The 128,535-nt window shown below is 55.3% G+C and overlaps 6 protein-coding genes and 2 long non-coding RNA genes across 30 annotated transcripts; 4 read left to right on the top strand and 4 right to left on the bottom strand.

The window, feature by feature from the left end:
• The first annotated feature begins 11,746 nt into the window (after window positions 1-11,746).
• On the top strand, window positions 11,747-37,276 carry C16H1orf159 (chromosome 16 C1orf159 homolog). 6 transcript variants are annotated; one of them, XM_061383158.1, is made up of 9 exons: window positions 11,747-12,846; window positions 28,189-28,295; window positions 28,388-28,476; window positions 29,973-30,048; window positions 32,163-32,249; window positions 32,557-32,622; window positions 33,988-34,181; window positions 34,966-34,996; window positions 36,089-37,276. In XM_061383158.1, exons 3-9 carry the CDS (start codon window positions 28,405-28,407, stop codon window positions 36,184-36,186), a joined length of 624 nt encoding a protein of 207 aa, XP_061239142.1. In that variant the 5' UTR covers window positions 11,747-12,846; window positions 28,189-28,295; window positions 28,388-28,404; the 3' UTR covers window positions 36,187-37,276. The 6 variants fall into 6 exon arrangements, with proteins under 6 accessions (XP_061239142.1, XP_061239144.1, XP_061239141.1 ...); XM_061383160.1 differs by lacking the exon at window positions 11,747-12,846 and adding an exon at window positions 34,827-34,852 and having other exon boundaries at window positions 23,899-28,295; window positions 34,047-34,181; XM_061383157.1 differs by lacking the exon at window positions 11,747-12,846 and adding an exon at window positions 23,899-26,983.
• Window positions 19,546-21,390, bottom strand: LOC133227977 (uncharacterized). Its single transcript, XR_009730014.1, has 2 exons — window positions 21,311-21,390; window positions 19,546-20,365 (listed from the first exon to the last, which is right to left on the bottom strand). It is a non-coding gene; the product is annotated as an uncharacterized LOC133227977 (long non-coding RNA).
• An 89-nt stretch (window positions 37,277-37,365) lies between the features above and the next one.
• On the top strand, window positions 37,366-44,212 carry RNF223 (ring finger protein 223). 2 transcript variants are annotated; one of them, XM_061383153.1, is made up of 2 exons: window positions 37,366-41,573; window positions 42,973-44,212. In XM_061383153.1, exon 2 carries the CDS (start codon window positions 42,982-42,984, stop codon window positions 43,729-43,731), a length of 750 nt encoding a protein of 249 aa, XP_061239137.1. In that variant the 5' UTR covers window positions 37,366-41,573; window positions 42,973-42,981; the 3' UTR covers window positions 43,732-44,212. The 2 variants fall into 2 exon arrangements, with proteins under 2 accessions (XP_061239137.1, XP_061239138.1); XM_061383154.1 differs by lacking the exon at window positions 37,366-41,573 and adding an exon at window positions 41,580-42,016.
• Window positions 44,213-45,024: 812 nt separating this feature from the next.
• On the bottom strand, window positions 45,025-58,949 carry LOC133227967 (tyrosine-protein phosphatase non-receptor type 11-like). 10 transcript variants are annotated; one of them, XM_061383147.1, is made up of 14 exons: window positions 57,349-58,949; window positions 51,408-51,530; window positions 50,199-50,396; window positions 49,328-49,514; window positions 49,134-49,253; window positions 48,849-48,962; window positions 48,611-48,707; window positions 48,319-48,398; window positions 47,831-47,986; window positions 47,490-47,621; window positions 46,634-46,788; window positions 46,460-46,527; window positions 46,011-46,329; window positions 45,025-45,839 (listed from the first exon to the last, which is right to left on the bottom strand). In XM_061383147.1, exons 1-14 carry the CDS (start codon window positions 57,360-57,362, stop codon window positions 45,785-45,787), a joined length of 1,818 nt encoding a protein of 605 aa, XP_061239131.1. In that variant the 5' UTR covers window positions 57,363-58,949; the 3' UTR covers window positions 45,025-45,784. The 10 variants fall into 10 exon arrangements, with proteins under 10 accessions (XP_061239131.1, XP_061239125.1, XP_061239124.1 ...); XM_061383141.1 differs by having other exon boundaries at window positions 47,831-48,013; window positions 48,611-48,962; XM_061383140.1 differs by having other exon boundaries at window positions 46,011-46,108; window positions 46,218-46,527; window positions 47,831-48,013; window positions 48,611-48,962.
• A 79-nt stretch (window positions 58,950-59,028) lies between these two features.
• Window positions 59,029-98,367, bottom strand: AGRN (agrin). 4 transcript variants are annotated; one of them, XM_061383125.1, is made up of 39 exons: window positions 98,017-98,367; window positions 95,609-95,870; window positions 77,316-77,363; window positions 73,599-73,814; window positions 73,049-73,273; window positions 72,736-72,960; window positions 72,344-72,550; window positions 71,065-71,283; window positions 70,796-70,990; window positions 70,504-70,704; window positions 70,273-70,421; window positions 70,081-70,186; window positions 69,257-69,373; window positions 69,006-69,170; window positions 68,707-68,850; window positions 68,476-68,600; window positions 68,295-68,400; window positions 67,870-68,202; window positions 67,653-67,790; window positions 67,069-67,196; window positions 66,818-66,932; window positions 66,619-66,738; window positions 66,083-66,430; window positions 65,773-65,965; window positions 65,449-65,664; window positions 64,742-64,971; window positions 64,519-64,653; window positions 64,325-64,421; window positions 64,058-64,222; window positions 63,831-63,942; window positions 63,617-63,628; window positions 63,269-63,385; window positions 62,911-63,103; window positions 62,744-62,831; window positions 62,556-62,579; window positions 61,869-61,901; window positions 61,359-61,583; window positions 60,791-60,894; window positions 59,029-60,438 (listed from the first exon to the last, which is right to left on the bottom strand). In XM_061383125.1, the coding sequence occupies exons 1-39, from the start codon at window positions 98,221-98,223 to the stop codon at window positions 60,281-60,283; spliced, it is 6,201 nt and encodes a 2,066-aa protein (XP_061239109.1). In that variant the 5' UTR covers window positions 98,224-98,367; the 3' UTR covers window positions 59,029-60,280. The 4 variants fall into 4 exon arrangements, with proteins under 4 accessions (XP_061239109.1, XP_061239111.1, XP_061239110.1 ...); XM_061383127.1 differs by lacking the exons at window positions 95,609-95,870; window positions 98,017-98,367 and adding an exon at window positions 77,940-78,257; XM_061383126.1 differs by lacking the exons at window positions 61,869-61,901; window positions 62,556-62,579; window positions 63,617-63,628 and having other exon boundaries at window positions 98,017-98,365.
• LOC133227976 (uncharacterized) lies at window positions 78,305-89,705 on the top strand. Of its 4 annotated transcripts, none has more exons than XR_009730013.1 (4): window positions 78,305-78,708; window positions 81,377-81,473; window positions 82,151-82,230; window positions 82,594-89,705. It is a non-coding gene; the product is annotated as an uncharacterized LOC133227976 (long non-coding RNA). The 4 variants fall into 4 exon arrangements; XR_009730012.1 differs by having other exon boundaries at window positions 78,307-78,708; window positions 81,380-81,473; XR_009730011.1 differs by lacking the exon at window positions 78,305-78,708 and having other exon boundaries at window positions 79,034-81,473; window positions 82,594-85,291; window positions 87,831-89,705.
• A 2,079-nt stretch (window positions 98,368-100,446) lies between the features above and the next one.
• Window positions 100,447-101,564, bottom strand: ISG15 (ISG15 ubiquitin like modifier). The gene is made up of 2 exons (XM_061383163.1): window positions 101,416-101,564; window positions 100,447-100,978 (listed from the first exon to the last, which is right to left on the bottom strand). Exons 1-2 carry the CDS (start codon window positions 101,416-101,418, stop codon window positions 100,517-100,519), a joined length of 465 nt encoding a protein of 154 aa, XP_061239147.1. The 5' UTR covers window positions 101,419-101,564; the 3' UTR covers window positions 100,447-100,516.
• Window positions 101,565-110,376: 8,812 nt separating this feature from the next.
• On the top strand, window positions 110,377-116,936 carry HES4 (hes family bHLH transcription factor 4). Of its 2 annotated transcripts, XM_061383156.1 has the most exons (6): window positions 110,377-110,726; window positions 110,830-110,925; window positions 111,012-111,099; window positions 111,182-113,397; window positions 113,943-115,246; window positions 115,607-116,936. In XM_061383156.1, the coding sequence occupies exons 1-4, from the start codon at window positions 110,619-110,621 to the stop codon at window positions 111,556-111,558; spliced, it is 669 nt and encodes a 222-aa protein (XP_061239140.1). In that variant the 5' UTR covers window positions 110,377-110,618; the 3' UTR covers window positions 111,559-113,397; window positions 113,943-115,246; window positions 115,607-116,936. The 2 variants fall into 2 exon arrangements, with proteins under 2 accessions (XP_061239140.1, XP_061239139.1); XM_061383155.1 differs by having other exon boundaries at window positions 113,943-116,936.
• Window positions 116,937-128,535: the final 11,599 nt, after the last annotated feature.

The following is a 128,535-nucleotide window of genomic DNA, read 5'->3' on the forward strand; positions in this document are numbered from 1 at the left end:
TGAGACGACAGAGGCCAGAATGGGGACACAACCCCTGCCTAGCTTCTTGCTCCAGGGCCTGGGCAGGAGGCGTCCTGGCTGAAATCCAGGCGGAAGCCAGCTCTGGGTCTGTCCCTGCCCGTCCCAGCCACTTTGCCACTGTGGTCAGCAGAGGCAGGGGTCAGCTGTGGCCCTGGGGCAGCTCTTTCCTGGTGTTTGAGTCTGTCTAGTTGAGGTCCCTGCAGGACACGCTGCAGCCACCACGGCCCCACCACAGCCCCTCCACAGTGAGCAAGACCTGGGGCACTGCCATCAGGAGGGCCTGCAGTTCCCACTGCTGTCCCCGACTCCAGGGCAAGGGCGCCATGCTGCCCCCAGGGCAGGTGAACACCAGCTGAGGCGCTGCCCTTGGGCGTCTCTCCAGGCCTCCTCCTACACAGAGTACAGACGCTCCCAGGCTTGCTATCTCGGCATCAGTACATGGAGGTTAGGCACCAGAACATATCCTGTGCCTCTGCACCAGGACAGATGTCCAAAGCCCCTCAAGCGTGGCCTCCTGCTAAGTGGGCCGTCATCACCATGCAGCCCGAAAGCCCCAAGGTGCAGCCAGCTCCCCTCCCAAGGCCCATATTGACAACCCTTCCTGGACAGTCAGCCACGGCGGTTTGCTCTGCTGCCTCCCTGGCTGTGAGAACCTTCCGTGGCCTTCGTTCTGGTGAGCCCTTAATTGCCAAATAAATATTTGCCCAGGGTGGGGCTTGGTGCTCAGGGTTAAGTATTAAATGGGCTGAAAGCCGGAGGACCCCGCAGCCATCCTCAAAGACCCGGGTGGCATGGGGATGCTGACCCGGCTATATTCCCATTCACCGTCCAAACGGGAGGCAGAGCTGACCCCAGCCCGGAGCAAAGGCCAGCCCAGGGACCAAGGAGGACCAAGGCAGCAGAAATCCTGGGAACACGAGGTGCACAGGGGCGAGGAGGGGCACTGTCTGCCTCAGAGGTCCTCCAGGACATGGCCTGTCCTGAACAACAGGGGACAAGGCAGGAAAAGGCACGTCCAGGCCGACTGAGTCAGTCATGTGCTGCTAGGCATGAGACAACTCCAACACAGTGCCTGAAAACAGCAGGGGACCTCAGAGCAACTGATGTGGCATGAGGCTGCCCACGGGGTGGCCACAGCCAGCTGGTGACCAGCCCTGGACGTGCCACCTCTCCCTTCCTCACACCGTGTCCACGGAGAAGTAAACTGGAAGGTGGAGGGGAGGCACTGGTCGGGATCAGCACTTTTGGTTTGTTTCCTGGAAGCCGCTCATCCCACTGGTGGGCATTTGTTTGCTTTTGCTGATGGACGGGCAGTTGGTTGGTTAAGTAAAGACTGTAAAGTGAGAGGAGTTTTGAAAAGATGCCCATTTGTTGTCAACCTAACTCCTATGAATGCCAGGCCAGGCGCACCTGTTCCCACATGGGGGTTCCTGCCACTGCTGTTCCACAGCTTCTTGCACACAGAATCGTGGGGACGTGTTCATCATCAGGCTTCCCAACCTAGTTTTCACGGGTACACATGTGCACTCATCCTGTGTGTTTGTCCCTGTTTGCAGCCTCTCTGACGAGGCCTCAAGTCCCCACGGTGAGTCAGAGTCTGGGCTGATTTTATGCCAGCTTGGCTGGGCCACGGGGAGCCCAGGGATATGGCCAGATCCTGTCCCAGGCAATTTCCCATGAGATTAGCATTTAAATTGGTGGACAGAGGAAAGGAGATGTCCCTCCCATGAGAGTGGGCCTTGTCCAATCTGTGGAGGGCCTGAATGGAACAAGAAGGCCAGCCCTCCCCACTAAGGGTGGGGTTGGGGTGGGGGGGCTGTTCCTGGCTCTAGACAGGAGTGACCCGTCCTCTCTAGGCCTTCAGTGGGCTGACTGCACTTCCCAAGGGTCTTGGCCTACATGACTGCCAAGTCCTCGTAATGAATCTCTGTCTGTCCATGTGCCTCCTGCTGGTCTGTGTTTCTGGAGACCGTGACTCTTACATCCGGGTGGATGGGTGTCTGTGGCCACACGGGGCTCAGCTGGTAGGGGGAGGCCTGGGCTTGGGTCAGGGAGGATGTGAGCCACTGGAGGCCCCAGCGTCCAGGCCCAGGAACTGGCCAGGACCCTCCCACGGGTGAGAGCGAGGGGCTGTGTGATCCACGGGGAAGCGGGTCTGAGACAAGGGGCAGGAGCGCGGCTGCAGGGAAGGAGCAGCACCTGGATGCCTGGGGAGGACGCAGGGGACCAGCGCGGGGCCCTGTGTGGGCAGCAGGCCCAATGCCTCAAGTTGGCCAGGGCTACCCCTAGCGCGTCTCAGGGTTTTGGGCACCCCAGGCAGCCATGGTGGGGAGTTTTGGGCACCAGGTACAGGGAGGCACTGGGGTCACAGATTGAGGCAGGGTCCCTTTCTCCTCCTCAGGGAAGGGGGCCTCACTGCCAGTCCTGGAGCATCAACACATCAATTTCTGCATCTTGGGGAAGGGTCCAGACCGAGGTCTGCCCCTCTCCACTGTCAGAGGGCCTTGGACAGTGGAGGCGTAGGCTGAGTCCAGGCCATTGCCCGCTGGACAAGGGCGCCACCTACAGGCCTACTCAGGAACGTGCGATCCCTGGGACTCCAGCCCAGGGTGGTCGGGCAGGAGGTTTGATAAGGACAAGCAGGAGACCAGCTTCCCTGCTGGGCTGGTGTCTGGAGCTCTGAGAAGCTTCCAGCAAAGGTCAAATGTGTTCTTGGGCTTTCAGCCATGAGTGGGGAGCACACAGAGCCCAGAGGTCAGCCTGGCTGACCTCAGCACAGGGTCCATGAGGCTGGCACCCTCCAGGTGCTGTCCCCACCCAGCCCTTCACCAGGTGACCGGTGACCACACGGTCTGGTCTGCGCGCAGTGAGGACTCCAGAAGGCAAGCTCAAGGTGGAGCCTGTGCTTCCTGCACCTGGCCCAGCAGGCTTCCTGCTGGTCTTCAGAGGACAGCTCCACCCACCAGTCTGCACAGATACTTGCACACAAAGCCCACAACCCAGGGAAGTGGACCAGGTTGGGGAGGGCTGGGTAGTGGTGGAGGGTTGTAAACAGCAATTAAGGCCTCCTTCTAATTGCAGGCGATTAATTAGCTGATGATTGAGCCTCCCCCTGCGTAGGGGCTGTTTGGAAAGAGCTAAGGACCTTCACCTGCTCCTCCTTGGGCTGCAAAGGTGCAGGAGGGTGGGGTGGGTGGGAAAGGGGGACAGTCTCAAGGGCTTCACAGAGGCCGGGTAGGGGTGGGAAGGGGGAGGACAGGCCCAAGGGGTTCTGGGGGTTGGATCCTGGGGGCCACTAGGCACTGGGCGGGGGGTCCTGAGTCTGCCTATGCCTGCTCAGGTTCCAAGTACCTGCGGAAAACACTCTCTTAATGGGGAGGAGGAGGGGAGAGCAGCCCCCAGGGGAACCCAGAGCAGAGCGGATAATTGCTGTTCCCACATCCAGGAGCGGGAAGCAGGGGGAGGAGGCGAGCCTGGGCAGGCCTGCTCCTTGGGCGCCCAGGGACCTGCCTTCCTGGGCTGATGCAACAGAAAGGCCCCACAGGCACTCCGGGAGCCCGGGGGGCGGGGGGAATCCGGGCTGTTTGTGCCTCGGGTTCCTCTGGGCAACCCTGGCCCAGCCTGAGGGCCCTCCCTCTCTGCAGCAGCAGGATGAGTGGAGGGGCTGGGAGTCCTTTGTCTGAGCAGCCATCTTACAGGAAAAGCAAAGCACGAGAAAGGCCACTGGGTTTCAGGAGACAGAAACAAAAACCCCTGGGATGGTCAAGGCCAGACGGAGGCAGATAATGAGGCCACCCTATTCCCCGCCAGGAACATCTTCCCCAAACTGCAGCATTGCTGGCTGCCTGCTTAGTTGCCATCTTGTCTCACATGTAATCCTGGGAGCACTCTGTCATCAGGCACAGAGCAGTCCCCACAAGGAACCTTCCAGCCGCAAACGCCCCCCCCCCCCCCCCACCCCACCCCCCCCCCCCCCCCCCCGCCCCGCCACTGTTGTCGATTCTCCGACTCCTCCATAATTCTGTCTTTTCGCGTGAGCCTTTGAGACTAGCTTTTCTTCGCCTGCAGCTCCCCCGTGCGGCAGCCCCATAGCTGCCTGGGCTGCTCTCCCACCTGGGACACCTGGGTGGTTGCCAGGTTTGGCTTTTACAGACAAAGCTGCTGTGAACAGTCTGTACAGTTTTTTTTATGTAGACATCAGTCTTCGTTTATCTGGGATAAATGCCCAGGAGTGCCATTGCCGGTTGCCGCGGTAATGTTCGGTTGATGAGAAATTGTCAGTCAGTCTTTCAGGGCCTGCCCCTTTACACGTTCCCAGCACTGCAAGAGTGATCCAGGTCTCTGGAGCCTTGACAGCATCAGTGTTGGCACTATGTTCAATCTTAGCCATTCTGATGGGTAAGTGGTGGTAGCTTCTGTGGTTTTAGCTTGCATTTCTCTGATGGCTAATGGTGCTGACCATCTTCATGAGTGCTTTTCTGCCACCTGTACTCCTTTTCAGTGAAATGTCTCATGTCTCTCACCCACCTCCTAATATTTTGAACTATTTGCAAATGTAATATATTCTATTTCCTTCTCTCTCTCTCCCCTATTCTTTTTTCTGGCTGTGCAGCACGGCTTGTGGGCTCTTAGTTCCTTGACCAGAGCTTGAACTCGGGCCCCAGCAGTGAAAGCACTGAGTCCTAACTACTGGACTGCCAGGCAATTCCCGACATTCTATTTCCTTTTCATCTGAATTAACAAAATCCTCCCAATTAAATAATTGAGAGATACCTATTTTAATTAAACGTATATGTAGGTTATTCCAAAAACTCTCTTAAATTTTCAACACTTAACGTAAGTTTAGTAGGATTGTAGGGTTTCATCTTAAAGAAACAAATGTAAATAATTTCCTCTCTTGAAGGATGCTGCTGCTGCTGCTAAGTCACTTCAGTCATGTCTGACTATGTACAACCCCATAGATGGCAGCCTAGGAGGCTCCCTGTCCCTGGGATTCTCCAGGCAAGAGCACTGGAGTGAGTTGCCATTTCCTTCTCCAATGCATGAAAATGAAAAGTGAAAGTGAAGTCGCTCAGTCGTGTCCGACTCTTAGCAACCCCGTGGACTGCAGCCTGCCAGGCTCCTCAGTCCATGGCATTTTCCAGGCAAGAGTACTGGAGTGGGGTGCCATTGCCTTCTCCACCTGAAGGACGATTCAGTCACAAGGCTGACCATCTCAACAGGAAAACATCTCTGCATGACAAACACAAAATGTTCACTGATTTCCCTTCAACACAAATAAAGAACAGTGCCTGAGTCTTTGCTTCTTGTATCCGTCCCTACACTGAATGAAAACCCCGCAGTGGGGAGGCCTTCACTCACGGGAAGTTTGCTCGTGGCCCAGGCAGTAACCTTGACCCCAGAGATTTCTGGGGGATGCTGGCTAGATCCATCACTCACCCTGGCATCCCACACTGCTCCCTGTGGCCTTCATGGAGCCTCCCCCACATGACTGCTGTAGGGGATTTCATATTTTTGTGGCCCTTAAGACAGTAAACATATTTTTCCATTTTGTCCTGGAAATTATCCTTCAACCTGATGGGCTCCTCAGAGATGTCCTCGTATTTCCCACCAGCCTAACAGGACTAGGACCGTGCAGCTCACGGGGCTCCTCAGAAAGTTCCAGAACATCTTTCTCGGGGTCATCTGGGCCACATGGGACCACCGCCCGCAGACACCCACCTGCCTTGTTCAGGATGTGCCCCCACCCCCAGCACCACTCCCCAGGCCTTGCTGGGCCCCTCCCTGACCTGGGAGGGGGCCAGGTGAGCCCCTGCCTGCCTGCCTTCTTGAGCAGGGAGTGGCACTCCACGCCCCTGATGGTGTGGCGCTGGACACAGCTGCCAGGAGACAGGCCTATGTGGGGGCTGCTGGGGGTGCGTCCAGCACGGAGCTACACAGAGCAAACATCTGACAGCCTTCACTGGAGGCTGACCCCAAAAGTCAGCATAACTTTCACATGTATTGTTGAAGGAAGGGGGTGACAAGGGGGACCGCAACACACGTTCAGGGGGCTGTTTTCCCTAAGGAATGGGAATTGCGAGAGTTTGGAAGGAAAAGGTGTAATCAAGATTAAAAACAAAAATAGAGACAGACTTCCACTCCTGGCCAGAGGGCGTCACAGGGACCAATCACCTCTCCCCCAACCAGCTAACACTCAGACAAGATTCAGATGACTGCCCTCAAGGCACTGGACATCAGGCAGCCAAGGACAGTGACTCCCAGATGCAGGGCGCAGGGCCCTTGGAGTCAGGAGATGGGGCTGACACTTCAGAGGACCCAGTATGGCTGGAGTGCCCAGGACCTCCTCACAAAGCTAGAGAAAGGTCCAAGAGGGTCAAACTGTTTCCAAGAGACTTTTGTGCATCCCAAGATAGAGCTCAGGAGTACTGACGGAATACAAAATTGTCCAACACCAAGGTCAAATTCACATCTAGCAACCAGCCAAAGACTGCCAAAGCATGCTCAAAAGAAAATAGATAACTTTACTCAAGAAGTTGAACTCATAGTTAAAAACCTTCTCATAAAGAGAAATCCAGGCCTAGATGGCTTCACTGGTAAAAATTATACCAAGTGTTTAAGGAAGAGTCAAGAGCAATTCTCTGCTTCCTGCTCTGGAAAACTGAAGAGCAGGGCAAACCTTCTAACCCTCTGTGCGGCCAGTGTGACCCTGATGACAAACAAAGGCCTTACAGGAAAACCACATCCCTTGCAACACAGATGCACAAATCTTAGCCAATTCACTCTCAGAGAATTTTAGCAAACAGCAATATATACAAAGGGTAACATATGACCAGATGGGCTTTTCCTCAGGAATATAAGGTTAGTTTAACATTGAAAGTGAAAGTCATTCAGTTGTGTCCGACTCTTTGTGACCCCATGGACTATACAGTCCATGGAATTCTCCAGGCCAGAATGCTGGAGTGGGTCTCTGTTCCCTTCTCCAGGGGATCTTCCCAACCCAGGGATCAAACCCAGGTTTCCTGCATTTCAGGCGGATTCCTTACCAGCTGAACCATTAGGGAAGCCCTGATGTTTAATGTTAGAGAATGTAATTCACCACACAGACTTTTCTCAATAGTTATTTTTTTAAAAAAGCATTCGACAAAACCCAACATCCATTCCTGGTTTAAAACAAAACAAACAAGCAAACAAAAAAACAACAAGCAGAAGTGAGATGGGGGTTCCCTGTGGGCCATGAGTTTGAAGGACAGATAAGACTTCCAGGCAGAGGTGTCAAGAAGGCAACTTGTCACAGGAGACTTCAAGAAACTCCTAAACATTGAGATCTGTTCTCACTTTATTACTGGTTTTTACAGAATTGTCCTATTTTTCTACATTTTTCCCACAGGTGACTTTTGAATGCTTTTGTCAAATTGTGAAAGTGAAATCCTCTTAGTGTCTTAACAGGGATTCAGTGGATTTACAGATTTATTAATAAATAGATTAAAGAGAAAAAAAGAAACTACCACACAGAAAAAGTTGCAGATAATTTTGTTGTTCATTTCAGAAACTTTATGGGAAAAAATGCAAACCCTAGGCTTTCAATAGATCCCATGAAAAGACTCCTCAGACCCCTTTGCCTTGCTATGTCCACCAGCCTGGAGACCTTTACCCAATCTGGACCAAGCCTCCTTCCCACTGAAGGCCCAGCTTGACCCAGACCCCAGCCTCCCGATGGGGACTCCGCAGAGACTCAGTTGAGAATATACTTTCTTTGGCTCATTGCAGGCTTCTTTGGCAGCATTTTCAGGGAGCCCACATTTGACCTAAGAATCACTAGAGTGAAACGACCACCCTCTGATACTAGATGATTTGTTATTAAGGGACAGCCTGATGTTAGGGGCACGTGGGGCTGAAGCAGGAAGGCTCGGGGATAAGTAACAAGATCCTGGAAGAACACTGTTTCCACTGGAGTTCAGAAAACCATCGAGAAAGTGGAACTGGACGAAATGGAAGGGAGCAGTGATTCTGTCACAGGCAGGGCAGCTGCGGGGCCACAGAGCAGCCACAGGCGGCAGAGACACTGCTGTGCCACCCCACGATGTTCCTCAGACGTCCCAGTAACACGAGGCCAGGTTCCTCCTGACTGCATGGGCCCACGGAGCTGTCACATTCCTAGGCACGATTTCATCCTGAGAGACTTTACCGTCACCATCAAGAGTCGCATCATCCTGAAAACCTGTAGTCAGTGACTCCCCAGTTCTGCTATGTGGCAATGAGGTGCCATGAGGTCATGCTTGGAGTCTACATCAGCTCCTGCCTCGGAGGCCCCCAAGGGCCATCCTGAGAAGGAGTGCCCGGCTCTAACTAAAGAAACTCAGTGACCACTGTCCTCTAGAAGAGAAGACACAAATGTGACTCGGCCTCCAGTCCTCAGTACTCTTCCTAGGAGAGCAGTAGCCTCACATCACAAAATAGACATTCTGTTGACATTCAACTCTGGACATTCAAACTTCGGATGAGTGTCCTGAGGCAGCACCCCATGGGGAAGAGAACCCACAGGATTTGGGCCAGATGGCCAGTTGGGGCAGAAGCCAGCTGAGGGTGGGGATGGTGTCAGCCTTGGAGTCTGGGAGCCCCAGGGTCAGGTGTGGGCTTATGCTAGCTGTCCTGCAGCACCCCATACACCTGTAGATCCTGATCCTAACCTGCACCCCATTCTCACTAGACACTCCCAGGGACGCCCACAGGACCCCCATCCTTTCATCGGCACACCTGTGATCCCGTGTGCTGAGAAGTAAGGACTGCAGGACATATGCACAGGCAGAGCCTGAGATCACACAGGCAGACATTCCTCCAGGTGTCATCCTGTTGGAACAAACCAATTTGGGATGCCAACCATCCTGTCACCTAGACCCCCATGGTCTTAGGGACAGACTGTGGGGAGCATTCCCAGTGCCTGGGAGGTACCACAAGGCCACAGAGTGGAGTTTTCATGGAAAGAGTAACCAGCTGGACCAGCTTCACCAGTTCAGAGAAACCAGAGATCACCGTCTATCCCATCCACCCCTATTCATATTGAATAAGGAAGTTCGAGAGAGACCTGAAAAGCCCATGTTTTATGTGTCCCTGTGGACTGCAGTCTGCAGCGTGGGAGCCCGTCTTGGTCCAGGCCTCTCAATTCAGACCCACTGGCCCAGACACTCCTCTCCAAGTTGCCGCCCTTGAGGAAACTCGGCCCCCATCCAACAGCACAGAAAGCACGAAAAGGCGATGATCGATCGTCCTCTCTTTTCTCCAAGCTCCTCTTCACAGCCTTCCCCAGGGACAGCCTTATGCGGACCAGGCCCAGGGAGCCCCACGAACCCTGACCCCAGAGGCTCTGCCTGAGACCCTGAAAGTGGCAAAGCTGGCGCAGGGGTGGGGTGGGGGGCAGAGCAGGGCAGCCCAGCAACAGCTGCCTTCCTGGGGAGTCACGCACAGAGGACACAAACCCCACACAGGCCTTTTCCAGGCCCCGCCGTCCACCATGCCCGAGCGCAGGGAGCAGCCCCCAGGTAGAGTCGAGAGACGCTGTGGGGACCCTGCTCGCAGTCTGGTGTCATCCTCCGGGACACGTCTGTGTAACCCCCTGCTGTCTCGGGAATCGCTACCCCGGTGGACACCGACAAGCAGCCTTGCTGAGCGTCCACAGAGGGGTTTTGGGCCCCCAACTCCAGGAGCCAGATACCCTGGCACCGACAGCCTGGCTTCCCCGTCTCCTGGCAACGCTGCGTGCGAGAGATCCTGGGCAGCGTGGGCCTCCTCTTGCTTCCGCTACTCTATCGGGGCCCTGAAGATATTAGAAGTCATGGCAAGAATACACATAACTATACAAAAAAGATCTTCATGACCCAGATAACCATGATGGTATGATAACTTACCTAGAGCCAGACACCCTGGAATGCGAAGTCAAGTGAGCCTTAGGAAGCATCACTACCAACAAAGATAGTGGAGAGGTGGAGGAATTCCAGTTGAGCTATTTCAAATCCTAAAAGATGATGCTGTGAAAGTGCTGCACTCAATATGCCAGCAAATTTGGAAAACTCAGCAGTGGCCACAGGACTGGAAAAGGTCAGTTTTCATTCCAATCCCAAAGAAAGGCAAGGCCAAAGAATGTTCAAACTACTGCACAATTGCACTCATCTCACACTCTAGCAAAGTACTGCTCAAAATTCTCCAAGCCAGGCTTCAATAGTACATGAACCGAGAATTCTCAGATGTTCAAGCTGGATTTAGAAAAGGCAGAGTAACCAGGGATCAAATTGCCAACATTCGCTGGATCATCAAAAAAGCAAGAGAATTCCAGAAAAACATCTACTTATGCTTTATTGACTATGCCAAAGCCTTTGACTGTGTGGATCACAACAAACTATGGAAAATACTTAAAGAGATGGGAATAGCAGACCACCTTACCTGCCTCCTGAGAAATATGTATGCAGGTCAAGAAGGAACAGTTAGAACCAAACATGGAACAACAGACTGGTTCCAAATCAGGAAAGGAGTATGTCAAGGCTATATATTGTCACCCTGCTTATTTAACTTATATGCAGAGTACATCATGTGAAATGCAGGTCTAGATAAAGCACAGGCTGGAATCAAGATTGCCAGGGGAAATAGCAATAACCTCAGATATGCAGATGATTCCACCCTTATGGCAGAAAGGAAGAGGAACTAAAGAGCCTCTTGATGAAAGTGAAAGAGGAGAGTGAAAAAGCTGGCTTAAAACTCAACATTCAGAAAACTAAGATCATGGCATCTCGTCCCATCACTTCATGGCAAATAGATGGAGAAACAATGGAAACAGAAACTTTATTTTTTCAGGCTCCAAAATCATTGCAGATGGTGACTGCAGCCATGAAATTAAAATATGCTTGCTCCTTGGAAGAAAAGCTATGACCAACCTAGACAGCATATTAAAAAGCAGAGACATTACTTTGCCAATTAAGGTCCGTCTAGTCAAAGCTATGGTTTTTCCAGTAGTCATGTATGGATGTGAGAGTTGGACTATAAAGAAAGCTGAGCGCCGAAGAAGGTTGATGCTTTTGAACTGTGGTGTTGGAGAAGGCCCTTGAGAGTCCCTTGGACTGCAAGGAGATCCAAACAGTCCATTCTAAAAGGAAATCAGTCCTGAATATTCATTGGAAGAACTGATGCTGAAGCTGAAACTCCAATCCTTTAGGGCCACCTGATGTGAACTGACTCATTGGAAAAGACCCTGATGCTGGGAAAGATTGAAGGCAGGAGAAGGGGACGACAGAGAATGAGATGGTTCGATGGCATCACCGACTTGATGGACATGAGTTTGAGTAAGCTCCAGGAGTTGGTGATGGACAGAGAAGCCTGGCGTGATGCAGTCCATGGGGTCGTAAAGAGTCGGACACGACTGAGCGACCGAACCGAACTGAACAGAACTGATCAGGGCCCTAGACTACACTTCCCAGGTCGCTCTGCGTGCACCTTTAGATCTCGCGAGAACTCTGGGCTGTCACCCACTTGACCGGGCGGTTATACCGTGGACCGCTGGGAGGTGTAGTTTTGGGCTGGGAGCCACGCTCCCTGGCGCTCTGGCTCTGGTGGCGGAGAGACTACAAGTCCCAGGGGGCACAACGAGACCGCCTGGAGGGCAGGGGGTACGAAAGAGGAACTCGAAGGGCGCGGGGGTGAGTGAGCGGCCGGGGGCGGGGGGGGGGGCGGGCGCGGGGGCGGGCCAGGGGCTGGGGCGGCCCTCAGGGTGCGGCCCCCCGGCAAGGCTGCAGTGGCGGGGTGGGGCGGTGGCGCGAGGTCCGTCCGCCTTGCTCCTCCGCGGTCCGCGCCCCCGTCACCGGCTCCGGACGCCTCCGCCGCGCGGGAGGGCCAGCGAGTGGGTTTATCGCCCCTAGTGTGTCCACTGTGGCTCAGCGGGGTCTGTGTGCGTTGTCATCAGGACGATTTAATTGACGCTTAGTTTCCGTTTATTTGATACCGGGTTTCGGACGCGCGTCTCACAGCGTTTCAAGGCGCAGCGTTCGGGTTAACGCGCTCCTCGGAGGTTCCCGAGAGCCCAGAGGGCCCTTTTGTCCTGTTCCGGGGTCCCTGTGGCTCCGGGGGTAGAGCTGGGTCCCGTCCTTCTCCGCTCCTCCCAGTACCCCCACAGCAGTCTGTGTTAGCCGGAATCTGAACCGCCACAGTGATTTCACCAGCTCCTCGGAGGAAATAAAACCCGGGTTTTCCGGAAAGTTTCTCCTGGCACATGCGCGCCCCACCCCGCCGTGGGCGCTCCTCCCAAAGGCGGAGCGGCCGCGCCTCTAGGGGTCACCGGCATCCCGAGGGCGCTGCCGCCTCTCCTGTATTGCCCAGTTCCGCGAGGTAAGCTGTGATTTGTCCGGTAATTCACTTGAAGAACGCCCTCTGGTCACCGCATCACTGAGAATCCTGCGTCCCCAAGATCAAGGACCCCCTCCAGCGAGTCTCCAGGGGTCCTCCGGCAGCACTGTCTCGGCGCTGCTGAGGCCACAGAGCGTGTCAGCAGCCTGGAATGTTTTCTGTACAGCTGTCAGATCGGTAACTGCGCTGATGATCCTCCATGAGCGCGGGGGGATTTTCGGAACGGGCAGCATGTGAACGAGGAGTCTGTGTTCTCATTCTGTCCCGAGAGCCATGTTCCGCCTCGGCGCCCTTTGCTTGCTGAGACGCTGATGAGCGGTGGCCTCAGTGAGGAGCTGGAGATCCAATGGGAGAAGCAAAAGCAAAGATCAGCAACGTGAACTTTGAAGCGGTTGGCCCCCTGCCCCTCTCCGCTCTCCAGCCACAGCCGCGGGGAAGGTTGGCGAAGCGTGCATTCCCACCGTGATTCCCCGGGCAGGGCCTCCTGTTGGAAAGGCGTTCCTGAGGTTTTCTGGCCAGCACCCAACCCCAGTTGATTGTTGTTGTTCAGTAGCTCAGTCATAGCCGACTGTTTGTAATCCCATGAACTGCAGCACACCAGGCTTCTTTGTCCATCACTATCTCCCTGAGTTTGCTCAAACACATTTCCATTAAGTCAGTGATGGCCATCCAACCATCTCATCCTCTGTTGCCCCCTTCTCTTGCCCTCAGCTTTTCCCAGCATCAGGAAATTGATGAGCCAGAATAATTCCCCCTGGATACCTGAAGTGTTACTTGTTCAGAAATCACAGTGACTTCTTCCTTGAAACCAGTTCCTCTAAAGAAAAATGAGTTGTGAAAGAAGACGTGGTACAATTTAAATTCTCACCGAATTTTTAATTACCTTGAACAAGTTTTTGTACCCAATTCCTTAGCTTTTTGGCTAAGATTTTCAAAATTGAAAATGAATTGCAATTATTCAGTTCATGATTAAGTATAATTCACATAAGTGAGGTGCATAGATTCATTTGACCAATTTTGACAAATGTATACAGCTGTGTAGCCAGCACATTGTGGTGATAGAGGGCACTTCTGTCATCCCTAAAGCTTCCCTCGTGTCGGGTCCTCTGGATTGTCAGGTGGAAGCCCTGATCCCCATGTGATGGTGTCTACAGCTGGGCCCTTGGGGGTGCTCAGGGTAAGGTTGGGCCCATGAGGGGATCAATACCCTAACAATAGGAGGAACACAGTTGCTCATACACCAAGGAAGGGCCTGGAGGATCTTTCGAAGGAAGCCTTCTGCAGTCCAGAAAGGGCCTCACCAAACCCAGATCTGCCAGCACCTGGATCTTGGGCCTCCCAGACCCAGTTCTGTGAGGAGCAGCACCTTGTCTACGCTGCCCTGGGCTGACCGAGACTTCCTAAGCCTTTCCAGGCCCGCCTCCCAGAAGCAGGCACAGTTCTGACTTCTGCCTCATTCCTTTGTGGTGCCATGTTAGACCTTGTAGTCTGTGGAGCGGCCTTGGTTGTCCTCAGCATGATACCCGTCCCTGGAGGGCACTTGTGTGGGTTCCTGGCATTGCCTTGGGTGACAGAATTGTGCACATTCTTCCATGTGTGTTCTGTGGGCATGAGACTGCTGTGTGGGCTTGGTGGGCAGAGAGGTGTTTGCTTGTGTCTTCCATTTGCATGTGCTTGAATATTGATGCTGGACCTGTGGCGCCCACTCAAGGCATCTAAGCAGGTCCTTTAGGTCTCTGGATACAAGCTGAGACAGGTGTGTGTGTGTGTGCGTGTGTGTGTGTGTATATATATGCTCAGTCATGTCCAACTGTTTATGATCTCATGGACTGTAGTCTGCCAGGCTCCTCCATCCATGGGATTTCCCAGGCAAGAATACTGGAGCAGCTTGCCATTTCCTACTCCAGGGGATCTTCCCAACCCAGGGATTTAACCCACAGTTCTTATGTTTCCTGCATTGGCAGGCAGATTGTTTACCACTACTGTCACCTGGGAAGCTCTGCTGCTGCTGCTGCTAAGTCGCTTCAGTCGTGTCCGACTCTGTGCGACCCCATAGACGGCAGCCCACTAGGCTCCTCTGTCCCTGAGATTCTCCAGGCAAGAATACTGGAGTGGGTTGCCATTTCCTTCTCGAATGCATGAAAGTGAAAAGTGAAAGTGAAGTCGCTCAGTCATGCCCGACTCTTGGTGACCCCATGGACTGCAGCCTACCAGGCTCCTCCGTCCATGGGATTTTCCAGGCAAGAGTACTGGAGTGGGTTGCCATTGCCTTCTCTGGGGAAGCCCTGGCTCAGTCAATAAAGAATCTGTCTATAATGGAGGAGACTGGGGTTTAATGCAGATAGATAGATAATTACCATCCATTGTTTGAACTTGCCTATTCACATTATTAATGGTGTCTTTAAAATTAACTTAAAATCTTTTGGAGTAGTTTTAGATTTACAGAAAAGTTGCAAACCGAGGCACATTTGTGAAAGCTGAAGCACGACAGTGCTCTGTTACTGTTCCCGGCACTCCAGGCTTCAGGTCACATGCTGCCCCAGGGTCCTCTTTCTGCCCTGGATCCCATGACAGCTATGAGGAGAACATCCCTGATTTGGGGTTTGTCTGCTGTGTTTTCTTCTAGTTGGACAGGGGTTGTGGGTTTTTGGAAAGAAGACCCCAGAAGTGAGGTGGCCCTCTTGTCACATCACATCAGGGCAGCTGACGTTTGAACGACATCTTGGGGGCCGTCGGCCTGGTCACCTGGCTCAGGTGGTGTCTGCCAAGGAGAGTTGCTCCTTGTCCTGTTCTCCAGTCTCTTTGGCAGCCACGCAGGGAGAGGCAGCCCACCCTGCTGGGGGTGGGAGCTAAGCTCAGGGAAGACCCACCGTCTTCTGGAATTCCATGAGGAGGACGGACTTGTGGGTGTGTGTCTGCACTCTGGAGGGGACCCAGCTCTGTGCTGTTTGGCTGGCTGCTCATCTGTTCCAGCCTTAACCACCAGGACATCATCAACCCCCAGCTCCTACTTTTAAGAACTTCTTCCCTTTCTCACGCTGCCGGCCACTCCAGCTTCTCTTCCTCTTGTAGCGTTCCTGCCACAGTTCTCCAAGGATCACTAGTTCATTTCATTGGAGAGTGGGATTTAGAGACCAGGAACCAGGCAGTGGGTGTGGGCACTGCTGCTGGGGTCATTGCTTGTAGTCCTCTTAGCAGATAGGTAAGTATATGCCTGTTCACCTGTGTGTCTGTAACCTGTAATCTGTAACGAAAGTGCTTATGTGTAACCTTCTCACCACCATTGCCGTCATTTTCTTATTTGTCTCACCCCAGTGTATTTAGAAAGCAGTTTCAGAATTGTTCACCTGATATACCTCCCCACCTTTAAAAACAAAATTATCAACTTGAGTACAATGTTTTATATTCTGTTTCTTCTTATCATTGGGCTTAACAATTTCCAAAGAGTATTTTCTAAACACTCTCATCCTGTCCCCTCCTGTGTGTTAGTGTCATCCGTTGTGATACAGTTGGATTCGGTGGTCACAGTCTGCTTTCCATCCTGACATCCCTGGTGGGTGTTGTTGATTTTTTTGCGTATATTAAAGTATACTCTATGATATAACTTTCTGTGGGTTTTGGCAAATGCATAGAGTGTATATCCACCATAACAGTGTATTTTAATGAGCAAAAGTGTTTAATATTGTTGAAGTTCATTTTATCAGTTTTTCTTTTGGCTCACGCTTTCGGTGTTCTATTTAAAAGTCTTTGCCTAACCAAAAATCATGGGCTTCCTAGGTGGTGCTCATGGTAAAGAACCTGCCTGCCGATATAGGTAGACTGAAGAGACATGCGTGCGATCCCTGGGTTGGGAAGATCCCCTGGAGGAGAGCATGGCAACCCACTCCAGTATTCTTGCCTGGAGAATCCCATGGACAAAGGAGCCTGGCAGGCTGTAGTCCATAGGGTCACGCAGAGTCAGACACAACTGAAGCGACTGAGCATGCACGCACACAACCAAAAGTCAAAAAGATAGTCTCCTGTAATTCCTTGTAGAAAGTTAATAGATTCAGTTTTGTGCTTAGGTCTGTGTTGTTCAGTTGCTCAGTTGTGTCCGACTCTTTGCGACTGCAAAAACCAGTTTGGACTGAAGGCCGAAAACCAGGCCTTCCTGTCCTTCACCATCTCCCAGAGCTTGCTCAAACTTACGTTCATTGAGTCGGTGATGCATCCAACCATCTCGTCCTCTGTGGTCCCCTTCTCCTCCTGCCTTCAATCTTTCCCAGCATCAGGGTCTTTTCCAGTGAGTTGGCTCTTCACATCAGGTGGTCTGTGAGCCATCTCTAATTGATTTTTCGTATGCTGTGAGCCTAGTTTCACTTTTTTTGGCTGCAGTAGGTTTTCGTTTGGAGAAGGCAATGGCACCCCACTCCAGTCCTCTTGCCTGGAGAATCCCATGGGTGGAGGAGCCTGGTGGGCTGCAGTCCATGGGGTCATTAAGAGTTGGACACGACTAAGCGACTTCACTTTCACTTTTCACTTTCATGCATTGGAGAAGAAAATGGCAACCCACTCCAGTATTCTTGCCTGGAGAATCCCAGGGGTGGGGGAGCCTGGTGGGCTGCCGTCCATGGGGTCGCACAGAGTCGGACACGACTGAAGCGACTTAGCAGCAGCAGCAGCAGGTTTTCATTTTGGGGCAGGCTTTCCTAGTTGTGGCGAGCGGGATGCTCGAGCTTCTCACTGCAGTGGCGGAGCACAGGCCCTAGGGGCTGCAGGCTTCAGTAGTTGTGGCTTGTGGGCTCTAGAGTGCAGGCTCCGTAGTGTGGTACTGGGACCAGAGGTTGAACCTGTGTCCTCTGCATTGGCAGGCGGATCTTTAGCCACAGGACCACCAAGGAAGTCCTAGGCTCACTTTTTATTCCATGCGAGTAACCAGCTGTCCAGCACCACTTGTTGAAAGAATTTTCCTTTCCCCATTGAATTGCTTTGGCACCTTGTCACAAATCATTTGACTGTTTTTGTGAGGGTCAGTTTCTGTTACACTAATCTCTGTTCATCAGTCCACACTGTCTTGTGACAGTTCTGCTGTAATTTTGCTTGGGATTATATAAAATATTGGATCAATTTAGGGAGAAGTTAATAATATTGAGTCTTCTAGTTCATTCACATGGATTAATGGAGATATCACACATATATATGTGTGTGTGTTTGTGCCAATATATATATATACCATTATAGTATATCTTTCCATTATTTGGATCTTGAACTTCTCTCAGCAGTATTTTGTAGTTTTCTGTGTACAGCAATTACACGTTTTTTTTATTAAATTTATTCCCACCAATAGATTGTTTTTGGATGCTATTGTGAATGACATTAATATTTATTTAAGTTTTATTTTCCAATCACTTGTTGCCAGTGTATAGAAATAACAATTGATTTTGCATTTTCACTTTATATTCTTGGAACATTGCTGAATTCACCTACAAATCATAGTAGGTTTTTAAAATTTCCTAGGATCTCCCGTATGAACAGTCATGCTGTGAGCACAGAGGCAGGATCACTCCTGTTTCTAATCCTTGTGGCTTTTGCTTTGTTTTCTGTCGTTACTGCTCTGGCTTGAGCCACAGGGCGGTGTTGACAAGACCTGCAGAGGCTGAGTGTCCTGGCCTTGTCTCGGTTAGCCTGTCATGAGCTGTGGGTTGTTTGGGGATGTCTTTCTTCATGCTGAGGGTATCTCCTTCTGTTTTCAGTTTATTGAGTGTTATTATGAATGGGGCTGAAATTTTGTCAAAGGCTTGTTTTGCATCTGCTCAAATGGTTATATTTAGTAGAACCCTTTTATTCTGTTAAAGTGGTTGATGACTGGTTTTGATGTAAAGTCAGTCTTAAGTTCCTGGAAGAAACTTGTTCGGTCGTGTTTTGTCACCTTTCAGTATTTGCTGAAAGCAGGCATGCAGTTTGCTAATGTTTTGTTAAGAGTTTGGGGGTCTGTGTTCATGAGGGATGTTAGTCTGCTTTTTTCCCCTTGTGATGTTTTTGTCTGGTTTTGCTGGTCTGGGTCTGAGTCCTGCCTGCTGGGCTTATAACCGAGTTGGAACATATGGCTTCCCCTCTGCTTTCTGAAGGGCTTTGTGTAGTATAGGCATTGATTCCTCCTTAATTTTTTGATAGACTTCACCATTAAAGCCATCTGGGTTCATTGCCTTTTCTTGTGGGAAGTTTTAATGTTATTAATTCAGTTTCTTTTTTAAAAAATATATTTATTTTTGGCTATGCTCGGTCTTTGTTGCTGGTCATGGGCTTTCTCTAGTTGTGGCAAGCGGTGGCTGCTGTGTCGTTGCAGAGCAAGGGCTCCTTGGTGCGGTGGCTTCTCCTGTTGGAGAGCATGGGCTCTAGTTGCAGTGCACGGGCTCAACTGCTCCGCGGCATGTGGGCTCTTCCCAGCCAGGGATCGGACCAGTGTCCCTTGCATTGCAAGGTGAATTCTTAACCACCGGACCACCAGAAAAAGCTCCCAATTTCTTTAATGTATATAAAATTGTTCAGATTTTTCTTCCTCATCTGTGTCATTTTTGTTAATTTGTGTATTTAAATAAATTTGCTCATTTGGAGAAGGCAATGGCACCCCACTCCAGTACTCTTGCCTGGAAAATCCCATGGACGGAGGAGCCTGGTAGGCTGCAGTCCGTGGGGTCGCTGGGAGTCGGATACGACTGAGCGACTTCACTTTCACTTTTCACTTTCATGCATTGGAGAGGGAAATGGTAACCCACTCCAGTATTCTTGCCTGGAGAATCCCAGGGACGGGAGAGCCTGGTGGGCTGCCGTCCATGGGGTCGCACAGAGTCAGACACGACTGAAGCGACTTAGCAGCAGCAGCAGTAGGTTGTTGAATATATTGGCGTAAAGTTGTTTATAATATTGACTAATGGTCCCACCAGGTTTGTAGTATTTGCAGTAATGCCTGTCTGCTTTTTAATTTCTATGTAGATAATTCACATTGATTTTTTTTGATTATTCTTGCTAGAGGTTTATCAATTTTATTAATCTTTTCAAAGAACCGCCTTTTGACTTGGCTTACTTTCTCTAACTTTTGTTCATTTTTTGTTTCATTCATTTCTACTCTTGTTATTTCCCTTCATCTGCCTAACATGGTTTAATTCACTCTTCTTTTTCTGTCTTCTTAGATGGAAGCATAGATCGATGATTTTACACTTGTCTTTTCTTATACAGGCATTAAAAACCACAAATTTCTTTCTAAGCACTGCTTAGTTTCCTACACAAAATCTGATAGGTTGCACTTTATCTTTTTGTTAAAAATACTTGAAATTTTCTTGTGTTTGATCCACGAGTAATTTAGAAGTCTATTGTTTCCTTTACAAATATTTGGAGATTTTCTGAGTATCTTTAGTTATTGATTTATATTCTGAATATATTAGAGAATATATTCTGTATGATTTTTACCCTTTGAATTTGTTGACACTTGTCTTATGGTCTAGCATATGGTCTGTTAGTGAATATTTTGTTTGCACTTAAGAATGTGTCTTATACTTTTTTTGAGTGTCATATTCTATACTTGTGAGTTGAGTCAGTTGATATATCCTTTTTCTCTTTTTCTCTACTCGTCCAGTCAGTTACTGAAAGAGGGATATTAAAGTTTCCAATCACAGTTGTGAATCTGTCTTTTTCCTTTCAGTTCTGTCAACTTCATGTATTTGGAAGGTTTTATTGAGTGCATACAAATCAATATAAGAAGATTGATTATCTTCTTGATGAATTTACTGTGTTATTGTTGTGAAAGGTCCCTCTCTTCTCTAAGGCAGTTATCTTCTTGAAGTCTGCTTTGTCTGGTATCAATATATTGGCATGAGTGTCTTATGCTCAGTAATTGTATAGACTATCTTTTCCATCTTGTGCTTTCAATATTCTGTGTCTTTATGTTTTAAGCTTGTTTCTTTTTTTAAAATATTTGCTTCTTTTAAATTTTTATTTATTTTTAAATGAAACAAAGATGAATATTTTTAATGATAAAAAGTACAGTTCACAAAGAAGATAGACATCATAAAACCATTTAACATGAAACAACAAAGGAACAAAGATACATAAAGCAAAAATCAGAAGAAATATAAGGGAAAAAAATATAATCATAGTGAGACATATTAACATTTCTCTGAGAATATTTTATCAAGTGCAGAAAAAATAAGAATAGGAGCATCTTGAATGATGTCATTAATAATTTAAATATAATAGATTTCTACTTATATTAATTTATATTAATCTTATATCCTACATAAAATGTTTAAAATTTTGTATATCATACGTTATTAGATGTCCATAGGACATTTAGAAAAACTGGCAAAAAGATAAACATTACTAAATTTCAAAATGTAGAATTCTTTTCTTGTGTGTTTCAGTTATACATAAACATATTATTTTTTATATTTTCCGTTGTAGGTTATTACAAGATATTGACAGTAGTTCCCCATGCTGTACAGCAAACCTTTGTTGCTTGTCTCATATCTATTTTTAAAATTAGAAACCTAGCAATCTGTTCATACTAAGTTAAACAAGTAGAATCAAACTGTCATAATTTTTTTTAGTTAGGCAAAAATTCATAAGTTTTCTAAAATATGTATATTATGCATATTATTTATATATATCTATACAAGAGTTAAACTTGTTTCTTATAAAGCACATATCATTTGGTCTTGCTTTTTTATTCAATCTGACAATCTCTATTTAAAAAAAATAACTTTAATAACTATCATTTATGAGGCACTTTATATGTATTATGTACTTTCATTTTTTCTGGATATTTTATTGCAGTAAAATATACATAATATGAAATTTACCATTTTAACCATTTTTAAGTCTATAGCCTGTAACATTAAGAATTTTTATGATATTGTACAATACTTACCACCATCTGCCTCTAGAACTTTCCATCTTTCCAAACTGAAACTCTATCCCCATTAAACACTAACTCCCATTCCTCCTGCCCAGCCCCTGGCACCCACCCTCCTACTTTTTGTCTCTATGGATTTGCTGCCCCTGGTGACCTCATATAAGTGGAATCACACATTATTTGTCCTCTCGTGACTGGCTTATGTCACCTTTTATTACGTCACCCATGTTGTAGCATGTGTCAGAATTTCCTCCTGTATAAGGCTGAATGATCTTCCATTGTATGGATGGGCCACATTTTGTTTATTCATTCACTGATGGATATCTGGGTTGTTTCTACCCTTTGTGTGTTTGTGTGGCTATTGTGAATAATGCTGCTGTGGACACCAGTGTACAAATGTCTCTTAAAGACCCTGTTTTTTATTCTTTTGAGTGTATAATCACAAGTGTAATTGCTGGATCATATGGTAATTCTGTGTTTTATTTGAGAAACTGCCCTGCCCTTTTCTACAGCAGCTGCACCACTTAACATTTCCCCCAGCAACAGAAAAGGTGGTGGAAATTTCTCTACGTTCGTTTTTTCTGGCTTTTTTGGATAGCAGCCATCCTCACGGTTGTGGAGTAGTATATTTGCTGCATTTCCCTAGTGGTTAGTAGTGTTAATCTCTACTTTTTGATGGAGTATTTAGTACGATTATTAGAGTGTTTGGGTTTAAGTCTACCACCTTCATGTGTGATTTCTGTTTTTCCATCTGTTTCTGTATTCCTCCTTTCCTGTCTTTTATTTGGTGAATCCAAGTTTTTAAAAATTTTGTTTGATATTTATCGACATTTTAGTTCTGCCCTTTTGTTACTTTTTTAGGGGTTCCTGTAGAGGTTTAATTTGTCATGGTCTACCTTAAAAATTAATCCTATACTTCACAAACAATGTGAGATCTGTATACAGAGGGTCCCAGTGACCACCTTCTACTTCTTGTACTCTTGGAGGGATGTTTTACTTCTTGTGCTAGAAAATCCTACAACACAATTTTTGTCTTTAGCTAATATTCTTTAAAAATAGAGGTGTACTATATTTAATTTTTAAAGTCTCAGATGTCTTTGTTTACTACATTGAGAATTTCTGAGTCCAGTGGCTAAGACTGTGCTCCCCCTGCCAAGGGCCTGGGATCGATCCCTGGTCAGGGAATTAAAATTCTACAAGTCTCTCTGTGCAGCCAAAATAAAAAAGAGAACTTCTGTAGAACTGCACCATACTTGGCCAGACATGCTAAATGTATTAGTTGAACACTGTAAAACAAGCAGTGCCCACTGGCTTCAGGAGAAACATTTGGACCCCAATTCAGTGTGGTGGGTAGATAGGTGCTCTGGCACCAGGCCTGGCTGGTCCTCACCCTGCCGTGTACTCGCCATGTGGTCTTGTGGAAGCCCGTTTTCCCCTCTTTAAAAGGAGTCTATTGCAGGCATTGTTGAAAGGGTCGAATGGGTTAATATGAGTGAAGAACTCAGAGTGGTGCTTGGCACACAACAGGTGCTGTATGATCTCCAAGTTGTGAAAATACATATCATAGGAGAATAAACCTCAGATGATTAATTTGATCATCCTTCAGGGAATGTTTTAGAGATGAAAGGGGCTACTAAAGTAATGTTCAGTGTAACTTATTATTTTAAATTAATCTTTTTGCGACTGGAGTCACGTTCTTAAACGAGAATAGTGTTTGGGCATCCATCCCCTGTTTGTTGCCCTGGGGCTGATTCTTGCCCAGTGGAGACAAGACCATCATGGCCAAGGAGTTCTCTCCATGTGCCCTGCTACTGACCAGGGGCAGGATGTTGGAAACAGCCTCTGTGCCCACCATTGGGTTTTTGAATAAAAAAACTATGCAGTGCAGTTAGTTGTTCCCAGGGTAGAAGAATTAGCTCCAATAAAGCGACTCTCCCTCAGGTGGCAGTTATCAACCAAGAACAAGCTACAGGAAGCAGCTGCCTGAGGACACCTGAGAAGGGACACGGCAGGCAGGTTCTGAGGGCAGCTTAAACTTAGAGGAAGTGGCAGGCCCAGAGTGTGTTTCCTGTTTGTATTTCGTAACTTTGAGGGCAGTGTAGTTGCAGCGGTGGTGTGGGGTGGTTAGAACTCTGGTGGAAAGACCACGCCCTTCCTTGTTAGACAGGGCGAGGAGCTGGGCATGATGCAGCTGCTTCAGAGTAAGAGAATTCCCAGAAAAATGAATTCTGCAAATAAATTCTACTCCAATTTCTGGCCAAGCCCTGAACCAAGCATACACAGGGCAGGTGGGAAGCCACCTCGACCAAGAGTGAGGCCACCGCTTATCACAACATTGATGGTGACAGTTTCCTTTTTGAATCTAATGAAATTAATTACCTACTAAATCATAACCATAAACTCTCTTCCCTTGCTTCCCTTGTAGCTCTGTAAAGAATCAGCCTGCACTGCAGGAGACCTGGGCTTGATTCCTTGGTCAGGAAGATCCCCTGGAGAAGGAAATGGCAACCCACTCCAGTATTCTTGCCTGGAGAATCCCATGAACAGAGGAGCTTGGCAGGCTACAGTCCATGGGGTCACAAGAGTCAGACACGACTTAGCGACTAAACCACTACCACCAAATCAAAACCATTCCTCTCTTCAGAGGAATATAATTGAATTCAGAGTCTCTGCAACGTAACAGGTTGCAGAGTCTTTGCAATCCAAAGTTACTCCACATACAAAGAGCTGGGGTGCTGTGAACCATCCTCAAAGGAAAATCAATCAACAGACTGTCATCATGTAATGACTCGGGTGTTAGGTGATCAGACAAGCACTTCAAAGCCAATGGAGTAACTGTGTTCAGTGACGTAAAGGAAAATACACTCCTAGTGAACAAAAACATAGGAAATCTCAGCAGAGGGATAGAAAATGTTTTTTAAAACCAGTCAAATGGAAATTTTAGAATTGAAAAATATAACACTTGAAATAAAACATTCACTGAATGGGCATAATAGACTGGAAAGGACAAGAAGTATTCAGATGGGGGAAAGCAAGAGGAGCCTTAGGGACTCAGAGGGCATCGACGAGTGTGAAGTGCACAGTGACTGTGGGGCCCGGAGAGGAGGCGAGAGGCGCGGTGGGGCCGGAGAAGCGCTTGAAGAACGGACTCTCCCAGTGTGGCGAAAAACATAGACTTATAGATTGAAGAAGCTCAAGGAGTCTCAAACCAGGTGAATATGACTAAAACCACACCTGGACACATCATTTTTAAGTTACTGAACACTTTAAGATTCGCTTTAAAAATCTTGAAAGCAGCCAGAGAAAAACAACAGATTACATACACACAGTGCTGCGAACACTAGAAACTTACCATCAGAGGGCCAGTGGAGTGCTAGAAGAAAGACAGTCAACCTCCCAGCAGCATGTGCTAAATACAGATATTTTCAGAAAAAGGAAAGCTGGTAGAATTTGTTGCCATCATCTGTGTACTGTCAGAAATGCTAAAGGAAGTTTTTCCTGGATGAAGGTAAATGATATGAGAGTGAAACTCAGATCTTTATGCGAGTGATGAGCATCAGAAAGAGTAAATACTTGGGGGAATGTCTTTTTTAAAGTATGTATTTAGGGACTTCCCTGGCAGTCCAGTGATTAAGATTCCACACTGCCTATGTAGGGAGCACTAGCTCAATGCCAGATCAGATAACTAAGATCCTGCATGCCACATGACTCACCCCGCTCCCCACCAAAAAACATGAAATATGTATTTAAAGAAAAAAATCAGAACGTGTCTTGAGTTTGTAATGCATGCAGGTGAAATATGCATGATGGCCATCACATGAGCGCAGTGAGGGGTCCACGGACCTGCAGGTTCTGCCTTGGCGTGTCATGCTGCAGTGTTCTAAGCAGGCTGTAAAACGGGGTCAGGGCAACAACCATGAAATAATGCGGAGAACCATAACTAAAGAACTAGAAGGTAAATTGAAAGGGAACTTAAAAAAATTCAAATAATGTTAAAGAAAGCAGGAAAGAGAGAAGTAAAACACTGGAGAGACAAGCAGAAAACAAAACAGTAGCCTTAAACCCAACCACAGTGTCATTATACACTTGCCAAAGCCCAGCATCAAAAGTGATCCTGTTCTAAACATGGACTTGAGGCAAGAGTGATGTGCCCATGTAGGTTCATCAGAGTGCTTCCCTGGGGCAGGATGTTAGTAATGGAAGAGGCTCTGCTTGTGTGGGGGCAGCAGGTGTATGAAACTCTCTCACTTCCTGCGTAGTTTAGCGATGAGCCAAAACTGTTCTAAAAAAATAATCTTTTGTGTATTAAGACAAAGGAACAAGTAGAAAACAAATAATAAAATGGTAGGCCTGAGTCTAACCACAGTGATATTTACATTAAATATTAGTGGACTAAACTCTCCAGTTAAAAGTTAGAAATGATAAGAATGGATAATAAGCAAGACCCTATAACATGCTGTCTACGGGAGATTCACTTTAAACATAAAAATCACAAGCTGAAAATAAGTGGATGCAAAATGTGTATGTTTACAAATTGCACAAGAAGGCTGGAGTGGCTATACTAATATCAGGTAAAGTAGGTTCAAGATAGGGAGCATTACCAAAGAGAACCGGAAAATTCTAGTGATAAAGAGGTCGTTTCGTCAGAAAAACATATCAGTTACAAATACACCCAATAAAGGGAATAATAAGCAATTACACAATCATAGGCAATTTTAACATCTTTCTCTCACCAGTTGTTAGAACAAAAGACCTAAAGAAATCAGTGAAGACATAGAGGGTCTGAACGGTACTCCTGGAGTCTTGACCTGAGTGGTGTTTGTAGAGCCACACCCATCAGAAGCAGAACACAGATTCCTTCAAGTGCATGTTCTCTAACGTAGACCAAATGCTGTGCCCTGAAACAAGCTTCCAGGAAAAGTAAAGAAGTAAAGCTGCACTTATTTGCCTAGGACATGATTATTTACATAGAAGATGCTAAGAAATCTGAAAAAGTGCTTAGGATGGAAAAAAGCAAGAACCATTAGAGAAAAAATGGGTGCAGTTAATTTTATGAAAATGAAACATTTGTTCTTCTAAAGAGACCCATAAGAAAATGAAAAGACAAGTCACAGAATGGGAGAAATGTCTGCAGTACACATACCCGGCAAAGGACATGTGAAGAGCTAGCACGTAATAACAGAAAGACAGCTCAGCCGAACACGGTGGCCCAGAGATGTGAGTAGACTCATCACAAGAGATGTAAGGAGTGTGAGTGGCCCACAAGCAGGACAGAGGTGCTGACCATATCTAGTTGCAGAAACAGATGGGAACAGAGGAGAACCGCCACCCACCTGCCAGTGTGTGATCACGACCTGGTGTGGCCGGAGCAGGTGAGGCGCTCGGAGCTGCAGAGGCTGCATGTGGAGCCATGGCCGGAGAACAGCTGGGCATTAGCTTCTCAGAGTTACCTTGGCCCAGTGCTTCCAGATGTTGACCCAAGAAGGAAGGCAAGTGACCATGCAGGAACAGGCCCAAGAATGTCCCCGGCAGCGTTAGCCAAAATGCGGAAACACCCATGTGGCCATTGGCAGGGAGTGGGCAGGGGAAGCGTCCTTACAGTGGATGCCACTGAGTCACAAGAGGGCAAAGTACAGAGGAATTCAAAGATCCCCGTGGCCATGCTGATGGGCAGGAGCCCAACCCAAGGTGCGTGGATGGTGCGGTCTTTTCCCCTGAAATTCCAGGAGACACAGTCCACGTGTAGTGGTGGGGTCTGAGAAGGGGCAGTGTGGTGTGCACACTATCAGTGGTGTCTGTTAAGAAGCAGATGGAGGTGTCGGCTGAGCTGATTCCTGAATCAAAGGTGGCAGTGTGTGTGTGACACCAGTAGTTGCCACCGAGGGGACTTCACATCCTAGAAAGGGGCCGGTGCCCCAGGGAAGAGCTGGTGTTTTTAATGAGGGTACTTGACTCCAGACTAGGGGAGCACCATCTGCTCCATCAGCCTGGACTGAACCCAGGACAGAGCGAGCAACAGGACACACCCCTGCCTGGGACCCCTGGGCCCCGGGCCAGTGGACGGAGCCGCTCATCATCCCCCAGGCCCAAGTGCGCTCTTTGGGACACACCCTCCCTTGAAACTGAGCTCATCTTCCTCATGCACAGCTTCCTCCTACAGCTGTTTTTAATAAGAGAAAAGTCTTTTTAGAAGTGACTTTTGTGTGTTTGGGACAGATTATAATTGTGGTTCCCACCTGGCAGAAATTGATTAAAAATCCAACTAACGTTTACTTCCAGGATCGTGCAGGCTAGTGTGTTTCCCTGGTTACTCTAGAGATGTGGCAGCATGAGCACTAAATCACCTGGGCTGTCTCGTTTCAAGTGGTTTCCGTGTTAGGAAGTTTACTTGAGGCTGGTGGTCCTATTTTGTCTGTTTGCTCTCTGGACCCACCGGCCACCAGAAGCTCTTGCCTGGGACTCCCTGTGCCGTCGCCCCAGCTAGAGGTTGCTCACACGCCCTTCTGTGATGACAGCAGGTGGGCAGCTTGTGTTCCTCTGACCGGCCTGGCCCTTCAGAGGCACACCCCACCGCCGGACAGTTCTGTCTCTGGGTGAAAATGCTGGAAAATGAATGCAGGTCTTACGAGGACAGGATGAAGTGGCGGGTAGAATGGCCAGCTCCCCTGACCCCTCCGCTCAGGTTCAGCCTCCCTTCTGGGCAGCCCCAGTGCACGGGTGGCGGAAAGCCAGTGGGAGGGAGTGAGTCTGTCGGATCCCGATCCGGGCAGGCTGAGCCCTGGGGGCTCCTGAAGGGAAGTCTGGTCAGACCCTGAGCCCCAAGGCCAAGGCCCAGACGTTTTTGGCTGTGCTTGACCAGCAGCGGGGCCTCACCTGTCCACCTGGATTTGCAGGCTGGGCTCCAGGGTTGTGACACTCTGGAGCCAGCGACCAACCCCCTGACTGCTGATCAAGGGTGGCGAGGGCCTGAATGTCTGCGGCCCTCATCCAAGAGGGCCAGGTAAGTGTCCTCTGCCCCAGCCCACCTCCCTCAACCATGCCCTGCGCTGGCAGGTGGCACCTGCGGCCACACAGCACCCCTCTCTCTCACAGAGCCTGCACTCCAGGACATGGCGCTCCGGCGTGCCGTCTTCCTGGCTGGCCTCCTGGTGGAAGTTGCTAGCAGAGCCTCAGGAACTGCGGTAAGCACCTGTCATGTGGCACGTGGGCCCTTCACCAGGGGGTCTCGCCCTTCTACCTGTGGGCGCCACCCTTGTCCCAGCCCCAGAGACACTGACTGTACACCCTGTAGGATTGGGGCCTGTGACTCTGGGTGGGCAGCTGACGCACGGGCCTACCCCTGGCCCCTGCTCCTCTCTGCCTGCTAGACCCTCCTTTCCCTCTGCCCAGCTGGACCTCTTCTTGGAGCTGAAATGGGGTCTCCACACAGCTGCCCACTGGCACTGGCCAGAGCTAGTGGGATGGACAGATGCCCGCTCCAGGCTCAACTTGGCCAGGTGACGACTACCAAGTCAGTGACACAGGTGTGCTGAGCAGTGGTTCCTGGAGGTGCCTGGCCACGTCTACACACACCCGGCTGCCCGTCTCCAGGATGGTGGGCCTTCCGGCCACTCTGCCTCAGCTGGGTTGGGTGGGACAGGACAGCTGAGCCTCCCTTCTCAGGCTTGGCCTGGCCCCCATGGCGCCCTCCATTTCTTGGCCACCCTTAGGCGCTCCTTGCCAGTCCTGGGCCAGGTCTTGGGAAACCTGGGTGAACACAGAGCAGAGCTGCCTGGAACGCGCTCTCGAGGCACCTCTAACCATCTGGTCTGTGAATGAAGCACCCACACCACCCACTCCTGCATGTGGGCCTGGCCAGCGTGTTTGCCCCTGAAGTGCTGCCTGGGGCAAACTTTTCCTCTGTGGGGGCCGAGCTGGAATCCCCCCAGGGGGTGTCTATTGCAGGAGCATCACTGAGGCGTCCAGGCCTGTGAGCTGTTTGGTCGGGAGGGAGGGGCAGACACATCATGAGAGCCCACCCAGGCCTCTCACCAGGGAGGCCACGGGAGCCTGGGTTTATCTTCCTGAGTCACCACAGTCCAGAAACACATGTGCCTGTTTTCTTAGCAGCCTCATTTTTTGATTTTCAAAGCCACCAGCTGCAAGTGGCGACTAATAACTTCATGTTTGAAATGCCTGCCCTGTGCTTGCCTGTAGCTCACAAGGCGAGAGGTGGCAGCTCTGCCCCTGATCCAAGAGACCCCTGAGAAAGGGTGGCAGGGAGGCCCCGAGGGAGGGCAGCGGGCAGTGGAGGAGAGGTCTATCCCTGCCCACTAGGCTGCTCCAGCACATCCCTGACGGGCTCTCTGGGTCAGCCCGAGGGAGTCTCCTTCCTGCTCTTGGGAGTCTGGGTGCTGGGGAGAGTGCCCCAGCAGGTCCCAACCGGACACCTCAGTTGTGATTCAATCTCCAAACGCTTGCCAGAGAGCAAGTGCTGTCCCAGGGAGGGTCTGTGCGGTGTAGTCGTGTGTCCTGACCTCGCTCTAGGTCAGCAGGTGCAGTCCCCAGATGCTGACTATAAGAGGCTGGGCCCTGGGCGTAGGGGTGAGCTCTCTGGGAGCCCCTCTGTGGATACCACCCTGGGCCTGGCCCACACACACCACCTGGCCACAGAAACTCACTGCTGTCTCCCCTCTAGGGTCAGCAGCCTGAGTGCTGTGTGGATGCGGGGAACATCAACGCCACCTGCCCAGGCACTAGCCTGTGTGGCCCAGGTGAGCTTTGGTGTGAACCAGCCTAGGCGGCCTAGGGAAGGAGGGGCTGGGGTGTGGGCAGAGGCAGCAGGGTTATGGGGCCTCATGATGGGAGTTGAGGGCAGAACCCCAGGAGGACACGGTGGCCTCGTCCTGGGAGGTAGGGGCAGGCAAGACTGCCTGTTCCCCGCAGCGAGTTTCAGCTGGGTTGAGACAAGCTGACGTAAGATAGGAGCAGCAAAGTACACAAAACGTGTGAAGTTTTACGTGACTCAGGAGGAAATGAAGCCCCAAACGAGTGGCAGAACCTCAGTGCTAACACATCAGATTGAATGAGGAGGTGACTGTGGGCAAGTGACTGAGACACTGGGGCAGCTGAAGGGGATCGAGGGGGATGGTGACAAGGCCCCTGAGTCCTGTCTCCTCCTGGTTGGGGGAAAGGGGCAGCTCTCATGGGGTTTGTTTCCTGCTTCTGGGAAGAAAAGGGAGGTCAGAGCACCCTTCTGGCACCTGCTGTTTTCTCATTGCCTCACCTCAAAACAATCTCTGCGCTGAAGTGGTGACATATTCTGGTTTCCTTCAGTCCCCACTTGAGACTTTACCTTCAGATAGTGTCACATATTGAAAACCAAGTTGGTAGCCATGGAGAGATTTGGGTTAGAAGTTGTGGGACAGGAAATCAGCAAAAGGGAAAGAAAGCAGATGGAACCAGGCAATCACCGGCTCCCACGTTGTGCTGACCCTCAGTCCTGGGACAGGCCATCGCATAGACCACGTCAGAAAGAGGGTTGCGGGTGGGCTCCATCCACAGTGAGGCCTCTGCATGTGGGCAGCAGGTGGCGGCAGCATGGAAATCCTTGATATAGCCCGATTTTCTCTGGAACTTTCCAGAAGGCCCGCATGGCAGCAGGTTGCCGTGACCTGTTGAGTTGACTGCCCTGAAGGTCACATCCGTTTGCAGGGCTTTGGGAAAAGGCAGTTTTGGTTCTTGGTGATTCCAAGTCAGCAGGTGGACGAGAGGCAGAAACGTTAGTTTAGAGAGTCAGAGCCAGACTCTGGAGGAGCTGGGGATTCAGGATCCAGTCCAGTTTATGGGGGCTGGACCTCAAGGTTGAAGAGCAGGACTGGAGTCTGCTGTCCACCAGCCAGACCAGTCTGCTACTGAAAGATCACTTCTCTCTACAGCCACCCCTTTCCACCAGAGAAAATCACAGTGACACAAAGTGACTTAAAAATAAGTCTATGCTCTTTAAATTGGGCCTGATTGTTTAAGAAATTTAGCCAAAGCCGTGATTGACCACATAGGCTCTTTTGAAGTCTACTTTGCTGGCCTCTTCACAAGGACTCTCAGATGGGACTTCTGAAGGCCTCTCGAATCCAGGAAGCCTAGCCGAGGACTCACCTCCAGACCTCACCTTAGTAGCTTTAGGTTGGGGTGAATTCCCCCTTCCTGAGTCCCCATGTGCCAAGGTTCCTGGCCTTTCTGGGCGGTGACCTTCCTTACTCACTGGGAAAGGTGGAGAGCCAGTGAGCCAGGCCCTGGGCTCTTTTCCAGGTGCTGTAAGGCTCCATAAAGTCAACCTTTGCTCCTTAAGTCTGGTCGCTAGTCCTGCCCTGCACACACAGCCCAGGGCCTCCTCGTGGTCAGCCACCCTGGCAGTTTTGCCAAGGAGCCCAGTTACCTTAGGGCTGGCTGAGGGAGCCCTCGAGGGTATTGCTGCCTTGGTGACAGGTCTGTGCCCAGGACCCCACATTCCTGGGCCTCCTTGAGATGCCCTGACGTCTGCCCCTCCCAAGAAATGCCAAGTGAAGGAAAAAGAGTCCACCTGCTTCAGAAGAGAAGCCCGGTTCTTACAAGAAATGAAGGCCTATTCCTAATACTTGTAGATTCCATTCTTGTAGAAGCCATTTCCAAGACGTCCAGTAAGGGGCCCATGGGGATCCCCAGGCAAGAAAAGGCAGGCTGTGGTTCCTTTGGAGGGGCTTCTTTTTCTGAAGTCCATCCTAACTTCCAGAATGGGTGAACTAGTGTTCTGGAATAAACATAGTTTTACAAACGCAAAGCATAGTGCTCCCTGAAGGCAGCCAGCTGGCGTGGCTGTGCTTCGAGCTGCCTCCCCTGTCCCCTGGCACAGGCTGCTACGGGCGCCCGGCCGAGGATGGGAGCGTCAGCTGCGTCCAGTGCAGGAACGGAACCCACAACAGCTCCGAGTGCAGAGGCCGTACGTCCTTCCTCCCCCCTCCCCACCCCGTCCTCCGGCCTGCTTCTCCCCAGGGGGCCACACCTCCGAGTGCTGGAGGAAAGGGTGGGGATCCAGGTTGTTGTCCCCCGTCCTGGGACACTGTCCCCCCGTGGCCCCCAGAGTCCCCTCCCTGAGTCCTCATGTCCCTCAGAGCAGCTGTGGGGCAGGGGCTGCTCTGCCTCCATGGCCACCTCCCTTTCTCCTTTCTGGGCCACAGTTGCATTTGGGCTGCATCTCTGGCTCCCCGGGGTCCTCCAGCAGCACTGACTGCTGTGCTCCCCCACAGTTGCTGGCCGAGGTGCACAGTTCCCTGTGAACAAGAGCGCAGGGATGCCTGGGTGGCAGAGTGTTGGTAAGTGTCTCAGCTCACTACGCCAGTTCTGGGGAGATGCAGGGCACCATCAGAGCCGTTTCCAGTGCAGACACAGTCACCCGTGCTGGCCACAGCAGGGCCATGTCCACAGTCAAGGGCAGACTCCACCCCAGCCAAGAGCTCTGCACAGGACCCCGCCCTGCTCACAGAGCAGAGCCTGTGGTCTGGAGGCTTTATCAGCTTTGAAGTCAGGGTCTGGGGTTGATTCAAAAGGGTGGGTGTGGCTGGGGTCACTTGGCATGGGCCCCCACATGCCTCTGAACAGGCCATACGTCTTAACCTTTTGCCTTGCTCATAGCCACCACCCTGCCCAAGCCCCCAGTCCCTGGGAGCCCAAGACGTATGGTTTTCCATGATGGGAAGACATCCTGAGGAACCCCAGCCCTGTCCCTGGGGGCTCCTCTAGGACATAGGTCTCTGAAGAGACTACAGACACTGTAGGCAGAGAAAAGGGCCCACTACGCCACCTGGTCCTCAGGGCAGACACAGGAGCCACCTCCTGGGCACTCTGGGCCCCAGCCTGCTCCTGCTGCCAGGAGTCCCATCGTACCTGAGACACCTGCGGAGCCACAGAGTGGCCAGGCCATGGGGGTATGGTACTCAGGCCACCCGAGGCCACTGCAGTCAGGGGGCAGGACTTGCCCTGGGCCTGGGGTTGATTCAAGAGGATGAGTGAGGCCACCTCCTCTTCTGAGGTGTTGGGGGTTATGATTGTCCAGACCCTGGTCCTTCAGCAGAGGACATGTTGACCTGGACCAATAGTTCAGGCCTTCCCTGCGAGTCTCAGAACTGGAAGCAAGTAGCCTTGTGCTGCTGTGGGCTGAACAGCAGCGTTAGGGCAGTTGGGCACAGACAGCCCCTGCCTCTTGCAATATGGGGCTGGGCCCTGCAGCGGAGGGGGGTAGGTAAGGCCCATGCAGTCCAGTGTTGAGCCCATTTCCTTTGTGGCAAATCTAGGCCAGTTTAGCTGGAAGTCGTCCCTCCTGAGGCTCCAGTGTGGCCATAGCTGGCCTCCTGTCTACATGGCAGGGTCAGAAGGGCGCTTGCCACAGGCTTCTGAACGCAGAGTCCCCCTGCTCGGCATCAGTCTGCCGGCTGTCCTGATCCTGTGGAGGTGGAGATGGCTGGTGTCCTGGTGCTGGGAAGGCCACCCGGGTGACAGTCGACAGGCAAGCCAGGGTCATCCTTGTGCCAGAGCTGTGGGGCCCTGAGTGGGTGCCAAGTAATGAGGAGGGGATGGAGAGCTTGAGCTGGGGACCCTGGACCTCTCGACAGCCCACCCCCTGAGAACTCCCCAGCTGACGCCTGGGGAGTCAGCTGAGTGCAGGGGACCTCTGCATGCAGGACCCTCGGCCCTGCGGGAGCCCAAGTGTGCACACCACCAGCCCTCACCTTGCTTGCAGGGGGCCCTCAGGTGGCCGCCTCCCTCTTCCTGGGGACGTTTCTCATCAGCTCGGGCCTCATCCTCTCCGTGGCTGCATTCTTCTACCTCAAGCGAGCCAGCAAGCTGCCCAAGGTCTTCTATGGAAGAAACAGAGGTACCCCCTCCTTCCAGGGGTCCCAGGGGAACAGCATGGGGCCGGGCTGAGATGCTGGTGTCTGGGGGCAAAGCTTCATCTCAGGCAGCCTAGAGGGGGCTGGGTTGTCACATGGCTCTCGTGTCAGGATGGGGGGGTGGTCACATCCTAGGAATGGTCTGTGTGGATGTCATGGGGTCTCACTGTGAAGGTGACGGTGGCAGACACTCTGCAGACTGGCTTGTCTGCTCCATGGAGATGGCAGGATGCTGGGGAGGGTGGTGGGTGGCTTGATTCAAGGCGATAAGGGGACACCATCCCAAGTGCAGGGGTAGGCTGAGGGCATCCACAGACACAGGAGTAGGGACTGGAGTGAGCCTGGATCCAGGGACCCTCTGCAGGCTTGTGGACCCCCAGGCTAAGGGATACACGGACACCTGCCTAGGCTGAGAGGACCCCTCCGCAGGCTGATGGCCCCTCAATACCTGTTTAGGCTGAGGGGACCCTTCCTAAGCTGAGGCTCCCCCAGGCTATGCCCCCTCAGGCTGAGGGACCCCCACAGGCTGAGGGCTCCCCAAGTGAGGCTCCCTTAGGCTACGTGCCACCCCCCCGCTCAGGCTGAGGGAGCTCTGTGGCCTCCAGGTGACACCTGTGCTCTCCCTGCAGCTCCCGCCCTGCAGCCTGGCGAAGCCGTAAGTACCCAATGGGCAGGCGGAGGCCCTGTGTCTGTACATCTGGGTGTCTGTCCGTCTGGACTGGTGGTCGTCCTGCCCACAGTTCTCACTGTGCCTTTTCTCTTTTCAAGGCCGTGATGATTCCCCCACCTCAGTCCTCAGGTACGTCAGCTCCTCCTACCCCACATCCTATAGGGTGCCTTGTCTCTGGTGAGAATTTCCCTTTTATTCCTCAGATGCTCAGTGTGTCAAGGGTTCCCAACATGGGTCCAGAGTCACCTCTGCCACCCTCTGCCCTTCTCCAGGATCCCGCTCTGCCCGAGCCAGGAGCTGGTGGCTCGCACCGGCTCTCCTACGGCCCCTCCAGGGTGACGGGCACTTTAGTTTGACCGTGTCATCTGTGTCACGGTTGATGCCGTGAGTAGGGAGGTCGCAGCCACAAGCCACAGAGCAGGCGTCACCCGCCTCCTCCCCAGACTGTTCCTGCCACCATGCAGAGATCTGGAGTGGGGACAGGTGGGGACGTCCTCCTTTGGGGGACAGAGAAGTTACTCTGTCAAGGCTAGATCTGCTCTGTCCGGTGAAACACACATCTCATTTCTTCCGAGTGGCGCCGTGTCCAAGCACAGGTGCCTGCATTGTCTCCCGCAATGGCCATAACAAAGTCTGCAAATGGGGGCTCGAGAGGACAGAAGTGTCTTCTCTCACAGTCCTGGAGGCCAGAAGTCAGAAGTCCAGGTGTGGGCAGAGCCGCTCCTTCCAGAGGCTCTGGGGCGGGTCCCTCCTGCCTCTTCTGACCTCTGGGATTGCAGGTGTCCCTGGGCTTGTGGCCACATCCCTCTGGCCATTGCCCCACCTTCCACTGGCTTCTCCCCTCTGGGTCTCCTGCTCTCTGCCTCCCTCTCATGAGGACATTGGACACTGGATTTAGGGCCCATCAGATAATCAGATCTGCCAAGACCATTTCTCCAAGTGAGGTCACATCCCCAGCTTCTGGACCTTAGGACGGGTACACTGCAGGGGGCCACCGTCCACCCTCTAGCACATCACGACCTGTGCCTTTGTGTTTCAGGAGAGCCAGACCCTTGCCCTGGCCAAGGGGCTTCAGGTTTCCAGGAGGTGGAGCTCAGTGGGCTTCCACCCCCATTCCCTTGTGGCTGCCCACCCCCACTCCCGTGAGCCCCAGGGAAGTCTGCTGCCCTCCTGCCATGTCAGGCCCTGCTCTGACCCCGCCTGTCTCTGACTCTATTTCAGTGCGGAAGCCGCGCTACGTCCGGCGTGAGCGGCCCTTGGACAGGGATGTGGGCCCCACCACTGTCTCCTCTGTGGAGGCCCGGGTGAGCAACGTCTGACCCCAAGGTCCACCCACAGCTCCACGCACCGCAGAGGAGGGGCCCCCATGCACAAAGGCTGGGTGCTGCCCAGCGAGGCCTCAGGATGGGCCCAGACATGGCCTTGGCTTGGCTCGTCTGATTACAGCCACATATGCAAAGGGAGAGCCACCCACCTGCAGGGCTTCCTCACCACACGTGGCACTCAGTGTGACCAACCTGGAGCATCACTCCAGCCTCTGCCCCTGAGCCCAGGTGGGGAGCCAGGCACATGGGGTCTGGGCCCCATGAGAGAGACAGCCTGCAGGACCCCGGGTGCTCCTCCGCCCTGGAGCCCATGGTGAGCAGATACGTTGCATCCTTTCTGAGAGCAGTGAGGCCCAGGCCTTTGAGGTTCCAGCTGCGTCCACATGGAGGTGGGACCTGGGGACTACCTGCCCACCCCAGGCTCAGGCACCACAGGCTGTGCTGCGTTGCTGCCCAGTCCCAGGAGCTGCAGGACTGAGCTGCTTGGCTTCCTGCTGACTCCTGTCTGTGTTCAAGCAGAAACGCATTTTGTACAGAAGTCCAAGAGGCACGCTGCCCTCATCTGAGCCGTGCCTGGGCCCCAGGCGCTACAGGTTCTCATCCACCTGGGGATGGAAACTGGCCTGAAACTGCTGGAGGTCAAGGTACCCCAGGGATGTGTCCACCCAGGGCCACATTTACCTGTGACTGCTGCCTGGAAGCCTGGACTGGCTCATCACGCCAGCCTCCCAAGGACCTCGCTGGCTGGCAGTCCTGTCTGGCTGCCCCCACCCTGAGGCACCAGCCAAGGTTCCCGTGGAGACTGGAGTGTTGGGGCACCCGCTGCATGCGGGTGGAGTGTGGCCTGGCCTCCCCAGAATCTCTACTGGGACTGCTGTCTCCTCCTTCAGGATCTGGTCCAAGTCCGTGCCGCCCAAGGCAGGGCCTGTGTGGCCAGCCTCCCAGCTTCTGCACCGTGATTCCCACTGGAGCCTTTGCAGTTTCTGGACATGAGCTCGGTCACCAGGACATGAATGGATGACTAGCTGGTGGTCATGAGGGGCAACCACCTGAAATTAGCGTCAATAAACCACTCAGGCCTTTCTTACTGCTCCAGGGTTCCCTGTTCCTCAGCAAGGAGGAAGCCTCTCACGGGAGATGGGGAGCTCCTGACGAGGACCCAGACCCCCACCCTGCAGGCAGCCCCCAGTCCTGAGGATGTTATGGGAGAAGGGGGCTTGTCCCAAGTGACCTCGTGTAAGTAGGAGATCCCAGTGGCCCCCAGTTGTCAGGACGGAGATAGGGAAGCGTGTGGGTGCCTCTTAGGGAAGTTTTTCTGTGAAGAGACCGTGCCTGTGCAGACACGACAACCATGGGGCACCCATGGTGCCTGGCTCACAGCTCAAGGAGGAAGGTACACATGGGCACAGAGTGCAGGCCAGCATCAGCTGTCACCTTTGGGAGGCGAGAATGGGTGAGTGACCCCTGGAGGGGCTGGCGAGCACGGGGATGTTTGCCGACTGGTGGCTTCATCCCAGGCATCCCAGCCCATCCTCAGGACAGAGCGGGGGCAGGGCAGAGAGCCTGGACTGCCTGGTCTGAGGTTTGCAGCCATTGCACACCCCCCCGGAGGGTGTCTGTGTGGCCCTGGGCCTGGGCACGTGGGAGTACATCAGCATACTAGGGCTTGGGGGAGGCTCCGCCCTCTCTTCTGGGGACAGCGGCCTGGAACCACCTGCCTCCGCAGCCGACAGCCTTGAAGGGCTGTGGGGTTCCCATGGAGGTCCTGTGGATGCAAGATGACCCTTGGCTTCCCCTGGGAACCTCAGAGCCGCCTCTTCTCTAATTTTCCCAGCCCTGCAGCCCCCAGCCTCAGCTTTGCTCCACCCCTGGCTGCTGCTGCTGCTGCTGCTGCTACTAAGTCGCTTAAGTCGTGTCTGACTCTGTGTGACCCCATAGACGGCAGCCCACCAGGCTCCCCTGTCCCTGGGATTCTCCAGGCAAGAACACTGGAGTGGGTTGCCATTGCCTTCTCGCCACCCCTGGCAGCAACACTCAACTCTGAATTTGACCCTGCAGCCCTCTGCCCCCACACTTGAGATGCTGCCCCTGACCTTCCAGGCCTCTTGTAGCCTGGCCTCTTAGGCCCTCAGCCACGCTGGCTTCCCCTCTGCCGCTGGACACCCTGGGCCTTGGGTGTGACTGTCTCAGGCCCCCCAAATAGTTTCAGGGACATTCCTGGACTCTTGGGCACATGACTCTGATGGGTATCCAGGCCAGAAAGCAGGTGGGGGGTGGGGCAGCTGGCAGGGACAGGGTGTCTGTGTGGGGACCCTGCACAGTCCCCTCAGTTTGTCACCTGTTCCTCACCTGGACTCCATGCATTCATGTAAAAAGCCCAGATAAGGCCAATTTGTGGGGTCTTTTCTGGGCAAAGCAGGCAGGTGGGGCACCTGTCCCCTCCTAGTGCTCCACCATGTCAACCACCACAAGGAGCCCCACGTCCTAGGAGGCGAGCTTGGTGTGGGGCTGGGCAGTGGGCATGGCCCTGGGGTCATAGCTGCAGCTCGTCCATTCATTCATCTCATCTGTTCACCTGGTGCCAAAGAAGCACCCAGAGCCATCAGAGGTCAGCAAGAGGCAGGACCAGCTGTAGAGTTGGGAGGTGGGAGCACAGAGCAGAATGAGCAGGGCCTGAGGATGGGACATGAGAACAGAGGCCCTGGTGGGGCCTGGGCACCGGGCCCCAGAAAGAGCTGGCCCCCAAGGCCAGGCCAACTGGGAACTCGGCTCACTGCTGGGTGTGGGAGGGACAGGACCGGAGGAGTCACCTTGTGGCCAGAGGGCAACTCCGAGCTTTTCAGGAGCCAGAGTGCAGAGGGTGGGGTGGAGGCCAAGCCCAAGTGCACCCCCTAGAGCCCCTGCTGCAGCCCAGCCTCTGTCTCCCAGGCTCTGGCCTGTGGGGCACACCAGAGTTTACACCCATGTTGAGACCTTTCCCCAAACTGGCTGTTCTCTGTGCCCCCTGCAAGACCTCAGAGTCTTGAAGCCAGTCCTCGAACAAGTACTGGGGCTGGGGAGCCATGGCCAGGGTGGGCCCTGTGGGGCAGGCCTGTCCCCTGCTCATTTGGCCAAAAGTAGCTTGTGCCTCCAGCCTAGGACTCCCAGGTGTCCTGAGGTCTTGGGGACCCCTACCATCTGAGAGCCATGATTGGACAGGGGTGGTCACTGCAGGCCTTGCTCTCTGCCCAGTCTGGCAAGTAAGCCCCAGCTTCATGGTCACCTGCCGGCAGCCAGGCTCCCCTCACACGTGCATACACGTGCACACACACACACAGGTGCACACACAGCCAGCCGGAGTAAGCTGGTAAGCAGCTCACCTGCTCACATGAGGCCCTCACGCTCACGAGATGTAGATATTCTTCCCTCGTCATGATGAGAGTGAGCAGGTGTGTGGGGCCAGGGGATCCCTGAGCGCCATGGTCCCGTGTGGTGAGACCTGGCCCCACCCCGATGGCACATCCCTCGGGCATTCCTGTCCCCTCGCCTCGGGCACTGACTGTCCACTGAGGAGCTCGGGGTGATCTCAGAGCTCAGATATTCCCAGAAGCCCTTGGGGAGGTGTGCTCAGAGGACCAGGACACTTCCTGGAGGAGCATCAGACCCTGAGTCACGATACCCGTGGGAACCAGAGCCCCGTCCTGCTCAGGCAGGCCCCGCCCTCACAGAGACTCCCCATCCTCTGGGCCCTCACCAACCCCGCTGGCCCTGAACCCTCGCCAAGCCCCTCACCGAAGCTCTTCCTGCTCCTGGAGCACACAAGGAAGCCCTGGTCCTCTCTTCCTCTCCTGTAGTCGCCCCACACCTCAACCTCCTGCGGCTGCAGTCCTGGCTGCCCCTTTCCTCTCACTCCGGTTCCTCCTGGGGTCTGGGCCCAGGCAGCCTGCTCCAAGGCTGTCAGTGCTTCTCCTAGTGCTCTCGGGGCTGAGCAGCCTCTGGGGGTCCTGAACCATCCGCTGAAGGGTCAGGGTCGTTCCCCACCAGGGTGGACCCCTCTCCCAGCCTCACCAAGCCCAACACTCACTCCCAAAAGGCTCATGATTGGGGTTCCATATCAGGTCCTGGCCCCCAAGGTCAGATCAGGTGCACACTGAAGTGTGGTATGTGAAGCTGGGGTGGGGGGGTGGGCAGCGAAGCCACAGGGTGGAGAAGAGAGCCTCCTGTGACCCTGTGGCCAGGAGGATCAGGCAGGCTGACTGTGGGTGGTCACAGCCCATGCCACTGGCTATTAAGGCCCCTCCGGCACAGCCCTCACTCCCTCCATCCTGGCCCCAGACAGGCCTGGGCGCAGGCTGGCCCTGTGGTGTGCTGGGACTCGGTATTAACCTGCTGAAACCGTTCCCTGTTTCCCAGGGAGACTTCCGGATCCCCTGCCTGGGTGGGCACTTCCTTGAGTCCCTTCCCTACCTACGAAACTAAGGTCCCCCCAGAAGATGCTCCCCTGAAACAAGTCCTGTGGCCAGCTTGCTGCCTGACACACCTTCACCCCTGACTCACCCCTCACTCACCCTGCGGGCACTCCCAGCCTGACCTCTCACTCCACTCCCCGGACCCAGAGCAAGGAGTTTTCTCCCAGCCCCCAAAGGCTGCAGGTGGGAAGGGATGAGCACAGCAGAAGCCCATTTGGGGCCCGCTGTGCTTTTGAGTGGCAGCCACATGGATGAGGTGGGTATTGGCGGGGAGGGGCAGGAACAGGGGCTGCTGGGGGAGGGTGTCAGTGAACTGACTGAGTGGGGGGCCTCCTTGCAAGGACCCTCTGGGGGCCCACCCAAGGAGCTCAGGTGCCCCCACCTTGAACAAGGCCAGTGAGCAGGTAGGTCTGTTTCTGGAGTGGCTGCTCCAGCATCTCAGGAGCTGCAGAGTAGGGAGAGGTTTTACCAGGCACCCAGTCACCCGCTGAGACCTGCCCAGACTGCAGAGGCCTACTGACCCCCAGCCCCACCCCAGGTTCTGACCTCTCACTTCTGACTCCCCGCCCTCTACTGCCCAGCCTGCCAGGGAGAGGATGGGAGGCCAGCCAATCCTGGAGGCCCTGGGCCACGCCCTGGCCAGCGTGATCCCAAGCGAGCATATAAATACACCTGCCAGGAGCCCACGCCCATAGAACTCACACCTGTCTCGGACAGCGCTCCACACCTGAAGGAGCGCACACATCCCACACCCCACCTGCCCGGCACAGCTGCGGACGACAGCTCTGGAGAGGAACACTAGTCGGGGAACACAAGCCAGCCTGGACCAGAGGAGACGAAGCCAGCGCTTCCAGGACAAGTGAGCTTGGGGCCTCAGCCTGGCCGAATCAGCCAAGAGGGTCATGCCCGGGCCCCTCTAACCCTGGCTACCAGGTAAGTCCGGCTCAGCTGGCACTCCCGTCTCACCAGTACAGGTTCAGGGTGGAGCACCTCCTCAGAAGGGTGGGGCCCAGTGCCAAGGAACCAGTCATGTGGGGAACAGCTGGGGGAGGACGGCTGCAGTACCCCAGACCCTGCTGAAGCTGTACCTGGCCTGTGGCAGCTGCTGTCACCAAAATACATTGACATCTCACACCTCGATGCCAGAGCACTCGTGACATCACAGTGATACCACCGTGACTCACAGTGGTCACTGTCAGGTGGCAGCAATACCTGAGCCTTTGTGGCACGTCACTGCAAAGTCATTCCACCAGCCCTCCTGTACTGACCAGCCAGTCAGGCTCAGGTCACCTCTGGGGGGCTCATGGGCTCTATGGGGTCATGTGGTCAGGCCTTCCCAAGGCCCCGGCCTCCTCTGTCCATCATAAAGGTGATGGGTGAGTCACCCCCTTACCTGCCCTCCTCCAAGCAGGACCCATGTGGCTGCCTGGGGTAGAGACCTAGGCCCAAGAAGGAGCAGCAGGCAGGTTACCTGAGCCTCATCAGGGAGACAGGTTGGGCCTCCCATGGAGAGGGTAGTAGGTGAGGAGTGGAACATCCCACTGCCTCCTGGATGGCGGCTGTGGCTGGTGTGACCCTCCTGGGTGGCGGGCCAGCCCAAAGAGGATGCCTGGCTCATCCACCCTCCCCGCTCCACTGGCCAAAGGGTGACGAGCATTTCCAGGCCCTGAGGGCCAGCATCAGGCTCTTGTCACCAACCAGACGAGCTGGCCCTACAGGTTGAGGCCACGGTGGGGAGACAAAGCCCCTCCTCAGGCCATGGCCACCACCCTTGCTTAGGCCCCCTGGTCTCCCGCAGCCTGTCCAGCCAGGCCTGGCGCCCACCTCACACAACTGCCTGCCAGTTATTGTGCGCCCACCAAATAAGCCACCCACACTGGAATCTGTGTTTAAACCAACCTCACCTGGCCCAGAGCCACACTCTTCCTGTGACAGCCAGGGGCCCCTCTGAGATGCCTCTTCTGCACCGTGGCTCTTGGTATCAGATGACCAGGGTCCAGCCTGGCAGAGCCCTGATGTAAATAGTAACTGTCGTGGGCCGTTGTCATCATCACTTTTATTTCTGCCCAATGGCACGGTCAGGTAGGCCAGGGCTGGTGGGAGGGGTTCACTGAGCAGTGGCCCACAGGGCCCAGCCAGGCTGGGGCACCCCAGGGTACTGACCCCTGATAAAGCACGTGTGGAGCTGGGGAGCAGGTGGGGGGACTTCAGAGAGGTGCCCACAGGCATCTCTGAGATGATGCAATGAAGAGGGATGGGGAGAGAGTGACTGACTGACCTTGCAGGAAAGGAGCAGTCAAGGTCACTCACAGTGGTCTCCATTGTCCCACAGCCCAGAACCATGTCGTCAGGCCCACAGGTGTGGCACACGACCATGCCGCCTACCAGCAGGAGCAGCCCCACAGCCACAGTGCCCAGGTCCCCCAGCTCAGCCAGCAGCCCCAGGTCTCCGGGCACCCCAGGCTCAGAGAAAGTGGCCTCCCCTCTGGAGTGCTCCATCTGCTTCTCGGGCTATGACAACATCTTCAAGACACCCAAGGAGCTCTCCTGCACCCATGTCTTCTGCCTGGAGTGCCTGGCACGGCTGGCGGCCGCCCAGCCCACAGGCCAGCCAGGTAGCGAGGCTGTGCCCTGCCCATTCTGCCGGCAACCCACAGCTGTACCCGCTGCTGGAGCCCCTGCACTGCGCACCAGCCGCCAGCTACAGGCCCGGATGCCAGCTCACCTGCAGCAGGAGGAGCCTGTGTGGTTAGAGGGTACCAAGCTGTGCTATTACCCATCGCCCTCTGTGCCTGGCCCGGTGGAGCCCGGCTTCATGTGTGTGGACATAGGCCCAAGCAAGCCCCCTGAGCCTGCTGCGCCTGTGCCCACCCCAGACCCCGCCCACCGTCGGGGGCCCCTGGCCCGCTGCTGGGCGCGCTGCAGGGACTGGAGGCGCGTGGCGCTCATCACAGCCCTGCTGCTGGTGCTCTTCTGTGTGGTCCTCTGGCCCGTGCAGTGCGCACTCAAGACTGGGAGCCTGCGCTGCCTCCCCCGGCCACCCTCCACCGCCGCCACCACCTCCTCGCTCGGGTCCCTGGCGTACAATTAGTGTCACCACTTCCACCCACCCCACCCCTCCAGGATCCCAGAGGAGCCCCCACATCTCTGAGGAACCCCACCCCATTCAGCACACACAACCCCCCGCTCTCTGGGGCTGGGTCCTATGGGGTGGACAAAATGGTCCCTGGAGCATCCAAGAATCAGATTGCTATGGGCTCCAGAGACCACCTCCCTAACCCCCATCTTGCAGATGGGGAAACTGAGGCCCAGAAGAGACAGCTTGGCAAGGCCCCTCCCTGTCCACACTGTGAATCACCTGTAGGACCTACCCCTTGCTGAAAAGGGAGGGGGCTTGCCACCCTCATCTTATTTTCACATTTCACCATGGCTCCTCGCTTCCCCAGGCAGGGCTGGCCCCTTCCCTTGGGTGGCCATGGGGACAGAGGGCAGTGGCAGGGAGCCCAGCTCCCCAGTGCCCATCCTGCCCTCCTGAATTGTACATTTTTAAATAAACTATTTTGTACCCACAATTGATAAGGGGTCCTCACCCTCTGTGTTCTTTCCTGTACCATTAAGCCACTTTTTCCAGAAAAGCCCAGTCTGCGCCTTCCACAAAGGCTCTGAATCCAAAGGACACCTCCTGGACTGGACTCCCAGCAGCCCCTAGCATGTGTGGCCCAAGTTCTAGGGGGTCCAACTCCGGTCCTGCCTGGGCTGTGGATGGGCTGGAGCAGTTCTGGGCTTGGCTGCCTCCTGGGGCTGGGAGGCTGCCTGAGGGAGACAGTGAGGGCCGGGAGCACCTGGGGCAGGGGGTGCCGGGATGGGGCCTTGGCCTGGTCCAGAGTCCTCCTTCCCACCCCCACTGTGCTCACAACAGGCTACAACCCCCAGAAGTCATGATCCCACAGCCCTGCCCAGAGCCCTGAGTGGAGGGCTACAGGACCTCACGACCCCTGGGAACCGAGGCTCAAGGGTGCACAGAAGCGGAGGTGGCGACAACCAGCGTATCCTGACGATCTACAGGCCTCGGGTTCCTCCAGCAGAGGAGGGCCAGACCTGGCTGGTGAAGCGAGCATCCTGGGGGATGGGCGGGAGTCCTGCCACCCCACCCCTCCCCCACCCAATACTGCTATCAGTCCAGGAATCCTGCACCGCCAGGCTGGCATGACGAAGAGAAGCCAAGCCGGTTCTGGCTTGCATAGGTCTCAGCCTCCTCATTCCTCACCCCAAAACCCAGGACTTCCTGCTCCAACCAGCTGTGCCTGTGGCTCAGAAAGACCCTGGGGAATTGGGCCCAGTCATGGGGATCCACAGGTACCCTTTCTCCAAGCCCCAGCAAAGATGCAGAACTGAGAAGGCATTTTACTGAGGAGACCAGAAAGTCACAGGGCCATCCATAATGGGAGGGTGCCAGTGTGGACCACAAGCCAGTGATATCGCATCGTCACAAACAAGTCATGCTCTCATGGAGCCTCGCCCTCCTCACTGTGGTCAGATGAGCATGTCACATATTCCCTCATTTAACAAGCATTTATCTACGCATGACTGCAATGTGACAGTCTGGGTTAGGTCTGGACGTGGCAGGACTGAGCCACTGCCAGGCCACAGCCTAGACCACGGCTGTAGGCAGGGCTGAGAAGTAACTCTGAAGGGGCGGGGGCACTCAGAAAGCAGGGAGAGGGTCACAAATGCTGGTGAACAAACTGGCACTCACTAGCTGGTCTCGTGTCCCACATTTAGAGTGACCCTCAGACATGTAGCACACATGTCTTCACCGCAACGTGCAGTTGGTCACTGGCGGCCTCCCAAACTGAGTCAAACAGCAGCCCTGCAGCTCTGCCTCCCCTCCTCCAGGAGTGCCAGGGCCACGGGATCTGCCCGCCCCTTACCATTTCTGGGCGTGCAGACCTGGTCAGGGAGGGTCTGAGGGGCAGACCAGGGACCCCACCCCCATCCCCACCCCGACTCCGCGGCGCTCAGGGCTGGGCGCCTGTCTGCACAATCCTAAACAGTCCTTTGGAGGAACGCGGAGGCCGGGCTTGCTGGGCTCCCGCCTTCTTGCACGGCTCCAGCCCCACTCGGGGCACGTGCACGAGGGGCTCTCACGGCTCTAGGCCCTGCAGGTTCTCATATTCGTGGCGGGGGGCCTCCCGGGTCCTGCAGGCAGAGACAGAGTTCGACTGGGGCCCACCTGCGATCCCGCCCCCTCGCCCCGGTCACGCCCCCGAGCCCGGGCCACGCCCCCGAGGCCTTCCTGTTCCCCTCCCCCGCCCCGCCGCCGCCCCCGGCCGGGACTCTGCCCTCCACAGTCCCTGATGCTCTACTCACGCCGCCGGCGCCCGGGACGGCGCGGGTCCGGGGCTACAGCCGGGGTCGACGGGCGAGACGCCCAGGTTCAGCGAGCCGCGCTCCTCCGGCCGCTCGCGCTGAGGGGAGGGGCCCCTGGTCACCATGGTGACGCCAGCGCAGGCTCCGCCCCGGCCCGGCCCCGCCCCCACAGGCTGGCGGAGGCGCAGCTGTTCGCCCTGGATGTACCGCTGCAGCGCTAGGTACACGAACTTGTACTGCGCCTCGGTCTGCACCATCCCCGAGCGCTGCCGCCGCACCAGTTGGATCGTCTTGGGGACGTCGATGTCGCAGTCTAACCCTGGGGAGGAGCGTGCTCAGGGCGGAGAGGGGCCGGCAGGGAGAAGGTGGGATGGCTAGATGCAACGAGCGGTACCGGCAAGCGCAGGGGGTGGGGCTACGTGGGGCGGGGCCTGCCTGGGGCGGCTCACCCTGCCTGCGAATGACGTCCACCAGGATGTCAATCACAATGATGGTGCCGGTGCGTCCGATGCCAGCGCTGTTGGGACGGACCAAGGAGGCCTGTGGCTAGTTGACAGGACAGAGCCGTGGCCCCTTTCCCTGTCGCACCTGTACCGCTGGCCCCGCCCCATCCCCTGTCGCACCTGCAATGGACTACCATGGGTCCGGCCCCCGGCATGCTGCTGTGGGTCCGGTTCACCTCTTCCAGGAAGCTAAGGACGCCGGTGGGCTCGGCCGGGACGCCGTGGTCCGGCCAACTGAAGTACTGGTAGTGTTTCACTGTGTGTGGCGACTCCTCCTAGGCAGGGTGGGCTGGTGAGTGCCAGCTGGGAGGTCTGGGCTGTCCCAAGCACCTCGGGCTGCTGTGACCCTTGGTTGGGAGGGGCACAGGGACTGAACTGGGGAGAGACAGGGCGAGGCCCAGCGGGGTTTGCCAGAAGGAGTGACCAGCAGGGCCCAGACAGAGCTGGAGGGAGTGGGAGGAAAAGATGGGATTCAGGGTTTGGAGGACCTGCGCTGCCCGGGGAAAGGAAGAAAGACGGTCCTGGGGAGGAGCAGCTTCCAGGAAGTGAATTCTATTTAAGAAGGGCTAAACACAGAGGCTTGCAGTAGCCCCGGTGGTTATCAAAGGAAACTGGCCAGGAGGGAAATGTGCCTGGGAGGGGAACTGGCCAGGAGGGAAATGTGCCTGGGAGAGGAACAGGCACCAATGGCATACAAAGAAGGCCGAAGGTACTGAGATGCCCAGGGAGGAACTGGAAGAAGAGGCCTATATGGGTGTGAGGCCACCCTGGAGCCAGACAGCTGGGTTGAGAACTTGCCTGACTGGGATCACTGCCCAGCATGGCCCAGGCCAGGACTTTGCCCAGTGGGTTGAGCCATGTGGAAGCCACCAAAGCTAGTGGCTTTGGGTGGAGGCTGGGCCAGCCCAGCACAGACCTGGGGACTTCCTGAGCACATCACCCTGGCCCTGAGGCTCCCGAGGCTCTTCAGGCTCACCTGGTCTGGCCTCCACACCTGCAGCTCCCGCACACAATAGCCCTGGGCCCAGTGCTCAGCCATGTTGCACACGTGAAGGTGGCCGTACTCTTGGCTGCCGTGCAGCTCTGGCCAGTATCGGAAACACTTGTTCTGGGGGGTGGGGGCATGGCATTAGCCATGCTGGAAGACCACCAGCACCCATGCCCCTCCTCCCTGCGGGGCACACATAGGGTCTCTCTAGGGCCCTCGCCGTGCCCCAGCATCTCTAAGACTGAAGAAGCAAAGCTGGGCCAGCTCCAACACAGGTCCAGTGGGGCACATGGCAGGAGGAGGGGAGGAACATGAGCTGGAGCTCCTACCCGGCCTCGCTCCACCTCCCTGGTGGTCATGACGATGACATGTGTGTTCTCCTGGTGCACCATGGCCCAGAAAGCAGCCACTGTAGTCGGCAGACAGCCCTGGGTGGCGATGTACACCTTGCCCAGTCCATGGCCTGGCTTCTCCTCTGGGTCACTCTGAAAGAAGGTGGGGTCAGCTGCCTGCTGTTTCCAGGAATTAAAGTGCCAGAGGACCAATTCAAGTTGATGCAAATGATATGCAAAGTAGCCAAAGTGGCTCACACACAGACCATGGAGGGTGGAAGGGGCTTAGGACCAATATTTAATCCAGCAGTTTCTGGATTGGCCCCTCTGAGGACCCAGTGCAGACTACTGCACCCTTCCTGAGTATCTGTTGTCTTTCCAAAGTCCACAGACCATTCCAGGAGCTCCAGGCTCATTATTATGGGGAATGGAGTGACCAGGGTTTGATTCATGTAGGCCACAGGTGCAGCAGGCCAAGTACCCACCCTGATGTAGTTGGCATTGATGTAGTCGGCTCCAGGCACTCTGTCATCCACATCATGAAGGATGACACGAGTGGTATCAACTGAGAAGGGAAGATGTAGCTCAGGTCTCCAGGGAAGAGGGATCCCCGCTGACCTGTGGTGAGCAGAGGCAGAGGACGAAGGGGCAAGAGAGGGCATCGCACCAGTGGTGGGGAATGACCCCTGCCTCCACCCCCAGGACCCCTCTGCCAGATAGGCCCTGCACTTGGTGGGTGAGGACCTGGTCCCCATGTGACCCCAGCCCCAGCCTCACAGGGAAGGATGTTCTTGTATCGATTCTTGGGCTTGTTCTCCGGCCGCTGGCCTTCCTTCCGGGGGTACAGGAGCCGGCATTCCTGCTGCTGCAGCATCTGGAGGAGTGGGGCTTTAGCCTGTGGCCCCAGAGCCCTCAACACCCGCCATACACGCCCTGACCCACACCCCTCTGCTGGCCCTTGCCACAGCCCAGAGGACGGGAGTCTGAAGGGGGGCAGTGGGCAGCAGGCCGACACCTCGAACTCCTCCCAGAAGCCCTGCTTGGCCTTCTCGCTGGCATCCGTGGCCTCGCTGAGCTCCTGCACACGGCTCTCAATGCTTGCAGCGCTGATTCTCGTGGCCTTGAGGGGCTGGCAGGTAGAGGCTCAAGTCCAAGCTTAGCAAGGCCCAGTGGACCCCAGAGCGCCCTGGCCCCCACCCTTGCCTTCAGCCACCCTGCCCCAGGGGCTATGCCAGAGTCCCTTGTCCTCCAGAGGGAGAAGCTCACTCAGACCCCAAGGTTCAGGTGCCTGGGGACATACCTGCCGAAGATGCACCACAACCCCTGACCTCTCCACCATGGGGTTCTTCCTGTAGCGCTCCACCAGATCTCCAAGGGTGTCGAACTGCTCACCACCTCCCACGTCGTACTTCCCATCTGGCTGTGGGGTGGCAGTGAGGGCCTGGTGGCTACCCCCTCCCCAAGCCACACCCCAAACCCCACCCCGCCTCTTACCTGGAAGTGGATCATGATGTGGGTGACACGCGGCTGGCGGTCCACCCTGTCCAGCTGCTGTGTGAGCACTGACAGCACAAAGTCCCCAGGTTTGCTCTGACTCTCCCGAACCAGGAAGCTGCCTGGACGCCCTTTCTCCATCAGCAACTTCTCAGCCTCCTTACCAGACAGATGCCCATGATACCACCTGGCCCAGGGCAGCACACGTGAGAAAGGAGGCCCTGGACTGGCCAGGTGAGGGGCACAGACCCACAAGTAGCTGAAGTCTCTGAGGCACAGACACCAAGAGAGACACACACCCACCTAGACCTCGTGGGCCCCGGGCAGCACCCACACCCAAGCCAACCTGGGTCAGCCCTGCCCACCTCTCGGACCCTTCTGCAAGCCTCCTCCAAACCTCCTCCAACCCAGAAAGCAACACGAGGCGGGACCCTCAGGCCCTGCAGGGCCCCAGGGTGGCCACCAGGTGGCAGCCTAGTCCTCAGCAAGGAGTGGGCCAGGCCAGCCCCACCGGGCTTCCTCAGCCGGCACAGCTGGCTCAGGCCTCCGCAGTGCAGCCAGGGAAACCGAGGCTGGGAGACCTGCTCTCCCCAGGTCACCAGGCAGGCAGGCAGACAGGAGGCCGGCTGCAGCTCTTCCACAGGCACCCCTCTGTAGCTGGTGCCTGAGACCTGGAGAACTGAGGCCAAAACCCCTGAGGAGGGAGTGCTTTATACTCCCTCAACTCTGCCACAGTGGTGCCCAAGCCTGACCTTGAGTCCTGGGGGCAGAAGAAATCCAGAGGCCGTGTCCATCGACCCCTGCCCCTCGGACTCTCGCACACACACAGTGCGGACACAGATGTCGGCCAGATGTAGACACAGCCGCTCACCGTTCCGACGTGGGGTCCTGGCAGCCCAGCGGGTGCCGGAGCTCCACGGGGGCCCCGCCACGCTCTCGGAGCAGCCCCCCATGCTGGCCTGTGTAGTGCTGTACCAGCTCAGCCAGCGTCGCAAACTTCTCCCCTCCATACAGATCGTAGTAGTCACCTGTGTTCTGGATCTTGATGTGAGTCACCTCATTATGGCGCCTGAAAGGGCCAGTGCACCAGCTGCCATCAGGGCCACTGTTCTCACCAACCACCCTCCTTCCCATGAGCACTCAGCTTCCCAAATAGCCCCAGGGGAGTTCTTGCCCTGATTTCTTGGCCTCTGCCATCCCTCTGCCCAGAACAGCCACAGTCAAGGTCAGGTCCCTCCCTTCTGCAGGTTCCTGCCCAGTTAGTGTCCAGGCCTCATCCTGGGTGGTGGGCACCCTGCCCCCATTGCCCCCAGGGAAGCCAGTACTAGGTTTGGCGACTACAGGCTTAACTCTCCCTTGGCCTGGTGGCCGAGGCTGGGGCAGCCTCTCAGGACAGACTCTGCCTCACCCCAGCCCACCTCTCCAGGGGCTCTGAAGGACAGGGGGCTGGACTGCTTCTCCCAGGTGCCCAGTGTGGCTGGGGAAGCCCCAGGTAAGAACAGAATGCCTGTCTCTCAGGGGAGGGAAATCCACCCTGAGGGCTTGTCCCACCTGCTGCCTCAGGTTTAGCAGAAAACCCAGAAAAACTTGGAGTGCTTTTGGAAGACCCCCCCCTCCCCAGACTCTAGACTGACCTGCCTCACACAGGGTGGACATGGGTCTGGCTGTCCACTCTGCTGGTCATGGCCCCTCCTGCCCATCCTCCCTACACATTGGCTCTTGTAGGGCTCTGGGCAGATCTCCAGTGAGTGACATCCCCAGCAGATGGGGGTACAATTACGGCCAGTGAGGACCCTCAGAGGGATGAGGGCATCTCGCTGACCAGGGCCCACCACACTGAGCCATCCCTGAAGGTCTAAGTGGCCCCTCCTGCCCAGGGGCCACCTGGCCAGAACACCAGACCCCCCAGATCTTGCATGTCTAGCCCCCAGCAGAGGTCCCTGCTGCTCAGAATGCTGTCCACCAGCCCTCTGGGAGCACTAGGGAGCCTGACCCCCTGCTATGCCCTCAGCTGAGGTTATTCTCACCCCTTGAGGTCCCCCGGGGCCTCAGGCCTGTCCACCCTGCACCACCCACCCACCTGACAGACAGTGTGAAGCCCCCGGGGCAGCTCTTGCTGGGTCTTGCCAGGAAGCTTCCGTGCTGGCCACTGGACATGAGTAGCTGCTCAGCCTCAACTCCACTGATGTTGGGGTGAAACCACCTGAAATGAAGAGGGAGAGCTGCTGATTAGCTGGGAGATACTGGGCCATCCTGACCACACCCACAATGCCCTCTGGGGTGCCCTGTGCCCACCCCCATCCTTGGGCTGTGACCACAGAGTCTAGGGTCTGTGGGGAAGGAGGTGAGGCTGGGAGCGACCAGGGACATAGATGGGCAGAACCTTTCCCACAGTGGCAGGTGGGCAGGGCAGACATCTCCTCCCAGAACACCAGCAGGAACCTCAGCCCTCTGCCGTCTCTCCCCAACTCACTGCCCACCGGGCGTCCCAGCTTGACCAAAGGCACTCGGGATCCCCCATGGCCACCCAGAGCTCCCTTCCTCCCCTCAAAGCCCGGCAGCGGACCGCGGGGCCCCCGCCCCTCCCACCTTCTCCACTCTCTCCCAAGGCACCCTGGCAGGTCTGGTCAGTCATTTGAGCAACGCCCCTGGGAGAAGAGCACAGCCCACAGGCCCAGGTCCACCCTCCACCTGCTGCTGCCCACCAGCCTCCGCCCCTCACCACACAAGGCCATGCACCGCAGGGCTCCCTGTACCAGCTTTCTCTACTCCTGGCCCACATTGCGTGACTGAGACCCTCTCCCCTCACTCTTGGATGCGTGTTCTGCTTCATTGTTCTTCATAGCACTGAAAACCGTCCTGACATACATATTTATTGGCTTATCTATCTCCTACGGGAGGATTTACGGTCCACAAGGGGTGAAAACATTCTGTGCAGGGTGTACACCAGGGTATAAAACAGAGCCTGGGAATTAACAAACAGACATGAATTCAGAAGTGAATGATTAATGAACCTAAGATAGGTGGGTGGTGGGTGGTGGGTGAGGAGCAGGTGGCTGGCAGGAGCAGGTCAGGAAGGCCAGAGAGTCATCATTTATTCTGCTGGGGGTCCAGGCTGAGAGGGGCTCAACTCTGCCCTCCCCTGCTGCTGCCCTGGGACCACCCTTCACAGTTATCCCCATGAGATGGGGGGACAGATCAGGGGGCCATCATCAGGGCTCCACAGGTGCCCACTGCTGAGATCATAACTGCTGTTTTCTTTACCTGGGTGGCTTCTTTTGTCCAGTTAGGGCAAGAATTTCTGGGCCAGGGATTAAATCTACTCGTGTGGTGGCCCCAAAGCATCTCAGGGCAGGGACCTGGCTTGACCCCCCAGCGGGACCCTGTAACACAGTGTCTGGACTTCCACCGGCAACAGTGAGTCTCCCATAGAGGCACAAAGGTCACTGCAGGAGGGTCTTGCGCCGTCTGGTTCAGAGGTGTGTGTCCCTGGTTCACTGTACAGATGATACACGGTGTCCAGGGTGGTCCTGCCCCTGTCCTGCCTCCAGTGGGACACCAGGGCCCCTGACTCCAATTCTGCCACCTGCCACCTCCAGGCCCCACCCAGCTGTTCGCTGTCATAACCTGGCCACAAGTGAGGCAGGGGCTGACATGCCCTGGACAGACCCTATCCTGTCCTGTCCTTGCAGATGGCCCCGCACCATCCTGCTCCACTGAGATCTTTCTGTAATGGGAGTCAGTTCACGCCTCTTCCAGGCCCTCCTGCCCCTCCCTCTGCCCCATCCTGTGCTCCGTTTGCCCCTGCCTTCAGCTGCTTCCTTACTCCTCCAACAAGCCATCTGTGCTCAGTCTATACCTCACAGTCTGATGCTCAGCCCAGGGCAGGTGTGGGGCGTGCAGGTGAATGGGTCAAAATTGAGCACAATCATAATCCCAGTTCCTGGGTCACAGTGGCCACAATTCACTGCTGAAAGCCATGTATGGCCAGTGGAGGCTGTCGACCGCATGTGGGAAAGAATCATCTCCACCATCACAGAAAGGATGGTCCTGCACTGGTCCACACTGCTGAGTCCCCACAGGACAATTTCCCTGGGCTCTCAGGGTCTCCTCCAGCCTTCTGGGGCTGGTGGTCAGGTCTCCTCCAGAAGCACAACCTCCACTTGGGAGTTCCCCACACTCTGACCTGGTTCCCCACCTCACCTGGCCTGGGTCCCCTCCTTCTGACCCTATGGTGTCGGAACCTCCCCACTCTGCCCTCCATGTGTTGCCACATCCACACACCAGGGATATAGCCCTACCTGGGATCTGAGCTTCAAGCTCACAGACACAACCCTTTCCAGCATCTCTGTCTGAAAAGGTAACAGCATCTCTGTCTTGACATTTCCAAGATTTAAAAGTCCTGACAAGGCCCCTGAGGCCCTGTCCCACACAGTCCTCACTTAGTGAAGAGAGTCACTGCCTGACATTGCCCAGGTCCCTGCCCTCAACTCCCCAGCACTCTCCCAACGCTGCACCCTCCTGTCCTGACTTCCAAACGCCCCAGACTAGACCCAACCACTTCTCCCACTCCCCTGGGACCAGTGCCCACTGGCTCTTGCCTGGACTGCAGTGTTGATTTCAGGCCTCATCCGTGACCCCCAGCTGAGCCACGGCAGACAAACAGGTTCTCAGAAAACACACATCAGAGCCGCGTAAGCCTTCTCAGTGGCCCGGTGTGGCTTTCAGGATGCTTGCACACCTCAAGGACCCTGCCCCCACTGGAAAGCACCCTCCCATCCCGTTGTTCATCTCTCTGTTCTCCAACCTCACCCCTCATCTGGCCACCTCCGGCTGGTCCTGCAGGCCATGGCTCACACTCCCTCTCTGTTCATTTTCTGAGAGACACACCCCAGCCCCCACCCTGCAGCACTGCAGCTGCATCTCTGCCCCTCCTTCCATGCGTGACAGCTGCAACAGCAAGCAGACAGGTGTGTACAGGCTTCTGAGTTTACCTGTCCCCCACCCCCCGCCATGTCTTCACCATCAGATGTGAACTACGGGGAGGGCAGGGTCCATTCTGACCTCCATGGCTCCCCAGGGTCCATGTTCTGAGAGGTTCTGAGAGGCCCAGAAGCCCAGGTGACCTGCCCAGGGCCACCCAGCACTCCCATTCAGCTCTTCCAGGGGGAGGGAGGTATCCTGCCAGCCAGTCACTTCCTGGGCATGTTTTGGGCCTGGGGTCTCAAGCTCCCTCCCATGCTGGCTCTAGAGGGGTAGTTTTTGTTGAGTAGTCCAGCAGGTGAGGCTGCCAGGGAAGGTTTCCTGGGCTAAGAGCTGCTGCAGGATGAGTTCTAGGGCCAGTCACAGAAGAGCAGGCCAGGCCACCAGGAGAAGGGTGAAGGCTTCCTGCTGCCAGAGCCACTGCAGTGAGGAGGTGGTGGGGGACTGGAACCCAAAGGAAGGTTTCTGACCCCCATCCTGGGGCCACCAACTCTGCTGAACTGCATCCTATCCCAGATGCCCACCCCCAGGCCCCAGCAGCCTCCGAATCCAGTCCGAGATGGGCGATGCCCAGAATGTGGGGGTAAGGGTAGAAGGGGCACCCAAGCCACAGAGCAGGGAGAAGGACACACTGCCCTTTTGGGGACTCTTGCTCATACTTTCTGTCCCTCTGTCCTCCCCACAAGCTGCCCGCTGTCTGTCAGGTGGAAATCCCCAGAGGGAGGGCATCCTGAGCCATCACAGCAGCTCATACCACTGCCTGCCTGCAACCCCAGGCTGAGGCAGGTTTCACACCCCCCACTAGGTTGAGAGGTGGAGTCAGGTGTCCAGCAGGTTGGTGCAGCCACAGCCCTGGCTGCGGGGTGGGAGGAGGTGGGAAGCTGCAAGTCCCATTTCCAATCTCCACACTAGGGTCACTTCTGTGCCAAAGAGCTCCCTGCTCTGTGGCAGGTCAGTGACTCAGTTCTGCCCTTGTCACATGGTCAGGCAGGTCCGGGAGAGGGGCAGGTAGGGTGGGCAAGATACACTGGGCTCCCCACCGAGTCAAACAGCTTGGGCCCTTTAAGGTCCAACTGAGTCTGGTCGATGCTCAGGAGCCCAAAAACAGCCCAGCCTGAACCCACTGGCCAGTGTCTGGTCCAGCTTTCTGTGTGGCCTTGGTGTCTCATCAATAGATGGGACACCCTGTGACCCTGGGAGTTCCATGAATGGCTTGTGGACATGCTATATACATGGTACCTGCAGGAAAGACACTGTTGGGATGATGGGAGATACACAGAACAGAGGGGAGGGCCCCAGGCTGGAGCTCCAGGGCTGAGGACCACAGAGCACTGTTAGTGTCTGTCTCCAGCTCCCTACCCCTAGCCCCTTCTGGTCCCTGTTTATGCAGGCCTGTCCTGTCTGTGCAGAACTGAATTAACCAGAGACATGCTTTCCTCTCCAACATGGAACACAGGGAGAACTCTAAGGGGCTTAGCAGACCCCCATAGGACCCAGCCCCCTCCCAAGCACCAATATCAACACATCAAACCTCAATGCTAGGCAAGACCTGAGCTCAGCCCTGCCCACAGCCGGAGTCCCGGGGTGAGTGGTGGCAATGGTGATGCCCGTTGACCCACAAACCGCAGGGCAACGGGAAGGGGCCGCTGGGTGAGAGCAAGCAGGAGGGGGGATGTGTTTCGCTTGGGATTTGGTTGGGCCTGCCCAGGCCTGATAGGGCTGTGGGCAGTGACCCAGGGGTCAGAGGAGTGACAGTCCAGATGGTCATCACAGGGTGGGGCGGGAGGGTTGGCAAGGGCAGGCAGAGCCCCACCCGGGGCTTTCCCAGGCTGGCCCAGGGTCACATGAACATGACACAGACATGACCTTTTCTGAGCACCAGAACTTGCCTGGGGAACCAAGAAATGAGGCTCAGGGGAGCCTGAGAGTCATTCCAAACAGATCCCAAATGCCCTCCTCCCTGATCTCCAGCTGGATGTTACATCTTGGAACCACAGGGCTCTACGCTGACAGGTTCTTGGAGATCAACTCACTGCTACTGTTCCTGAGCCTTACAGGGCCATTGGCCCTGCCAGAGGCCACCTTGCCAGGCCCACCACACCCCCTGTAGGGATTCTGGGGCCCTCACCACTGAGGCACTGCCCTAGACCCACAGAGCAGATCTTGTCCAGCCCCTCACTGATCTAGGGAGTCACTCGGGGTCTTAGGGCAACCCCTCCTGTGACCCCCCAGCCTCACTGAGCCCCAGAGAGAGGTGTTCTGGATGTACCAAGTGCTAGGAAGTGGTGACAGGCGTCTCACACCTGTGTGGCTCCCCACTGACATCCACATCCAGCTAGAGTCTGAGCTCACATGAGTGTGTGCACAACCAGGGAGTGGGGACCTGGTAGAAAGGGCAGGAAGTGCCCCTTCCTGCACATGCCCAACCTTTCTTCTTCATGGGGGCAGAGCTGCGTCCTGTCCTGGGTTGCACACACACCGTTTCCAGGGATCTCGCCCCTAAACCTGGCCCTTAGGAGAGCCTGGGAAGGGAAGAGCCTACCTTGCAGGTCAAGGGGCTTCCAGGATGCTCCCAGTCCTGAAACTGGAAAGGGCAGACCACCAGGTGGAAAACATCTCTGGTGGCCAAAAAGAAGGCAAGAAGTCCAGGAGAGTGAGAGAGAGAGGGTCTGTCAGTGACTTGACACCTGCTGTCCACTCTAGGCTCCAGTGGCTACCATGCAAGAGCACCATCCATTCCCTAGGGTCAGGGAACCTCTGACCTCCACCCAGGCCCAGCCCCAGATTGAAAGAGTCCTTTCCACCGGCCAGAGTAAGGCTAGGCCTCACTGTCCCAGGACCCAGGAATCTGGCCCTGGCTGTGGAGATGTCACAGGTCACATGTGGAGATGACATGTCAGAAGGTCAGGCCTGGGGTCCACCGGTCAGGAGCAGGAGATGTCCCGGGTCGCATCTCTCCCGCACCCCCTGTCCGCACCCGTTGGCCCGAAGCGCATGTGGTGGGGTTCAGCGTCAGGCCACCGGGTAGCCAGGCTCACCTGCGCGAAGTCATGTCTGCGGGGCTCCAGCTCTCTGGTAGCTCTGAGGGGGCCCCGCCTACCCAGAGGATCCTCCCATCAGAGCCCCGCCCACCGGGACCCGCCCCGTCCAAGGAGCCGCGCCCATCGAGAGGTCCCGCCCCTCCAGTATCTCCCTTAAAGGAGCCGAGCCCTCAGGTCTCGCTGCCTTGCTGGCAGGTTGGGTTAATAGCACCAGTTCCTAAGGTCGCTCCGAGCTTCAGGAAAAGGGGTTCACACCATATTATGGGCTCAGAGGGCGCAGGTGCCAGGCGGCCCTGGACGGAGCTGCACGGAAAGTGATTAATTATGGGTCCTGCTCGTTTTGGTGCTTTCCTTCCAAGAACCTTTCTGGCTCCGCCTCTGTCCTGAGGGAGGAGGGGCTGCACTCCCCACACCCTGGAGGGAGGGGCTGGGAGCGAGAGAAGCGGGCGGAACAGGCCCCACCCGACCTGTGTCCCAGAGACGGCCCCAAAGGGGCGGAGGTGGGAGCCCACCTGATAACTGGGCCCTTTCGTCTTACCCAGTCCTATGTTGCGCTGCTAAGTTCCGTTCTAAGTTCCCTTCTCCCACCGCTGCCACTCTTCCTAGGCAATGCTGACACCTCTCTGACCGTGGGCCCTTTACTCCTGCTACAGATGCCCCTGCCAGGTCCAATTGTCCCCGGTGCCCACTGGCCAATCGCGTGGGGGCTCCACCCTTCCTTGCCTGAGCTCCTGAGCTCCTAACTTTGGGATCCCCATTAGGAGCCTCAGCGCCTGCCCAGCACCCCAGCCCCTCCCCTTCTCAGGAGTGGTACACCACACCATGGCTTGGGACCTGCTGCTTGCAACCCTGATCCCAAATCCCCACCCTGAGCTCTTCCTCCTCATGCTCCTGACAACTTTGAAGGCCCGGCACCCTCAACACTGGTTGCCTTGAGAGCCCCTCCTGGAAGCATCAGCTCCCAGAGCACCCATTCCTGGTCCTCCCAGCATGGAGGTCTCCTCTCCCCTCATTCAGCACCAAGCAGAGCCACCTACTCCCCAGTGTGCCTGGCCTCAGCCCAGACTCCCCTCTGCCTGGTAACCCTTGGCCTTGTGGATTCCATTCAGGTGGCCTCAGCTCCTCAAACCTAGCCACTCCAGATGCTGCAGGACGGCCCCCCTAGGTGCTTCAGCACCTCAGTCAGTGTCTTCTCCACCCCATGTCCAGCCCAGCACAGGCCCACCCCATCCCCACCCACCAGGGTTCCCCCCACCCCATCCTGACTCCCCCACAGGCCCCCTTTACCTAGTATAGCCAACCTGCTGTCCTCATAGCTCCTCTTCCCACCCTGTGCTCAGACACACAGATGTAGGCAGATATGTGTGCAAATATGCACACATGGCAGGACTTGCCATCCCTAAGGAGGCTACCTGGGGTGCAGGCCTCATGGATCCACCTGGCCAGCTCCACGCACAACAGTGTGCACACTCACTGTGCAGGGTCTCCTTGCCAAAAGCAGCCCCCAACCCAGCACCCTTCCTCCATCCAGAGCCACCTAAAGGAGGTTGAAGCCTGCACGCCACCATGGAGCTGGGCATCATGGCGCTCTCAGGACAGAAACCAGCCAAGTGGGAGAGCGTTGGGCCAGGAAGGGCTGAGGGGGGTGGCATTGGTGTGGATACACACAAGCACCTGTTGAAAGTGTTCAGACTTTATTTCACGGTGATTGACACAGACATAGGTTGGAGTTAGTAACAGGACATATAAGACTCCTCCAGCCTCTAAGCCTGACAGCCCAGGCCTGGCTGTGAGAGGGTTGGGGTTGCCACCCCCACCACGAGAGGTGTGGGCAGCTGGGGGGACGGGACCAGATGAGACCTAACATTGCAGTTTAAGGCATTTCTGGCTTCACAGCCATCTCTGCCACCCCTGCACCTGCTCCTTGGCCTTGGTAAGACACCCAGGCTACTCCTGGTCACTCTGGGATAAGGACAACCACTCCTCACCCCCAAACTGGACAGAATGTTTTCTATGTGGTGTCCTCAGCTGTCCTCGGGCCAGGACAGGAAAGACAACAGGCCCGCCACCCCAGGTGTCAAATAAAATCCATACATAAAGACTCTGTGGTTGGTGGCCATGCCTGCACATGCATCCTAGAGAGGGGATGCTGGCCAGAATCAAGCAGTCCACATGTCACAAGTGGCCCTGCTCCTTCTCAGGGCTCCTCATGGGGACTTGGGTGGTGGGAAGGGGTCACAGCCACGTCCAGGGTGGCTGGGTAGATGGGCAGGGCCAGCCGTGGGCCAGGGTGCCCTGAACAGGCCTGGACTTGGCCTCTGCTCTCCAGTGCCCTGGGATGGGTGGGCATAACTGGAGGGAGGGGCTAGCATGGCCCCAACAATGACATTGTTTCACAGGATTGGTACATGAGGCCGGGCTCAGCAGGCCCTGGTGAGGCTGGCCCCACCCAGCACAGGCAGGGAGGAGGGGCAGCTCAGCTGGAATCCAGAAAGGCCCCAGCCTACACAGAGGAAGGGCCCCTCCAAACCCCACAGCGCCTTGCTGCTCTAGGGACAGGCCTCGCCAGAGGGAATGTGGGCAACGTGTATATGCAAGGTCTGCCAACAGGCTGGCGAACACAGGGGCCAGCACAAGTGGACACTGTGCAGGCACAGCCTGAGAGGCCAGGACACAGTGTCCTGAGGCAGAGGGTCGCATCCCAAGGCTGCTGAGTGAGCCAAGTCCTCCGTGGGCAGAGTTACCCTCCTGACCCTGAGAGTCCCTCGGCACCAAGTCCGTCTCTGCAGCTCGCCTGCCTGGTTAGGAGGGAGGCCGTGCCAGCAGTCCCTCCAGCCGTCACATAGGCAAGAAAATCATATCAAAAAAGCAACAAGTTTACAAAAATAGAAAATAATTACAACAGGGTGGGCAGCAGCTGCAGCGTGGCTCACAGGGCAGGGCAGGGCCGAAGCTCTGGCTTGGTGATGGCATCCTCCAGCAGGTGCACCGGGCGCTGGCCCACCACCACGTCCCGCAGGCAGCCTACGAAGCCTGTGCCATAGGCTTTGGGTAGGGCCTGGCCTGTGGGCAGCTTCTCCAGGCCACCTGCAGGAAGAGAGAGGAAAGGCCCCAGACCGTGACTCAGTGACGGGCAGTTTGGGCACTGGTAGGCAGAAAGGCTAAATGACTAGGTGAGTTACCAGAGGGCTGTCAGTGCCCTGGGGAGACCAGGCGGCCAGCAGGTGTGCCCCAGCCTCCTGGCCCCACCCTCTCCTGGCTACAGCAGGGGCTGAGACAGGAGGGGAGGACCCCACCCCAACCCCAGCCCAGCCAGCCCACCCACTGTCCTGGATGGGGCTGATACAGTGCCCCTCTTAATTGCCAGCCCCAGGGGGTGGAACCTATCCCTCGGAGACCCTTGCCTGCCCCTTCCCTGGCCTCCCCCAAAATCACTCACCCAGCCACAGGGCTCCATCTGTGTCCAGCTGCGTGGCACCCAGTGGGGAGGAGCCAGTCACAGGGGCCTCGTTGCCCACCTGAAGGGAACCTTCCCTCTGTTTCCTGGGGCATGGGTGGAGGGAGGCCGTCAGGGCTCTAGATCCTGACCCCCATCCCTTTCGTCCCAGCACCACACCCTGGGGACTGTCACCCAGTGTCACCCTGGGGGCCAGGATGGAACGGCACCAACCCAGGAGAGCACCTAGTAGCCAAGGACGGGGGGGACCTCCTGTGAGAAAAGTGTTGCTGGAGGGGCAGCCAGACTCAGACCAGCATCTGGGCAGAGCAGGGACTCCCCTTTCAAATCAGGGGTTTCTTGGCCATCGGTGCTTCTCCTGTACCCTCTTTTCCCTCCCTCCTCATTGGCAGTGACCTCAGGTCGGGCCACCACCAGCCCTACCACGAGATCTCCCCCTGACACACACACCAAACTCCTACCCTGGCCACGAGTGGCCAGGCATGCCCTGGCCGGGCAAGTCCAGACACCACCCGCTGCTATTCTTGGTGGCCCCGGGCTCCCTGCTGACCTGTGTGCCCTGACCCGCAACCAGCGGTTGGTATTCACTGGTACGGTGGAGCGCAACACCACGGGCTGGGAGCCCAGGTCATAAGCCAGTTGCAGGCGCCCGTCCACGATGGCCAGTGCGATGTAGTCAGCCCGCTCCGTGGCCTTGCCACTCCACAGCACCAGCCCCTGTGTGGCCTCAGTGCGCAGGCTCAGCTCAAAGTGGTTGCTCTGGAGTGCCTTCTCACTAGTGGGCAGAGAGCTGGTCAGGACCTCTGGGAGGGTGGTGGGGATGGGGCAGGGGAGGGAGGAAGGTGAGGGGGATGACTCCAGAGGCCATAAGGGCAGTGATGCCACCAGAGCAGCTCGGTGGGCAGGTGGTGGACACGGCCAGTGAGATGAGAGACAGATGGTGGGGCCAGGTCAGCGATCAGAGGAGTGAGGTGGACAGACAGAGGGAGAGATCGACAGAGATGCTCAGAGAGATGGGAAGGCAGTGGGCAGACAGCAGGGGCCAGGGGCCACTGCTCACCTGGGACGGGCCCCGGAATCCAGAGTTTCAGGGCTTAGAAGCAGGAAGAGAGGGAGGCAGGTGAGCAGGGGGGCAGACAGGCTATAGCGCAGGGTGGGGCAGGACCCAGCAGCAGCCCTCCCCACACCCCTCTTCACCAATGGAAGGCGGTGGAGCAAACATCCGTGGAGAAACATTGGTCCCACCCACCCCAGAGGCCTGGCAGTGACACACGTGCACACACGTGGGCAGACACAGAGCTGGTGCGCATGGCCCAGGCCAGGTGCAGAGGAAGAGCTCCGACACGAGGGCATGGAATAGTGACCGAGGGCCCTGGCTGGGCCCCCACACACATGCGTGTGTGCACACATGGGGGCGCATGGACTCACATGCGCACTGTAACACACTTGCATTGTGTGCACACAGATGTGGGTGTGCACATGCTTGCACACCATGCTGGTGCCCTGTGGTGAGGGGCCTGGCTGCAGGGATGGAGGGGTAGACTGGCATCCAACACACATCTCGGAAAGGGTGATTCTCTACTTCCAAGCTAGGAAACTGAGCCCCATGCAGCACCCCACAAACCCCCATCCTCCTCCACTGGGGATGGAAAGTTCTACCCTCGCCCTTGGGATGTGCTGCCGGGAGGAAGAGGAGCAGAGGACCAGGAAATGGACTACTGGTGAGAGTGGAGGTGTGGCTACTTACGCTGGGATCTCATTGGTCAGTTCGCTTGGAAACAAAGAGACAGAGACAGTGAGAAGGAAGGAGGGTGGAAGAGGGGCAGAGGTGGGCTCAGAGTAGGGGCAGGTGTGGAGTGTCACGCATATGGTCCGGTGCAGCTGGGCAGATGGGACGGAGGGTTGAGGGGTGCCCGGCTCCAGGAGACATACTACCTCTCGGTCACAGCGTTGAGGTACTCGATGTAGGTCCGTCCATCAAAGGCCAGTGCGTCCAGGTCCCCAGCTGACTTCTCAATCAAGCCTGAGAGACAGTGAGGTGAGCGCAGCCTCTGGCAGGCTCCCTCCCATGTCCAGCCTTAGCCCACGTGGGCAGCACTCACCCTTCTCACAGTGCAGCCCTGAGAAGCCTGCAGGACACAGGCACTCATAGGAGGCCTCGCGGGGGAGACAGGAAGCCCCATGGAGGCAAGGCTGACCCTCAGCCTGGGTACAAGGGTGGTCTGCAAAGGACGAGACGTCCACGGCCCGGACCACGTTCTCACGGGTCAGCAGTTGGCGGCCATTCAGGGAGACCTGGGAGGTGGGGCATGACAGCTTCTGTCCTGCCTGTGTCCTCCGGCCCAGAGGACAGAGGCCCCCTCTGGGATGGGCCCTTCCTTGAGACTGTACCAGGGCTTCGCTGCCGCCCGCCCCCCTCCGACCCTGGGCTCCCCGGGGCCCCACCCCTGCCGTACATACCAGCTGGATGGCTCCATCAAAGCCAGAGGACACAGCAGCTGCTCGGGCCAGCTTGCTGAAGTCAGGGGCCCCACCAACAAAGAGCGGCTCCTTTAGGTTGAGAACGGTGTGTGGCACCTGTGGGGAGGTGCAGGGTAAGGGGCAGTGAAGCCTACCCACCAGCAGGAACACGATGCGAGCCCCAGACCAGGGCCCGCCCGCCTGTGGTGACCCACCCCGCACCCTCCAGCATGGTGGAGGCAGTTAATCACACAGATGTGGCTGCGATGTGGGGGCTTAGTGGGGAAGGAGCTACTCTAGGGGCGGAGGCGGCAGAAGATGGATGAGCAGGATGAGAAGAGACGGTACCTTGCGGGATTTCTGACATCCGAAGAGCGAGCGGGGTGGGGGTTGCAGAGGAAGGGCCAGAGAGCAGTGGGAGCAGAGAGGAAACACAGAGGCCCAGGACAGAGGGGAGAAAAAACAGTCCAGTGAGCGCCAGCCGTGGGGCGGGGGCTGCACGCCTCCCAGGAGGAGGAGGGAGGCGGGGAGCAGGGGGGTGGCCCAGGAGACACTGACTCACCGGGGACTCCCCCAGCACGCGAGGCCCATCGCCAACCCGCATGGCTCCTTTGCGTCCATTTCGCTCCAGGGAGACCCTGGTCCAGGCACCCAGGGCCACCGGCTCCTTGCTCCTGGAGAAAAACAGATGTCGTGAACAGACGGTGGGCTCTGACGGTCTACCCGCCAGGGGCCCCAGGAACAGAGAGCGTGGGGCCCAGTCCAGCCCCCTGCAGCGCCCCCGCCCACCTGATGACCGCTGCCCCCTTGCCCAGATCGTAGCGGAACTCCAGGAGGCCATTGTGCAGCGCCAGGGACACAAAGTCGCCCTTGCCATCTGTCTTCTGTCCATTATAGAGGAGCAGGCCGCTGGGGCTCCGAGCCAGGAACACCACCTCCAGCGCCATCTTCTCCCTGGGGCCACGGGAGGGCAGGCGGGTGACCTGATGCCCCTCACTTCACAGCTGGATGGGGGCTGGGGGGTGCTTCCCCTCTTCCACCCGTCTGCCCACTGACCCCAGGTCCCGCTCAAAGGTGTGCAGGCCTTTCAGTTCCAGGTAGGAGAAGCTGCTGAAATCAGCCAGGAACGGCTGGTTGTCCTCCGGCTCTGAGACTGTGAGGACAGGAGAGGGTCACACAGGGTTCTAGGCTTTGATTCCTGGAGCCCCCTCACCTCCCACCCTCCCCACCCTGAGCACCGCTGCCCCCACCTGTCTGGCAGAGGCTGCCCTCCCGGCCATGGGGGCACTCGCACTTGGCCTCTCCCTGGGGCAGCACGCGGCAGGGGGCTGCTCCATGGCAGGGGTTCGGCTGACAAGGGTCCTTCTCGTCGGCACAGGTTGGGCCTGGATGGAGGCAGGATGGGTTCCAGGAGACCTGAGCCCTGCCCACAGACACACAGACCCCCAGCACCCAGCCCCGTCTTGCCCTTACCAAAGCGGCCAGGTGGGCACTGACAGTGGAACCTGCCTGCCTCCAGGGCCTGGCACGGGGCCCCTCCGAGGCAGGGGCTAGGCAGACAGGGGTGGTCCCCGCACTTGCCCACTCCGGAGCTTCGAGTCGCAGACTCTGGCCAGCTGCTCAGCTCCAGCCGCTGATTGTTGACATCCAGCAAGCGGATACAACCCCTAAGACCGATGCTGACAGAGGTCCGCTCTAGCACCCTGCCACCAAGATGAGGGGCAGGGGTCAGAGACCAGAGGCATCCTCTTTCACGGCCAACTGTGACACTTGCGTTCCTCATGCAGTCGGGACCGCAAGTCTGGGCTGCTCCCCATCCCCACCCCATAGCCTGCTCACAAGACGGGCAGTCCCACAAACAGGACAGAATCAGGAGGGGGCTGGGCTGAGAGTCAAGTGATGGGACTAAAGGTCAAGGCCAGCCCAGCCCCTCCTTGGTGGTCACACTGCAGCTGGGTCCTCAGGATCAGGACAGAATCAGGGTCACTGTCAAGGGTTGGGGCTGAGCCCAGGGTCACAGCAATTGTCCATGCCCATCCTTCCACCCCTGTGTTATCCCACAGGGAGCCTGGACCTACTGGATGCCACCCTCAAGGCATCTGGGGTGCCTGCTGGGTATCAGAGCCAAGGTTGGGGGGGGGGTCTCTGGTTGGGGCCACCCCACCCTCCTCCATGCTCACGTGGAAGCCTGATCCTCAGGGACGCCACCCACGAAAAGATCAGTGTCCAGGTTGAGACCGTCAGTGCCACTGGGGCTCTGGCCCAGAACAGGAGTCTCACCGTCCACGGAGAGAGTGCCTTGGCGCCAGTGCCGAGACAGCTCCAGGCGATGCCACCGGCCGGGCTGCACGGGCACGGAGCTGGTCAGCACCGCAGGCCCTGAGCCTGTGTCGAACCTGGGGCAGGAGCAGGCGCTCAGGACAGCCAAATGGAGCCAGGACCACTGCCTGGCCCTGTCCCCCGCCCCTAACCCCCACCTCTGACCCCCACCACCCACCACCCACCTGAACTGCACACGGCCTCCCAGCAGCACCAGTCCCAGGAAGTCCTTGCCCCGGGCATTGCCGTTGTAGAGCAGCAGCCCCTGGGGCTCCAGCGCCCGGAACTCGAGCGCCAGGCGCAGGGTGTGGTAGGCACGGAGGGTGGGAAAGGCCAGGAAGGAGTGGCCCCCAAAGGCTGGCACGGAGGGGTGCAGGGCTGCAGGAGACAGGGAAGGGCCAGTGAAGGGCATGGGGGCCACAAAGTCCAACCCGCCCCTCACCCCGCCCTGGCCCCCTCTGCTTCCCTGTCCCTCTCTGGCATGGAAGACCTTACCCTTCTCACAGACGGCACCCCCCGTGCCTGCTGGGCAGCTGCAGGTGAAGTCTGCACCCGAGCCCTGGTCCTGGCAGGTCCCCCCATGGAGGCAGGGCTGGGAATCACAGGGCCTTCGGGGCTGCTGGGTGCCTGGGGGCAGGGGACGGCGTCCAGGCACACGACTAGGGGTAGTGGTGGGGGGCTGGCGCGTGGTCGCGGGAGGTGTGGTCCTGCTGACGGGCCGGCTTGTGTGACTGGGAAAGTGGGCCCGAGGGGTTGCAGCTGAAGGTGGCAGGCGGGCCACCGTGGTGGCTCTGGCCGTGGCTGCAGCCGGGGTGGCTCCCGTGAAGAATGCAGGAAACCAGTCTGGGGAGGGGATGCCATCAGGACCCAGAAAGAGAAGGGTCCCCAGGGCAGTGAGGGGATGGGGGGACAGGAAGGTGGGAACCCTCTGAGGGGAGGGAACACATTACGATCCACAGGCGCAGGGGCCCTGTGGGCAGGCGGGGCGCAGGGAGGGAACAAGCCATGGCAGTGCCGGACCAGGCACTCACCGAAGTCCATGAACCGCACATGTTCTTGCAGAGGCCGCCTCACGCCCAGGGACCTGCGCCTGGACGCCTGGAGCTGCCGGAGCAGGGCCCGGCCCACGTCAGACGCCCTGAAGGCTGTGGCTGGGGAGGAGCAACCCTGAGTGTGGTGGAGCCTAGGGTGCCCCTCCACCCCCCGAGGGGGACCAGGGTGGGGGCTCACTGGGATCAAAGTGCACTTCCACAATGGCCCGGACCGAGCTGCCTGGCCCCAAGTCCCGTAGGCGGACACTTCGGAAGTCCTTCTTAACGTCCGAGTTCCGGAAGAGGTCATCCAGCTATTGGTGGGGAGTGAGTTAGGCTCTGGGAGGCTGCCCAGGCTGGAGCTGGGGACCACCCCCCAGTGCTTCTTTTGGTCAGTCCTAGAGAAAGGCTGGTGGCTTGGCAGGGCTGCAACCCCAGCCCCACACTTACTGCGCTCTCAATGCTCCTGGCAGTCTCCCCAAACAGCTCAGACTTGGGGTCTGCCATCTCCGGCGTGTAGAACAGTTCTTGCCCCTCGACCCCCTCAAGCTCCAGCACACCCTGGAACACCTTGGTGGCTGCAGAGGAGGGGCCAGTGAGGTCCTGCCTGGCACCTGCCTGGCTTCTGAACCAGCCATGGGCATAGGCCCCAGCAGCAAGCCACGCAGGGTGCAAGGCAGGTGGCGGTTAGTCAGATGGTCATGAGGTTAGTGGGGACCCCAGGGCAGGGCTGGCTTTGGTTACCAGGCAGACTCCTTGGAGCAGTGCCCCAGGCCGGCTTGCAACAGGAAAAACACGTTAGCCATGGGGTCCTGGGCACCCACATGTGTGCAGGGGCCGAGAACACACACATATGTGCTTGTGCTGAATCCCCAGGACCACTGGCACATGTGTGCTATTAATAAAATCAGAAGACCACAAACCCTGGGTGCCCACCTGCTGGGCAGGCCTGTGGCCTGGGAGGAGAGATGGCGTCTCTAGCCATGGCTAGGCCACGCCTCACACTCCACCCTGGCCCCCGGACCCCTACTCACCAGGACAGTTAGAGCCCTCTGCGTCCAGGGAGGGTGTCTTGCCATCTGAGCAGCAGCCCATAGGCGAGTTGTAGCAGGAAGCCCTTTCCATGGGTAGCCCAGGGGTCCCAGCACTGTCTCTTTCCGGGGACTCAAGTCCTGGGGAGGTACAGTCTGAGCCCAGCTGCAGGTGCAGTCCTCCTGGGCCCTGCCCCCAGGTCCCAGAGCCCATGCTCACCTCCTGAGCCAGCCCCACTGGCCTCCAAGTCACCACTCAGCTCCTCGTCACCACTCCCATCAGCGCTGCCAGATTCGCCGAAGGCAGAGGTGACGAGGCTGGCTGCCGGGGAGGGGGCCATGGGAGGCATGGTCAGCACTGGCCTTGCAGTGGTCCTGGGGATGCTGGCCATGGTCCAAGGTTGTGATGAGGCTCGAGAAGTGGGCTGGCTGTGGCGGGTACTGCTGGGAGCCAGGGGCAAGGCGCTGGGGGGCGGCAATGGTGCCTTGTTCAGGTCAAGTGCTGAGGGAGCCACAGATGCGGATGTCAGACGGGGACCAGAAGTGATGCCTTCTGTGAGGAGAGGAGAACCCAGGTGGCAGGGCCCAGGGTCAGAGCACAGTCAGGCCTTCCTGGTCAGTCTGGGGCAGTGGGTAAGGCCTCACCCTGGCAGGGGCCGAAGCTTTGGATAGAGATCTCCAAGCCCTGGCGGCAGGCGATGGTCCTCAGCTGGCACTCATTGCCATAAGTGACTCCATCTGACCCGCAGACCTGAGGCACAGGGCAAAGATGCAGAGGGTAGGGCCCGCCCCACTCCTGCCACCCTCCACATTCTCCATCCCTCACCTTGGTAGCATCGGCCCCTGGACAGGTGGGTGTTGGGCACACGCAGTGGGCAGAGCCAGCCTCCTCCACACAGGATGCCCCAAACTCACAAAGCATCTCAGCACAGGTCGTGGGTGGCGAAGAGTCTGGAGCACAGACACAGGAGACTCCACTGGCTCAAGAGGCCTCATCCCTATGACAGATCTACCCCCGAGCACAGGGGCCTGGGGCAGTGCCAGATCTGGTCCTCACCTGTTTCACAGCCAGCAGGGCCCAGGGCACGGCCATCTGGACACTGCCCACACTTAGGCCCGGCCACCCCAGGCTTACAGGAACATAGCCCAGTCATCTGCTCACAGTCGTCCCGCACGGCACCCCGGGGGTCACAGCTGCAGGCTGGGAGGCAGGGGGAGGAGGCTTAGGTCTGTGCTGGCTTCTCCATGGGCTCCGGAGCCTGACCCAGCTCCTGCCAGATGGGACAAGGGACACGGGGACAGGGTGGACAGGCAGGAGCATTCAGCTAGGGACTGACCATGGGCCCTGTCACTCACGGGTACAGCCGCTCCGGCCGTCAGTGACGATACCACGGAAGTTCCAGAAGCCAGGCTCACAGCGGTCACACTTGAGGCCCCCCACACCCGGGCGGCAGGAGCACTGACCTGTGACAGGGTCACAGGTGCCGCCGTAGGAGCCGTGTGGGTTACACTGGCATGAGCCTGCAAGGCCAGGGCAAGACAGGGTCACTGCAGTCAGTCGCATGTCTCCGCGTGGCAATGGGGCAGGGCTGAGCTTGGGTACTCACTGGGGCAGCCAGCCAGGCCAACACCCTGGGCAACAGTGATGTTGTCCTGGCAGCAACCGTAGGGGGTCTGAGCACAGTGCAGGGGAATCGCAGGTGGCAACGGGGCCAAAGTGGGGCCTGCAGGGAGGGGCAGGGGCTTAGGTGCCAGGCAGGACTGGATGCCCAACCTGGGTGTGACTACTCCGCCTCAACCTCCCCAGCCATCACCACTCAGCCCTCCTGATGCCAATTCCCACTGGAGCCTCTGGACTGCAGCTTGGGTCACAGGTGAGAACCTCATACAACATACAAGAAAGAGAATATCTACATGCAAAAGACCAGCAGTACACAAGACACCCCAGATTCTGGATGTGAAGCCCCGTGTACACGCGTACAACCAGAGCCACACTCAGATTAGTGAGCCTTCGCAAGGTGGCAGGACACACACTCAGCACATCCCCCGCATGCAGACACACACAGGAGCACTTGTGCATGCACAAAGATATGACTGCCTGTCACCATCAGTTTCCTCCCATAAGAGAAAGTGCTGAATGGGTGCACTTCACTGGTTCACTGCTGCCCTCGCACACAGTAGGTGCTCGGCGAACACTTGCTGAGCAGCAGGCACACACATCCACACACCACAGTTGCATGAATGCAGATATGCACCAAAACTGCACACTTCAAACACAACACACATGTTCACACACACCCACCACAGCACACACACAACAACTTCGAACAATACACAGACTCCCACTTCCCTCATACCCATAGGCACATGTACCTTTAAGCATGTACACATGTGCCCACTTGCAGCCGAACACACCCACACGCTCACTCACCACGGCAGGCTCCCTGGGCCACGACATACAGCTCTGGCTGTGATTCACACCTGGCCTTCTTCAGCTCACATTCGGTGCGGTAGGTGACTCCATCCGAGCCACACACCTGGAGGAAGGGCATCAGGGCAGGTGTGGGCAGCCATGGCCCCTGCCTCACTGCCCAATCAGAGCCGGGTTACGGGGGATGCTCACCGGGCTCCTCAGGACGCCCTGGCAGCTGAAGCCGCAGACGCATGGCCCGTCCTCCGAGTCCTCATCCCAGATGCCACCTCGCTGCCGGCACAGCTCAGGCTCACACTCGCCGTCCTCTCCCGAGCCCGAGCCTCCGGAGCCACACTCAGCTACAGGGAGGAGGCCAGGTCACCTTGGGGTCCCGGCCAAGGCTGGCACCCACCAGCCCACCCCAGCTGCCCACCAGCATACCTTGCTCACACGGCCCCGCCCGGGCCTCCTCGATCTGTGTTTGCTGCTGACAGGCAGCCTCACGGAGCTCGCATGAACTGCCGTAGGTCACGCCATCGCTGCCACACACGGGGCCGGGTGGAGGGCGCTCACACCGGGGACACACGCACTGCCCCGCTGAGCACACAGCCCCAAAGGCACACACTGTGTCTCCACAGGTCTCTAGAGAAGGCAGAGCCAGAAGGGGGTCAGTGGATACCGGGTGAAGGACGCACGGGATCACAACCCACCAGGTATACCCAGCTCCACTCACGGCAAGGACCAGCCGAGGCCACGTGCAGACTGATCTGGTGTGTGCAGGCGTGGACATGTAGTTCACATTCACTGGCATACGTGCGCCCATCAGAGCCACACACAGGCTGGGCTGAGGCCACACATTCGGAGGGGCACACACAGCGCCCGGTCTCAGCTTCACACAGGGCTCCAAAGCGGCACTGCCCACAGCGGTCTGGGGAGAAGACTCCATCACCATGGTGACAGGGATGGCCTCCCCACAACCAGGCCCACTAATCCACCACTGACCACAGGGTCCTCGGCGAGCCACTCGGATCTCCCGCCCAAGGGCACAGGCTGTAGCTTCCAGTTCACACGCACTGCCATATGTGATGCCATCACTGCCACACACAGGGTCATAGATGCCTGAACACGCCTTCGGACACGCACATTCGGCTTCCCCATTCTTCACAGCACACATTGCCCCAAATGGACACTGCACCCCACGGCATGGGGATGGGGACTGGTCTGGGGAGGACATGGGCACTCAGCAAGGTCTCCACCTGCTCTCCTAGGCAATGCACAAAGCCCCTAGCCCCAGGCAGCAGACCCCCACCCAGGGTGGGGATGGTGGAGGAAGAGTGGACCAGGAGAAGGACCAGATGCACAGGACACAGCAGAGAAAGGGACAGACACAGGAGAGACATGGACAGGGACACAGACCCAAACGGCCCTGGGCCCCTGTATGAGTGTGGGATGGGGCTGCCCTCTAGCACAGGAGTTTCTTGACTGACTTCAGTGGGGTATAGGAGGGCCACGTTTACTAGCCCGCTTAGGCCTCTGACCCTTGACACACCCCTGGGACCCATGCATGTGCAGGGGGGAGTCTCTCTGTGGGTGGAGAAGTCTGCAACCCAGAGCCACACCCAGGGCCACACGGGGGAGGAGGTGTCTGTCCACTTGCTCTGAGGACCACAAGGCCAGGCAGCAGCGAGCCACCCCCCCCCTGCCGCGCGGGGGGCAGACCTCGGGCTGTGGGCTCCTGGCGGCAGGCGCGGTACCTCATCCTGCCAGCAGGTCAGGCTGGAAGACACAAGAGGTGGAGCCAAGAGGGAAGGGAGGGCAGAGGAGAGGATACAGACGCAGAAAGAAAGACCAGAAAGATGGACAGACCAACTGACAGGGACGGAGTGAGAGGTGGGCAGAGCCCCAGTGCACGTAGGACACGCTCTCTGCCCATTCCTGCCCCATTGAAGCTTCGCTGAGACTCTGCCTTTAAGGTGGCTGTGTCTCCCAAGAGCGTGGGACCCAGAAGACCTGAGAGCTGCCAGGCAGGTACCAAGGAGACTGCCCACAGACACCAGCCTTGGACCCAACATCCCCCCAGGTGCTGCAGCCAACTTCCTGACAGATCTCACCCCCCAGAGCCCGCCGACAGACAAAAGCCCTGCCAGCCCTCCTCAGAGTGACCAGCTCTCGCCCCCAGCCCAGGAGGAGCATGATTCAGCATGGAAATGGCATGTGATGACAGGCAGCGTGGACCGCCGGACCAGCCTGCTCCCGGCACGGAGCCCGCCTGCATGCTCACCACACGGGCCCTGGTGCTTCATGGGAATGCTACGCTGCTGCTGACACTCGGCCTGCTGGCGCCAGCAGTCATTGTCATACGTGTGCCCGTCATGGGCACACATAGGTCTGTAGGCCCCGTCACAGACGACGCGGTCGCAGGAACAGCGGGGGCGGCCTCGGCGGGACAGGCAGACGGCATTGAATCTGCACGGCTCCGGGCACTGGTCTGGGGGACCAGGGAGATCAGAAGAGTAAGAGAACCACAACAGACCTCCCTGGGATGGGTAGGGGCTCCATGGGCACATGGGGTGATGACTGGGGACCCAGGAGACCTGAGGGGAAGGTGGGGACAAGTAGGTCCCTGGGTCATGCAGAGTCCCAGGAAGGGGCCCTGCCCCAGGAGCCGCCCACCTCGAGGCTGGCACTGGCCAGAGCGCACTTTCTGCAGGAGGATGCCTTGAGCAGCCCCTGTTCGGCCCATGACGCAGTCATTATCGTAAGTAACCCCGTCGTCCCCACACACAGGTGTCCCACGGGGAGGGCAGCTCTCTGGTCGCAGGAGCATCTCCGGCCGCCGCGTGCGTGGGTTCACACGGCAGGTACGGCTCAGGTCACTGAGGGAGCCCTGGCAGGGGTCTGGGGGCAGGAAGATGGAGGTCAGGGCACTGCCGGTTGTGTGCACACACTGAGGGAGGTCGGGCTACACGCGCAGGGCAGCGCTCACCGCAAGGACCGTCGAACTTCTTGAAGATGTTCTCTTGGTGGGCACAGGCGTGGCGTAAGAGCTGGCACTCGCTGGGGTAGTCACTGCCGTCGCTGCCGCACACAGGGCCTTCCGGGGCCCCCAGGCACGTGGCAGGGCACAGGCACGTGGCTGTCAGTCCATCCGCAGAGGGCACACAGGTGCTGCCAAAGCTGCAGGTGACATTGGAGCAGGGGTCCCGGGTCCCTGTGGGCAGAGCAAGGTGGGCCAGCAGCCCTCCGTACATTGGCCAGCGGCCCTCTGCGTACCCGCTCATCACAGGCCCCGTCCAGCCTTTCGCAACCCTTCACCGCAGGCCCCACCCCCATCCACACAGGCCCCGCCCCTGCCCAGCCCTTTGCAACCCCCCTCACCGCAGGCCCCAGCCCCATCCCCACAGGCCCCGCCCCCGCCCCCCGCATTCCCCTCACCGCGGGAACCGCCCCCATCCCCACAGGCCCCGCCCCCCGCTTTCCCCTCACCGCAGGAACCGCCCCTACGTTCCCTCCACCGCAGGGCCCCGCCCACTCACCGCAGGGCCCGCGGCGCAGCAAACGGATGCGCCTCTGCTGGCTGCACTGCGCCCGCTGCAGCTCGCACTCGTTGCTGTAGGTGGAGGCATCCGAGCCGCACACGGGCGCCACCACGCTGGGGCAGGAGCTCTTCTTGCACACGCAGGAGGCTCGGCCCGGCTCGTCTGCGCTGGGCTCGCAGACAGCGCCGAAGCCACACAGCATTCCTCGGCACGCTGCGTGTGGGGTGGAAGATGCAAGGGGGTGGATAAGAGCCTCTGCCACCTCCAGGCTTCCGGTCATCACGCACACGGACCAATGTCTGCACACCTGCCCAGACCTTGCATATGCGTCCCCACCCATGTTCGTGCAAGTGCTCACAGGAACCCTGGTGTGCCCATCGTGGCCAGGGCCTCAAGCCTCCCCCTCTCATCAATTCCCCCTCCCCCGCCCCGCAGAGCTCTCCCACCAGAGCCTTCTCTGCTCAACTGTGGAAGGGCATCGCATCTGCTCCTGACCCAGTCCCCACACAGAGAGCAGACGGCCCCCAGGCCAACTCTGTCACAGGGAATTAGCGCCTTCTCATCAGAATTGACGCCCCTCATCCAACTGTGACCTACTCCTCAGAGCCTGGTTCTCCCCACCCCATCCCTGGGAACTGCTCCAGTGACCACCCCCACACCTGGCCCCTGTCACTTCCCCAGGGACCACCTCCCCTGCCTTTCAGGGTCAGGCCTGAGGTCACTCAGCTGTAGGACAGGGGGTGGGAGTATCTGAGGTCGGTCGCATGCTCCACCCTGGCCCAGGACCCAGTGCCCTGCCTGCTCCAGGGCTCCTTAACTCTTCTCACTCCTTCCTCCTCCTGCTTCTCTAGAGGCCTCCCCTCTCCTCAGGACTGTCCCCACTTGAGCCCTTCTCTGCCCACTTCCCCATCTTCCATGCCCCCCAGCCAGCATTCCCCAGGGGCATGCTCTGCTGTGGCTCCTGGCCTGCCTACCCTCCTAGGCCTCCTAGCTGCAATCTTTCCCTGGGGCCCGTTGTACTCACTCACCTCATCCTTCCCCACCTGTCCTCCTGAGCCCCCACCTCAGGTCCTGCCGCCCCACATCACATTCAGCATGACCTCCTCAGGGACCCAAGCCTACACAGGGCTTTGCAGACCCCTTCTCTTCTGTAAACATTTTATCACTTTTTTTTTGGCTGTGCAGGATGCAGGATCTTAGTTCCCTAATCAGGGATCGAACCCCTGCCACCTGCTTTGGGAGCTCAGAGTCAACTACTGGACCACCTGGAAATCCCCTCTTTAAACATTTTAATTCCTGACTTTGTAGTGTTGCCAGTGCACATCCTCTCACTGAGCTACAAAGCCGTCAGGACAATCCCTCCTGAGCATAGTGTCAGGGCAGGGGCAGGTGAAATCCTCAGGACCCCTGCCCAGGATGACACCCTGCAGGCAGGGTAGGCCCATTACTGATTGCAGGTGTCTGGATCTAATAAATGTTTAATTGGGTCCAGTTATCATTAATAAATTATGGAGAGCAGGGGTGCACCCCCTCGTCACTTCCCAGGGGGCTCAGGAAGTGGAGCAAGAGGAAGTACCCTCAATTCCAAGGAGGGTGGAGCCACATAGGAAGCTGGAGCTGTCACCACAGCAACAGCCCACCTGGGCTCCTGTGTATTTGTCTGGGAGTCCCTGCCCCCACCCTACACAGGCTGAGTGAACAGGGGCTGGAGGCAAGGGTGGGGTCAGCATGGATATCCCAGCCCGAAGTCCCTGCAACACCCCTGTCCTAACCCTACCTCATATGGGCAACCACCCAGATCCTTCATCGGATCCTGGAGCCAAGATTCATCGGCCATGTGACTACAGGCAAGTTATCACCTGGCCAAACCTCAGCATCTCCTCCCAGGAATGGAGACAATAAACCTACCCCCCCTGGGTTGTTGTGAGGCTAAATAGGCCAATACCTGCGAAGGCTCACAGAGGCCCAGGATGCCACTCTGTGGGGGTCAACCTCTGGAGGACCACAGCTGTAAGAGCTGCCAACACATCAGCCACTCCTCTGTCCAGGCTCAATACTGTGTCCACTCTGACCCCTCTTTTCACTTTCCATCTCAACCATCTCCTTCTCTCTCCCCTCAGCACTTCCTTTTACCTTCAGCCCTCTCTTGCCCAAGGCCCTGGGGTCCCCCAGGCCAAATCCATGGGCACTTCCTCTGGCTGGCTGGCTGCTTTATTTGGCTTCAACTAGACCTGCTGATCAAGGTCTCCCCCAGGATCCTGACCCCATGGCTGAGGACGTGGTCACCTCACTATACCACAGGCTCCCTTCTTAACTGCTCTGTGTCTGTGCCCTTGGGCTCAAGCCTCACTCTCCCTCTGGTCACCCTGGTTCAGCTAGACACTGCTCAAGGTCCCAGCCCCTGGGCCAAGGACACATGCTTCTGTATGACCACTAGATTCCTCGTCCTCCGAAATGTTCATCCTCATCATGTAAATTGCCCCTTCTTAGGGCAGGTGGAGTGCCCAGAGACTTGCAGGTGGCGTGGCCCTTAAGGGTCACCTCTGGGGCTTGGCCTCCTGCAGGAGCCTCACTCCCTGCTTGCCCAAGGCCCCCCTCACAACATGCAATGCTGGAGGCGGCAGTGGCTTTTTATAGCCTCTGGTTAGAGCGGGTATATTTAACTCTCTCCCCACACTTGGGTATGTTGCAGGATGAAGCTGATGCCCTGAGCCCTGCCTGTGGCCAAGAATGTGCAGTGTGTGTGCCTAGGAGGAGTGACGACGGTCATGGGGTTGGGGGGAGGGTAGCTGTCCCCAAACATGTGATGAGTTCAGAATGAGTTCAGAATGCAGGTGTGGGGCCCACGTAGAAGGCTGTGGGGAGGGGCAGTGCATGTGTGAAAGCAGAGACATGGCAGGTGAGACATGGCAAGCCTTGGAGCTTGAGGAGAGGAGACTGAGGATACTGGGACAGAGGGTGTTTAAATCCAACCAGCTCCAGGCCTCTTGCTCACAGATTATGGGAGACCGTCCTGGGCCCAAACTCCCTGTCCAGTGCAGCCCTGCCCCTTCCCATGGATTATCCCATTATGGATGGCTCTCTGTGTGTGTACTTCGGTGGACCTGGGCAGCTGCCTGCCCAGCAGGGTTCCCAGGCACTGAAAGCAAACTTGGGAACGCCCCTGTCTCCCAAGAGGACCCCATCCACCCCTGCCCTTCTGCAGCACTGACAGCGTCCTCTCCTCTGCTTTCACATTAGCTTAATTACAGCAGCCTGCACAGCAGGAGGCACCCAGGGGGCTGGGACCCAGCCCACAAAGCAGGGCAAAAAGGCCAGGCCCAGCCTGCTCAGTCCAGGGACAGAACCCCCTATCTCTCCTCAAACAGCTGTCACTGGTCCTGCTGAGACCCTCCCCCTGAGCCCCTGAGCCCCCAGCCCCCTAACCCCTCTGCACACATCTTGTCTTACAACCTGGGGGCTCCAGTCCTAACTTTGAGGCCAAGATGCAGCCAGGCCCAGGGATTCCAGACTCCACGTTCCTTTTGTTGTCCACTACTATGGACTCCTCAGGTTTCCTCCTCCAGGCTCCTCCTGCTCCAGATACTCCTAACACATCTGCTGTACATACTCCAAGGATGGCTCCTGACCCCCCCTCCCCCCTGCAAGAGTGCCACTGCCCATCCAGGCACAGAGTTCCAAGTTCAGTCTGTCACTAGGTGAACCCCTACTCACCATCCGGAGGTGTTGGGGGCACTGGCGTGAAGTGGGTCCCAGGTTTGTCTGGAAAAAAAACAAATCTCAAGTTAGCTCCCCCTGAGCCAGTCCTTCCCTAGCCTGTTCCATTGTCCAACCTGGTGGTTGTCACCTTTGCCTGCACACATCCCTCCCCTGGCTCTACTCAGAGTCATGAAGACTGGCCAAGGCCGGCAGTAGACAGACAGAGGCCTTGGCTCTTCTCTGCCCCTCCAGCTGTATCATCCTGGCCTGACACCTGTCAGGAAGGCCCAGTGGCAGAGGTGTAGGCACCACCTATTCCTTAGATGAGCCCCAACCCCTTCCAAAGCCCCTATTCCCAATGTAACCAGCTGCCCCAACTCCCCAGATCCCAAAGAAAGTTGTCAATGCAGCTCAGGATGAGAGCTGGCCACCATCCTCCCACCCATCCCCCTAGCCCATGGACAGGCTTCTGGGGACTCAGGCATTCAGAAAACAACCCATGGTGTTCCAAGAAGATGCAGCTAATGGCCTGTCCGTAACCCTGCCTGTCCCCTAATCTTTGGGCTGAGGAAGGGGACCTCAGCCAGCAGAGGCAGGGTCACTTGGGTCCAAGAGGCAGTCACACCCGCAGACACATACAGTTGTTGAGGAAGAGTAGCACCGCGAAGCCAAGCGTGGCCGTGGCCAGGAGGATCAAGCAGACGTTACACGGGATCATGAAATACCGCACCAGGACGGAGACCCCGTGCCGCTGCCGGCGGTCCCGCTCCAGCAGCAGTGGAGGCATGACCCAGGCTCCTCAGCCCCCACTCTTGAGGTGTGGGGCTTCTCACGGGGTGCCCTTGGGCCTCTTCCGTGCCACTCTCTCCATTCTTGGACCCCTGGGGCAGTTGACAGCCGCTCTATTCTCAAAGCTCAGCTCCAGTCACAGCCAGGGAGTGGGAAGCACCAGCCCCCTCCACAGCCCTTGAGGCTCATAATGGGTGTGCAGAATTCTCCTGGAGCAGAATCCCAAAATTGGACTCGGAGGGAGGCGGAGGAACAACCAAGGGCCAGCACCACCCCTGCTGTCCACACCGGTCAGGGCCTGGGCCAGAGGCTCTGGCAGCTCTCGGCCGGGCTCCAGCTGTGCTCAGTCTTCCCAGAGCCAGCCTCGGTAGTCCCACAGCTCCGGATCCTGCCGGCCCGGCAGCCTGGGAGAGGCTGGTCCGAGAGGGACTAGCGGCGATCGGCCCTTCGCCCAGGACTCAGCTAGGCGCGGGGCGGCGGGTCCCAGCTGCTCAGTCCCCGGCAGAGGCGGGAGCGGCGACGGCAGCGAGCGGGAGGAGCGAGCGCGCGTCCGGAGAGAAGAAAGAGCCGGCTGCCGAGGGCCGCGCCCGCTCCCCGCGCCCAGGCCGGGGCTGAGGCGGTGAGTGAGGGGCGAGGGGCGCCACTGAGCGAGGGCGGGGAGCAGAGACAAAGGAAGACGCCTCCGGGGACCCCAGCGTCCGCGGGGAGTCGCGGCTTGCGCCGCAAGAAGGATGGGGAGGATGAGGACTGGAAGGCGGCGGCACAAAAGGGAACGCATGGGCTGGGGGTGCTGGGGGGCGGCTGCGGGGACCGGAGCTGGAAGGGAGCAGGGTCCGGGGAGGGCGCAGAGGTGGGGCGCTGAGGCTATGGAGGGTGCAGGGTCGGGCTGGGGAGCCGGGGGTCGGGGTGGGAGATGAAAGGGAGCGGAGGCTGGAGCTGGAGACACAGGTGTGGGGGTGGAGTGGGGGGGTTGCAGAGAGGGTGCGAGTAGGTGGGCGAGAGTGGGGCGGGACAGGGACGGGTTCCCTCCCGCTCCCAACCGGTTGGGCTGTCTTGTGCGTGTGAGTGACGGCGCGGCGGAGTGTCTGTCTGAGTCCCCGCAGCGGGGCTCGGCCTGCACCAAAGACCCGATTCTGGGCTGCAGGCTGCGTGTCACCGCGGGTGCGTGTCAATGTCTCTGCTTCTGCTGGCCCCACCCTGGTACTGTGGGGGTAGCATCTCCAAGTACATATACACAGGTGGGAATTGGGCTGGGTTCAATTCAGAGGGTGGGCCACCCCACCCTAGGAACTGACATCAGCACCTCAAATTATCCCCGCACTCCCAACTTGAGTCCGCAAGGAAAGAGGATCATGCAAATGAGTCCCATGTAAATAAGCGTTATGCAAATAGCCGGGGCTCCAAGCCCGGTCCCAGGTCCGGAGCGCCCCCCAGAGGCAGTCCAGGAAAGTCGGGACCGTGACGTCACAGCGGGCCAGGGCGCGCAGCCCACCTGGCACTCGCGTCCTCCCCACCACTTGTCCAGTCGCCTCACGATCACGTCCCTGGAGTTCTCCCACACACACCCCGCTCACTCCCTCCTCGTCAGGTGGGGTCTTCACACCCTCCAACCATCCTCGGCTGGGACAACCACCTGCCAGCTAGCTCTCAGTTCTGTCAGGTCCATCTCCTTGGACTCCTTTCCGTCCCACGGCCCGGCACACTGCTGCCAAACCCCAGCGGGGTCAGCCCACCCTGTCCGGGTCCCCCATCACCCACGGCAGAGAAGCCCTGGAACCTAGGCTTCTACTGAAACTTGCAGGAAAAGCCAATACACAAAGAGCGACAATGCACCCAGAGCAGCAATCAGTCAGGCTACTTGGAGACCCTGCCCTTGGCTGTCCTCACTCTCTCCTCAGAGGGGCCTCCCACCCTCTCACCTCACCCTGGCACTGCCCACACCACACTGATACTGGCGGTGCCCCAGACTGGGAGCACCCAGGGCAGGGTCTGACTTTTTATCTCCTCCAGGCAGGGCTTGGCCCAGAGCCCAGAACATGGTGTGGTGAGTTCAGGCAGTGACACATTTCCCGTTTACTTTTCACTGCAGCCCCCCTAGGACTGCAATCTGATCCCTTGATTTGGGGAGGGGTCCACAGTCAGTGCTACGAGTTAAACCATGGACTTGCCCACTGAATACATGCCTGTACAGGAGCCCTATTTGCTGCTGCCACTGCAGCTGTGGAGCATCATGGGTGGGCCATGGGAGGGAACCAGAATGTGGGAGGGGTAAGGCCTGGGATGGGGGGGCGGGAGCGGGGAAGCCTCCCCCAGGCAGAGATCCTGGAATCTGCCCGCAAATGGGCTGGCCTTAGATGCTCCCATGGTGGTGGTGCTGGGTGCCCTGTTGGGCTTGGCCTGGGGTAAAGGCAACCACATGCAGCCTGGTCCCTTTCAGCTCCAGTCTGAGCCCCTACAGGGGTTGGATGCCTTCAGAGAGACAAAGGGCCATTGAGGCCTCAGATCCAGTCGAGGGGGAGGGGGGCTCAGGCTACTCCGGCTATTTTGGGATCTCCAGACTCAAAGTCATTCAGCCTTGACCGGTCCACGCAGGCTAGGTCCCGGGAAGAGAGGATAAACCAAGTCAAGAATCACACCCTCTCCAGGCTTAAACACAGCAACATGCTACTGCTCACGTGTACACACACACTCCATGTTCCAGGTCTCCCATATGCGGACATACGTACAACCACTCACTCAAGTCTGCACAGGCACTGTGCAGTCACACACACACCTGTGTGCATACACACTGCACACCTTCATGCAATGCAACATTTGCCCCTCATCCACACAGCACACATCGGGTGTACCCCCACATACACGCGTGTGGTTGGGCCCCTCCAGACGCTTCCCTTGCCCTGCGAGGAAGACCGGGAACGAAGTCCACAGAGAATATGAAGTCCCACCTACTGGCCTCCCTCTGATCCCTTTCGCTCCGTAGGGGAGGGGCCGGCGCGCTCCAAAAGGATGGGGTGGGAGTGGGGTGGCACCGCCCTCCCGGCAGCAGACACACTCTACGCATGCGCACACACCTTTGCTGTGGGGACCTCCGCCAGTCTCCACTCCTGGGCCCTCGAGGGTACCCCGCTAGTGTGTAAAGTGTATCCAACAGTCGAGTGCCAGGCGGCCTCCAGCCACAGGTGTCTGGCCGCCCTGGCGGGGGAGGGGAAGAGGATGGGGCAGGGCGGCCCCCTCCCCCAGCCTCCTAGAGTCGGGTCTCAGGGCCATCCCCTCCCCCTCGGCCTCAGCAGACAATGGGCGTTTCACAGCGGGACGTCGCTGTTGGACTGGGGCCAACCGCTGGGAAGGAGGCGGCGTGCAGCCCGGCCCCGATCGCCCCCTCAGGTGAGGCTAAGGCCGGGAGGGGCCCACTTGAGTCCGCGGGCTGTATGCCCACCCACGAGCCCCGGGCAGGGCCCACACTGCTGGTTAGCCCGCGCTGTCGGGAGGTGGCATTAAGTGAGAGCTTGTGGAAGAATTGGGGCTGGGTCGCAGGGCAGCGGCCGCTGACCCCGGCACCCCTCCTCCTTCATTACTCAGCATTCATCCTGCCCGGCCCCGGCCAAACTCCTCCGGGGGTGGGCTCAGTGCAGGAGGCAGGTGCCGAGTCAGGTGAGCTCTTTGCCCCTGGAAGGTTACCCTGTAGCAGAGATTGCCCTAGATCGCAGCATCTACGTGGGGGATGACTGTACAGAGACCCGAAGGATGGGGTCGAGGGATTTGCACATCCAGGCAGAGCCAACTACAGAGGCCCAGTAAAAACAAGCTCAGGAGACTGCACGAGACCAGGAGAAGCCAGCCTGGTGAGGTCTCAGGGAAACAAGGGCCAAGGCCAGACCCGCAGGCCTGGGGAACCCAGGGCCGGGACGCCTGCCAAATCAGGCTTCAGCCACCAGGGGGCGCCAGCCGAACAGAGGAGGGGGTAGTAGACACCTGGAGAAAAGGTAGAGCCCACCAGGCTCCTCCATCCATGGGATTCTCCAGGCAAGGGTACTGGAATGGGTTGCCATTTCCTTCTCCAGGGGATCTTCCCGACCCAGGGATCGAACCCAGGACTGCCACATTGTAGGCAGATACGTCTGAGCCACCAGGGAAATCAAAGGTAGGGCAGCTGTCCCCAACCTTTTTGGTACCAGAGACCAGTTTTGTGGAAGACAGTTTTTCCACGAATTTGGAGTTGGGTGGGGAGAGGCTTGGGGATGATTCAGACGCATTACGTTCATTATGCCACCACTGATCTCACAGGAGGCAAAGCTCAGCTGGTAATGCCAAAATGGGGAGCAGCTGTAAACACAGATGAAATTTCGCTTGTTCACCAGCACTCCGACCCCTCACCTCTTGCTGTGTGGTCTGAATCCTAACAGGCCACTGACCAGTAGCGGTCCATGGCCTCGGGGTTGGGGACCCCTGAGGTAGGGGATGGGGTGGAGCTAGCTGATCCATACCTTCTGTCCCTCCCCTCTAGGACAGCCCCAAATCCATCTCTTTCGGCCAGGTCCTGCCCATGTCTAGGAGGAAACAGAAAGCTGGAGGAGCCAGGGTGGCACCCAGGTGTGGTCAGTGCCGGTGAGTCAGGAGACCCTGTATTCCTGCTGAGGGCCATGGCCAGGCCAAGAGAGATGCACAGTCCAGCACAAAGGTCTGAGTTGGGGGGCGGTGCTTCTTGGAGGTATTGACCAGCTGGATGTCAAGATGAAGAGGAGTGGCAGACAGACACCTATTGGTGAAGGAGGAAACAGACAGACCAGGCTCCATCTTGAAAGCAGGACTCCATCTTGGGCCGGACTGTGGACTCTGAGCTATATGCCCAGTATCTATGGAAACGACACACCAACTGGAAAACCAGACCCCCCGGATGGAAGAGTCCCAGGGCTCGTTCCTAGACTCTCTGTTACCTAAAATACCCTAATTATCTGTGTAACCAAATAAAATCATAAATTCTATTATGCTTATTGGGGTATGCCACAGGGCTATTGATAATTGTCCACTGTTAACTACCTAGGCTTAAGGCATATGAATCAAGGGTTAACTTTGATTGTATCTTTCTTTTCCTTTGTTCAGACTAGTTTCAGGGAATTTGAGGAGGTGGGTTTGGGCACATACACTTAGGGTATATAGTGAAGTCGCTCAGTCGTGTCTGACTCTTTGCGACCCTATGGACTGTAGCCTACCAGGATCCTCCCTCCATGGGATTCTCCAGGCAAGAGTACTGGAGTGGGTTGCCATTTCCTTCTCCAGGGGATCTTCCCGACCCAGGGTATATAAGGTTTTCAGAAAAACTGGTCGGGGTCCTTGGCTAAGAGGAGACTCTGCCTTGGGCCCGCTGGTGTAATAAACTGCACTCCACTATCTGCATTGTCCTTCTGAGTGAGTTTGTTTCCCAGAACGTGTGGCTACAACATTTGGTGCGTTGGCCGGGAAACTCCTCACTTTGAGGAGACAAGTCCCATTTGGGACTACTCTGAGGCCTTGTGGCTCAAATCTTCTAGAGGGGGGAAGGCACCTCGCCCTTCTGGAAGGATTCTGCTTCTCAATGCCCGGACCTGTCATGTTAGCAGGTAGTGGATGGCAGCAGGGGAACTGAGTGCTCAGGTGAGGAGGAACCCACCCAGCAAGGTGGAAGAGGGGGCCTGATCACCGCCCTGGGAGGGACTAGAAGGGGCACAGACCCACAGGAGTCTGGAATAGGCAGGTGGCAACGATTGCTTGGTACACAGGTTGACGAGTGTGTTAGGGCTTAGGAAGGAAACTTGTGAAGGTCATTTAGGAGGTGGTGTCCATGCCATCTTGGGGAAAATTATTACCAAGCAATTGCCAGGGGATTTTTAGGAGAAGAAACTTGGTTTCTGTGTGCTCGTATTCTGCCCTCCCCAAGGAGATGTCCCATCTGCTATGAAATTCTTGACCCCCTCGGAATTCTCAGGATAGGAGGGGGATACATAAGTGAGTACGAATTGGCTTTTCCAGAGATGGCCTGGGACATGGGATATTTAACCCATCTGTATTTTCATCCGCACCTGATCAAGCCCACCGAGGCAGAATGGACTTTAAAAGTTAAGGGAGAAACAATCTTGGATCACGTGGTGTTCTGGTTTGGTTGTGCTGACCGGCAGGTGAAGACACGCCAATCCCCCTTCTCCCTCTGGGATCTGGCAGGTAAGGCTCTTCTCACCCCAATTAGGAAGGTGGCAGAATGGCAATTTAAGTGTCATTGAGTGGAAATATCAGAAGTACATAGGGTACTGAGAACTTCGTAGACAGGACGAAAGGAAAAGTAGAAGGTCCGAGAAGGTAAGCAAGATGAGGGGAAGTGAATCTAAGGCAACTGTATTGGAGTGCATGATTAAAAATTTAAAGAAGGGATTTGGAGGAGACTGGCCACCTCATGCAAAGAGTTGACTCATTGGAAAAGACTCTGATGCTGGGAGGGACTGGGGGCAGGAGGAGAAGGGGATGACAGAGGATGAGATGGCTGGATGGCATCACCAACTTGATAGAGGTGAGTTTGAGTGAACTCCAGGAGTTGGTGATGGACAGGGAGGCCTGGCATGCTGCAATTCATGGGGTCGCAAAGAGTTGGACACGACTGAGCAATTGAACTGAACTGAACGGGGTGAAGATGAAGCCTAACTGCCTCCACATACTCTGTGAGGTCGAATGGCCCCCTATGGGAGTAGGATGGCCACCAGAGAACACCATGAACTTACAAATAGTGGAAGCCGTCTATACAGTAATCACAGGAGAGCCCGGACACCTGGATCAATATCCATATATTGACTCATGGCTAGGGTTAGCTCAAGACCCTCCTACTTGGACAAGGTTCTGTATCCAGAAGGGAAAGGGGAAAATATTAATGGCACAAAAATTGACTGATGATAAAAAAGGAAATTTTACAGGATTTGGACGGAAATGACCTGACCCCTCCCCCATACTGGATAATGACACGCCTGCCTCCCAGTGCTCCACCAGGACTGGAGGCCACCTTACTGCCCCATCCAGGGCCAGGTGAAGTTCCTGCAGCAGCCACTGCTCTTCCACCAGCTCTCCCGGAGTTCGTAGAGCTGCCGTTTCGGCAGGCTCCAGTCCCAGCAATGGAGACCTCTGGTCAGTGCCCCCAGAATTCCACCTCAGCTGGACCTCCTAGATTGTATCCACCTCTCCTGGTGAGTACTGATGGGAAGGGGGAACAAAACACAGCAATTAGACAGAGGCTGCACTCCACCAAGGAACAGGGGGAAAGAACCCCACTACAGATGCCCCTTAGAAAGCTACAACAGCCTCCAGTTCAGGACACATGGGGCACTACCATCAGCCCCTGTAGCCTATTATTACTAGCCATTTTCCTCTACGAATATATTAAACTGGCAGAGACACGCTCCACCGTACTCCGGGGAGCACAAGCCGTGATTAGGCTATTGGAGACTATTTTTCGAACCCACCGCCCTACATAGGATGACATAATCCAACTACTAGTCTCCCTTTTCAGCACTGAGGAAAGACACAGGATCCTAACTGAGGCCAGAAAATGGTTAAGAAAAATAGCACCTGCTGCTGCTGCTACTGCTGCTAAGTCGCTTCAGTCGTGTCCAACTCTGTGCGACCCCAGAGACGGCAGCCCACCAGGCTCCCCCGTCCCTGGGATTCTCCAGGCAAGAACACTGGAGTGGGTTGCCATTTCCTTCTCCAATGCATGAAAGTGAAAAGTGAAAGTGAAGTCACTCAGTCGTGTCCGACTCTTAGCGACCCCATGGACTGTAGCCCACCAGGCTCCTCCGTCCATGGGATTTTCCAGGCAAGAGTACTGGAGTGGGGTGCCATTGCCTTCTCCGAAATGGCACCTGAGGGTACCGCAAACCCGCAGCGGTGGGCAGAACTAGCCACCCCCGATGAGAGGCCCAATTGGGACTGTAACACAGAGGAAGGGAGGGGCCACCTGGAGAGTTATCGGGTGGCTATTTTACAAGGTCTCAAGAGGGGGGCCCGAAAAGCTATAAGTATCACAAAACCCTCTGAAGTGATTCAAAGGGAAAGCGAATCACCCTGAGTTCTGCAAAAGACTATGCGAGGCCTATAGACTTTATACACCAATAGACCCAGCCAGAGGCTGCTGGGTCTCAGATGGTGATAAATGCAGCCTTGTGTCTCTAGCCTACCCTGAAAATGTCAGATGGGGGGATACCAAGTGACTCATGAGTTTTTATACATCCCTGAATGCCCAGTACCTTTGTTAGGAAGAGACTTGCTGTCTAAATTGGGGGAACAAGTCACTGTCTCCCCAAGAAAGACCCACTGTTCGAGTGGGCTTAACCACCTATTTACTCTTCTTCTCAGTAACCCCTCAAGATGAAGGGAGATTGCACGATCTCCCAGAAGGGAAACCGGACAGGCTCAATGGTCAAGAGAGAGAGTTAACTCAACAATTCCCTGAGGTCTGGGCAGAAGACAACCCCCCCAGGCTTGCAAAACAAGTCCCAGTGGTAATAGAACTCAAACCCAGTACAGTTACATCAGCACCTGCCTTGGGCCTGCCAGACCTTGCTAAGCCATTTACTCTTTACATGACTGAAAAGGACAAGGTGGCTATAGGAGTGTTGTCCCAGACTATGGGGACATGGGACAGACCTGTGACTTATCTCTAATCAGCTGGACAGTGTTGCTACTGGGTGGCTGGGATGCTTACAGGCAGTTGCTGCAGTTGCCTTACTGGTCCAGGATGCAACCAAGCTGACTTTGGGCCAAGATTTGTTTGTAAAAGTCCCACATGAGGTCAACACTCTCCTGCAAGGGGACCTCCATAAATGGCTGTCAACATCCCAGATTACTCAGTACCAGGGACTGTTATGTGAGAACCCCCATGTTACTACTGAGCCTTGTCAGGCCCTGAATCTGGCCACTCTCCTTCCTGTGGGAGAAGGTGGGCCCTCACATGATCGCAAGGAAATATGCTAGCAGACCTGACTTGAGAGACCAGCCAATCCCGGACCCAGATTCGGTCGTGTACACCAATAGCACCGGCCTGGTGAAACAAGGACAATGACTGTCAGGATATGCAGTGGTCACAGAAGAAACCATTGTTGAGGCTCCCTCTCTGCCATCACACTGCTCCATTCAACAGCCTGAACTATATGCTCTAATCCAGGCCCTCCAGCTGTCAAAAGGTAAGAAGACAAACCTTGACACCGACTCCAGGTATGCTTTTGCCACACTACAGGGCTCTGTATAAGGAGAGAGGCCTTTGACAGCCAGTGAAAAAGATAAAAAATAAGGAAGAAATTAAGACCCTATTAGATGCTGCCTGGGAACCAGAAAGGATTGCAGTCATACACTGCTGAGAACGTCAAAAAGAGGATACTCCCCGGGCTCAGGGAACAGACTGGCAGATAAGACCGCTAAACAAGCAGCCAAGGGCTTGGGGTTGACAAATGAAGCCCCTGTTAAAGCTTTCATATTGGCGGAGCTACCTGAGCTAACACTAGACTCTCCAAAATACACTGAAGCTCAAAACCAACTAGCCAAAGCAGAAGGGGCCATCAAGACTGAAAAGGGATAGTGGGAATTGCCAAGTGGCAAATTATGGGTACCGGAGGAGCTGGCACCCACTCTGGTAAGCCAAACACACCAAGCGACCCATCTATGCCATGATAAACTGGAAGAGATAATTTGAAACTATTTCTTTGTTCCCCTCCTCTCTTCCCCATGCAGGACAAAATCTCAGAACTGCACTGCCTGCTTACAGGCCAATGCTGCCTGTTGGCACAGACAGAAACCTGCAGGGATTCAGGTAAAAGGCACGCTGCCCTTTGAACATCTGGAAGTGGACTTCCCTGATATGAAACCTCACGGACACTACCATTACCTGCTGGTCACAGTATATACGTTCTCAGGATGGGTAGAAGCTTTTCCTACCCGCACTGAAAGAGCATCAAAAGTAGCCCGGTGCCTGCTTAGGGAGATAGTTCCCAGATTTGGATTTCCTACCAGCATTGGATCGGACAATGGCCCGGCTTTTGTCGCTGTTTTAGTATAACCAAGTAAGCAAAACTTTAAACATCAAGTGGAAATTACATACAGCATATAGGCCCCAGAGTTCTGGGATGGTGGAAGGAACCAGCTGGACACTTAAAGAGACACTCTCCAAGTGGATCTTGGAGACTGACGGTTCCTGGGTGGACTTGTTTCTGATGGGTCTGCTCAGACTCAGGATGACCCCACAGTCCCATGGCTCGTCTCTGTACAAAATTGTGTATGGGAGGCCCCCTCCCATAATAAAACAGGTGTCAACAAATTTGCCTCAGGTAAGGGGAGATGAGATTTCACAGCAGATGGAACAACTGGGTAAGGTAATAAATCAGGTAACTAAGTTTGTACAAGAAAAGGTGCCGTTCCCCCTTGGGGAACAGATTCACGAATTTGTGCCCAGGGATCGGGTGTGGTCAAGGACTGGAAACACGACTCCTTGGCCCCCCATTGGAAGGGTCCATATGCTGTTGTTCTAACCAGCCCTACTGCAGTTAAAGTTGCAGGTGTCACTCCCTGGATCCTCCACATGAGGCTGAAGAGAGCATACCATGCAGACCCGGAGGACGCCGAGTGGACTGCGCAGAGGGACCCCTCTGATGCCCATGAAACCAAGATCATCTTAAAGAAGAAACAGAGATGAAGTTCTACAATCAACTGCTGGTACAAGGACTTGCTGCTATCATCTTGAGATTGACCACAGTTTCAGTACAAAGAGGGACCTGTGCTATAATTAAAGTTGAATGTTGTGTGTATATTCCTGATTTATCTGGCTATAGATCAGCTACCCTAGATGACATGAAAGGTCAGGTAAAAGTTATGTCTGATACATCTTCCTTTTTGGACTTCGGTCCTATGTTGGGTGAAGGGTGATTGGTGGAAAACTATATTTACCATTGTTATAGTTGCCTTCATAGTTCTGCTTTGTGGACCCTTTATTTTACAATGTATTATGAACTCTGTAACCCAAAGGTTGATGTCGTTCTCCCAAATTGGAGGTCGGAGAGTCAGGGTGCAATAAATCCCTATGAATGATGCTCATACTATGAGTTAAGAGCATGAAGAGGAGGGATGAAGGAGGAAACAGACAGAACAGGCTCCATCTTGAAAGCAGGACTCCATCTTGGGCCGGACTGTGGACTTTGAGCTATATGCCCAGTATCTATGGAAACGACACACCAACTGGAAAACCAGACCCCTCCGGATGGAAGAGCCCCAGGGCTCATTCCTAGACTCTCTGTTACCTAAAGAATACCCTAATTATCTGTGTAACCACATAGAATCATAAATTCTATTATGCTTATTGGGGTATGATCACAGGCCTATTAATAATGGTCCACTGTTAACTACCTAGGCTTAAGGCATATGAATCACAGGTTAACTTTGACTGTATCTTTCTTTTCCTCTGTTCAGACTAGTTTCAGGGAATTTGGGGAGGTGGGTTTGGGCACGTACACTTAGGGTATATAAGGTTTTCAGAAAAACTGGTCGGGGTCCTTGGCTAAGAGGAGACTCTGCCTTGGGCCCGCTGGTGTAATAAACTGCACTCCGTTATCTGCATTGTGCTTCTGAGTGAGTGTGCTTCCCAGAACGCGTGGCTACAACATTGGAACCAAGAGAAGCTAGGAACAAAGGGACAGAAAGACCGACCAGACAGGAGAGAGCCGCGTGGGTAGCTGCAGCAGCCCTTCTAATGGTCCTGTGAGGGCCTGCTGCTAGGTCCTGCGTGGACGGGTGGGTGAGGAAGGAAATGATTGCTGGATTCACGAGTGGACTCTAGCAAGCTTCACTTCCCCCTCTAGGAACAGGGGTGGACATACATCCTATCCCCACTTGTGGGTCAGGACAGGCCATAATCTGGCCCAGATGTTGTGCCTTTATTTCTCCCCAATGTACATAGAAATCATGTACCTGTTGCCAGAGGGACAGGTGCCTCAGGGAGCCACAACAGGTTGCCTGCTTCTGGGCCTGGTATGCAGAGGGGGCAGTGCAGAGGAAGTTGCTAAGAGGAGAGGTAGGGAGCTTCAGGCCCACCTCACATCAAAGGCAGACCCACCTCTCCTGACCTGCCCTGCTCCCTAACTTAGCCAGACACAGGGTCCAGCAGGCGTGAGGGGACAGGGAACCCAAGTGACCCCAGGGACTCTTCCTGTTCAATGCAGCCCTTCCATCTCTGGCATTGAGAAACCCAGCGGCAGAGCCCACAGGAGGAGGGGCCCAGCTCTCTGCCGGGGATGGGGTGGTGGGAGGGGAGCACAGCTGGACACTGGGGCAGCAGGCAGGAGACGGCACCCACAGAGGGCCCACAGCCCTGTTCCCAGAACTCTGGGACACAAGCCAAAGTTGCCGGCTACCATCCCATTGGCAGAGCATCTGCAGGGTCCCCTCCCCAGGCTAAGTCCTGCGATACAAGGGTGGCAGGAACCACAGGCCACCAGCTGGAGTTTCAACCAGAACTGTTGTGTGGTGGTTGGTACACCTGAGGTTGCAGGCACACGTGCATACAAATGTACACACACACACATGTGCAGGCCACACAGCTGGAAACAGCCGGCTGCCTGTGAGGAAAGAGAGCTTGCCCCTCCCATGCCTCAGTGGGAGGGGAGGTGGGAGGGACCATCTTCCCCTTCCCAGGTCCAGCTGTAAGCAGCCCCTAGCAGGGGGCCTTCCTCAGAGGAAGTTCTCAGGATCTGCTCTGGAGGGAGAGGCCCCTTTGAGGGGAGCTTCCCTCCCCATTGGAAGCTCCACCAGAGGCCAGGTCACCCCTCCCCGGTTCCCAGCCACAGCCTAGAATAGGGCCCAGATCCCTCCTGAGCCCCCTGTAGCCTATGGGGACACAGTACTCTCTGATGAGCTGGGTCAATCTCATCAGGGTAGCTGTCACTAACTCTCATTTCTGAGATCCCTTTTTCTCTTTGTGAGAGGTGGGCGCTTCCTGGGACTCTGGAGTGTTAAGTGCTATTGGGGCTACTTCAGGGATTGTGCCTGCAGCCCCCAGCTTGCTGGGCTGGGCCTCAGGGGCCTGTGTGGGGAGCCACAGTTCCCCTATCCCAATGCTGAGGGGGTTGCTGGGGCCAGCAGAGCCGTTCAGGCCTCTGGGCTGGGAGGGAGGGCAGCTGGCCTGGGCCTTCTGGTGAAGGCAAAGGACTTGGGGGGCAGGGGCAGGAGAGAGGTCAATTTCAGCAGCTGTCTTCCACCCCACTGTGGTGATGGGGTGGGGGCAGGCTTTGATTCTCAGGGGATTGGGGGATTAACCCTTTAAGAAGGAAGCAAAACAGGCTGGAGGAGGCTGTGCAGGGCAAGCAACAGTTGGCTAGATCTACAACCCTGAAGTCTGGGCTCACGCCCCTGCTAACCTTACCTGGGGCAGCCCCATCCCACCTTCTGCACTCTCCCTACCTCAGTCTGAAAGGATTGGTGGGGCAGGGGGCTAGAGCCCCAGATCCAGACCAGCTAGCCCTGACCAGGCGATCCAGTTCTTCCCAGCACCCCAGAGAGGCTGCGAGCACCTCCATGGCTCTGCCTTCCTTCCACAGGCAGGCCCCACTGGAATCTACTCTGTCCAGAGCCCTGGGGAAGGCAGGTACAGACAGCAGGGGAGAGGACAGTTTCAAAACAACTTTTTTTTTTTTTTCCATTTCCAATCTGCTGGGGAGTATGGAGGCGGGGGCTCTTCTCTGGGTGGGGAGCAGGGTGATGGGGTGGGGTCTGGAAAAAGTCAGGAGCTGTTTCCACCAGCTCAGGCCTGCGGGAAAGGAGCGCACTGCCTTGAAGTGATGGATCCAATGCCCTTTGATTTCAGCAGCAACCCCCTCCCCACCCCCCACCACGCCCCAAGCTCCTGGGGCCGCCCCAGTGAGGGTATCAGCCAGCCCGCTGTGGTCCCACAAGCCCATGCTCTCGGAGACTTCCTACCGGGGACCCTAGGTGAGAGAGGACAGTGCAGGAGCAGGCCACGCTCCACCTGAGCAGATGCCCCGCCCCCAGTGGCTGGAAGGAAGGAGAAAGCCCAGGCGCGCAGCCTCCAGCCTGGGCCTGCCCCAGCTCCAAGGACCTGCCTGGGGGAGGGGCTGAGGACGGCACTGGGGCGGGTCTGGAGGGGGTGGGGTGAGAACTTACGTCTGGAAGAGGGAAACAGGGACAGGAAGAAGCCACCTCCCCCCTCGGCAGGGAGGAATGTGGGGGAGTAGGGCGGGCTCAGGACTTGGGGGTACAGAAGCTAAATGCCAGACAGCAGAGGGAGCCAGCTCTGGCCCTGAGGAAGCCAGCCCTGGAACCTGCCCTGGGCTCCTACCTGCCCCGCTTTGCTCTGAGGAGCCAGTCCCTGTCTGGGGGTGTCTGTGTCCACATCCGGCTCCCAGGCCACAGGGCCTGCACCAAGGCCAAGGCCGGCGGCCCGGGACCCAGCATCTCTCTAGCCTGAGATATAGCCTAGGACTACCTTCCCCAAAGGCCCAAGACTGGCGTGAAGGCCCAAAGGCTAGCGTGGCAGGGAGGAAGGGAGGGTGCTCACTGGAATCAGGCAGGCCAGTCTAGGCTGTGGCCGCCAGGACCCCCGGCTTCAGGACTGGGCAGGGCTGGGCTGGACTAATGCCAGACTCTCCGACCCTGTTCCTGTGCCAGGCCCGGAGAGGGCAGACAACACTTCCTTTCTCTGCTCTTGGCTCGGAGTTCGGGAGGGAAAGGCCTGGGGAAGGACCCCAAGCCTGCATCCCTCCTAGGGAATTCAGGGGGGCCCAAGGACCAGTCTTTATTAGGTGGGGGAGAGGAGGGTGGTGGGAGTGTACAAGTGTACAAGTCCAGACCAGGGTATAGTGGCCAAAGGCTGGAGGAGATGCCCGCTCAGCTGCCAGCCTGGGCAGCTCATGATGCGTGGGCAGCTGGCACTGGAAGAGGCCAGGCCACTTCCCTGACAAAGCAGGGCGCGAAGGTCTCCTTCCTTCCTGGAGCAAACCCGCAGTCTCCTTCACCCACAAGTGGTGCAGAGGGAGGGACACATACCTGTCTCAGTTATGCTCGGAATGTGGCTCCCCAGGCAGAGGATTGGGGAGGAGCTTCCTGGGGACTGGAGGTTGGGGAAGGGGCCCAGAGCCAGGAAGACCCTGCAGGCCCTAAGGGAGAAACTGAGGAAGGCGAGCCCAGTGGAGCTGGGGACCAGGTATGCCTCCCAGCAACAGGTACCCCTGCAGGAAGCAGGGTCCAGGTGGGGATGAGGTGGGGGCATCTAGGGGGGTGGGCCTCCAGGATGTGTCCCCTGACCTTGGCTCCTGTGGGCCTTTTAGGGGCAGGGGACATTTGTGATAGAGACACAGGTCTTGGGGTGACCTCCACAATCAGTAGCTTCACAGCCTTCACTCTGGGCCCTGAGGGACGGGGGCAGCTATGGGGCCCCAAGGAAGAGAAAAGGGTCAGGGTCAGATGAGAGGTCATTGTAGCTCAAGCTCGGCCCATCCCTAACCCTAACCCCCATGCTAAAGTGAGGCTTGGCTCCCTGGAGAGCCTGGGGTGGGGTCAGAGGTCTTTATCTCTTACAGAATGGGAGGTATCGCTTACAGAATGGGAGGCAGGCCCTTCTCCTGCCTGCTCCCTGCTGTGGGAGGTGGGAAGAGGGCTGTGTCTTCCTCAAGCCTGGCACCAACTCCTGGGAGCCTTGTCCTTCAGGCTTTGGGGATCCTTAGAGGGAGGCACCCCATCTAATCTACCCTCTCCCTGGCCCCCTGCCCCTTATGGCACTGCTTTCCTTCCAAAGAAGGGATCCGTGTCACTGGCTCAAAACTTCCAGGGCTCCCCAGAGCCTTACAGTGGACCCCAAGCTTCTCATTCTGGGTCCCTCCCTCCCTGGGGGCCTCCCCTCCACCACCATCCCCACACTGGCCCAGCTGGAGCTGGGGGCCTAGACTGGTCCCTATCCTGGGTAGCCAGCAGACAGCAGATGAAGTCTCACTGGGGGCTCTCTCTGCAGACCCTCCTTTCCAGGGGTCCTGTGCCCAGGCTGACATATCCAGAGCCAGGGCCTGGCCTGGGTAGAATAGGACCTGGCAAGATGGCAGACCCTCTTCTGCCTAGGGTGGCCCCCGTGCCACATGCCCTCTGACCCCACAGACCCTCGAACTAGACCCTTCCAGCTATGGAGTTAATGACTTGTCTTCTTGATCTTGCAGAAACAGATTTTCTGCAGCCTGACCCCTCTTCCCACCTCTCCTTAGTCTCCAACTCATCCTCCAAAACTGGGGATCACACCCTACAACCTGCCTCCTCTCCATGCCACTCTCCCATATTTCCCCTAGAGTAAATCTTCCAAAGCACAGTCAGGGTCTCCAGTCCTCACCTGGTGGGAGGGCTATGCTGGGACCCCTCAGCTATGCTAGTGCTGGGAAGGGACCAGGGACACAGCCCTGCTGGCATCTCTGTGCGATGTTGCATCAGGACCATAGATGCAATCCCAGGAGCAAATGACTGCAGGCCGAGCAGGATGCTACAGGGCTCTCCACTTCAGGTTCCACACCCCGCCACACACACACACAGTCTGCCCCAGGCCAGATGAGTCCACCATCCAGGATCCCACAAAAGCAAGCCAGCACCACAGGAGTTAAGTTGGGTAGAAGATGGAACTTCCCTACCGGCCAACAGAGCAAGTCACAGGGACAGGGTCGCCTTCCCAGGACAGGAAGTCAGGGACCCTTCCTGCTGCCCTGGGAGGAAGCGATCTCTCCACCTCCTCCCATACATCCCTCCCCAGGCAGCCATGAGGGGACAGACAGGATGTGAGGGCGACAGGCAGTTCCTACTTCTCCCTGCTACATTCCTCAGCCAAGGATCTCAGCCCCCAACTGGGATTCTCCTGGGGTGAAGGGGATGGGTGAGCCGTCATGTGAGGGAGGGTTGCTCTTGAGCCATTCAGAATAGACACATGGGGACAGCAGACAAGGAAAGATGCTCCACCTCTGTCAGGGGATCCCACAACCCCTCAAACTCCTAGAAGCAGCTCACTCCACATAACTGTCCCTTCCCAGAAATGGCAGGCCTCTGGGAACACATAACAGGGTAGCCTCCCCTCCAGCACAATCTTTAAGCCCCACCCCAAAGGCTCAACATCTGGGCCCCGTCTAGACATGTGTTCGGGCTTCTGCAGAACACAAACAACTGGTGTTCGTTCACCTGGTTCCAGCCTCTTTCCTAGAACAGGGAACTCCAGGAAGGGGCGTGCAGAGCTGGGGAGGCGGAGGGAAGAATGGGAGGCCTATCCCTTTGCAGGTCTGAGACTCCAAGATGACAGATAGTGGCAACACTAGGGCCAGGGTGGGGAGTGCTGCTTATGTTAAGAGTCTGGAGCTGAGGTGGCCAGGAAACCAGGGAGCCAGGACCCAGAAAAGGAGGTCGGACCACAAGATGCCATGTGCCCTAGCCTAGGACAAGCTCCCTTCTGCCCCCAAGGCACCTGCTCTGCTCGGCCCCACACACACCTTCCACACAGTGCTCGACCTCCTCCAGGTTCCGCAGGGTGATGCGCATGAGGCTGGAGTTTAGCATCAGCTCATTCTTGTGGGCGGGCCACAGGTATGGCGGGGCAGGGTTCACAAAGAAGATCCTGGTGTCTCCAGTGGACACCTGGTTGTCACAGATGAGGGGGTCTCCGAAGCCGCCAATCACCACTTTGTTGCCTCCGTCCAGCAGGCTTTCCTGGGCCACCACATCTTTGCCCTTCAGGTACCGCCAGACCCGAACCTAGGGTGGACATGAGGGGGTGTTCAATTGTCGGCGGTTCTCTTCTAACTGGGTGGAGCAGGGGAGATGGCCACAGAGGCCAGAGGCAGACACCAGACTGGTGCCTGGACTTTTCCTTCTTTTCCCACCTCATTTGCTCAGGCCAGATGTCCGGAGTATACCCAAACCCTGGGCAGATATGTGGAGTCAGTGCCCCAACCCCCCAGGAGGAAGCTGCAGGGAAGCACACGCACATGACAGACGCCACTGCTCTTGTTATACTCCAGGATACCTGGCCTGAGAACACACCCCTTCCCTCAAGAAGCAGCTCCCTAACCCTCAGGTTTAGATGACCCCAGCCACCCCAATTCTAAATGTCACACCTCACAGCCTTCCACACCTTACTCTCCCTGTCAATCCACCCAGTACTTGGGCCCACCTCTGGGAAGAGTCAGGAGCAACTAACATGGATGATGAAGTTTCAAGGTGACGGGCTCTGAGCTCAAGGCTCCTGTCCAGCTTGGCTCCATGCAGCCCTGTGGGTGGGCTAAGACACAGTCCAGCCAGGAGGTGAAAGACCCCTCCTCCTGCAAGGCTCCTACAGTGAGTGCTGCCAAGGCAGCCTGTGAACCACAAAATCAAGTTTGGGCAGCACAGGGCAGCCCCACCCTCCATACTCTGCTCTTGGGGCCCTGAGGGCACCTGCTCAGACAAACCAAGCCCTGGGGTGCCCACAGACTACTGGCAGTGGGGGCAGGAGGGCCACAGGCACTGCAGGCAGAATGAGCTGCCCTAAAGGAATAGGCCCATGGGGACTGCCCAGGAATGCTGTCCCTGAGAAAAGATACCCCTTTCTTCAGGATCTATGGGGGCCGGGACTTCTGGAAAGAGGAGTGAAAGACAACAGTGGCCCGTCCACCTGGCCGCCCCTGCTGGGAGCCTTGGGTCTGCAAAATCTACAGGGACTCCCTCCACCCTCCAGTGGCCCAGGGATGGTGGGGCTGCCAGCTCTTCCCCCGCCCCCCATGCCTAGATACAGAGTAGGCTCTGGAAGGCCAATAACCAGCAGGGGAGGGCTGGGCGGCTTTCATCGCCTCCCCCCACCCCAGCCACACCCAGGAGCAGCGGGGAGGAAGTCGGGAAAATCCTGCAGGGACTTGGCAAAGTGCCCTGGCTGTGGTGGAGGGGAGGGGGCCTGGCGGGGGATCCCAGCTGTAGTCAGCACAGGCCAGTCTGAAAGGAGCTGCCACCCCTCCCCATCTCCAAGGAAGAGGAATGATCCGATTTCTGGTCAGGGAGGTGGTTTTAGGGGCCAGAGAGGGGCAGGGGCCTGGGTCCCTTCAGTCCTCCCTAGGAACAGATTGTGGGAAAAAAACCACCAGACCTACCCCGGGAGCTCCCAGATTCAACTGAAGGAGAGGCCAGGCAAGGCCCCTCTCCCTAAGGCCAGGGGAGATACAGCTCTCCCAGGAGCGGATGGGGCACCTGCCCTGCACCCCCCGCACTTGAGGCTCAGCAACGGCCCCGCCCACTTCTCTGCTCTGGCCCCACACCCATCACTGCAGCAAGCCCCACCAGGACCCCCGCGGTTGGGAGATTAGGTGTGCACCCCTCCTCTCTCTCCGGACCACCCATTCTCACCTCTGCGGAGAGGGCGACAGCACTGACCACAGGCCAAATCACCACCTCCATCCCAAGCAGAAAGCGTCACCTCCCCTCGTCCCCTTTCCTTTGGCCGGTGGGGAGGGGGCGCGGTAGCCGAACATTCTCCGGGGGGCGGGGCGCACTTGTTTCCAGTAAGGGAGTGGGTTTGGGGTGAAGGAGCAGACACCATCGGGTCTCCAGGGCCCGGGCACCGCGAGCGGGACTGCAGCGGCACCGCAGGAACTTTCCCTCCGGCGCTCGCGAGTTTTCTCAGACCCGCACCCGCCCCCCCCCCTCCCACCGGGGGTCGGCGGTCGCCAAGGGAGCAGGAGCCGGAGCTGGTGCTGCGGAACGTCTGGGGCTTGTTCCCACGGCCCGGGGCGGGGGTCTCAGCGCGCGGCCGGCATCGCGACGGGAAGACCTCCGGGCTAGGGGTCCGGGATCGCGGGGGAAGGGCCCCCAACCAGGGCTTCTAGAAGGGTCTGAAGGGGCTCAGGGTCCCGGGGGTCCCCAGGGGGCCCACCTTGCACGAGTATGTGTGCTGCACCGGGTCCACGTTGAGGATCTCCTCCACGGTGCCGGTGAGCACCACGTTCGCCTCCTCCTCGCGCCGCTCCAGCGCGCGTTCGGGGCACGTCCCGTCGGCGCTGGGCAGGGCGCGCACGGCCACCACCAGGAGCAGCAGCAAAGGCTGCAGCAGGGCCCGGCTGAACGGCCGAAAGCTGGCCATGGCGCGGGCAGAGGACGGCGGAAGGCGGCCGGAGCAAGCGCACGGACCGGGCCGCGCCGGGGACTGGACTGGACAGGACGGGACGCAGCTCGGGGGAGGCGGCGGGAGCGCGGGCGGTGCGGGGGCGGGCCTTGGGGCAGCACCACCCCCTTCCAGCCCCCACCCCCCACCCCCCCGGCCCGCCCGCCCCCGGCCCTCCCGGCGCCCTGCGACCCGCGGCAGCCGCGAACAAAGCGCCGGGAAAGCGGCGCCGGGCGGAGGCCTGGCTGGGGGAGGGAGGGGGCCGGTCTAGGTTTGGCCAAGGTGGGTGGTGGGCCTGGCCAGGCCGAGGGGCGGGGTTGGGGCGGGCTCGAGGGTGCTCTCCCTGCTGTGGCGCACTCCCACGGACGCCCCTCCCCCGTTCGCGCGGACGTTCCACCCCCCCGCCCCCCCGCCAGGAAATGCGGCTGAAATCGGGTTAATGCATAATCTGGAGACGACGTGACGGGACTTCCAAGGGGCTCCAGGCTGCGCCAGGGCTGGGGCGGCGGGGGCTCCCTGGCCGCAGGAAGGGGCTGCCAGATCCGAGGCCCTGCGGCCCCTCGCGCCCTAAAGGGCTGCGCCCCTCCCCCGGCGAGAGGAACCTGACGGGGGACCCTAGCCCCTCACAGGAACTGGGGACGGAAGCTCGGCCGCCCGGGACCACCGGCCACCGGGGACCAATGCGGGCTGGGAGCTGCGGCGATTGGTCGCAGCGAAGCGCAGCCCCGCCCACCTCGCGATCCCGGGTCGGCTCCCGGCCCTCTGCAGGGCTGCGGGCTCCCCCTGTTGACTGAGGTGGGAATAGCAGCAGCGATGGACGGCCAGCCACGCCCCCTTCCCAGCTCCCCCAAGGCTCTTCTCCAACCATTCCCGCTGGGTCCAGGGGGTAAACTGAGATCCAGAGTGTGCAAATTAGAGCCCGACTTAGCTGAAGATGGTGGGAATGGGAGGAGAGGAGATCCCTTCTGTTCCTCCAGGGCTGAGTCTGCTGCACACCCCCTCATCCAAGCCAACCACAGATCTCTGAGCCAGAGGCCACGAAGGGTGAGCAGCCCAGAGGCATCTTGGAGAAGGACCCTACCTCGCCCAGACCCTGCTGAGGGGATTCAAGAAAGGAGGATGTCACCGAGAGGGCGTGCTCACACTTGTTAAGTTACAGTATGACAAAGAGGTGAGGGTGGGGGCCCAGGAAATGAGGCTAGAGCCAGGAGTCCCCCTACACACACACACACACAAACACACACACACACACACCTGCGTGTCTACATAAGTGTCACAGGCAAGCCAGACCTGGGGGTCCCCCAGCTCAGATGCAAACTCCCACAGATCAGAAAGAAGGGGTCTGGGTCTCCAGCCAAATGCCCCTGAAGAGTCCGAAAGCTGAGATCTGAGTGTTCCCAGAGTCATGGACTTTGGCCCAAGAGGTATAGGTTCTGTGTCCCCCTCCCTGCCCACCGCATTCTGTCCAAGGCTGACTCACTTGGGAAACTGGCACAGAAAGAAGCATCTAGTGTGGAAGCAGGTGTAGTTTGTTCCCCTCCCATCCATGTGAACAACAGGAACCCCCATCCTGGGTGCCCCCTCACCTGCTGGCTATGGCCCTTCCATGATGTGAACTCTGAAGGAGCAGCTCACCCTAATGGTGATGTGTGTGCCCAAGGCCCAGTCCCCAATTCCCTCCAGACCAATGAAGGCCGGACAGTGTATTCTGATGGGTCCTGGAGGCCCTCAGCCTCCAGCTGGTGTGGGGGAACCTCCCTTACAACTGGCCAAGGCAGGCCCTAGGGACTCAGCCCCTCACCACTTCCAGGGACACTGTGTGGCCTTTGGGACCCAGCCAGGCCTTTTCCCTCCCTCTGCTATCTGCTGACCCAGCTGTGAAGGTGGAGACCAGTTGTGCAGGGCTGACTGAGGCTCAACCGGAAGACAGGGATGGGCTTCAACAGACCTGCCTCTTTTTATTTCTCTAGAAGTTAATTTCCCAAAGAGGTGGGGACACATCTTCAGTTTCTCCAGAGGGTCACCATTTTGATCCCACAGGGTTTGTCTCTTAACTTGGCCACCCTAGCCTGGTGACCACCCAGTGACCCTGAGTCCCCTCACCCACTCCCTCCTCCACCCTTCCCCCAATCTCACCAGAAGGGTGCCGAATGGAGGGCTGATGACATGGGGTGCTGGCCAGGGTGGAATGAACACTTCACATTTGGCTTTGCTACAACTTTATTCACTGCACTGCATGGGGAGCCCTCCCTAAGGCCCTCCTGGCCCTTCCCTACCCACCCCGCAGACGTAGATTCATGAACACGGTGCACCCCTTCATAAGGCCGTATTCCTCCAGCGGGTGCTCATCATCCATGGGCCTCCCTTCAAAAGACAGCCAGAACTGGTCCGCTTGTACACGCTCCTTTTGGCACACCTGCTGCTTGAGCTCAGCCACAGTCTGCTTCAGCTGGACCTCATAGGGGCTGCTGCGACCCTTGTCGTTCCTCACCAGGATGGAGATGCAGTTCTGCACCACCAGCAGGACGGTGCTGCCAGCTCTCAGGCCCTGGAGGACAAGGGGCACCCCTTCCTGCAGCACCTCCCTGCTGTCAAGGTGGGCCAGGCGCTGCTGGAAAGCAGGCACATTGATCTTCTGGGCGATGAACTGCTTCAGCTCGGATACCGTCATGGAGTCCCTCAGCGGCACCAGGATCTCCTGGCCCCCTAGCATCTTCACCGTCAGGTCCCCGCCCTGTGGGCATCACACAGATTCAGAAGTCCTGGGACTACTGCACGTGTAGCACTGGCAGTGGGACGAGTGTCAGACCCCGGGGATGCAGCTCCCTCCTCTCCACCCTTCCCACCCACGGAGATGGGGACCCCAGGCACTGGAGAGTGCAAGGGAGCAGAAGAGCTACTACCCACAATCTTCATGTCAACTCTCCAATAAAATACCCCCCTGCCCTGTGCTGATCCCAAGGGATCTCAGAGTTGGCGGCTGGGCAGAAGCCACCTTTCAGGACCCAGACCCTGATTTTAGAAAGAGCCCTGTCCCTCCCCTCACACTTAGGGAACCGGATGCTTTGAGTAGCTCTACCTGCCTGTGCATAGTAGGCATTCTTCCCCTGGGAGATGCCACCAGGCAGGGGAATACAGAGCCCCACCTGTCAAACCCGCCTCATCACTCACCATGGCCGTGGGTTCTGGTGCCAGGCTCTCTGCAGACACTGGTTGGCTGCGGCTGCCTCTCTGCTCTCGGCTCTCTTCAGCCCTGGCAGCTCAGCCCTTTAATAGCCTGAGCAAACCACGTCAGAGTTACATAGGCTAATTCAGCTTCAGTTTCGGTTTCCTTTTCCCAGGACAGCCCCAGAGTGAGAAACAGAAACAAAACAATGCCGATGACGATGACCCGAGGAACTGAGGTGGGCTGGGCAGGGGGGCTTTCCACCTGACCAGCTGGGTCTGGGACTGTGATAGCACTCCCACCTCTAGGATTGAGTGTTCAGAAATCCCTGCATGTTCCACACCTTGGGTCCTTTCCAAGATGCACAACATCATAATAACATGAGCTAAGAATTAGAAACTTTCACTTTCCATTTACCAATTTGTGAAATTACTAACCTTGAAAAATATTGCCAGGGTTAATTACAAAATAACAAAACATTGACAATCTATTCAGAGATAATCACTTTGTGTTTATGACAATATATGTTCAGATTGTTTTAATGAAAAAGAATGTATCTTTTCTATAAAAATGAACTCATGGACACTCTTGAGAAAGTGAAAATACTACACAAAATGGGGGAAAATATTTGCAATCCATGTGTCAGATAAGAGTCTAGTATCTGCAACATATAAGGAACTTTTACAACTTAACAACTAAAAGATAAGCAACTCAATTAAAAGTTGGGCAAATGACTTAAATAGACATTTTAAAATAGAAAATACATAAATGGCCAAGAGCCACATGAAAAGATGTTCAACATCATTGGAAATGATGGGAACCAGGGAAATGCAAATCAAAACCAGATGTACTGTGTCACACCCCCTAGCATGAATATAATAATAATTAAAAAGTGAATAATAAGTGTTGGTGAAGATGTCAAAAAAATGGAATCTTCATACATTGCTGATGGGATTGTGAAATGATGTAGCCACTGCAGAAAACAGTCTAGTCATTCCTCAAAAGGTTAAATAGAATTTTCATATGACCCAGCAATTCCACAACTAGGGTATGCCCACAGAACTGACAACAGGTGTTCAAACAAATGCTCGCACCCAAATGTTAACAGCAGCTCTAGTCATAGAATGGTTGAAATGGGGGGTGGAACCAAACCCATCAGCAGCTGGAGGCACAAAGTGTGGTGCCTCCTTATAGTAGAATGCTCCTCAGCCATAACCAAGGATGGAGCACTGACACAGGCTGCAGTGTGAATGGAGCTCAGTGACAAATAACAGACACAGGACACAAAGCATGTGATTCGACTGATATGAAATGTCCACAAGAGGCAAGTCCATAGAGACTGAAAATACATTAGTAATTGCCAAGAGCTGCGGGGAGGAGGCATGAGGAGAGACACTTCATGGAGCTAAGGCCTCCTTTGGGAATGATAAAAATGTTTCATAACTAGATAGAGGTGATGGTTGTACTAAATATACTAAATGCCACTGGATTATATACTATAAAATGGTTAAGTTTATGTTACATGAGCTTCACCTCAATAAAAAAGAAAATTGAAAAAAAAATCCTCCTGCTACTCTCAACATTTTGTACCCTGCTTCATTCACAGTTCAGTTCAGTCGCTCAGTCGTGTTGGACTCTTTGAGACCCCATGACTCAAAGACTGCACCACGCCAGGCCTCCCTGTCCATCACCAACTCCTAGAACATCTGGAAGTTCTTGATTCCTGTACTGTTGATGCCTGGCTTGGAGAATTTTGACCATTCCTTTGCTAGTGTGTGAGAAAATGAGTGCAAATGTGTGGTAGTTTGAGCATTCTTTGGCATTGCCTTTCTTTGGGATTGGAATGAAAACTGACCTTTTCCAGTTTTGTGGCCACTACTGAGTTTTCCAAATTTGCTGGCATATTGAGTGCAGCACTTTCACAGCATCATGTCTTAGGATTTGAAATAGCTGAACTGGAATTCCATCGCCTACACTAGCTTTGTTCATAGTGATGCTTCCTAAGGTCCACTTGACTTTGCATTCCAGGATCTCTGGCTCTAAGTGAGTGATCACACCATCATCGTGGTTATCTGGGTCATGAAGATCTTTTTTATATAGTTCTTCTCTGTATTCTTGCCACCTCTTTTGCTGCTTCTGTTAGATCCATACCATTTCTGCCCTTTATTGTGCCCATCTTTGCATGACATATTCCCTTGATATCTCTAATTTTCTTGAAGAGATCTCTAGTCTTTTTTATTCTATTGTTTTCTTTGCATTGATCACTGAGGAAGGCTTTCTTATCTCTCCTTGATAGTCGCTGGAACTCTGCATTCAGATGGGTATATCTTTCCTTTTCTCCTTTGCCTTTAGCTTCTCTTCTTTTCTCAGCTATTTGTAAGCCCTCATATTTTTATGCAAGTTGTTTTAATGGCTGCATATGTGCATTTGTTGCCCATAGCAACAAAGTCCATTATAGAATAAAGTGTAATTTAGTTAACCAGTCTCATATTTTTAAATAAATATTGGTTGTTCCCACATTTTTACTATTACAAACAGCACATCTCAGGCATATGTTAGCTAAAAATAAAAATAAATACTTAGGGAATTCCCTGGCAGTCCAGTGGTTAGGACTTCATACTTTCACTTCAGGAGCACAGGTTCCATCCCTGGTTGGGAAACTAAGATCCCACAAGATGGAGCCAAAATAAATAAATAAAATAAAAAAAAATACCTAAAAATAATTAAATATTTTAAAAATAAATTTTAAACTAAATAAACAAATTTTAAATAAATAAAAGGAATGGGGAAAACCAAATTGTTTTCATATGAATTAATCATTCCATCAATTCCCCCCAAATAATCATAAGGCACCAAAGTTGTTAACATGCATAAAACAGTTTAAATATTGTTTATATTATTCTAAATTTCTAACTTGACTCATTCCTTGCATAAATAATATTAGTATTATAAAAAGAAAGCCACAAACAAAACAAATATTACAGAATGTGAAAATCCCTGTCTTCTTCAAAAAACCATTATTTTGATTCTGTTTTTTGTTTTGTTTTGTTTTTTTCGGGCATGGCATGCAGCCAGCAGGATCTTAGTTCCCTGATTAGGGGTCAAACCCATGCCCCTTGCATTGGAAGCACTAAGTCTTAACCACTGGACCACCAGGAAAGTCCCTAGATGACCATTATTAAATATGGCACAAAGATAAAGGAATGAAACAACAACTCAAAAAAATTTTAAGTAATAAAAAATTTTAAAAAGATAACAAAAATATGGTATATATAGTAATAGAACCTTTATTTTCTTTTAGTTACTTTATTGAATGTCACCTGCTTTGGACAAGAGGAACTAGATGCAAAGGCTTTCGGCAGGCAAAACGATAGCCCTGGAAGCATGTCTCTGTGTCTTGGAGGCTTTTAAGCCACCACAAACTGGGTGGCTTAAAACAACAGAAATGTATTCCCTCACAGTTCTAAAGAGCAGAGGTCTGAAATCCAGGGGGACTAAATGACCAGGATTGTCAGCCTGATTAAAAATAATCTGATTTTACACAGCTTATAGAAGACATAAATAATATGAAATATAAAGGTACAGGAAACTCAAAGTAAAAGGAGAAAAGAAACCTACCGCGTAATGTTAACTAAAGGGAAGCAGATGTGACCGTATTAACAGTTTCACTAACAGATTAACAAAGAAACCTTATAGTCAAAGCATTACTAGATACAGAAGGTTGCATAACAATAAAAGGTTGAGCTCACTGGTAAAATGAAATTATTTTTAATTTGTATGCACCTAACAACATGATCACAAAATACATATGTTCTAGACAAAAACCTGAATATCCTATTTATGAAGTTACAATGGCTACTTATAAAGGGGTCTTTGGTTAATATTTGGTTTCATTTACAAACTAACTTAAACTTCCTAAAACCTTTAAAACAGCATCTATATCGTTTAATACACTTGCTTTTATTTTTAAGCCCTTCAGCCATCTAACAGCAGTAGCAACAACAAAAAACTCCCAAGAATATCCATGACCTCACTTATATCTATGCGCCCTCGTCCACTGAGGCTGCTATGGATACAGCCGAGTGGCTGTGCTTCTATCCTGACCCCATAATCTGTGGTGGAGCCAAGGGCCAGAGTGATCTACACACAACCTTCTCTCCCATGGCTTCCCATAAACTTCCGAGAGAAGAGAGGAGCTTAGGCTTGTTCTTCTGACCACTCTGCTGACCCTCTAATCTCCTCTCCTGTCCACCTGCCCCCATTGAGCACTCGGCTCCAAGACTGGCTGCCTTGCCATGGCAAAGAACTACAAAATTCCAGGCCGAAGCTGGTGGCGGCTTGCAGCCAGTGGTGGAAAAGCAATAGGTCAGAAGTGGGTGTTTGTATACATCAGGGAGATAGAGCCACTGTAGGACCTGCCAGAGCAGCACTGGGAGTGAACTCTGAGGGTCAAGGACGATGGCAGAATGCTGGTCTGAGAACTGAGAATAGTCAGATTCAGAGGAGGCTGGTGCCTCAGTCAGGCTCCACCACTGGGCAGAGAGTGCTCCAGTTGTGTGGATAGAAAGATTAGAGTGAAGACTTGTTCCCCAAGTTCCACAGGACTGAAAGGCACAAGGAGAAGCGGGAGGCAGAACCTGAGACAAGAGGCTGAGAGTGTGGAGGGAGGAGGCAGGACCCCAGGTTACACTGGAAAAGCAGCAGGATATTGTACTGCAGATGCTGACCTGTGCCCTGTGGGCGGGGCTTCCTGGTGGGCGTGTCCTCCAGGGTGGATGGGAATATTACGGCTACAGTCTACACCCAGCGCTTAGGATTGGAAGTTTAGTTGCCAACTCTACACTAGGATGCCCCATGGAGGCCAGGAAGTCCAGAAGATCAACCGTGTGAATTTGGAAGTCAACAAGGACTGTGACAGGAGCCGCTGGAGAAAGTGACAGGGAATCAGGAGTGAACCTTCAGAAGGTATGGGGAGGCCCCCCCCGCAGGGTTGCAGTGGACTTCACAAGATGAGATCTGTTAATAAGATGAGGTTCAAAGCTGGGACTTTTTTTGGTGAAGAAGAAACTAGTCTGGATGTGACCAGCAGGAGAGCAAAGCATACCTCTCCAGAGAGTAGTGGTCCAAGGAGACTGGAGAGAAAAGCACCCATGGAAGCCCACAGGGAGGTGGCATCACAGACAGACAGGGTGGGAAGCTCTGTCACCACACAGAATTGGGGAGACATGGCTTCCCCAGTGTGGAGAGGTGTCAACATTCAATAATGGAGAAAGATGTTGACAATGCCCAGACCTCGGGGGAGGTGCTGTCATGCATCAGGTGTTGGGGGGATGCTCCAACTGCTCAGCACCAAGAGCCGAGGGAAGGTGTCTTGGTCCGCTGGCCTGTAAAAATGAAAGATGCCCCCTCAGGGTTAAGATTAGGGTCCTGGTCATCTGCTTCCTTCTTCTCTATACTGAATCCTGGGTTCCTCCAGCCCTAGCCTCTGCCACTTTATCATCTCAGGACCCAACTCCCATGCTCCAGGAGAGACCCTGCAATAACTCTAGCCTGGTCACATGGCAACTCTGGTCCTGGCTGCCTGAGTCCACAGCCTGTTGTCCCTTGGCAGGAGAGGAGGGAACAGGAGGATGGGGTTGCTGGTCATGGTCTATGGTGTCTCTGATATCCTGGGACCCATGTGCCTGTGGAATGCTGAGGGGCAGGGTGCAAGTGCAGGTGCCACCCCCCTGTCAGAGGTTGGGATGGGCCTGTGCACAGACAGCACCTGGCAGGCCCCGGAGGGACACTGTCTGAATGTTGTGGAATGCTGTCATGGGAGCCAGACGTGAGAAAGACCATCCCCCCACCCACCACCAAGGCTGCAGCCCAGTGTCTGGACTGGAAAATACACTTATCTTCCCACACAGACTCCCCCACTACTTTTCTTGCCCAGTGGCCAACAGTGGTCCCTAGAGATGCCCCTGGGACCATCAGCCTACTGGGACTTGGCCAACTCAAGCCTGGATCTAGGAGGACAGATAGTTGGCCTTGGATAGCTGCAAAAGTCACCTCGTCAGATGGACAGCCAGTGCGGGAAGCTCCTGTGACTCTGTGAATGCCAGAGAAAGGAAGGAACAAGGTTTGGGGGGTGGGGCTGGGGAGGGGTGTGGGTCCAGGGCTTGGGCCATCTTAGCTGTTCCAGTTACTATTGTTTCGTAACGAATGACCCCAAAGTGTCACAGTAACACCAGTCATGTGAATCAAGAGTGGAACAGAGCACACAGAGCTGGCTGGGAAAGTGTGAGTGAGGGCTCTGAAGCGGCAGGTTGGGATCACCTGTCTGGAAGCTGAGATTTCTAGGTTCCTAGCTCAACACTTATACAAGGCCTCTCCATGAGGCCTTTCCATGAGGCCAGTTCGGGTTTCCTCACAGAGGGGCCAGTGGTTTCCAGGAGTGAGTTTCCCAGGACAGCAAGGTGCACGTTTTTCAAGTCAAGCCTCAGAATTCATAGATCACCACTGCCCCTGTCTTTGCTGGTTAATGTCATCACAAAATCTCACCAGGGACACACAGGTAGAGTATTTGGGGTGGATGTATTGTAGCCATCTTTGGAAAATGCAGTGTTCCACGTCAGTATTTCTCAGCACAGTTTCCCCACTGCAGCCTAGGACTCTCCCTCCCTACTCAGAGCAAGGGAGCCCCTACGGTCCCCAGGAGTCCCAGGTCCTACCAGAGATCAAATCCAGATGTAAAAGGCAGGGAGGGGACAGCCAGAGGTAGGAGGGCCCAGAGAGAGAGTGGGGGTGCAGCCCAGTGGGAAGGACACAGGGATGTAGATGACACCCCTGGGACTCACTCTGCTCTGGGTGACAGAAGGCTCCTTGTTGGGGCTGGAAGGGCCAAGAAACAGGCTTCTGAAGACCCCAGGTAGGGAGAGGGTGTCTCAGAGGGTAGAGGATACAGTGGGGCTTGTGGCAGAGGTGAATCCAGGTGACTCTGTCCCGCTTGCATGTGCTGGGTGCTTTCAAAATCAGATCTCATTTATCTTCTCAGTCAAAGTGTGAAAGTGTTAGTTGCTCAGTCATGTTCGACTCTTTGCGACCCCATGGACTATAGCCCAGGGCTAAATGAAAAGGTAGCCCATTTTACAGGTGAGGAAACAGGTACAGGAGGGTCCTTCCTTCAGTTGCTCAGTTGTGTCTGACTCTTTGTGACCCTTTTGGCTGTAGCCCGCCAGGCTGTCCATAAGATTTCCCAGGCAAGAATACTGGAGTGGGTTGCCATTTCCTCCTCCGGGGAGGGGGCAGGGTGTCTTCCCCCACCCAGTGATCAAACCTGCATCACAGGCGTCTGCACTGGGCCCCAGACTGGACCCCTGGGAAAGGGTATTGAGGTGGGGGCCAGCCAGCATCGCCACCCACCAGGTAGAATGTAGTGTGGGAGGTGGCCCTTCCGAGCTGCCAGTTGGGCCACTCTGCTGCTCAGAAAAGCCAAGCATGACTCTCTTAGACCCCTCTGGGGACCTGAAGCCACTAGAGCCTGGCTCCCACCTGTCCCGGCCCCTCCTCCCTTGGCCCTGTGGTTCCTTTCCATTCTGGGAATGCTACTTCCTCCTCTGGACTTGCAGCTAGCTGCTGCTAAGTCGCTTCAGTCATGTCCGACTCTGTGCGACTCCATAAATGGCCGCCTACTAGGTTCCCCCGTCCCTAGGATTCTCCAGGCAAGAACACTGGAGTGGATTGCCATTTCCTTCTCCAATGGATGAAAGTGAAAAGTGAAAGTGAAGTCGCTCAGTCTTGTCCGACTCTCAATGACCCCATGGACTGCAGCCTACCAGGTTCCTCCATCCATGGGATTTTCCAGGCGAGTGTACTGGAGTGGGTTGCCATTGCCTTCTCCAGCAGAGCTCACTGCAAAAATACCATCCAGACCACTCAGTGGAAAGAAGGCTTTCGGCTCCCCCCAAAACCTACACATTTCTTTCTGTCTCTGGAAACCATGTCATTATTTATTTTGCTCATTTGCCTTTTCCTCCCACATCAGTTCAGAGTTCAGGAGAGGCCTCCCCAGCCCCAAGGACAGTCAGGCCTACAGTGAGCCTCCAGAGAGGTTTGTGGGATGCAGACAAGACTGCCCAGGCCACCATGGGCTGGCATCCCCAGAACTCAAAACATGATTGTGCCCCACAAGGGAATTCAAAGTGAAAACAACATCAAACACGAAAATAAGCTTAGCCCTCTTTCCTCCACGTGCTTCTTTGAAATAACAAACAGAAATGTAACAATTATCTTTCATTTTTTGTGAGTTCTACTTTCTTGGCTGCTGCTTGGCTCATCACTTTTGGGTAATCCAGAAGAGAGTGACATCACCAGTGACCATACATCATTACATCTGGCTTGTGTCATCATCTACCTTAACCCTGAGACATCACCTATGATTGCTTGGAGACATCACCAGCCTGACCAGTAACATCCTTACATTCCATACCATGACAACATCCTGCCTGTGATGACGTCACTATCTGCTCTGCGGCATTACTTTCTTTGGCCCTGTGATGCCACCCTGCTTCCCTCACGACCTTGGCCAGTCAGCCTCTCTCCTGTCCAGCGGCTGGTGTTCCATGTTCACTGTGTCCCCGGCATCGTGCAGGTGCTGCTGGCGGCGAGGGTCAGATTCGCAGGCTGCGCGGAGGTCCAAGGCCCCCGCGGGATCCGCGGAAGGCGGAGGCTCGCCGGTTCTTCGTGAGCGCATAAGGGCCCCTCGCGAATTTTCCTTTCAGACTTCTCGCGGTCCCCGCTCGGCCTGAAGGTGAGCCTCGAGCCTCCGCCCTCCCGGAGAGGCCCCCTCCCGGCGCATCGCTCGGAACTGGGGACCGGGGCGCGGCGATTTTCCCGCCTGGCCGGCGTGGTCCGAGGCAGGCGCGGGCGGGGTGCCCCGGCTAGCCTTTGTCGCCAGCGGGGTCTGTGGGCCGGGAGCTGACTCGTGACTGACAGCCGGCGGGGGCAGCGGCCGGGGGCGGGCTGCCCGGCGCCGGCGGCTCATTGGCTGGCTCGAGTGTGGGAAAGAACGCGGAGAGGGATTCCCACGCCCCGCAGCCGCGCTGCCTTAAATAGCCGGGCTGCTGCAGACACGCGCTTGGTAGCTGAGCCTGGGACCCGCGGGAGAAGTGCCTGGGAAACCGCGCGCCCAGCCTGCCCTCGGCTGGGGGTGGCGAAGGGGCGCACCATGCCTGCGGACATCCCGGGGAAGCCGAGGGCCTCGCCGTGGGCGGGAGCGGCGGCCGGCGCCAGCCGGACCCCAGACCAGCCCCGGAGCGTGGCCGAGCACCGGAAGGTGGGGACCTGGCCGCGCGTGGGTTGGCAGGAGCGGGTGGGGGGGCCGCGAAGGGGAGAGGGGAGCTGATGCCTGCAGGACTCAGTGGCTGCCGGCTCCACAGTCCTCCAAGCCCGTCATGGAGAAGCGGCGCCGAGCGCGCATCAACGAGAGTCTGGCTCAGCTGCAGAGTCTCCTCCTGGACGCCCTCAGGAAAGAGGTGAGTTGGGGGTGGGGACAAGACTGGGGAGCCTGGAATCCCGGCCTTCCTGGGCGGCCCGCCGCCCTCACCGGCCCCGCCCGCAGAGCTCCCGCCGCTCGAAGCTGGAGAAGGCGGACATCCTGGAGCTGACCGTGAGGCACCTGCAGAGCCTGCGGCGCGTGCAGGTGACAGGTGAGGCGAGGGCGGCGGCGAGGGCTCAGGGGCCGGGGCTGAGGCCGCGGGCGCCGACCGCCTGTCCCTGCCACCCCCGCAGCTGCCCTCCGCTCGGACCCCGCCATCCTGGGCAAGTATCGCGCCGGCTTCCATGAGTGTCTGGCCGAAGTGAATCGCTTCCTGGCTGGCTGCGAGGGCGTCCCTGCGGACGTGCGGTCTCGTCTGCTCTGCCATCTGGCAGCCTGCCTGGCCCGGCTGGGGCCCGCGCGCCGCCCGCTTCCACTGGCCCCAGCCACTGAAGCCCAGGAGCCCGAGATCTACGCGGGCCGCCTGCCGCCGCCAGCCTTTGACGGCCCTTGCCCCTTGCCGCGCCCCGGGGCGGCCTTGGCACCCATCTTCCTGCCCGGGCTGGCCCTCGCCGCCCCCGGGGCCGGGGCTCAGGGCCAGGGCGCGCCCTGGAGGCCGTGGCTGCGGTGAGACCGCGGCCCTACAACCGACTGAGACTGTGCCAGAAAATGGTTATTTCCAGAGATCGGGTAGGGAATTTTGTTTTGTCGTCTTCGTGAAGGGTCCAGTTTGGCCGAGGCCCAGCGCCGGGATCGGTTGATGTCTTCTCATGAACGGGCGGGGCGGGCCGGGCCGGGCCGGGCCGTGGGGATTTATTCAGCTCCCACCTGGGCCGGCCGGTGCGCCGCGCAGGGGTTCGCCCGGCCTTGAGTTTGGCTGTGTCCCTCTGCGCTGAAGCCGACCGCCTCGAGGGAGGAGGGTGTGTGTGAGATGTCCCTGGGGGGCTCAGGCAGGACTGGAACAGTTACCACTTTCCCAGAGCGTCTCCCAGTGCTGAGAAGAGGTCGTGCATCCTCCTGGGGCACAGTTCTCTCCCCGCAACCCCTCCTGAGGCCCCTGGAAGGCAGAGACGTGTGCACGCTGTTGTCTCTGGGGCTGAGGTGGGCTGAAGCTTGGGTTCTGGCCTGGTGCACCGCCTGCCTTCTCCCGGGGGAGCACAGAACTACTCTTGGCACCTGTGGGTCAAGCCTGCCCCAAGCCAGTCTCTGCCCAGCAGATGGGGGCCAGCAGAAGAGGGCATCTGAGTCCTAGAGGCAGGGCCCCCAACCGGCCTGACAAAGGGCACTTTGTACTGGGGCTCACCTCCCGCCAGAGCTCAGTCCTCCCCTGAGAGGGAGTCCCCCGACAGTAGGAAGGAATTGGGGGTTCATTGGCAGGCCTATGCTCCTGTCTTGAACACTGGCTGTATGCTGACCCCACAATACAGTGATCCTAGCCAGCGTGGGGCATTGGCCGGGGAGCCACTGTCCTGTGGTCCTAGGTCTCCTCAGGCTGCTGCTGAACGCTGTGCTCCAGGGGCAGTGAGGAGGTGGTTGAGTCATGTGGCTGACACTGCAGTGTCTCATCCTGAGCCCTCTGAGGTCAAGGCAAGATGGGTTTCCCACCCACAGCCAATTTCATCAGATGGTTGCCAGCTACCTGCCTGGCCAGGGAGCATCAGGGAGGAGGGGGGTTAGTCACTGCTAGAGGCTTATCTCCTCCTCCAATGACCCCAAAGGTTCCTGAGCAAGGTTCATCTGCCCTCCAGGACTCAGCCATGCACACCAAGCAGGGCCCTTCAAGTCCCACCAAGCCAGTCCCCTCCTGCTCTCTGGCTGCCTGGCCCATCTCCCTGGGTGTCCAGGGTCTGGGCCAGTGGTTTGGGGCAGTGGCAGACATGTGGGCCAGGAGCCACACCCTGGGACCTGCACACACTCACTGGTCCAGGCCCTGGGGAGGCTCAGAGAGCTGGGTCACCAGCAGGACTGTGGGGACATTACTGCTGACCAGCCTGGGAGCCCTCCCAGCAGAAGAGTTGCAGAGGGTCCATTTCAGGAGCCAGAATTTCAGCTTTTTTGGGGAAGGGGAGCTGTTTGGGGTGGAGGCTCAGTGCAGGAGGGGAAGACAAGGGACTTTGGGATATGAAGCCAGGTGGTTGGGTGGGTAGAGGGGTGGACAAGGCCTCCTCAGAGCTGGGTTCCATGTGGCCTGAAAGAATAAGAGGGATCTCCCCACCTGGTGGCCAGAGGGAGGAGGGCTGCCCAGGAAGGTCACATGGAGCTCGGGTCATCACTCCTCAGGGAGGGGGCAATCACAGTGTCAAACCAGATCCCCCTGTTCCTGGGCTGTGCTTCCCTTTACTTCCTTACTTCCTGTTCCTGGTCATCTGTCCTCAAGACGCTGTCTCCAAAGAGGTGTTTGTGCTGAGGCCCCTGTCAGCCCTCCAGGGACCTCTCCAGCTCTGAGGGAACCACACTGTTCCTCAGACAGGCAAGTTCCTCGTGTCTCTGTCCCTTCCCTGCCCCCTTTGGCCCTTCCCTACTCAGCCCCCTCCCTGCCCCCCGAGGTTCTCTCCCCACTTTCCCGCCTGAGATAGCCACCCCAGGCTCCAAGGGCTCTGGAGGCCAGGGCCCTGTCTGTGTCACTCACTCCTATCCCCAGTACCTGCTTGGAACAGAAAGACGCTCAGGCCATACAGGCCTCATTAATTAGCTTGGGTGAAAGGAGTGTCACCCTTGATTAGATTAGGGGAGTCTGAGGAAGCACAGCTGAGGCTGGGCCCCTCCCCAGGCTGCCCCTGGGCAGCTGAGGGCAGTATCCTGGCGTCTGCTGGGAGTGGAGCCATGGCCCTTTCCACACTCAGCCTGGACCCCTGCCTGGTCTGTGGAGAGCTGGGGTGGACTCTTCTTCCTCCCACCCTCCCCACTCTTCCACCCATTGCCTGTCCTCAGAGGGGCTCTGGGGAATTCCTCTGCACCGCAGGCCTCCCCACTCCCCCCCCCCCAAGTATTTGTGTTTTGGCTTTTGTCTTGCAGACTTTCTCGGTGGATAATAGAAGAAGCACCTTCTCTGGACAAAAGTGCGGAGTGGGTGGGGAAAGAACCAGAACTTCCTCCTTCTGGGGGAGGGTGTGGCCCCTTTTCCCCGCCACTGGCAGGTGGAGCGGTGTTCCTCTGTGGCCTCCATCCGCCCAGTTCCTGGTGGGGACCAAGGGTCAATGAGTGTTTGCTGAATTCCTGTGTGTAGTCAGGTGCTCTGCCTGCCTCTGTGGGTGTCTCGCCCTGTGGAACCCTGTGACTCTGGGTCCCTCTTTCTTGCCTGTGAGGTCAGGGCTTGGGGACTAACAATGACAGCAAATCATAGGTGTTTGAAATCTGGAGAAAGAGTTGGTCCTAACGGTGACAGCAGTCGGCCTCGCCAGGCCCAGAAAACTCCAGGTACTTGGGAGTTTGAAATGGGGTAGGACCTGGGGCTCCTGGGAGCCTTGACTTTTGAAAGGTGAGCCCTTAGCTTCCCAACCAGAGCTCCTGTGATCACCTGATTATCTCCAGGCCCCAACAGCCTCCTCTAGGCTCTAGGACCTGCTCCTCTTTCCCCCAAGAAAGAAGCTGAGCCCAGAGGGTTCTGGAGCCGTGTCTGGCTGCTCTCTGCCCCTTGAAGCTCTAGGGGCCATACCTATCCTGGGAGGCACCACTGGGCAAGGAAACAGGCCCTGGGGTTGACAGCCTCCCAAGAGGCACCCCCCCCCCCAAGAGCCCCGACCTGGTACTCTACCTCTGAATGTACTGAGGTTGACCTGCATCAGCAGTAAGGTCCTGTAGAAGATGAGGTCGCAGGGGCATCCTGGCCTGTCTCTCTCTGTCTCTAACATCCTCCACTTGGAGGAGGCCAGCTGTTCTTTGCTATGGAGCGGCCAACAGAGTGTGGGGTTTATAAGCTGGTCTCCAGCCTTCAGCTGGGACCCCAGCTGCTGCCAACATCTCAGTAGCAATCCGAAGAGACTGAGAGCCGGGACCACCCAGCTGAGCAGTTCCAGGACTCCTATCCCTCAGAAATTGTGTGAGATAATGTGTTTGTTGTTTTAAATGGATAAATTGTAGGTTAATTTGTTGTACAGCTATAATTAACAATGTTTTATGTAAAATTAAAGTTATTGTAAGTAACAATAGCAATATACAACTAACGTGCCCATGGTCACCCAGGGCCTCCAGCATCACGTGCCCACTTGATGATGGGGTTGTGGAAGAGGATGGGTGGAGCAAGGCCCAGAAACAGCCCTTGCAGTGGTGGTGATGAGCAGAGCAGACTGGACTCATGTCCATTGGGAAGCAGTTCCCCTGTGAGTGCCAGCTGCAGGTGCAGGGACAGGCCAGCCCCCTGTCCCCTTCCATTCCCATCCTGGGCTGACCAGCCACAGCCCAGGCCCCATCCCTGTGGCTTGTGGGCAGGGCTTAGGGCCATTTCTGTTTCAGTAACTGAGGGGGCACACTGTATCAGAACATGGTGTTGGGGGTTCTGGGGCCCCAGATTTCAAACAAAAACAGGCATGGGCGATGCTCCATGCTGGGAACCACAGAGCTGACTGCCCTGCCCAGAGAGGCCTGTTCCCATCAGCCTGCCATTCCCAGCACAAACCCTGCAACCTGCCCCCAGGGCCACACTGACCTGTCCCCAGTGGGCACATCAACCTTCTTTGCAGCCTGGTGTCCATGGTGACCAAGAGGCAACTGGCTGATGCTGCTTCAGAGGTCTCTTCTTGGTGTCCTGCCTGACCCTGACACCCACCTGGTGACTTTGGGCTCACCTCCTGGGCTCCTGCTTCAAACAAAAAGTCTGCATGTCTGTGTGGGGACGTGGGGGCCAATTCCTGCCTTCCCGTCTTTACCCACAAGTGGGCCAGAGGCTGGTGAAGAGGAGGACTTCCCTTCGCTAGGATCCCCCAGCACCCCTTACTCTGTCTAGCACGTGGGATAGGGCTCAGCAGCTCCAGGTGTGGGGAGGCACCATGGTCCTCTCCTGGCTGCCATGTCCATCCCCTGACATATGAGCTGACCATGACCTGGGCCATACACGATATCCAGGGGCTGGGCTCCAGCCAGGGCCCTTCAGCTCCTGACCCTCCCTTCACATGGCCTTTCAAAGCGCAGGCCTCTGGGGCCCTAGGCTTGGACTTTCCCTGCCAGCCCAGGATCAGTAAAGTATTAGGGAAGACCTGGCCGAGCTTCTTCCTCTACCTGGATCAGGAGGCTGGTTCTGGACCAAACCCCAGGTGGGACAGGGCATCATCTGGCTGTGTATACATGGGATTTTCTTCTCTCTGTGTCCCCTGAAGTTTCTTTTGTTGAATTAAGAGGTGAGGGTAACATCCCACGACTGAGCTGACCAGTCTGCCCACTTGGAGCCCAAACTTTTTGGTTAGACTTTTCCAGAGCAGAGCCCAGGTCCTATGGACTGGATATTTGTCTGCAAACTGTCCCTTGCCCTGCTAATTCATATGTTGAATACTACCCCCCAAGGTGGTGGCTTTAGGAAGTGGGGCCTCTGGAAGGAAATTCGGTCATGGATTAGTGCCTTTCCTTTTCAAAAGGGACGAGAAGGGAGAGCTCATGCTCAGGACATGACCGGAAGGCAGGCTTTCCCTGGAAAGAGGTCCTCATGGAACGCACACCCATGCTGGCATTTGCCTCTGGGTTCCTATTATTGATTTGTGCTGTTAGGGCAGCCCTGCTGACCAGGACCCCTGGGCTTGATGTTACTACACAGACAGGAGGCTGGAGGTGGCTGCTGACTGCCCCTCCCAGGACAGGAACAGGAGTTCTGGGTATTTGGGTTGGTGCGTCTTGTGCCCAGGTCCTTCCCTGCCACACAGATTTGACTCCTGTGCAAACCCAGTGATCGACGTCTTCCTGGGTCGGGAGGAGTTCCAGCCTGAACCCCAGGGTCCTGGGGAAAGTTGGATCCGCCCCAGCCTGGAGCTGGGGAGTATTGTGTGGAGTGAATGAAATAAAGCCTGTAATGTGTCAATGAAATTTCATTTACCTATCAAAAACAAAAAAAAAAAAAGGGAATTTTATTTGAGCCAAACTGAGGATTATAACCTGAGAAGCAGATTCTCAGCGAGTTCTGAGAACTGTTTCACCCTTGTTGTTGTTCGGTTGCTCAGTCGTGTCTGAGTGTTTGCAACCCCATGGCCTATAGCACGCCAGGCTTCCCCGTCCTTTACCATTTCCCAGAGTTTGCTCCAAACTCATGCCCGTTGAGTCGATGATGCCATCCAACCATCTCATCCTCTGTTGCCCCTTTCTCCTGCCCTCAATCTTTCCCAGCATTGGGTCTTTTCCAATGACATCAAAGATAGTCTTACCCTTTTTTTTGGCCACACTGCACAGCTCATGGAATATTAATTCCCTGATTAGGACTTGAACCTGGGCCACGGCAGTGAAAAACCCAGCATACTAACCACTAGGCAAGCAGGGAACTCCCCTCATAGACATTTTTGAGACAAAGCATCTTATATCAAAATGACATATTTTACATAGCGGGCACCAAGGATGCGTTGTCCAGGTAAGATTCACACGGGAGCAGCAGGTCACTCACCGTGACCCCCTGCGGAGCTGGAGAAGAACTCTTCTTTAAGAAGTTTCATTGCTGACATCTGAAGAAAACAAATTGATCTTCTCTGCGGAGCAGGTGCCTGTTTGAGGAGCTCTGGTTCTTGTGTGATGCCGGTGCCCACTGCGCATCGCCCGGGCCCACAGCAGTGAAGGCACTCAGTCCTAACCACTGAACAACCGTGAAGTTCCCAAAACACAGATTGAAAATGAAAGACTGGTCCTTGGGAAATGGAAAAGAAGTGGAGTGGGCCCTACACAGCCCCAGCTGACGACTTGGAGACAATTTTCAGGCCCTGGTGCAGGGCCCGAAGCCAGGCAGACTCCCTGAGTTGAGGAGATGGAGCTGATAGTCCTGAGGGACAGATGCAGCTGGAGTTCATAGCACAGGGGTCAGAAAGAAGAGAGATAACAGGACAGAATTCCAGAGAGCTGCAGGGGACCCTCAGACCTGATTAGAATACCCTTGTGAGGAAACTCTTCCAGGCCAGGGAAAGGACCCCCAGAGGGTTAGACAGCAACCCCTGAGTTCACAGAGTTCCAGTCTTCACCAGCCAGAACAGAAGCCCTGCAACTGCAGGGCGGGTGGCAGAGTGACCAACAGGGTCTTGTCCAGCAGTGAGGAACGCTCAGCACAGGTGAAGCACTGTTCCAGGCCTGCCCAACGGAGTTTACAAACAAGATCTGAAAGGCTCAAGCTGTTTCCAAGTAACGCTGCACACAGAACAGCTCAAGATTGTTCATAGCAGAAAAAAAATTAATATCTAGAACCCAACACATTGAAATTAATGCCTGGCGTTCAGTAATAAAAAATTACTGGGCACACAGGGAATCAGGAAAATCTGACTTATGATAAGGAGACAGTTCAATCAATTGAAAGCACCCTAGAAATGTCACAGATGATAAACAAGGACACTGAAACAGTAGTTAGAGCTGCATGTCACATGTTTGAGAAGCTGGAGGAAAGACTGAATGTGTTGGAGACATTGAAGATATAAAAAACCCCAAATGAACGTTTAGAAAATTATGATGGGGGACTTCCTCGGTGGTCCAGTGGCTAAGACTCCGCGCTCCCAATGCAGGGGTTCTGGGTTTGATCCCTGGTCAGGGAACTGGATCCCAAATGCTGTAACTAAGAGTTCACATGCTGTAGCTGAAGATCCAGCATGCTGCAACTGACTCAGCATAGCCAAAGAGATAAAAGAAAATTATGATGTCTGACGTAAGGAACACACTGGGTGGGAGTAATGCAAATTAGAGATTAAATGCAGAAGAGGAAACTATTAGTAAACTGCAAATATAACAATAAAAACTATTGAACATAAAACAGAGTTTTAAACTAGGAGTGGAGAAAAGAGCATTAGTGAGCTGTGGTCAACATCAAGGGCTTGACATACGTGTCATTGGCTTCTGGGGTAGGGGAAGGTGAGAAACATTTGAAGAAATAATGACTCGAAGCTTTACAATCTTGACATAAACGATAAGCCCACAGATCCAAGCACAAGAATTTTGAAGAAAACTACATTTAAAAACATCATAATCAAATAGCTGAAACCCAGCAATAAAACTGATTTCTGCTCTCACCAGTTCTATTCCAAGATGTAAGTGTAGTGAAGATGAAGATTCACCAAACAAGCTCTATGTGTTGGTTACCTATGTACATGCCACCACTTTAAAAAATCTACAGACAGTTAATGTGGATAAGCACTAACTGCTGCTTGTCCTGTAAAGTTAGAGAACTGCCAAAACAAAAGTGAAACAGACAAAAAATTCCAAAAGGTGTGGGAAGTTCTAGCCAGGCCAGTTAGGCAAGAAAATGAAATAAAATGCATCTATATTGAAGAACAGAAGTAGAACTCTTTATTTTCAAATGATATGATCTTATATGTAGAAAATTCCATGGAATGCACTAAGAAAAACCATTAAAATTAATAAATGAGTTAAGCAAGTTTCCTGGGTACAAGGTCAATATTTTAAAATCAATTATATTTCCATGCACTGTTAACAATCTGAAAATGAAATAAGAAATCTATTCAATTTATAATACCATCAAAAAGAATAGAAATCTTATGAATAAATTTAATAAAAGAACAAAACATATTTTGAAAACTATACAACATTGTTGACAGAAATTAATTATTTAGAAATTCTAAACTCATTTAGAAAAAATTTTAAAAAACCTAAATAAACAAAAAGACATTCCACATTCATGGATTGGAATATTTAACATTGTTAAGATGACAGTATTTCCCAAATTGAGCTAGATTCAATACAATCTCTTCAAAGTTTCAGTTAACATAGAAATTGACAAGGTGCTCCTAAAATTTATATGGAAATCCAAGGGACCCAGAATATCCAAAACAATCTTGAAAAATAACAAAGTTGTAGGACTCAAACTTGCTTATTCCGAAGGTTACTACACAGCTACAATAACCAAGACAATTCGGTATTAGCACGAGGTTGAACATATTGATTTGATGGAATAAAATTGAGAGTTCACTCTGTGACGATCTAAGAAGGGTGGAATGGGGAGGGGACGGAAGGAGGTTTGGGAGGGAGGGGACATGGGTGTACCTATGGTTGATTCTTGACGTATGACAGAAAACCACAAAATTTTGTAAAGCAAATATCCTTCAATTAAAAAAAAATAAAGTAGCCAGAAAAACAAAAAGAATTGAGAGTTCAGAAACAAGCCTTCACTTTTAGGCACTTGCTTTTCAACAAGGATGTCAAAACCACCCAGTAGAGGAAAGAATAGTCTTTCAACAAATTGTGCAGGATATGTGAATTCGTTGTGGTTCAGTCACTTAGTCGTGCCGGACTCTTTCCAACTCGATGGACTGCAGCAGTCCAGGCTTCCTTCACCATCTCCCTGAGCTTGCTCAGATTCATGTCCATTGAGTCCAGGATGCCATCCATCTCATCCTCTGTCGTCCCCTTCTCCTGCCTTCAGTCTTTCCCAGCATCAGGGTCTTTTCTAATGCATTGGCTCTTTGCATCAGGTGGCCAAAGTATTGGAGCTTCAGCTTCAGCATCAGTCCTTCCAATGAATATTCAGGATTGATTTCCTTTAGGATTGACTGGTTTGATCTCCTTGCTGTCCAAGGGATTTTCAAGAGTTTTCTCCATCACCACAATTCGAAAGCATCAATTCTTCAGCACTCAGCCTTCTTTATGGTCCAACTCTTGCATCCATACATGACCTCTGGAAAAAAAACACATACCATTGACGATATGGACTTTTGTTGGCAAAATGATGTCTCTGCTTTTTAATATGCTATCTAGGTTTGTCATAGCTTTTCTTCCAAGGAGCAAGCATCTTTAAATTTCATGGCTGCAGTCAACATCCACAGTGATTTTGGAGCCCAATAAAGTCTTTCACTGTTTCCACTTCTTCTCCTTCTATTTCTCATGAAGTGATGGGACCAGATGCCATGATCTTAGTGTTTTTAATGTTGAGTTTTAAGCCAGCTTTTTCACTCTCCTCTTTCATCCTCATCAAAAAGCTTTTGTTTCTCTTCACTTTCTGCCATTAGAGTGGTATCATCTGTATATCTGAGGTTGTTACTATTTCTCCAGGCAATCTTGATTCCATCTTGTGATTCATCCAGCCTGGTATTTCACATAATGTACTTTGCATCTAAGTTAAATAAGCAGGATGACAATATACAGCCTTGATGTATTCCTTTCCCAATTTTGAACCAGTCAATTGTTCCATGTCTGGTTCTAACTGTTGCTTGACTCCCATGCAAGTTTCTCGGCAGACAGGTAAGATGGTCTGATAATCCCATCTCTTTAAGAATTTCCCACAGTTTGTTGTGATCCATACAGTCAAAGGCTTTACCATAGTCACTGAAGCAGTAGCTTTGCAGTGTGGTTATCATTTTTCATCTCCATGTGGGGTGCATAAGAGCTCCAGTTGTGCCCCACATCCTCACCAGCTCTATGTTTGGTCAGACCTTTAAACTTTACTGTTCCAGTAGATGGTTAGTAGTGTCTCATTTTGGTTTTGATTTGCATTTCCTCAATGACTAATGATGTCGAGCATCTTTTTATGTTTAAATGCATCCACATATCTTCTTCCATAAAATAACTGGTCAAATCTTTCATCCATTTTCTTCACTGGGTAATTTGTTTTCTTTCTTTTTTAAGAAAGTGTGGCTGTGATGGGTCTTCGTTGCTGCATGTGGGCTTTCTCCAGTTGCAGAGAGCAGGGGCTACTCTTCACTGTGGTGCATGGGCTTCTCACTGCAGTGACTTCCCTTATTGTGGAGCGCAGGCTCTAAAGCGTGGGCTCCAGTAGTCGTGGTGTATGGGATTTGTTGCCCTGTGGCACATGGAGTCTTCCTAGACCAGGGGTCAAACTTGTGTCCCCTGCATTCTTCACCACTGGACCACCAGGTACTCTTTGTTTTCTTACTGGTGAGTCTTAAGGGTTCTTTGTTGTTGTTTAGTCGCTAAATCATTTCCAACTCTTTGCTACCCACCTGTCCCTGGGATTTCCCAGGCAAGAATACCAGAGTGGGTATTCTTCTCCAGGGGATCTTCCCAACCCAGGAATCAAACCTGGGACTCCTACATCGCAGGCAGATTCTTTACTGCTGAGCCACCATGGAAGCCCAGGAGTTCTTTATATATTCTTTTTGTAAGTTCACACAAAGACTTAAACACAAACATTCTAGCAGCTTTATATATAATAGCCCCAGATGTCCATCAACATATGAAAGGATAAACAAATCTTGGCATGTCCAACAATGGAACACTACTTATTAATTATAAAAAGACCAGGGACTTCTCTGATGGTCCAGTGGTTAACAGTCTGTCAATGCGGGGGACATGGGTTCAATCCCTGGTCCAGGAAGATTCCACCTGCCTCCAGGTAACCAAGCCCACGAGTTGCAACTGCTACAGGGAAGAGCAAATTTAGACTCCATATTGGATCTGTTTCTTTGACTTTCAGTTCAGTTCAGTCGCTCAGTTGTGTCTGACTCTTTGCAGCCCCATGGACTGCAGCACTCCAAGCTTCCCTGTCCATCACCAACTACTGGAGTTTACTCAAACTCATGTCCATTAAGTTAGTGATGCTATCCAAATGTCTCATCCTCTGTCGTCCCCTTCTCCTCCCACCTTCAATCTTTCCCAGCATCAGGGTCTTTTCCAATGAGTCAGCCCTTCCCATCAGGTGGCCAAAGTATTGGAGCTTCAGCTTCAGCATCAGTATTTCCAATGAATATTCAGGACTGATTTCCTTTCGGATGGACTGGTTGGATCTCCTTGCAGTTCAAGGGACTCTCAAGAGTCTTCTCCAACACCACAGTTCAAAAGCATCAATTCTTTGGCGCTCAGCTTCGTTATGGTCCAACTCTCATATCCATACATGACTACCAGAAAACCATAGCTTTGACTAGATGGATCTTTGTCCGCAAAGTGATGTCTCTATTTTTCCATATGCTGTCTAGGTCATAGCTCTTCTTCCAAGGAGCAAGCATCTTTTAATTTCATGGCTGCAGTCACCATCTGCAGTGATTTTGGAGCCCAAGAAAATAAAGTCTCTCACTGTTTCCATTGTCTCCCCATCTATTTGCCATTAAGTGATGGAAATGGATATCATGATCTTTGTTTTTTGAATGTTGAGTTTTAAGCCAGTTTTTTCACTTTCTTCTTTCACCTTCTTCAAGAGTTTCTTTGGTTCTTCTTTGCTTTCTGCCATAAGGGTGGTGTCATCTGCATATCTGAGATTACTGATATTTCTACCAGCAATTTTGATTCCAGCTTGTGCTTCATCCAGCCTGGCATTTCACATGAAATACTCTGCATTTAAGTTAAATAAGCAGGGTAACAATATACACCTTTGACATACTACTTTCCCAATTTGGAACCAGTCTGTTGTTCCATGTCTGGTTCTAACTGTTGCTTCTTTACCTGCATACAGGTTTCTCAGGAGGCAGGTCAGGTGGTCTGGTATTCCCATCTCTTTAAGAATTTTCCAGTTTGTCGTGATCCACACAGTCAAAGGCTTTACTGTAGTCAATGAAGCAGAAGTAGATGTTTCTCTGGAACTCTCTTGCTTTTCCTTTAATCCAATGGATGTTGGCAGCTTGATCTCTGGTTTCTCTACTTTTTCTAGATCCAGCTTGAACATCTTGGAGTTCTCAATTCATGTACTGTTGAAGCCTAGCTTGGAGAATTTTGAGCCTTACTTTACTAGTATGTGAAATGAGTGCAATTGTGTGGTAGTTTGAACAGTCTTTATTATTGCCTTTCTTTGGGATCGGAATGAAAACTGACCTCTTCCAGTCCTGTGGTCATTGCTGAGTTTTCCAAATTTGCTGGCATATTGAGCGCAGCACTTTAACAGCATCATGTTTTGAATTTGAAATAGCTCAGCTGGAATTCCATCACCTCCACTCGCTTTCTTTGTAGCAATGCTTTCTTTGTAGCAATGCTTTCTTCGTAGCAATGCTTCCTAAGGTCCACTTGACTTCCTACTCCAGGATGTCCGGTTCTAGGTGAGAATCACACCATCGAGGTTATTTGCATCATTAACATCTTTTTTGGATAGTTCTGTGTATTCTTGCCACCTCTTCTTAATGTCTTCTGCTTCCATTAGGTCTGCTGCTGCTGCTGCTAAGTCGCTTCAGTCGTGTCTGACTCTGTGCGACCCCATAGAGGGCAGCCCATCAGGCTCCCCCGTCTCTGGGATTCTCCAGGCAAGAACACTAGAGTGGGCTGCCATTTCCTTCTCCAATGCAGGAAAGTGAAAAGTCAAAGTGAAGTTGCTCAGTCGTGTCCGACTCTTAGCAACCCCATGGACTGCAGCCTACCAGGCTCCTCTGTCCATGGGATTTTCCAGGCAAGAGTACTGGAGTGGGTCGCCCCAGCTGCTGCTGCTGCTGCTAAGTCGCTTCAGTCGTGTCCGACTCTGTGCGACCCCACAGACGGCAGCCCACCAGGCTCCCCGGTCCCTGGGATTCTCCAGGCAAGAACACTGGAGTAGGTTGCCATTTCCTTCTCCAATCGCCCCAGCTAGCGCCCCCTAAATGTTCCCTTACCCGCCACCCCACCAGGGCCCGGAGCTGCGCACTAGGTCGACTTCCCGTGGAGCCCGCGCGCCCTCTGGTGGCGCCTGGCGGTACCGCTGGCCGAGTACCCGAGGGACCCATTCTCCGTACTCCTTACTGGTATCCCGGGAGACCTAAGGCCCCCTGCTTCAGAAGTGCGCACATACCCAAGTTCTCCAGAGCCCTTCCCATAAGGAGGCCCATGATTGAGGAGGGGGAATGGAAGGGAACACTTCTGGTAATTCCAGCCCCAGGAACCAGGCACCTCTGCCTCCCCGCAGAACCTTACTTTCTCCCAGGGCAGTCATGGCAGCTGTTGAAAAACTCCTGCCCCAAACTCTCCAAACCTCCTTATTGTGTGAATCCCATGGGGGGACTCTACTGCTGTGCTTCTGTAGACATGCACGTGCACAGACACAAACACACACACACACACATACACCTGGGCCATGGCGTCCTGACATGGTGCTGGGACAACTGGTGCCCATCTGGAAACAAAACTGTGAAAGAACCTCCATCACCCACCGCCCACTGAAATCAGTTCCCACCGCCCACTGATATGAGACTACGTGGGCTGTATTCCCAGTGAGAGAGGTGAAATGACGGAGCTTTAAAAACGTGCAAAGACATTGTGAAATCTTCATGATTTGGAGGGGCAGGGAAAGAGTTCTGTAAAAAGACATAAACAGTGATAAGAATAAAGGAAATTGTTGATAACTTGGACTATTTTAAAATTTAAAACTGTTGTTCAGTTGCTCAGTCGTATCTGACTGTTTGCGATTCCATGGACTACAGCACGCCAGGCCTCCCTGTCCTTCCCCATCTCCTGGAGCTTGCTCAAACTCATGTCCATCCAGTTGGTGATGCCATCCAACCATCTCATTCTCTGTCATCCCCTTCTCCTGCCTTCAATCTTTCCCTGTATAAGGGTCTTTTCCAGTAAGTCGGCCCTTCTCATCAGGTGGCCAAAGTATTGGAGCTTCAGCTTCAGCATCAGTCCTTCCAATGAATATTCAGGACTGATTTCCTTCAGAATGGACTGGTTGGATCTCCTTGCAGTCCAAGGGACTCTCAAGAGTCTTCTCCAACACCACAGTTCAAAAGCATCAATTCTTTGGTGCTCAGCTTCTTTATGGTCCAACTCACATCCATACATGACTACTAGAAAACCATAGCTTTGACTAGACGGCTCTTTGTCCGAAAAGTGATGCCTCTGCTTATTCATATGCTGTCTAGGTTGGTCATAGCTTTTCTTCCAAGGAGCAAGCATCTTTTAATTTCATGGCTGCAGTCACCATCTGCAGTGATTTTGGAGCCCAAGAAAATAAAGTCTCTCACTGTTTCCATTGTCTCCCCATCTATTTGCCATTAAGTGATGGAAATGGATATCATGATCTTTGTTTTTTGAATGTTGAGTTTTAAGCCAGTTTTTTCACTCTCCTCTTTCACCTTCATCAAGAAGCTCTTTAGTTCCTCTTTGCTTTCTGCCATAAGGGTGGAGTCATCTGCATATCCGAAGTTATTGATATTTCTCCCAGCATTCTTGATTCCAGCTTGTGCTTCATCCAGCCCGGCATTTTGCATGATGTACTCTTAATTTAAGTTAAATAAGCAGGGTAACAATATATACCTTTGACGTGCTACTTTCCCATTTTGGAACCAGTTCATTGTTCCATGTCCAGTTCTAATCGTCACTTCTTTACCTGCACACAAGTTTTGCAGGAGACAGGTCAGGTGGTCTGGTATTCCCACCTCTTTAAGAATTTTCCAGTTTGTTGTGATCCACACAGTCAAAGGCTTTAATGTAGTCAGTGAAACAATAGATGTTTTTCTGGAATTTTCTTGCTTTTTCTTTGATCCAATGGGTGTTGGCAATTTGATCTCTGGTTCATCTGCCTTTTCTAGATCCAGCCTGAACGTCTGAGAGTTCTCAGTTCACCTACTGTTGAAGCCTAGTTTGGAGAATTTTGAACATTACTTTGCTAGCATGTGAAATGAGTGCAATTTGTGTGGTAGTTTGAACATTCTGTGTTATTGCCTTTCTTTGGGATTGGAATGAAAACTGACCTTTTCCAGTCCTGTGCCCACTGTTGAGTCTTCCAAATTTGCTGATCAATAGGAAAAGACAGAAGCATTGAAGAGACACACGTCCTCATTAAAGATGATGCCAAAGGCCAATAACTTTATTATTAAGGTAAGTGCTTCACCAGACGATGTGGGTACAGACATGTTGGAGCAAAGGCACAACCACCCCTTGAAACTGTTGGGCAGTGTCCTCTAGAGCTGGACAAACACCTCTGACCCCATGACTCCAAGACTGCCCAGAGAAAGGTTCCAGAATGTTCATAGCATCACTCTTTGTAATAGCTGCTGCAAACGACCCACATGTCTGTCCACAGGAAGTGATGCAGTGGGACCTCCCCCCACAGCGAAGTGACCAACAGGGCCTCAGCTGCTGAGTGCAGAGCCTGCTGAGGAGCAGGGAGAGGATGGTGTGATGGCAGGAACACGGACAGCAGGGGTCCCGCTGTCTGCCCCGCTCCGGCGCAGAACTCCTGAAAACCTGGGAATTTCTTCTGAGAGCACAGGGCCATCTTTTGTTTTAATGAGGCTCCTGTAGGGGCTGGTCACCAGAAAGACCAAGCCAGATTAGAAGCTTCGAATTTTCAGCCCCACCCCCATTCTCTTGAGAAGGTAGAGGAGCTGAAAATGGGACTAATAAATGATTATGCCTTTATGAGGAAGCCTCCGCAAAATCCCACACTGACGCATGGAGGCGTCCCTGCCCCCAGCCCCCCAGCCCTGCCCATCCCCCATCTGGACCTCACCCATGTCCTTCATCTTGTAGATGTGTGTGTTCTCGGTCATGTCCGACTCCTTGTGACCCCATGGACTGTAGCCCACCAGACTCCTCTGTCCATGGGATTATCCTTCAACAAAACACCAAATTTTTATAATGAACTAGTGAGTGTTAGTGAAGGTTTCCCTGAGTTCTGTGAGCTCCTCTAGCAAATTAATTGAATGCAAGGGGCAGGTGGTCATGGGAACCTCTGAGTTGTAGCCAAGTTAGACAGAAGTGGCGGGTGACTTGGGGACCACTCTTTGCCATTGGCACCTGAAGTTGAGAGCAGTCTGTGGGACTGAGCCCCCCACCCAAGAGTCTCCAGATACTATCAGAATTGAATTAACCTGTGGGACATCCAGCTGGTGTCGCCAAATTGCCTGGCGTAGGAACCTCCCCCACCACTTTTGGTGACCAGAGTGTCGTGGTCTGTGCACGGGAGAATTTCCAGACATGAGGCAGAATGAGAGGAGAATAAAGTTTATTAGAGTGGGAGATGCTGTTAGAACAGCGGCCTGGCTCAAGGGAGAGATGATGTTGAACAGGGGTCCTTAGTCCATTTTTATAGCCAAGGTTCAAGGAGCAGGATAGGGGTCTTGTGGGTCATTTGCTGATTGGATGAGGCAAATGGAGTTGTTAGGGCCTCAGGAGGACCTGAAATTCGTTAATAGTTACTACATGGGGGAGGGAAAGATGATAAAGGCCTGTCCGTTCCTGCATTCCAAGACCCTCCTTGGTTTTTTATCTGTTCTTTCATCCTTGGGACACCGCGCAGAGCAGTGTTCTGTGTGAGCAGTCTCACAGGAGAGACACAGGAGGGTAACCTGGGTTTTCTCCACATTCAGTGATGAGGAAACACCCCGGGCCAGGCTCACCCACCCGGGGCGGCCAGGGCATCTGCGGATGCCACCTGACTTTGTTCTTCCTGGGTGTCTTGGTCTCCTTCACTGAAAGCTTCAGTCCTCATGGTCCCCACACCCCCTCTCCCCCCTCTCCCCCCTCCACCCGCAGACGCTCCTCAGAGGGCCCCCTCCTCTCCACTCTAGGTCCTTCTTATGATGTGTTGCTGTCAGAAATGATCCCATTTACCTGTCTAGATGGTTACTGTCCGACC

Source organism: Bos javanicus, chromosome 16 (assembly GCF_032452875.1).
Source record: "Bos javanicus breed banteng chromosome 16, ARS-OSU_banteng_1.0, whole genome shotgun sequence".
NCBI lineage: Eukaryota > Metazoa > Chordata > Mammalia > Artiodactyla > Bovidae > Bos > Bos javanicus.

Coding starts and splice junctions, on each gene's coding strand:
- RNF223 (XM_061383153.1), top strand. CDS start 42,982: ATGTCGTCAGGCCCACAGGTGTGGCACACGACCATGCCGCCTACCAGC.
- HES4 (XM_061383155.1), top strand. CDS start 110,619: ATGCCTGCGGACATCCCGGGGAAGCCGAGGGCCTCGCCGTGGGCGGGA. Junction 110,727..110,829: donor GCGTGGCCGAGCACCGGAAG/GTGGGGACCTGG, acceptor CCGGCTCCACAG/TCCTCCAAGCCCGTCATGGA. Junction 111,100..111,181: donor GCGGCGCGTGCAGGTGACAG/GTGAGGCGAGGG, acceptor CCACCCCCGCAG/CTGCCCTCCGCTCGGACCCC.
- AGRN (XM_061383125.1), bottom strand. CDS start 98,223: ATGGCCAGCTTTCGGCCGTTCAGCCGGGCCCTGCTGCAGCCTTTGCTG. Junction 68,601..68,706: donor CCCTGCTGGCTGTGAAACAG/GTGAGGACCAGA, acceptor TCTGTGCTCCAG/ACTCTTCGCCACCCACGACC. Junction 68,401..68,475: donor CAGGGGCCGATGCTACCAAG/GTGAGGGATGGA, acceptor CCTGTGCCTCAG/GTCTGCGGGTCAGATGGAGT.
- LOC133227967 (XM_061383137.1), bottom strand. Junction 47,622..47,830: donor GGGAGGTGGAGCGAGGCCGG/GTAGGAGCTCCA, acceptor CCCACCCCCCAG/AACAAGTGTTTCCGATACTG. Junction 46,789..47,489: donor AGGTGTGGAGGCCAGACCAG/GTGAGCCTGAAG, acceptor CACCCTGCCTAG/GAGGAGTCGCCACACACAGT.
- C16H1orf159 (XM_061383158.1), top strand. CDS start 28,405: ATGGCGCTCCGGCGTGCCGTCTTCCTGGCTGGCCTCCTGGTGGAAGTT. Junction 34,182..34,965: donor CTTCTATGGAAGAAACAGAG/GTACCCCCTCCT, acceptor TCTCTTTTCAAG/GCCGTGATGATTCCCCCACC. Junction 34,997..36,088: donor TCCCCCACCTCAGTCCTCAG/GTACGTCAGCTC, acceptor ACTCTATTTCAG/TGCGGAAGCCGCGCTACGTC.